The 144,179-nt window shown below is 30.2% G+C and overlaps 5 protein-coding genes, 1 long non-coding RNA gene and 2 pseudogenes across 14 annotated transcripts; 2 read left to right on the top strand and 6 right to left on the bottom strand.

Annotated features, from left to right (window-relative positions):
- Positions 1–1,238: 1,238 nt before the first annotated feature.
- On the bottom strand, positions 1,239–12,401 carry LOC111309974 (uncharacterized). 4 transcript variants are annotated; one of them, XR_016330472.1, is made up of 6 exons: positions 12,204–12,401; positions 10,137–10,301; positions 9,880–10,031; positions 9,639–9,783; positions 3,434–3,633; positions 1,239–1,567 (listed from the first exon to the last, which is right to left on the bottom strand). It is a non-coding gene; the product is annotated as an uncharacterized LOC111309974 (long non-coding RNA). The 4 variants fall into 4 exon arrangements; XR_016330470.1 differs by lacking the exon at positions 3,434–3,633 and having other exon boundaries at positions 1,239–1,541; XR_016330473.1 differs by lacking the exon at positions 3,434–3,633.
- A 16,478-nt stretch (positions 12,402–28,879) lies between these two features.
- On the top strand, positions 28,880–31,722 carry LOC111309426 (wall-associated receptor kinase 5-like). Its single transcript, XM_089748872.1, has 3 exons — positions 28,880–29,872; positions 30,146–30,256; positions 30,359–31,722. Exons 1-3 carry the CDS (start codon positions 28,948–28,950, stop codon positions 31,546–31,548), a joined length of 2,226 nt encoding a protein of 741 aa, XP_089604998.1. The 5' UTR covers positions 28,880–28,947; the 3' UTR covers positions 31,549–31,722.
- Positions 31,723–46,906: 15,184 nt separating this feature from the next.
- Positions 46,907–59,410, bottom strand: LOC111309428 (putative disease resistance RPP13-like protein 1; annotated as a pseudogene). Its single transcript, XR_016330474.1, has 3 exons — positions 59,249–59,410; positions 57,409–57,570; positions 46,907–51,391 (listed from the first exon to the last, which is right to left on the bottom strand). The product of XR_016330474.1 is annotated as a putative disease resistance RPP13-like protein 1 (transcript).
- Positions 59,411–63,029: 3,619 nt separating this feature from the next.
- On the bottom strand, positions 63,030–66,850 carry LOC111309975 (S-adenosyl-L-methionine-dependent uroporphyrinogen III methyltransferase, chloroplastic-like). Its single transcript, XM_022909019.2, has 6 exons — positions 66,339–66,850; positions 65,794–66,252; positions 65,563–65,640; positions 65,379–65,448; positions 64,338–64,615; positions 63,030–63,360 (listed from the first exon to the last, which is right to left on the bottom strand). The coding sequence occupies exons 1-6, from the start codon at positions 66,609–66,611 to the stop codon at positions 63,211–63,213; spliced, it is 1,308 nt and encodes a 435-aa protein (XP_022764754.2). The 5' UTR covers positions 66,612–66,850; the 3' UTR covers positions 63,030–63,210.
- A 2,966-nt stretch (positions 66,851–69,816) lies between these two features.
- On the bottom strand, positions 69,817–70,489 carry LOC111309978 (glu S.griseus protease inhibitor-like). Its single transcript, XM_022909025.2, has 2 exons — positions 70,279–70,489; positions 69,817–70,133 (listed from the first exon to the last, which is right to left on the bottom strand). The coding sequence occupies exons 1-2, from the start codon at positions 70,352–70,354 to the stop codon at positions 69,937–69,939; spliced, it is 273 nt and encodes a 90-aa protein (XP_022764760.2). The 5' UTR covers positions 70,355–70,489; the 3' UTR covers positions 69,817–69,936.
- A 380-nt stretch (positions 70,490–70,869) lies between these two features.
- Positions 70,870–84,531, bottom strand: LOC111309977 (glycoside hydrolase family 2 protein). 2 transcript variants are annotated; one of them, XM_022909020.2, is made up of 17 exons: positions 84,352–84,531; positions 83,158–83,397; positions 82,534–82,680; positions 81,186–81,264; positions 80,251–80,434; positions 78,646–78,711; positions 77,283–77,522; positions 76,704–76,910; positions 76,258–76,561; positions 75,601–75,760; positions 75,341–75,449; positions 74,008–74,143; positions 73,836–73,891; positions 73,449–73,748; positions 73,250–73,372; positions 71,918–72,607; positions 70,870–71,217 (listed from the first exon to the last, which is right to left on the bottom strand). In XM_022909020.2, the coding sequence occupies exons 1-17, from the start codon at positions 84,482–84,484 to the stop codon at positions 71,047–71,049; spliced, it is 3,345 nt and encodes a 1,114-aa protein (XP_022764755.2). In that variant the 5' UTR covers positions 84,485–84,531; the 3' UTR covers positions 70,870–71,046. The 2 variants fall into 2 exon arrangements, with proteins under 2 accessions (XP_022764755.2, XP_022764758.2); XM_022909023.2 differs by having other exon boundaries at positions 80,251–80,439.
- Positions 84,532–86,210: 1,679 nt separating this feature from the next.
- Positions 86,211–108,760, bottom strand: NRPD1B (nuclear RNA polymerase D1B). Of its 4 annotated transcripts, none has more exons than XM_089748874.1 (18): positions 108,454–108,760; positions 106,882–106,977; positions 106,336–106,462; positions 106,080–106,192; positions 105,025–105,072; positions 104,374–104,535; positions 96,565–96,723; positions 94,577–96,463; positions 94,287–94,462; positions 94,072–94,138; positions 93,835–93,959; positions 92,674–92,831; positions 91,140–91,414; positions 90,709–90,882; positions 90,453–90,593; positions 88,235–89,709; positions 87,564–87,678; positions 86,211–86,756 (listed from the first exon to the last, which is right to left on the bottom strand). In XM_089748874.1, the coding sequence occupies exons 2-18, from the start codon at positions 106,960–106,962 to the stop codon at positions 86,514–86,516; spliced, it is 5,526 nt and encodes a 1,841-aa protein (XP_089605000.1). In that variant the 5' UTR covers positions 106,963–106,977; positions 108,454–108,760; the 3' UTR covers positions 86,211–86,513. The 4 variants fall into 4 exon arrangements, with proteins under 4 accessions (XP_089605000.1, XP_022764763.2, XP_089604999.1 ...); XM_022909028.2 differs by having other exon boundaries at positions 105,025–105,078; XM_089748873.1 differs by having other exon boundaries at positions 106,882–106,990.
- A 16,208-nt stretch (positions 108,761–124,968) lies between these two features.
- On the top strand, positions 124,969–126,213 carry LOC149513565 (ribonucleoside-diphosphate reductase large subunit-like; annotated as a pseudogene).
- The last annotated feature ends 17,966 nt before the right edge of the window (positions 126,214–144,179 follow it).

Consider the following 144,179-nt stretch of genomic DNA (forward strand, 5'->3'; position numbering starts at 1 on the left):
TGAAAAATTTTAAATATTGAAAACACAAAAATTATATTTCTAAAATTTTGAAAACATTTTTAGCATTGTTACCAATTAACACAATTCATCCATTTGATTAGAGTGCTTCTCTACAGTTAAAAATTTGATGTTTGAAAATAAAAAAAAATATTATTAGTAAGATTTGAACTCATGTCATCTCATAATTGAAAACTTTAACTACTTTCTTTACTAAATTTCTCTTTTCAGATTTAAAAAAAAAAATTTATCCAAACATATTTTTAAATTTAATAAATTGATAAAAAAATAAAACAAAATAAAATTTTCAAAAACATCAAATTGGCAATTATATCAAAATTCTGTTTTTTTTTTTTTTTTTTTTGCTAAAAGTAAATGTATTTCTGTTGATTTGACATTAGGGTAAATCCATTTCTACAAGCAATTGAATGATAAAAAAAAAAAAAAAAAAAAAGTAGACCATGTACAAGAATTCCTTTTATCAAGCAAACTTTAAAAATCTTCAAAAAGGTAAAAATCTTTCATCTACCGACCATAGCAAATAAATTGGAACTTTGAAATCTAAAAAAATCACTTTTTATAACATCATGTTGTCAAATATTGTAAGCATTTCATATAATTCAAAACCTTTTAAACTTCAAAAAATTTTGTCAAACTTTTAATTGGACTATGAACTGATCAATTTGAGTCTGAATTATTATTTGCCTTTGATTATTTATTTTATGCTTCAGTTGATTAATAGCGATTGGTTTGAATCATTATAGGGGTTTAGGTTTTCAGTAGTGTTTTTTTTAACGGTTAACGGTATTTATAAATACCACTAAATGATTTACGACATTTACGAAAAATATTACTCAGAGTACTGCCTATACACGCATTGTGAAAAATAGTGGCATTTTCTGAAAATACCGCTATATTAGCGATATTTGTATCTTTGAGACACCGTTAATTTAGTGGTATTTTTATCATAAAAACGTCACTAAATTGGTGGTGTTTGTATAAAAAAAATCGTTAATTTAGCAGCGTTTGTGTTTAAAAATGTAGCTGAATGTTGAAAATAACGACATTTGTAGTAAAAACACCACTAAATTTAACGGTGTTTTCTTATAGAAACATCACTAAATTTAGCATTTAGTGACATTTTTAAATACAAATGTCGCTAAATAAAAAATTTTATTTTTTTAAATTTTTTTAATATTTATTATAATTAAATAAAAATTATTAAAAGAAATAAAAATGAATTTAAATTCATAAAACTGAATATTATAAATATTTAAATATCTAAATACATAATTTGTTCCAATATGCATGTAACACAAAGTTTAAAACATACAATAACATTCCACTTTACATTTGTTTTCCTATTGCCCATCAACAGACTCTATGGAAGAAGTCACACTTGCTTTGAATGGAGCCTACAATGCCCATTCCTCCTCTTGGCTTCCATTGCTAACGAGAACATTTCTCCAAGAACCTTAAAATGAGCTGTTAGAAATGCATCAAAGTGTATTTCATTTATCTTCTCCATAACTTTATGTTCCATCCTGATTGAAAAATGTCACTGGGTAAGCTATAAAAAATACCATAAAATTTGTAATGCAAGATAAAATTAAGGGAGATATACAAGATCTCATTGTTACATACATGCAGAAATAACAGAGAAACAGATTTAACCAAAGCAACAAACTAAGATATATTTTTTTGCCAATGATCAAGATAAATGCATAAGGCAAAAGGATGTACACTCCCTCTCTAAGTGCATTTCACGAAAATGCTTTTCATAATCATAGTTCTTCCATTCTGTATATATCATTATGTAGACTTGAAATGCAATGCCATATAATTTGAAGGAAAGAGAATATATTAAAGGCTAAGAGATAGATATTTAATCAAGTTCATGTTTGATTGCATTGGAAAAAGATAAAGATTATTTGATTCCATGAAGTTTATAAGATAAACCATTTCAAATCATATTTTCAACTCATAAATAAATTCATAGAAATAAATGGATTCAAATGCTTCAAGAGAGAAATAAATCAATCCTTCAAAATAAAATGACCATGCAACAGAGTTTCAAGAAAGAAATACAAATTATGTAATGGATAAATCAACTATGTTGTACCTTGAACTGATGGTACAGTTGTGTCTATAAAGATCAATGCTTTTTTAGACTTAGCAGCAACAAAAACTATATCATGGAATCATTAGAAAGTAATTGGAAAAAGTATATAGGACTAATCCAAGTTAATAGGTCTACAATATATACCTTTCAACTGCTACAATTCATCAATCAAGTTTGCTACAAAATTCAATAAGAAAATGACAGTAAAATAGAGAAAAATCAACTTAATGAACAGTAACTCAAGTGATACTTAAGGTAGAGAAAAACAGAGCATTAACAACTAAATCTATCCAAACACCAAATGAATTCATGAAAATAAATGCAATCAATTAAAAAATAATGAGTAAACATGTAAAACTAAGAATGTAAAGTATGAGAGAATCAAATCGAACACCTAAAAGAAAAGAGGATCATCATTCATCAAGTTTTCATGCATGGATCATTTCTGCCTTCTAGATTCAACCTTAATTTTAAAGATTTAACTATACTTTATAGATGGAATTTAAGGTTGAATTTTTACTGGATTATAGCCTCATGAACTAGGAATCTAGGAAAATTTTTTTGAAGTAAATCAAGGTAGAATTCACTGAGTTTTTATCAAAAGACTGAAGATAGGTTAGGTGTACGGTTTTGAAACCAGATTTGAGTTCAACATGAATTTTATAGAATTTGAAAAGGAAATCATGAGAATTTGTAAATTTCATTATGAAAATCTTAAAGAACATTAAAAAAAAAGTGTAGCAAACCTAAAATTGTAACAATATTTAGTCAAAAAAAAGTAAAATTAAAAGCTATTTGGTTGGAGAGGAAATGAAAATGATAGCAGATCAGGTTCTGACAAGAAAAATAAAAGGTAAAATATCAGTTTGTGCTCTAAGTTGCACTAGGAAAGATATATATAAAGCATAAACTTCTTATAAGACAATTGATTAGTCATAAAATATGGCTTAAACAAGGTTCAGGAAAGTACGAACAGGCATCAACAAATATCATACAGATATTCATGTGAAACCATGGCCTCCCACCACAAAACCGCTCAGCTTCTAACAAATTATTAAAAGAAGTTCTTTTTGTAATAGAATACAAGATTCAAGTACATTTAATTATCATGAATTTATACTTTTATATAGTTTTCTTGATTCGAAAGATTTTCTTTCAAAACAATTACGTTTCTCACTTCCTCTCACACTCACCGAAGCACATTCAATACATTAAATTGAACATCAGGCAAAGATTTCTATATTAAACCAGCAGAGATAGAGTAGGAATCAAGGTAAAGCATTCACATGTAGATATGAGATAAGTGAGAGTAACCTTGTGCTGGAGTACTCAAAGCACTTTCTAGTGGTTGAAAAGACTAGATGAGCTATTTCAACATCGCAAAGAGTGAAAAGGTCATGAGTTTTCTTGAAAAGTCTTCATCTTCTTTTTGAGAAAGTCACTTACCTCGTTGCTACATTGTCAATCTTCTTGATTTGAATTTTCTTTCTCACCATTCTCTTTCAAGAAAAAAGCTAGGGAAATAAAAAAAATTACAGAGAAGAAAAAGAGGTTTAAATTTTGGGAAAAAATTTTAAGTGCATCATTTTTTTCACGATAGCAGTGTTTACTTAAAAAAATATCACTATTTGCAAAAAAGATTATTGAAGGCGTTTCAGATAAAAAATGTCTTTAATAATCCTCTTAAATTTTTTAGAGAGGATTATTAAAGGCATTTTCTGCAAAAAAAACACCTTCAATAATCCCCTTAAATTTTGATAAGGAGATTATTGACACCGATAAACTTTTCAATGATCTTTTTTGGGTTTTATAGTTTTAAGGTATATTTTAAAATTTTTTGTGACTAGTTGAATTTTTCAACCACCAAGCATTTGTATTGTAGTTGAAAATTACAACCTGTTAAAGTTTTCGACACCAAAATCTATAAGAACTTTAAATTTTTTGATGCCATATTCTCATTGCCTTAAAAAAAAAGAGAGAATTTTAGAAAGATTGAGTTTGATAATATGGGGAAGAGAGGAAAGAGATTGATGAAATGAAAAAGTTGGCTGCTTTTTGCTATTAATGTTAAATATTGATTACATCATTTAAGAGATGCCCAACCTATAACAACCCGTGTTTCAATCCGAGTGACTTGAACCACACATAACCTAAGGTGTCTAACAAGCCAATTAAGCTGTTAACCAAGCTGAATAAGCAATTCATCAGGTTCTTTCCTCTTTGTTATTTTTTGTTATTTATTTATTTTTATGTAATTTGCAATTCTAATTTTTATACATATGTTTTAATTATTTGATAAAAATAAAATTTTAAAATTTTAGTTTCATAAGATTAAATAATGCTAAATATAAATTTATAATAATTTTAAAACAAGTAAAAATTCAACCAATGATGAAATTTCAAAAAATTTATAGGCATGCAATTTTTCTTGAAAATTTTTACATAAGAACCTTTTTAAATTCTATCAAAATGATAGAAAAAATAAACAAGTATTTCAATATCAAGTATTTTCATTTATTTTAAAAATATATACGAAAAAATTTAAATTAATAGAAAATTAATCAGTAAAATAGAAAAGGATGAAAGAGTTAAAAATGTAATAGATAATTGTAAATATATTTTTACCACGTAATACTTGATAAATTTTCAAATAAATGGGGAATCTGACTAATGATGGAATACAAAAAAATTCATAAACTTGTAACCTTTTAGAAATTTCAAGGCAAAAAAACTTTTCTAAATTCCACCAAATCATTGGGGTATTTAAAAATTATATTTTATTCCTAAAATAACATAATAAAAGAGAAAAATATTAATATTAATTTAAAATGTTTTAAAAATAATAAAATAATTATTTTTAAAAATGTTTGATAAATTCAATGGTGAAGTTTCTTTAAGAAAACAAGAATGTTTTCTTGAATACTCTTATAGTGAAAATTTTTTTTAAGGATTTAACCAAAGTATTAGAGAAAACCTAGGAAAATTTTCTAATATTTAAATAATAAAGTAATAAGAAAAAAGTAATGAAAAATGTTAATTATAGATATTATTTTAACTAAGGCTATTAAAGATAATATAAAACTAATTTTGCTGATATAATGATTTCCAAAAAGATAATAGAAAATGCAATTACTAATAGTGGAAACTTGAAGAAGATGATGTAAAAAAAAAGTAGTGTGCCTAAAAAGAAAGAGATGCTCAATCAATGATTTATGAACGGCAACAGGAATGCTCTACACTATTCTTATCAGATGAACTGATTTTACTATCTAATCATACATAACATCTTTCAGAGTCCTTTTTTTCGACCAAACCCATGATTAACCTTTAAGCAAACCCTTGCCTTCAAACAATTGCACTTACTCTCGTCTCTTAATGTACCATCCAACCAATGAGTAACCAAAGATGACCAAGAATCGGTCAAGAAAAATTTTCAATACCATTTCCTGATTTTTTGCATTTACTAGTAACACATCAACACCTCACCCTATATCTTTAAAAATAACTCTAAGTCAATCAGTGAGAAGCTATAAGCCAAATAATAAATGTAATTATCACATGAGATTAATTGAACACTCAACAAAAAAATACCACCAATTGAGAGAAAATATTTAAGTACATATCAATAGTTGCAACTTGACTCAAGGAACTTATAGAACAATGGACAATTTGCTTTGATGTAGATTGAATTTCCATTATGAGATTTGAAGGTGTGAATTGTCATCTCAAACGTTCAATTTGTAGGAAAAAGTCCATAATTTTGTTTGCAATTGTTCAATTATAAATTCCTGCATAACTTATTTTCCAAATGAATTCTAAGCCTAAAGCCTTCAAATTTTCATTCAACAGACCTCAAGCAATTTTCTTGTCCTCAATTCTAAATCTTCTTCAAAATTTTTTCTTAAAATCTAGAGGAAATCTCACCATTTCTCCCATTTTGAGACCCAAAACACCTCCTTTATCCATCCATAACTACCAGAGTAGCCTAAAACCTCGATCAAAGCTTCTAACTTATTCCAAATCTTGGTCTAACTTTTAGTGAAGATCTTGAAGAACCTAATCTATCATAGTCCATTAATTGACATACCTTACTGTCACTCACCACATCACCTTGCCTTGTCACCTAAATCCACATCACTCACCATGTCACTTGGCACATCATCCAATCACATCATCTCAGCCATATCATTTTTCCAAATCCAACCAAAACTTTGTCTAAGCAAAGTCCAACCAAAACTTTGTCAAAACAATCCAATCAAATCAAAACTCCAGTCAAAAAGTCTCAGTCAAACCAAAAATCAACATTAAAAGTTACTCTTTCATCAAAACTCTCTAAAGAGTCCCAACACCAAAACTCTATTTGAAGAGTCTTTGTTAGACTAAAATTCTTTTAAAGGGCTCGATCTAGCTAAAGCTCGATTTCATAATCCAAAAAAATTTAGTCAAAACGAAGCACAGCTACATTTAACCTAGCTCACAAGCCTAGACCTATGGTTGTCTTATTAGATCCTGCATCAAGATGATCTTGTAACGTCCCCAATCCCATATTGAAAAAATGTGTTGATATGATTTGATATATAAGTTGAGACTTAAACCTCAACTTGTGAGGTGTATTTTGTGAAATAAAATCATGAGCTCTTCAGATCAAAGTGGACAATACCTCACAGGTTAGGTGTGGATCTCTACAAATGATATCAAGAGTGATCACCAGTTGTCGAGAATTAAGTGCTACATCGTGAGTTACTAAATGCTATACGATGGGACCATTGGAATATATGTGCTACATTATGAGAGTCACTAAGTGTCACACAGTGGTCTTGTGGTTGAACTCAACTTGACAATGACGTTAAGCTTTAAAGGTGGAGAGATTGTAACATTCCCAATCTCATATTGGAAAAATATGTGGATATGAGTTGATATATAAGTTGAGACTTAAACACAAACTTGTGAAGCCCTTTTTGTGGGACAAAACCTTGAAGACTTCGGGTCAAAACAAACAATACCTTACAATTGGGTGCGAGTCTTCGCAAATCTACTCAAGTATAATCCTTAAAATCTTTAGACATCTTACTCCTCTCATTAAATTATGCACAAGTGACATATCTTACATGATCAAATATCATGTAGTCATAGGAATGTGTAACATACACCATTTAGTTATAATTAGGATTAATTTTCTTGTTAAAGGTGGTGAAAATTTTGCAATGTAAATTATTGTGTAGCATGTAATATAAAATCTTATCATATAGATTAGGTATCAAACTGAAATGTCTTAAATATGTTCTCAAGGCAGCTTAGTGAACTATTATTATCTAAGTATGTCATTTATATGAGATCACATTACATGTTTCTTTGATAACTCTTTGTTGACTTTGTAATATAATGGAATGAACTACTTGATTTAATACAATTGTTTAACAAACACATTGTTTGCATCATCTAATGATTGATAAAGAACTCAAGGTTTTCAACCCATAGGTATTTTTCTAGATGCATGCGTGACAATACAGAACATATAAATTTTTTATACAAATTACTTATCATCAAGAATAAAAAGGAAAGGCTTACTTTTTAATCTATAAGCAAGTCAGGATGTTGGTTTGAAATGGATAAGTAAAGGCTAGGCTTATCCCTAACAAGGTTTAAAGCATTTATTCCTCTTATATCCTGTTTACTATTTTTTAATTAAGTTTTTTGATTAAAACAACCGTGACCTTGAAATCAGTATTGATTCTTGAAATATAAATAAATCGATTGACAACTCATAATCAAATTTTACTTTTCAACATTAAGAAGTGTGCTAAAGGTGAAACCCGCATTGCTCACACCTTTGTTTAAAGAAGCATTTAAAAAAACAAAAAATTAAATAAAATTTTAAAGTTCTTTAGACAAACCAAAGCTCAATATAATAATTGTCTATATGTCTTAACACAATTTTTGTTTCATAAAAAATGTGCAACGATAGACAATTGTAGATACAATAATTGATCCAATGATGAAATTTCAAAAAATTCAAAGGTGTGCAATTTTCTAAAAAATTTCTAATTAAGAACTTTTCTAAATTTCATTGAATTGTTGGAGAATTTAGAATATTATTTCAATATTAATAATTTTCATTTATTTCTATAGATAAAATTGAAAAAATTAAAATGATAGAAAAGTAATCAACAAACTAATTTTAATTTATTTCCAAAAATAAAAATGAAAAAAATTAAATTTATAGAAAATTAATTGATAAAATAAAAAATGGATAAAAGAGTTAAGAATGTAATAGATAATTGTAAATGTATTTTATCACATAATGCTTAATAAATTTTGGAATAAGTGGGGAATTTGACTAATTATGAAATTTTAAGAAATTTTTGTGCGTGAAATTTTCCTAAAATTTTCTATGTGAATAAACAATTTAAAAAATTAGAATACCAAAGATTTCCACTTTATTTCCAAAATAACAAAATTAAAATGTTTTAAAAATAAAAAATAAATTATTTTTGTAGAATATTTAATTACTCTAATGATTAAGCCTCTTGAAAGAAACGAATGTATTTTCTTGAAAATTATTGAAGTGAAAAAATTATTTAAAGGTTCAATCAACGTGTTAGAGAAAACATAAGAAAACTTTTTATATTTAAATAATAAATAAAGTAATGAGAAATATTAAGAAAAAAGAACAATTTAATTAAGGCTATTAAAGATAATATAAGATTAATTGATATCATCCTTTGAATGGTCATCATTAGAATGTTAATACCATCCCTATAAACTTAATTCTGTAATATAAATCAAAGCTTATTCTTTTAAGATTTCTTAGTTAAACTTAAAATCATTTTAAAAGAATAAATTTATTTAAGTAACTAATTACACCTAATCAAAAAATTCTTGATAATTACTTTATTGATATTTAATGGTCAAATTCACGTACTCACACATTATAACAAATATAATCATCATTGGTTTAATAATTATAATAAGGCTTACTAATAGAAAAGAGAATTTATCAATCTAGATGGGAAAAGTGATTATTCTGATCTTTAATGATTTTGAAGCAAGAAAACTTGGATCTCATGAATCACATTGGGGTCGATAGTTATCGTTTCTCCATTTCATGGGTAAAAATTTTGTCAAGTGAGTTTTATTTCTTCAAAATAAATGTGTTTGATATGATTCTCATGCTGATTTTTTACGCTCAAAATTAATTTATCCAAAATGAAGAGATTTGGAAGTGTTAATATGGTTAGCATCAATTTTTATAATAAGCTCATAAATACTCTTCTCCTTAAAGGTCACTCTCTAGTAGTCTAATTCTCCAACCTTAAAAGGATATAAGGGACAAAACTAATCATCAATTCCATGACTCGAATACTAATGTTAACAAAATGATTTTAATTTCTTCTGTCCCACAAATCCAACCCTTCGGTCATTGGCTCATTGTGAATTCTATATAAAAACATATAGCAAACTAAAGTAAAATTCTTCAATTCAAATTGAGAAGAACCAAAAAGAAAGAGAGAAGAAGAACCTGATGAAGAAGAAAAATAGCTTTTCGAACAAAAGAAATTTTGCCGTTAACTCCTAAATTTCTTGCTACACGAGTTAAGTCCGGAAACTTAGTAAGATTATATTCCAATAGCTCTTCTTCTGGTAGCAATGATACCTGATGTATACTAAAAATTTAAACGTAATAGTCAGAGATAAGTATTCAAAGCATAAAGCAAAATATATGTTCAGCAAGCATTACAAAATAAATCAGTAACAAGAACCTGATGAGGAGGAAAAAAGCTTCTCACACAAAAAAAATTCTGTCGTTAACTCCTAAATCTCCTGCTCTAATGAACCCTAAAACTCTTTCGAGTTAAAGTTCGAAAACTCAAAAGATTGTATTGCCAACAGCTCTTCTTTGTTGCAATAATACCTGATATAAATTAGAAATTTTAACGAAATAGTCAAAGACAGGTACATAAAAAATGAAGCAAAATAAAAGTTTAGTAGGCTTACAAAATAAAGCAGTAACAAGAACCTGATGATAAGGAAACAGGAACTTTTCACATAAAGGAAATTCTGCTGTTAACTCCTAAATCTCTTGCCATAATGGACCCTAAAACTTTTCCAAGCTCATTCCTAAAACTCAGAAGATCGTATTGCCAACAGCTCTTCTACTGGTTGTAATAATACCTAATATAAACTAGAAATTGAAACATAATAGTCAGATATAGGCATTCAAAGCATGAAGTAAAATATATGTTCAACAAGTATTACAAAATAAAACAATAACTAGACCTACTTACGTTAACAATATGAAAGTACCATGCAAATGGACAACATAACCAAATATGGATGAAATATATATTCAAAAATAAATTTATAAGTATTAAAGAAAACAAATTTTATTGTTATAAGGAAACCAAGTTTTATTGTTACTAATTCATTTGCTCTTGTGCTTCATTGTGAGATTTATTGATTTCTAAATTTTTATAAGTAAATAGGTACAAGGATTAATATAGTAAATAAAGTATAATCGATTTCATTTTTTGCATATTGTCCTTTGTTTAGTTTTTTTTTTTTTCTTTTCTTGTAATGGGCAACAACTTCAGTATTATGACATATTATACACTTTAAAATAGGAACATAAGGACGCAATAAAAATGCGATGCCACACATATATGAATAAGTCGATACAATAATTTAAAAAAAAAAAAGACATGGATATGATAAAATATGATAATAAAAAAAAATTTTATATATTTTTATGTTAAAATACTCAATGTATATGTAAATATCAATTTTTAATGTTATTTTTTTTTCAATTTAAAATTATATTTTATTATATATAAAATATTCTTAATTATATAAGAAAAAATTTATTTTTAAATACATGCAAGATATTAATTATTTCAAAATGATGAAATAACAATATAGCTCAAACAACGAAATAATGTATTTAATCTTTTAGGAAGTGCGACAAGATATATTACTTTCTAATTTCATTTTTGTTTGCTTGGTTTTTTTCTTTTTCACTTTTTGGTGTATAAAAAAAAAGCCAAAAATCATGTTTGGTCTACTAAAACATGCCTACCCCAACCATAAGAGACCCACACTATCCCTTAATTTTTCTTTTTCTTTTCTTTCCATTCTTTCTTTTTTTTCATTTCTTCTTTTTTTTTGTTTTTTTATTTTATTTTCCTGCGTTGTTTCCCTAGCTCCTACCGATTTTTGACAACCGCTCTGCCATCATCACCGCTATCGGCTGTTGCCCATCGATATTGAAAAGTTATTCAAAAATTATCGGTAAATGCATCTAACCTTTTTTTTTTCTTATCTAACAAGATTTTCCAAAAAAAAAAAAAAAAACTTGAAATCTAAAAAAATCCCCGTCGAGATGGTGTGCAACTAGATTTTTATTTTTTTATTGTGTCCTAGCTTGGTATGTATGTATTTTACTATATTGACAGTGTGTTCGTGGCGAACACGAATACAACTTCGGTACAGAAAGAGTAGCCGCATGTCCGTGCTTTATAGACATACGGTGGGTGAAGCCATAAGGCGTGAGACCGGATCGCTCCCTTCTCCTCACTCTCCTCCTCCGCTATGTCATTGTAGGTGCTATTGTTCTTTTAGCTCACATATTACTTCTAATGAGTTGGAGTTACCTAATTGATGATCAGTTTTAAATCTTTTTACAAACATATGATTTCCATTTTAATATTTTATTCACTTCAACAAAAGCAGAACACCTCTTTAAAACAATTTTAGAAAATTTTGCAACATTTAGAACTTTAAAGAAATAAAACCTCTCCTTGAAGCAAAACTTTCAACTATGGTATGACATCCAATTTCTACTAAGTTGATAAAGAAAAACGTAAATAAGAGAAGCTGCTAACTAGAAAAATTCCAACGCACCACAGAAAGTTATCAATTAAATAAGAAAAAAATTAATAACTAGCAATTACCATGTAAATGGAAAGTATCACATGCTTTCAAGCAAGTTTTACTATTATACCAAGAACAAAAATATATTATTTTAAAATAAATTGTAAAAGAAAAAGAAAAAGCAAACATGAAGCCAGAAAAAGAGAGAAGAAATTACAGTTTCAAGAGGCTTAAGAGAATTTTTCTCACGATCGCCAGTGAGGGTAGGTCGAACGAAGAGAAAATGGTGAAATACGGAAGAATACTCTGGCTTATGGAGGTTTTGGATGGAGAAGGTAGAAAAAAGAAGAAGAGCTGAGGAAAGAAAAAGTTGAAGGCAAAGAAAGTACGCGGAAGTTTGTTGTTTGAAGACTTGGATTGCGGTCTTTGCAAATTAATAAAAAGTTTTAATAAAGTTTCAACAAATTAATTTGAAAATTATGGTAAAAAAATTAATAAAATTGGAATACAGTGGGAAAAATTCAATATTAAGTTTTTTTGGATTAATTAATTGATTAATTTTATCAAATTAAGCACATTTTACTTATATAATAAAATTCTTTAATTTTTAATTTGAATTTTTATTTGAATTTTTAATAAAAATTTTACAAATTTTAGATAATTTTATCCTAATTTTTTCAAAGAATCCATCAAGCTATCTGATTTCTTTAACCATAATTACGAACATAATTCTCAATTTATTTTTTATTTTCTTAATATAGAATCAAAGAGGATCTTTTCTCTATCAAGCTTTTTCTTTTCCTTTCCTGCGCCTGTTGATCCTCCACCATACCTTCTTTTCGTGCGGGTTTAATCTTTTGAATGTATAGATGATATATTTAAATTTTATAAAATGGATTTAAATGAAATTTTTTATAACTTTGAAAAAAATTTAAATAAAAATATTTTAAAATGCATCAATTTAAAAATATTAATATTTATAATAATTTTAAAATAAATTATACATATTAAATCAAATTTGAATAATTTAATACCGATTGACTTGTAAAATTAATAATATTTATATATAAGTATTATATATAAATAATAAAATATAATATATAATATTAATATTTATAATTTTACTAAATTTAATCTAATCAAATTTGAGTGATTTAATTGAATTATGAATTGAATTTATGAACTCAATAACAAAAAATAAGATTTAATCGATTAAATTGAAGTTAAATTTTAAATATTTTATTTAAATTAAACTCAAATTAAATTTAATAATTTATCAATTTAATCTGAATAAATCTTAATAAGAAGCAAATATTTTAAGGAATAATGGCAAACCTAGTATCCAAAGATATGGAAGAATCAATGGCAAATTTAGCAACTCTTGTTCCAAAACTTATTGAGAAATTAAATTCTGTCAAGGAAGAATTGTTCAATGAATTTAACAATTCCCTGTGACTTCCATAATAGATCTAAATTTACAGCAAACGGAATTTCAACCATATACGTTGCAAAAAAAAAAAAAAAAAAAAAGCTGAAATTAAAGTCCATCCGAAGGGCAATAAAATTGTTGAGGACAGGAGTGAAAATCAGTACAAACTGATAAGTCACCAAAAACATGAGGTACTAAATGTCAAATCGTGAAACAGAGAGGCATCCAATGCCAATAAAATTTAAAAAAGGAGAAAGACACTACACTCCCTCAAATTTACAAGATAATATTCATGTGAAAAAGAAAGGAGCTCGCGTAAAAACCATTCCTCATTACAAATTTAACTCAGAATAGATATTGCCAACCCGTGGAAAAGTAGAATTTAACGGTCGTACCTATTGTCAGAAACAAAAAATAATTTCGAGCCACTTGAACCACTCATTTATAATGACATACAATTGTGAAGATAAGAGAATCAATTATTTAAATATATTATGTAAGCAGTGATGTAAAAATTTTTCTTTTAAACGAGGATATTAATTCAAATTTTAATTTAATTAATTTATAAAATTATTTAAAAAAAATAATATTTATAACATTTTTTATTTCAAACTTAAACTTTGTTTATAAAAAAACTACTGTTTGTATTTTGAATTTATAGAGTTAATTTTTTTGTTGAAAAAAATTTAAAAATAAAAAAAATATTTTATCTTAATAAAATATGTAAAATAAAAGTGAATACGCAAGAATTACAATAAGTAGTTAATGGTTAAAAAAATTAAAATCAATTTAAAATCATAATGTTGGATCCAATTTAGATCGATTTTTTTATTTGATTTAAATCAAATTTAAATATGAAATACATATATTAAGTTTGAGTTGAATTTAAAATCTGAATATAAAAAATAAAATAAAATAAAAATTGAATCGAATTATATATATTTATTATTATTTTTATATATTTTTGAGTTTTTATAAAATAAAAATAATTATTTATATAAATCTATTTAAATATATTAAAAATTATATTAAAATAATATATAAAAATTTAACAATTAAATTTAAAAATCAATGAACCAAACTAAATTGATAAAATTCGGTTTGGATAAATTGATTCTAAAAAAAAATTAATTCAGATTTAGATCAAAATTTTAAAATTTATAATATTATACTTTCTAAAAAAACGAACTAAATCCAATCTAATTTCAACCATTATTACTTATAAAAGAATTATTGCCAAAAAAAAAAAAAATCATCTCCCAATCATTTTTTTTTTTTAAATTATCACCCTTCATTATTTTGCTCCCATCATCATTCTTGCCCTCCGCTGTATCATTTCGCTCCCACTTAAATTCTTAATTTTTTTATTTTCAAAAATACATAGATGATATATTTAAATTTTATAAAATGTGTTTAAACGAAATTTTTTATAATTTTGAAAAAAAATGAAAATATTTCAAAATGTATTATTTTAAAATATTAATATTTATAATAATTTTAAAATAAATTATATATATCAAATCAAATTCAAATAATTTAATACCGCTTGACTCATAAAACTAATAGAGTTTATCTATATATATAAATATTATATATAAATGATAAAATATAATATTTAATATCAATATTTAAAATTTGACTAAACTTAATGGAATGTGATTTAATTGAATTATGAATTGAACTCATGAACACAATAACAAAAAATAAAATTTAATTTATCCAGTTCGAATTATATTTTAAGTTTTTTATTTAAATTAAACTCAAATCAAATTCATATTTAATAATTTATTAATTCAATTTGAATATATCTTAATAAGAGTAAATATTTGAAGGAATAATGGCAAACCTAGTATCCAAAGATATGGAAGAATCAATTGCAAATTTAGTAACTCATGCTGCAAAACTTATTGCGAAATTAAATTCTGTCAACGAAGAATTGTCCAATGAACTTAAAAATTCCATGAGACTTCTATAATAGATCTAAATTTACAGCAAATCAAACTTCCACCACATATGTTGAAAAAAAAAAAGCTGAAATTGATGAATCTATTAAAGTCTGTGCAAAGGGCAACAAAATTAGAGGACAGGAGTGGAAATCGGTACAAACTGGTGAGTCACAAAAAAAAAGGACGTACCAAATGTCAAATCTTGAAGCAGAGGCATCCAATGCCAAAGATAAAGTAGTTACTTTTCAAAAAGAAAAGACAACAGACATTTAGCGTGTCCATCAACAGCAAGGATAAAGCAACTGCAGCTGCTCAGATTTACAAGATAATATTTATGTGAAAAAGAAAGGAGTTCGGGTAAAAACCATTCCTCATTGCAAATTTAACTCTTAACAGATTTCACGGTCGTACCTGTACTCGGACAGAAAAAAGTCGTTTCTAGCTATTTGAACCACTCATTCATAATGACATACAGCTGTGAAAAAAGAGACAATCAGTTATTTAAATATCTGATATAAGCAATGATGTAAAAAATCCTCTTTTAAACGAGAATATGAATTCAAATTTTCATTTAATTAAATTATAAAATTATTTTTAAAAAATAATACTTATTATAGACACTCAATTTGGTTCAAGTTCGAATCAATTGGACTTGACCTAAATAGGTAAGCTCAATTTGATTTTTATCTTGTATTATTTTTATTTTTATTTTTTTATGTTTTATGCATTTTATTATTTATTTATTATTATTATTATGTATTAATATATGTACATCTTTATTTATCTATTTATTTATTTTATTTTATTTTATTAATATTTATATGTATTTTATTTATATAGTTATATATTTATATTATATTTTTTTTTATCTTGTAATATTTTTTGGGTTTATCTTATTTTATTTTTAATTATCTGTCAATTTTATTTTTATTTATTTATCTGATTTTTTCGATTATCTGATTATTATTTTTTTTCTTTTCTTTTTTTGAGGGCTGTGATTGAAAGCTGAAGAATCCTATTGTGAATGGAGATTCAATCAGAAGAGTCCAAATTGAATTCAAAGATTGAATTCCCGTCCAAAGAGGAATTGGGATTGATCAGGAACTCCTGATCAATCCCTATAAAAGAGACTCTCTGGGAACAGAAGCAGAACACACAGAGAAAAAACAGTGACCAAAGCTACTGATTTGAGAGAAAATGAGGCGTATAGAAAGCTAAGAAAATGTTTAAGAGTGTTCTGAGAGTTAGTAGAATTTTTTGAAGATTTTTTGACGATTTTTTTCTGGGAATTTTTGGAAAATTCTAGATTTCGGTTGAATTTTTCGACGAAGTTTAAATTTTTCGACGAAGATTCCGACCAAATTTAAAGTTTTCGACGAGTTGCCCAGTTTCCGACGAAGAATTCCAGAAACCAACAACCTTTCGGCCAACTTTCGGTGAACTTTCGATGAAATTTTCCAGATTTCGATGATATTTTCCAGAATCCGATGAAATTCAACTGGAGTTCTTCAGCCTTTAGAGAGAAGGGAGAGAAAGAGGGAAGAAGATAGAGAGAAAGGAAGAGCTTTCTGTCGAAAAACAGAGGGAAGGACCTTATATACCCTTCCAAAACGACGTCGTTTTGGCCTTAAGTGACCCAGAAGATCCGCGCGTTTTATCGAGACCCGATCCGACCCAAGCGTCGACCCGCTTCTTGACCCGCGCGTGCCTGCCCCCCTCCGAGCCAAGCCGAGCCGAGCCGAGCTTCCCAAGCCGCCCCCCGAGCCGTTTCTCTTCCTTGAGCCGAGCTGATAGCCGAGCCGCTCCAAGCTTTTTTTTTTGGAATTTTTTTATTTATTTGTTTTATTTATTTATTTATTTTATTAGATTAGATTTATTTAATATTTTTTATCTTTATCTTATTTTTATTTTTGTTTTACTTTTATTTATTTTTTATTTTTATTTATTTTCACTTTTATTTTGTTCTATTTTCTTTAAATAAAAATCAAAAAGTATTTTTGGGGAAAAGTTGAAAGTATCAATTTTCCTTGGAAATCAAAGTTTCAAAAAAAAGGATTTTTGAGGAAAAGTTGAAAGTATCAATTTTCTTTGAAAATCAAAGTTTCAAAAAAAATATTTTTGACGAAAAGTTGCAAGTATCAATTTTTCTTAAAAATAAATTTCCAAAAAAGTATTTTTGAGAAAAAGTTGAAAGTATCAATTTTTCCTACACAAGAACAATCATTCTTTTCTTCCTTTCTATTTTGATTTTGATTTTGATTTTTCTTTAACTAATCCAACGACGGAGCCTCTGCAAGTGAAACAGTAGTTTTTCTTGCATAATCTTGAGGTGAGGGAATTTTCTCAATTTTCTACGAAAAGTATTAGAGTCAATTGAGAAAATTTTTCAATAATTAATTACTTGGTAAAATTTTAAGGCTTTTGGATAACACAAATTTAAGTTGGTACCATCTTTTGATGGGCGTTGTGAGGGTGTTATAACCTTCCTCACACGTAATCAAACTCCTGAACCCTGTTCTGGTTAGTAGACCTGAACCTATTCTTTTAGGGGTCCTTAAACTTAGGCGTTCCTTAAAAGGACAGATTCTTTAGGTGGCCAATTGCACCTAGATAAAAAAGATTGGTGGCGACTCCCTAAAGTCAATGTCTAGTGATAGATTCCCGGATCTAGACGTTATGACAGCTTGGCGACTCTGCTGGGGACTTTGAGAGTTAGGCCAGCAAGTAATTTGTGTTATCCAAAAGCCTAATAAAATTGAACCTATTTGTATATATGTGTTATTATTCATTCATGTTTATTTACTTTGTTAATTATGTCATTCATGTGCATGTGCATGTGCATAACATGAGCTCTATACCCGAGCTCCGTCCCTCTAGGAGGGAGTAAAGTACCTATTACTTTCGTGAGGTCTAATGCCTCCGCAGTGGCTAGCGAAATACTCCCACTCAAATTGAACTTTTTTCGCTTGTAGCCTATATTGGGTGAGGATTAGGGTACCTTACTAGTCTGTGATGGACAAAGATGTAAGGAACAATTTGATGACCTTTAGACTTTGACCTTAAAATCGCATATAGTGAATCTTAAGAATGCCTAAACCTAGGATAGAGCCCTTTCTACTCAATGATAGATATACCCTGAAATTAAGACACAAAAAGGGTGTTTATCTAATCATTTTGATTGTTTAACTTTGTGTATCATTTTCATTATCATATGTAACATTATGCATTAGCATCACTTTCATTTCATCCATTGAACTAACTATGTTGTTTGTCTAATTGTATGCATCTGCATTATTTTCATGATCATGTTTTAACACAATCATTTACATCCATTTCATACTAGATTTCATTCAAGAAAATGTACATTTCATTCGTGCATTAAAACATCCTACACAAAGCATAGCAAAACATTTCTAATCATAAGTATGGTACTCAAGGTCCAAGGATAGCTCTGTCTAGCGAGAACTCTGCCCATCGATACAACATAAGATCCAGAGCAAGACAAATGGAGCAAAAAAATTCTCATAGATTTGAAAAGATAGAAAAAGCACAAGAGAAGATTGAAAGTGAGCTGAGCAAGATTCTGGAGGCTCTTAATAACATGAATAAAGGAAAAGGAGTTGAAGAAAATGCAAGCCAACAAGTTCCCTCGTTACAAGAAGTGGCTGACCCTTTCTATCCTCCAGGTTTTAGCCCACCTCAAGCCCAGTTTGCTTAAGAGATCCCGTCACAACACTTCGCATATCCAACTTATCTTGGAATGCCATCAGCTTTTAACCCAGGGTAGTATAATAGCTATGTAAATCCTATCTTCACTAAAAAAGCTGCAGAACCAATTCCTGATCTAGATGATTTAAAAAAAAAAGAGAAAGAAAAGATAAGAGTGGAAGTTCAGGAAAGCTTCAAGATTAGTATGCTAGAGCAAAGGTTACGGGCTGTGGAAGGATTTAGCTTTTATGGGTCAGTTGATGCTGCTGGGCTCTACCTAGTCCTTGATGTGGTTATTCCCTATAAGTTCAAAGTATCAAAATTTAAAAAATATGATGGTACAAAGTGCCCCAAAACTCACATCATAATGTATTACCGAAAAATGACAGCTCATGCTCATGATAAACCAATTCCTGATCTAGATGATTTAAAAGAAAAAGAGAAAGAAAAGATAAGAGTGGAAGTTCAGGAAAGCTCCAAGATTAGTATGCTAGAGCAAAGGTTACGGGCTGTGGAAGGATTTAGCTTTTATGGGTCAGTTGATGCTGCTGGGCTCTGCCTAGTCCCTGATGTGGTTATTCCCTATAAGTTCAAAGTATCAAAATTTAAAAAATATGATGGTACAAAGTGCCCCAAAACTCACATCACAATGTATTGCCAAAAAATGACAGCTCATGCTCATGATGAAAAACTCATGATGCATGTCTTTCAGGATAGCCTTACAGGCTCAGCGACCATGTGGTATGTTCAGCTGGACAGAACCCGCATTCGCTCTTAGAGCAATATGGCACATGACTTTATCGGTCAGTATCGACATATTATCGATTTGGCCCCTGATCGTTTGTCTTTACAGAATCTGAAGAAAAAGACAAACGAGTCTTTTAAAGAGTATGCTCAGAGGTAGAGAGATATTGCTTCTCAAGTACAACCTCTTTTGACTGAGAAAGAAACTACAGTGTTATTTATTAGCACTTTAAAGTCTTTCTATTATGAAAAGATGATAGGGAATGCAACAAATAATTTCACTGACATGGTAATCTTTGGAGAAATTATTGAAAGTGTCATAAAAAATGGCAAGTTGAAAGGAGGAGAAACCAAGAAGACATCAAAAAAGAAAGAAGCTCAAGCTCAAGCTATGAGTTTTGATAGACAACAATTCAGAGGTTATCAACCCTATCTATCCCAAGGTTACTTTTCATACTATCCTGCTGTGAATAATGCCTCATCCTACCCATACCAGCTAGCTCCACAACCACCTTATTCATTCACCCACCAATCAATTTTTGGCCCCCAAGATCTTACATACAGCCTTAACATTCAAGCTCCTGTAAGAACTCAAATTCGCCCTATTAACCCAGCAAGTGGTTCACGAGAACAACGAACTACTCGAGAAAAATTTGTATTTGATCCAATCCCTATGACTTATACAGAGTTATATCAAGAACTCTATAATAGCCATTTGATTGCCCTCAGCCATGTGGAGCCGCTTAAACCACCCTACCCAAAGTGGTATGATCCTATAGCCCACTGCAACTATCATTATGGAATTACTGGCCATTCTACTGAAAATTGCACTGCTTTAAAGCATAAGGTGCAACGGTTGATCAATGATGGAATGGTAAGTTTTGATCAAGGGAAAGCAACAACACCTAATGTTAGCGTTCTGAATGAAAGTCAAGAACAAAAAGGGGCCGAAGAGTCACAATGAATTGAGGAGTAAGATGTCAATAGAGATTCTTCACCTGATTGCATAGGGGGACAATTTTAAAGAATGGAGATAAGGCTGGTTGAAGGTTCTTTTGTCATGTTAGGATTTCTTTTCGAGTGATTGTTGAATTTCTTTTTGCAATATGATTTCACTTGTTATCATCTTAATAAAGGCAAGTTAATGCATTTCATTACATTTTTCTCTTTCACTTGACCATTATTCCATACCCTGTTACCTTTTATAACTTTATACTCCTATTCTTAAATTTTAGATGATGAATATTTAGACAATGATAACAATAATTCTGAGATTTACTTTTGAGAATTCATCCACATTAATATGAGGAGGTGATTTGAGCACAAAAAAAAAGAGGTAAGCCATTACCAGAGGTGAAAGAGATATGTCTTAAATACAGGATCATGAGCTTTGTTCAATAGATGATGTTCAAGAAAAGTATTCACAATTGAGATGAAAAATGGTTATCTTTCTTTTACCATTCGAAAAATCATTTATTGCTACCCCTTTGAGCCTATTATGATTTTTTTTTCGAAAGAACCCCAACCAAGGATCACCCTCTACACTGGGGGGCAATTTTTAAAAAAATCACAAAATGTCTCAAAAAGGTCTCAAAAATAAAAAAAAAAAGAAAAGAAAAAAAATAAATGCCACACATGACTTGGGGTAAAATAATAAGAATCCTTTGTGTGAAAAAAAGAAAAAATAGTGAAACGATGCAAAATGCCAAGTTGTATCAAATGATCCTTTGGTTTTAAACTTTTTTAATACATGTTTTGAGCCTATTATATCCATTTTTTTTATGACCCCTCACCTTGGCCTACATTACAACCTTGCAAAGTCCATTTGGATCAAGTGAGAATACTCAACTTGAATGATCATATGTTGAGCGAAGGTATACTCATGATGAAGCAATGGAATCATGCTACATTGCTCTAAAGTTGGATGTATGAAAGATATCAACAATGGATAAAAAATGAAAAAAAAATGATGAAAAAAAAAGAAAAAAAAAGAAAGAAAAAAATGAGAAAATAAAAAAAAAGATATTCAAATTGAAAACCTGAAAGGTTGATTTTGATAGAAAAAGATCCAGGTCAAATGGCTCACATGAATGGAATACCAAAGACATCTGAAGATCCCTCAAAGACTGAGGCAAAGCTCGCCAAGCTCAAGATGACTTCAACAATAAATGGAATGGGTTTTTGAAAAAGAATCCTAGATTAATGTTGAGAATTGTCTGAATATTCATCATTTGGACAAACCATTCATCCTAATGACATGTATCCAATTTATTTCCTTTCCCATTTGTTTTGTACCAAAATAGACCTTCATTGATTATCTTTACCATAATTCACCTTATTGTTTCACCCCTAGAATGAATTGAGAAAATGCTTGATTGCATTGTATTTATCAAGATTTGAAATGATAATGAATGAATGAATATGTGTTTAAAAGAATCTTGTATTCATTTGAAAAGAAATCTAAGATGATGGTGGTAACAAAATGAAAAATGGTAGAAACCTAAAAGAGATGATTTGGAAAGATATATGAAGTGATCAAAAAGAGATGGGACAAATCTTGAAAAGTGGTATAACCAAGTGATGAGTACAAGGATGAATTGGTCGACATGACTTGCAAGTTGTGATTGAATGATGAGAACAATCAGTGGACAAAGTTTGTTTTGGAATGGTTAATGCTGAGACACCTATGACCCAGTGATGGTGGATGAAACTTGTTTTAAAATTTGTTAGTGCTGAGAAATTCATCGAATGATGGTCAAGTGATGATCGATTGATGAAGCTTATTCCAAAGTATTGAGAAACTGAACAAGAAAGAATGTGAGTGGAAAAGATAATTGAGAGCTACACTGGTTCGATCTTAGAAGAGCAGTGTAATCGGATCTCTGAAGAATCAAAGGGCTTGATGCCTAAGAAAAGAGCTTGAGAAATTTGAGTACCATACATTGAACAGGAATTAATTAGCCAACATTTACATAGCATGCATTGAAATTCATATGCATTTGCATAGCATACACTACTTTCAGGAAAGTATAGTGTATAAACTCAGGAAGCAGGGGTGTTTCAACATCCCACATGGAGAAGACAGATATAAAGATATTTTGCAAAATTGAAAAAGAAAAAGCTTGTCAGGTAAGCCCCTAATCCTTGAAATAGGATGTCTTCTGGTATCAGGGTTGATTTATAAGACCTTTGGGCATAATCTCCTGAAATTCCTTTAAACACAACTTTTAACTTCTTTGGACATGATTGTCAATGAGCAATTTATTTTCCAAAGTTTCGTTGCCTCTGTTTAGAGGAGCAATTTACTTTCCAAAGTCGTGGTGCCTCTGTTTAGAAAAGCAATTTATTTTCCAAAGTCGTGGTGCCTCAGTTTAGAGGAGCAATTTATTTTCCAAAGTTTCGTTGCCTCTGTTTAGAGGAGCAATTTATTTTCCAAAGTCGTAGTGCCTCTGTTTAGTGAAGCAATTTATTTTCTAAAGTTTCGTTGCCTCTGTTTAGAAGAGCAATTTACTTTTCAAAGTCGTGGTGCCTCTGTTTAGAGGAGCAATTTATTTTCCAAAGTTTCGTTGCCTCTGTTTAGAGGAGCAATTTATTTTTCAAAGTCGTAGTGCCTCTGTTTAGAGGAGCAATTTACTTTTCCAAGGTCGTGGTGCCTCTGTTTAGAGGAGCAATTTACTTTTCAAAGTTGTGGTGCCTCTGTTTAGAGGAGCAATTTATGTTTCTCAAAGTCGTTGAGCCTCTGTTTAGAGGAGCTTTGGTAAAAAAAAAACACAAAAAAAATAAAAAATGACAATGTTGAGTTGAGTCTTGATTGGGTGTCTACGTCTTTGCGTAATTTCTGTTTCACAAAAAATGTGCAAAGAGGGGCAGCTGTAGACACCCAATTTGGTCCAGGCCCGGATCAATTGGGCCTGGCCCAAATAGGTAAACCCAATTTGATTTTTATCTTGTATTATTTTTATTTTTTTTCTTCTTTTGTGTTTTATGTATTTTATTATTTATTTATTATTATTATGTATTAATATATTTACATCTTTATTTATCTATTTTATTTTATTTTATTTTATTTTGTTAATATTTATATGTATTTTATTTATATAGTTATATATTTATTATTATATTATTTTTTTTATCTTGTAATATTTTTTGGGTTTATCTTATTTTATTTTTAATTATCTGTTAATTTTATTTTTATTCATTTATCTGATTTTTTCGATTATCTGATTATTTTTTTTCTTTTCTTTTTTTGAGGGCTGTGATTGAAAGTTGAAGAATCCTACTGTGAATGAGGATTCAATCAGAAGAGTCTAGATTGGATTCAAAGATTGAATCCCCATCCAAAGAGGAATTGGGATTGATCAGGAACTCCTGATCAATCCCTATAAAAGGGACCCTCTGGGAACAGAAGCAGAACACACAGAGAAAAAACATTGAGCAAAGCTACTGATTTGAGAGAAAACGAGGCGTATAGAAAGCTAAGAAAAAGTTTATGAGTGTTCTGAGAGTTAGTTGAATTTTTTGAAGATTTTTTGGTGATTTTTGTTTGGGAATTTCTGGAAAATTTCAAATTTCGATTGAATTTTTCGGTGAAATTTAAATTTTTCGACGAAGATTCCGGTCAAATTTGAATTTTTCGGTGAGCTACCCAATTTCCAACGAAGAATTCCAGAAACCAACAACCTTTCGGCCAACTTCCGATGAACTTTCGATGAAATTTTTTAGATTCTGACGACATTTTTCAGAAAACGACGAAATTCAACCGGAGTTCTTCAGCCTTTAGAGAGAAGGGAGAAAAAAAAAGGAAGAAGAGAGAGAGAGGGGAGGAGCTTTCCGCCAAAAAATAGAGTGAAAGTCCTTATATACCCTTCCAAAACGACGTCGTTTTGGCCTTAAGTGACCCAGAGGATCTGTGCGCTTTACCGAGACCCGACCCGATCCGAGCGTCGACCCGCTTCCTGACCCGCGCGTGCCTGGCCCCCCTCCAAGCCAAGTCGAGCCGAGCCGAGCTTCCCAAGCCGCCCCCCGAACCGTTTCTCTTCCTTGAGCTGAGTCGAGCCGATAGCCGAACCGCTCCAGATTTTTTTTTTTTTGGAATTTTTTTATTTATTTGTTTTATTTATTTATTTATTTATTTTATTAGATTAGATTTATTTAATATTTTTTATCTTTATCTTATTTTTATTTTTGTTTTACTTTTCTTTATTTTTTTTATCTTTATTTATTTTCACTTTTATTTTGTTCTATTTTCTTTAAATAAAAATCAAAAAGTATTTTTGGGAAAAAGTTGAAAGTATCAATTTTCCTTGGAAATCAAAGTTTCAAAAAAAATATATTTTTAAGGAAAAGTTGAAAGTATCAATTTTCCTTAAAAATATTTTTTTTAAAAAAAGGATTTTTGAGGAAAAGTTAAAAGTATCAATTTTTCTTGAAAATCAAAGTTTCAAAAAAAATATTTTTGAGAAAAAGTTGGAAGTATCAATTTTTCTTAAAAATAAATTTTCAAAAAAGTATTTTTGGGGAAAAGTTGAAAGTATCAATTTTCTCTACACAAGAACAATCATTCTTTCCTTCCTTTCTATTTTGATTTTGATTTTGATTTTTCTTTAACTAATCCGATGACGGAGCCTCTGTAAGTGAAACAGTAATTTTTCTTGCATACTCTTGAGGTGAAGGAATTTTTTCAATTTTCTGCTAAAAGTATTAGAGTCAATTAAGAAAAATTTTCAATAATTAATTACTTGGTAAAATTTTAAGGCTTTTGGATAACACAAATTTAAGCTGGTACCATCTTTTGATGGGCGTTGTGAGGGTGCTATAACCTTCCTCACACGTAATTGAACTCCTGAACCCTGTTCTGGTTAGTAGACCTGAACCTATTCTTTTAGGGGTCCTTAAACTTAGGCGTTCCCTAAAAGGACAGATTCTTTAGGTGGCCAATCGCACCTAGATAAAAAAGATTGGTGGCGACTCCCTAAAGTCAATGTCTAGCGATAGATTCCCGGATCTAGACGTTATGACACTTATAACAATTTTTTATTTCAAATTACAACTTTGTTTATAAAAATTCATTGTTTATGTTGGGATTTACCTTGAATCTCATAATCTCACATCGAAAGTTAAGTGAGTTTAAGTTTATCTTGTATCCCATATCGGGAGTTTAGTAAAAGTATAAAGGGTTTCACCCTTATAAATAAGATGTTTTGGTTTTAGTTTAGTAACCTAGAGAGTTAGACACCAAAAGAATAGCTAAATGAGTAGGCTATTAAAGGGTGTAATTAGGTTTTGGGTTAAGTTTTGAGTAAGGAGTTTTAGGAGACTTTTCTCATTCTAAAAGTCTCACAATTGTAAAGATTTATTTGATAGTGGATTAGGTTTAGAGTAGGCCATTTTGAGTTTGGCTGAACCAAATATATTTGTATTTTCTTATTCTTGATTTGAGCTTGTTATTTTGTGTGTGTGGTTGTTACGCGTGGATGTTGTTTTTCCTAACATGTGGTATCAGAGCGAGGTTCGAGGTTTAAGGTTCGTGGGCCCAAGAGATCGTGAAGCAGTGTTTGAAGATGTCTGAAGAAGGTATGTCTGGTATGTCTATGCCTAAGTTTGAGATTCCGTTATTTGATGGAAAGAGTAATTTTATGTTATGGTAAAGTACGATTCAAGATCTGTTAGTACAACAAGGGTTGGATCAGGCATTAGAGAATAGTAAGCCTGAAGGGATGTCTGATGCTAATTAGAATAGGATTCAAAAGAAGGTTGTTAGTACTATTAGATTGGCGCTAGCTTCAGAGGTAAAATACAGTGTGTTGACTGAGAGTACTCCAAAAAGTTTATGGGATAAGCTTGAAGGTATTTATGCTTCGAAGTCGTTGACTAATAGATTATGTTTGAAGATGGATCTATATTCTCTGAAGATGGAAGAAGGTATGAGTCTTCATAATCACCTGAATGAGTTTAACAGATTGGTTTCTCAATTGTTAGCGATTTCTATTGATGAGTTAAAAGATGAAGAGAATGCTTTAATTTTGCTGTCATCTTTGCCTAAGTCTTATAGGCCTTTAGTTCAAACTGTGTTGGTAGGTAGGTCTACTTTAAAGTTGGATGATGTAACTACTCTATTGCATGAGAATGAAAGGTTTATGGGAGCTCAGAACTCATCACCTGGAGGGAGTACACTAGCTGTAGAGGGTTTTGATCGAGAGAGGACTCAAAAGAGGATTGATGGATCAAGATGGAGATCCAAGTCAAGAGACAGAGATTACAGTGATGTAGAATGTTATTATTGTGGTGAGAAGGGACATATCCAAGTGCGCTGCAGGAAGTTGAGAAGCGATATGGCTGTTTTCAAAAGGGCGAATGATGAGAAGAAATCAGATGAAGAAAATAGTGATACTACTGCTGTCGTGTCTGATGATGATGATATTATTTTGATAACTTGTGTGGATGAGACCCAGACTTTGAAAAGTGATAAAGGTTGGGTTTTAGATTCAGCCGCTACAGTTCATGTTTGCAATGATAAGAGTTGCTTTGTGGAGTTGAATGAGAATGAAAAGTATGGGGATATTGTGGTTGCTAACAAAGAAAAGGTGCAGATTCAAGGCATTGGGAGTGTTCGCCTTAGATCTCACAATGGTGTTATTAGGACACTTCGTCATGTAAGGTATGTACCAAATTATCACTACAATTTGATTGCTTTGGGTGAATTAGCTTCTCGGGGGTACACATTTTATGATAGTAATTATTGGTTGAAAGTGTATAAGAATGATAGTGTGATTCTACAAGGGAATAGGGTTAATCACTTGTACATGTTTGATGGAGGCTCAGTTGCTGGAATGCCTGTGATGAAAGAAAAGAAGAAAGGTAAGCATGTTAGCTTTATAGATACTGTTGAAGTGTTTAGAGATTCAAGTCAAATGAGGATTTGTTGGGATTTGCCTTGAATCTCAGAATCCCACATCGAAAGTTAAGTGAGTTTGAGTTTGTCTTGTATCCCACATCGGGAGTTTAGTAAAAGTATAAAGGGTTTCACCTTATAAATAAGATGTTTTGGTTTTAGTTTAGTAACCCCAGAGAGTTAGACACCAAGAGAATAGCTAAATGAGTAGGCTATTAAAGGGTGTAATTAGGTTTTGGGTTAAGTTTTGAGTAAGGAGTTTTAGGAGACTTTTCTCATTCTAAAAGTCTCACAATTGTAAATATTTATTTGATAGTGGATTAGGTTTGGAGTAGGCCATTTTGAGTTGGGCTGAACCAAATATATTTGTATTTTCTTATTCTTGATTTGAGCTTGTTATTTTGTGTATATGGTTACTACGCGTGGGTGTTGTTTTTCCCAACAGTTTATATTTTGAATTTATACAGTTAATTTTTTTATTAAAAAAATTTAAAAATAAAAAAATATTTTATCTTTAAAATTAAGATAAATCATCAATTTATAAGAAGATTTATAAAATTTGTAAAATCTTTTAAATTTACTTATTATCTATCAATACATCATAAAAATTTCAATTTGAATATTTTATATTCAAACCTTAAATTTTAATTATTTTCACCAATTTTTATTGAAATTTATTCAATTAATTTATATTTACATATCCCTTCAGACTTTTTCCCATGATCCATCCTCGGTCATAATTTTTATATATAGAATAAGAGTGAATATTTAAGAATTACAATAAAAAAGTTAGAAGTGAAAAAATAAAAAAAAAATTTTAAAATTAATTTAAAATTTTAGTAGTTAGTTTGATTTGAATTTATTTTTTTAATTTTATTTAGTTTAATTTTAAATATTAAATATATATTTAATTTGAATCGAATTTAAAATTTAAATATAAAAAATTAAAAAAATAATCAAATCAAATTATATATTTTTATTAATTTTTATATATATTTTAAATTTTTATAAAACAAAAATAATTATTTTATATATAAATTTACTTAAATATATTAAAAATTATATTAAAAAATATTTATACAAATTTTAATATCTTTCACATAAATCCTTAAAATAAGAAGTGAGTGTGTGAAATGATTGTATAAGATGAGTGGCTATATAGCACTGTCATAACATTTTATATTATCTTGAATCAGTTGCTTATAATTAGTCATTTGATATTTCGCAACCATAAAAGAAAGGCATGTTTTCGTTAAAGCATCCTTTGCCGAAGCTCCAATGGCTCGTCTTGGCAACATATATGGTATCAGCTGTAGTAGCTGTGGAAGAACAACCCAAGGCGCCTAAACACTGCAGTTCCAGTTGTGGACATCTTAAAATTCCTTACCCTTTTGGCGTAGAAAAGGGAAGCTATCTAAAGGGATTTCGCATTACTTGCAACACTTCCATAAACCCAGCAAAAGCATTTTTAGATGCTACGAAATATGAGGTAGTAAACATTTCTATAGCTGAAAATCGGGTACGAGTAAGGAATTCTGTCCCTGCATCTGTGGCTCATACCTGCTCGGAACTCAATGGATCTGAAACTGATGGACCGACAGCCATGATTAATTTGACTGATACTCCATTCGCACTGTCTCAAAACAAGTTCGTTGTAACTGGATGTAACTCTCTGGGCACGATCAAACTTGGAAACAGAGAGCTTTTCACTGGGTGCCTCTCTTTGTGTCACGTTAAGCGCGAGGACAAGACTAACGGATCTTGCTCTGGGATTGGGTGCTGCGAGGTCCCTATTACGGATGGTCTTAAAATAGTTCAAACGTATGTGGATAACATTCTCACCAATGAATCAAAAATAAAGGAAGTGCTTAATGAAACAAAGATCTCGGTGCCCTATCGTTGTGGATCTGCTTTCTTAGTGGACCAACACAACTATAGTTTCGAGGCATCTGATCTTGGTGATGATAACAAATTTTTGACTAAGATACAGCATTCTACAGTGGTTCTTGATTGGATTGTGAGCAACCACACTTGCAAAGAAGCTCGAAGAGACTTGAACACTTATGCCTGCAAGGGGAATAGCCACTGTGTGAAGGGTAGTCAAGGTTATCGCTGCAGTTGCAACCAAGGTTACCAAGGGAACCCTTATTGTAGTCAGGGATGCCAAGGTATGGCTTACTTATTGTTCCCTATATACTACTCAACTCTTTCATCACCCTTGTTCAACATCGTCTATAATTAATCTTTTTAATATTCTAAATGCTGTTGAAGTTTGAGCATATAACCAATACATCATGTTTCTGTCAATTTTTTTTTAATTTCCCCTATAAATTAATGCTCATGTTTCCTCCATAATACTACTATATATATAAGTCAGTAACCTATATATATATATATATATATATATATATACTGATATCATTTGTTCTATTTGGCGAAAGACATCGATGAGTGCATTAATAATCCATGTGAAGGCAATCATAAGTGTATTAATACACCAGGAAGTTATCATTGCAAGCAATTTCTTTCTCAGCTGCTCCTGCCTGTTCTAGGTAACTATATAACTCAACACACCGTTTTGCTTTATTTCTTTTTTGTTTCTTTTCTAGGAAGAGCTCTTAATATATATATATATATATGATTAATTCATGCAGCTTTCGTCAGTGTTTTGGTTCTGCTTCTGTTAGTGTTTTCCACTTACTTCTTCTTAAAGAGAAGAAGACTAATCAAGCTCAGAGAAAAGTTCTTTCTTGAAAATGGGGGACTATTATTGCAGCAGAAAAATTCTTCCCGTCAAAGTGCTGTTGAGACAACAAAAATTTTTACGGCCAAGGAGTTGGCAAAGGCTACCGATAATTATTCTAAGAATCGAATCCTCGGCGAAGGAGGAAATGGAACGGTCTATAAAGGTATCATAGGAGACGATCAAATAGTTGCTGTCAAGAAGTCGAAAATAGAAACTCGTTCCCAAATTGAACAATTTATCAATGAAGTTGTTGTTGTTAGCCAAATCAACCACCGAAACGTAGTCAAGCTCTTGGGATGTTGTTTGGAGACTGAAGTCCCTTTACTGGTCTACGAATTTGTCCCCAATGGAAGCCTCCACTATCACATTCACAATTCCGAAAAGGCAGCCTCAATCTCCTGGGACATCCGTCTAAGGATCGCCACCGAAACTGCTAGCGCACTTGCTTACCTTCACTCTGCAGCCTCGATTCCAATCATCCATCGAGATGTCAAAACTGCCAACATATTACTCGATGAAAATTATATTACCAAAGTGTCAGATTTTGGAGCTTCAAGGTTGATTCCTATCGATAAAACTCAAATTACTACATTAGTCCAAGGTACACTTGGTTACTTGGACCCCCAATATTTCCAGACAAGCCAATTGACAGCAGAGAGTGATGTTTATAGCTATGGGGTTGTGTTAGTGGAACTGCTCACTGGCGAGACGCCAGTATCTTTTGCAAGACCAGAGCCTGAAAGAAACCTATCTTCTTACTTCATTTTATCAATGCAACAGGATCGTCTCCTCCAGATCCTAGATCCCGAACTTGCAAACGAGGAGAATAGAGAAGAGCTGATAGCAGTTGCCGACCTGGCTATGAGATGTCTGAAGTTGAGGGGGGATGAAAGACCTTCAATGAAAGAAGTGCTTATAGAGCTGATAGAGTTGAGAAAACTTGAGAAACATCCATGGGGTCAAGCTAACTGTGAGCAGGCTTTGAGCTTGTTGCATGAACAAGCAGAATTATACCCGGCTCAGAGTTCATCATCAAATACTAAATACAGTGGAACGCCAACAAACCTATCACTTTCATTAGACAACCCAGGACGATAAGCATCCACAAGATATAGATTTTTTGTACGTTCTGTTTGCTTTGTATAATTTGGTGAACCTATATTATTTTTTATGATACCTAAACCATGTTGTTCTTGTCTACTGAGTTTGCTTAAGTGTTTCAGACTTAACCATTTGGTATTAATTATTTAAGACAAGTTCATAAAGGTTTCTAACAACATTAAACCAATCGGTAGGCGTTTTCATAAGAATACTATTACATATATATACGGTTGCATCAAATATAGCAACACAAACCTAATGGTAGTTGGATTAATCGTAATACCAATTAACAGAATACTCAGATAATCAAAACACAGTAGTATAAGTAAGATGTGAAGCTGACCACCTTCCATCGATGCCCTAAAACCTGAGGAAAAATTGTGTTTCTGTACAATGTAAGATATTCATACCTCCAGTAGTCCTATCAAAGAAAAAGGCCAAACCATGCAGCTTTCTGCTACAGCTGGACTAACATTATGAAACTGATTTGATACCTTACAACATACTGGAAATAAGAAAACCAATAACCTAGATGTACAAGCCACAGCAACCAGTGAAATTAAATATGGGTTTTTCCATTTGGATCCCCAGGCTCCTCGTCCAACTCCCCATCCCCTATAGAACTTCTAATTCATCTTGTTGGTTTGTCCTGCAAAAGATATAAATAAGAATGTTATCTTTTAGACAAAGATAATTGTAAAACTTGAAGCAAATACAAATCTCTATACCACAATGAAAACAATTAACTAAAACAACATTTAGGACATTAAATTCATTCATCTAGTTTCTGCCATTTAGTTTCAATTAATTCATTGATTGAGAATAAATCCAATTCATCAAGGTCAGTCCCATCACAATAAGTACGTTTAAGCCACACATGCCTTCAATTTTTCAATTTGTACAGTCTCAACCAGAAAACAGCCAGTGGTAATGAGCAACTCAATTTGTTACAAGCTTACATAAGAATGTGGAGCAGTACATACATTATAATATATACTAACAGGGTAACTTAAAATGGGTATTATTAGAGAGTTTATCCATCATAAAGCAGCAGCAATTACTCAACAAACTAAAAAAATAGCCCAAGGAAACCATGGCTGATTTAGACTATGACTATGCATCAGACACAAACTTCAGCCCATCATACATTACCTAGATTGTACAACTAGGATGACAAACCATTCAGATTTAAGAAATATCAGATTAGTAGATAACTCAAAGAAAAATATGAAAGGAAACTAGAATCTTGCAGCTAGTTAACAGCTGACGAATAAATCTACAAAATTAGATAGATATGTTAGCTTCTTACAGGTGTAGTTCGAAAGTTTCAAATATTTAATATTTGGCCAAAAAAAGGGAACAGTCGAATCATTTTCATTGGTGAGCAATAAACTTGTCTAACTTTATGATATTGGGAATGGTAAATGAAAGCTGTTTAGGCATCTCAAAAGGGGTTTCTTTTATGTACTTCTATGTAAAATGAAAGCTATGAGTGATCAGCTTTCTAGTATATCTCTGGTGCGAATTTCAGAATCAATACCTTTGCAGTAGGATTGCACACAATTTAACACGGATGGGGACTCATCCCAACCTTACCTCGAACTCTATCCACTTCTATCCCGATTATATCGTCTATAGTTTATTTATTAATTAAATTTGTAAGTTTCCCACGCTGAATCAAGCAGATAATTTAGTCACAAATTATGCTTCAAAAATTTATGTAGCTAGAAAATAAACTGAAAGGATTAAATGGGACGAAATGAACGAAGTTTCTCTTCAACAAGCAAACTATAAGTGTCGTAATGGTTTTGCGTCCGCCCGACGAATTTGGAAACCAAATAAAAAATATAATGGAGTCGCCACCAATCTTTTTTGGTTAGGTGCGATTAATCACCTATTAAAATATATCATTTTAATGAAATCTTAAAATTAATTAAAATTTATTAAAAAGATAATTTTACAGTCTACGAAACAGTCTGGGTTCGGGAGTCGGTTACGTGTGGGGAAGGATTAGCACCCCCACAGTGCCCGTTAAAAACGGTACCAATTAACAACGTGTTATCCTTTGATTTTGATAAAAACAGCCTTATTTTCAGTATTCAAAAAATAATTTCCTTAATTTTTTTTATTTATTTATTTTTAAAAAATTATTCTCGAGAAAAATAAATCAAAACTTTTTTATTGAAATAATTCTTAAAATGTTCCAGTACGTTCGTAACATTAAAAGACTCTCTCTCACCTAGAGATTTCTTAAAGCATCTCTACTCGGAATACTTTTAGAATCTCATCTTTGGAGGCTCGAATTTATTTTTCGTAAGAAAATGTCGTTAAAAAAAATTTATTCTCGAGAAAAAATAAATTAAAACCTTTTTATTAAAATAATTCTTAAAATGTTTCAGTACGTTGGTAACATTAAAAGAACTCTTTCTCACCTAGAGATTTCTTAAAGTATCTCTACTCGGAATACTTTTAGAATCTCATCTTTGGGAGGTCTAAATTTACTTTTCGTAAAAAAATTATGTCATGTATGCAATGCAAATAATAACATATTGATGCACACATTTTATTCTTTTTCAAAAATTTTATTAATTGTTTTATTAATTTTAAAATTTTAATTGAAATTTTGAAGAAAAAAAGGAATTTAATCATATTAAAGATTTTCTATAAATATTCCAATACGCTGGTAATATTTTACAAAAAATCTTCTCACTTAGAGATTTCTTAAAGCATCTCTATTCGGAATACTTTTAGAATCCCATCATTGGATTAAATTTCTTTTCTTCCTATTTTTATTACTTATATTTTTAATTTATTAATCAATTTTTATTTATTATTTTAAAAAAGAAAATCTTTACTGTATTGAAAATTTTTATAAATACTCCAATACACTGGTAGTACTTAAAAAAAATCTTCTCACCCAGAGATTTCGTAGACATCACTACTCGGAATACCTTTGAATCTCATCGTCGGATAAAAATTTCCTTTTCTCTTATTTTTTATTAGTTTAGTATTATTATTAAATTTATTTTTATATTATTGTTTTTAAAGTTTATTAACATAATTACATAAAAAAAATTAACCACAATTTCATCAATTAGTCTAACAAATATAGATATTTTAATATGCATAAATATTAATAAAATAATATATAAAAATTAAAAAAAAAATTTTTTTACCTGAACCGGATCGGTCAACGCCTGGTTCGGTTTGACAGTTCGGCTCAGTCTGGGCGGTCGGTTCCGATCCAGTCAGACCAGTCAGAGGCTGATGAAGGAAATGGGTCGCGAGTCGGGTGCGCGGATCTCGGGTCGGGTCACGGGTTGACATGCGAATCCTCTTTGGCTGAAACGGCGTCGTTTTGGCCTTATGCCCTAAACGACGTCGTTTTGAGTTTTTGCTTTACTATATATAGCTGAAGATTTTTTTTTGGTTCATTTGGCTTCTGTTTCAGAAAAAAAAAAGAGAGAGGGAGAGAGAGAGCTGGGGGAGAGGTCCGCTGGCCAGTCGTCAGACCACCGTACCGACCGACGTCTGGCTCACCGCCGACAGTCACTGCGATGGTTTTCGATCACCGAAAAAGGTGAAAATACTTCTGGAAATTCTTTTCGAAGCGATCTTTCCAGATCCGGTGTCTTTTTTATCGGAAACAGCCCCGATCGACGTAGATCGGGGCTCAAAGTTTCGCTCTCATTTCTTTCTCTTTTTTTTTTATGGACAGAATTGACTGATCTCTTTTTTTTTGTGTAGGTGGCTTTTCTGGCACTAGGTTTCCCTACTTGGGGACTGTGATTTTGTCCCTTTTTTGTGTTTTTGCAAAAAAAATTTTCGACAGAATCTGCCCTTCTCTTTTTTTTTTTTTATCGTTTTTGCTTTCGTTTTGCCCTCCCTCTCCCTCTGGTTTGCAAGCTCTATTTATAGAGCTTGTTAAGATTCAAATCTCAAAATTTCTAGGATTCGAATCTCATTTTTTAATTGAAAAATCATACCTACCGTCCGTGATTGGTGGCTTGTCTGAAGGCTGATCGGGTAGTTGGTCGGACCAGTTCGGCGTCGTACCAACCCCTTGACTTTTGTCTTATTTTTGTTTCTTTTGTTTGTTTATTTTTTGTTTTTTTGTTTGTTTTGTTAAATATTATTATTATTAATAATAATATAGTAGATCCGGATAAAACCGATGTCTACAATAAGCACAATAACAGTATAATTATAAAAACCAAAGTTGTATTTCAGCATCTTACGAAGATTATAAGCACAGAAGAAACCAGAGCAACAATCAAATAAGGATAAAACAGAAACATAGACATGCAATAGGAATGCGACGCCACATAGACATGAATAAGACAACACTAATTTACAAAAAAAAAAAAAGAAAAAAAAAAGAAGACATGGATATGATAAGACACAATAATAAATTTATTTTATATATTTTTATATTAAAATAGTCGATGTATATGTAAATATCAATTTTTAATGTTTCATTTTTTTCAATTTAAAATTATATTTTATAATATATAAAATTTCTTAATTATATAAAAAAAATTTATTTTTAAATACATACAAGATATTAATTATTTCAAAATGATGAAATAACAATATAGCTCAAACAACTAAATAATGTATTTAATTTTTTAAGAAGTGCGACAAGTTATATTATTTTCTAATTTCATTTTTTTCTTTTTACTTTTTGGTGTATAAAAAAATGTCAAAAATCATGTTTGGTCTACTAAAACATGCCTACTCCACCCATAAGAGACCCACTCTATCCCTTAATTTTCTTTTTCTTTCCTTTTCATTCCTTCTTTTTTGCATTTCTTTTTTTTTTGCTTTTTTTTATTTTCCTGTTTACTTTCCTTAGCTCCTACCGGTTTTTGACAACCCCTCTGTCATCATCACCACCATCTGCCATTGCCCATCGATATTGAAAAATTATTTAAAAATTATCAGTAAATACATCTAACCTTTTTTCTTTCTTCTTACCTAACAAGATTTTCAAAAAAAGAAAAATGGAAAATCCTAGATCTAAAAAAAAATCTCTCCAGATGGTGTGGAACTAGATTTTTATTTTTTTTATCGTGTCCTAGCTTGGTCTGTATGTATTTTACTGTATCGACGGTGTGTTCGTGTCGAACACGAATACAACATCGGTACAGAAAGAGTAGCCGCATGTCCGTGAGTGAAGCCATGAGGCATGAGATCAGATCGCTCTTTTCTCCTCTCTCTCCTCCTCTGCTATGTCATTGCAGGTGCTATTGTTCTTTTAGCTCACGTATCACTTCTAATGAGGTAGAGTCACCTAATTGATTCTCAGTTTTAAATCTTTTTACATACATATGATTTTCATTTTAACATTTATTCACTTTAACAAAAGCAGAACACCTCTTTAAAACAATTTTAGAATTTTTTGCAACATTTAGAACTTTAAAGAAATAAAACCTCTTCTTGAAGCAAAACTTTCAACTATGATATTGTTAGCCAAAAAGCTTCAATCCAATCAAGCAAGTGAAAGCGAAATCAAACAATCAATCAATTAATTATACAAAAAAGAATAATTTAACGTGATTCAGTCCAACTAACCTATGTCTATGGATGAGAAACAAGATAAATTAGTTGTAAAGAATTATAAATATACATAAAAACAATCTCACATCAATAATCAATACTCATAGACTCTCTTAATTTTTTTTAGTCTTATGAAGTATTCTCAATATAAACAAATACATACCCATATGCACCTATACATCATACTTAAATAGACTCTCTCAATCTCCTTTAGTTCACCCATAAATAAACATACACACTCATAATATGTAAAACCTTAATATTCTTATAGAGTGTCTATCCCACAAAACTTTATAACTTTCTTACATCTTTTTCTTATGCCTAATCCTGTAGAGACTTCACCTATTTATAATTATACAAACTTACCTATTAAAAATCTTTTTCCTTTTAAAATTCTTCTTTTGCAAGTCTAACTTGTCTATTAAGAATATCTTTCCTTTTAAAATTCTTCTTTTGTAAGTCTTTTTGTCTATCAAGTAATATTTAACAAATCTCTTATAAATTCAATTCAAATTTAAATTTAACACTTAAATTTAATAATTTTTCGATTCAATTTAATTACACTTTAATCAAGAAATGAGCCAAATATTTAAAGGAATAATGACAAACCTAGTATCCAAAGATGTGAAAGAATCAATGGCAAATTTAGCAGCTCATGTTGCAAAACTTGCTAAGAAATTAAATTCTGTCAACGAAGAATTGTCCAATGAACTTTAAAATTCCATAGGACTTTTATAATAGATCTAAATTTACAGCAAATGAAATATCCACCACATATGTTGAAAAAAAATGCTGGAATTAAAGAATATATTAAAGTCTGTGCAAAGGGCAATAAAATAATTGAGGATAGGAGTAAAAATTGTTAGGCCAAAAGGCCTCAATTCAATTACACCAGCAGAAATGAAATCAAATAATTAATCAATCACACAAGAGACAATTATTTAACGTGGTTTGATCCAATTGACCTACATTCACGGATGAGAAATAAAATCCACTAATTATAAAGAATTACAAATATACATCAAAATATATCAACTACTCAATAATTAATACCCATAGACCCTCTCAATCTCCTCTAGTCTTATGGAGTATTTTCAACCCAAACAAACACATATCCATGTACACTCTTTCAACACAATCAAATACATACCCATATGTACCTATATATTATACCTATGTGGACCCTCTCAATCTCTTTTAGTCAACTTACAAACAAATATATACACCTATAAGACATAAATCTCCAGTACTCCTATGGGGTGTCTATCCCATAAAATCTTATAATTCTCTTACTTTTTTTTTTCATACCTAACCTGTAAAGACTTCACCTATTTATAACTATATAAATTTGTCTATTAAAAATCCCTCTTTTCTTAAAATTATTCTTTTGCAAGTCAAACTTATCTATTAAGAATCCATTTTCTTTTAAAATTCTTCTTCTGCAAGTCTTCTTGTATATCAAGCAATATCTAATAAATTTTAAACAAATCTCTAACAAATCTTAAACAAATCTCTTATGGGATTTGAGTCATTCTTTCTAACAATCTCTACCTTAACTCAAATTCCATCAATCATCTGTCTTCATGCTAAACATGCTTGACTCCACATGTAATAGAAATCTCACAATCATCGTCTTTTGTTTGCCTTTACGTTTTATGCAAATTGATCTTCAAAATACGTACTCGAACTTCTTTCTTGAATCAAACTCCTATAAACTTGCCTCTTTTCATGTTTCGAACTATACTCTGATACCACTTGTTAAGGATTATCACAGTTCTAATACCATTTGTTAGGTCAAAAGGTCCCAATCCAATAACATTGACAGAAGTGAAATCAAACAATTAATCAATCACACAAGAGATAAAAATTTAACGTGGTTCGATCTAACTGACCTACGTCCACGGATGAGAAATAAGATCCACTAGTTGTAAAGAATTACAAACATACATCAAAACATATCAACCACTCAATAATCAATACCAATAGACCTTCTCAATTTCTTATAGTCTCATGAAGTATTCTCAACTTCAACAAATACATACCTATTTACACCTTTTCAAAACAACCACACATTCTCATATACACACATATATTATACTTATGTGGACCCTCTCAGTCTTTTCTAGTCCACTTATAAACTAACATACATATCCATAAGATGTAAATTCTCAGTACTCTTATACGGTGTTTATCACATAGAACCCTATAACTCTCTTATATCTTTTTTTATACCTAACCCTATAGAGATTTCACCTATTTATAACTATACAAACTTGCCTGTTAAGAATCTTTTTTCTCTTAGAATTTTTTTTTCTGTAAGTCAAACTTACTTATTAAGAATCTTTTTTTTTAGAATTCTTCTTCTGCAAGTCTTTTGTCCATCAAGTAATATCTAATAAATCTCAAACAAATCTCCTATGAGATTTGAGTCATTATTCCTTATAATTTCTACTTTGACTCAAATTCTATCAATCATCTTTCTTCATACTAAACATACTTGGCTTCACCTGTAATGGAAGTCTCACAAGCATCTTCTATTGTTTGTCTTCACACTTTATGCAAACTAATCCTCAAAACATAAACTCGAACTTTTTTTTTTGAATCGAGCTCTTCTAAACTTGTCTCTTCTCATGTCTCGAACCATGTTCTGATATCACTTGTTAAGGATTATCACAACTCTAATACCACTTATTAGGCCAAAATACCTCAATCTAATCACATCAACGAAAGTGCAATCAAATAATTAATTAATTACATAAGAGACAACAATTTAATGTGATTCAATCCAATTTACCTACATCCACGAATGAAAAATAAGATCTACTAGTTGTAAAAAATTACAAACATACATTAAAACATATCAACCACTTAACAATAAATACTCATAAGACACTCTCAATCTTTTTTAGTCCTATAAAATATTCTCAACCCAAACAAACACATATCCATGTGTACCATTTCAACACAATCGAACATATACCCATATGCACCATACATCATACCTATGTGGATTCTCTCAGTCTCATCTAGTTCACTCATAAATAAACATACACACTCATAAGACATAAATCTTTAGTACTCCTATAAAGTATCTATTCCATAAAATCTTATAACTCTCTTATATTTTTTCTCATATCTAATCCTATAAAGACTTCACTTATTTATAACTATACAAACTTGTCTATTAAGAATTTTTTTTCTTTTAAATTTTTTTTTTGTAAGTCAAACTTACATATTAAAAAAAAAAATTTTTAATTTTTCTTTTGTAAGTTTTTTTTTTTTCATTAAGTAATATATAACAAATTTTAAATAAAATTTTAATAAATTTCAAATAAATCTCCTATAAAATTTGAGTTATAATTTTAAATAAAAATAATACTATTGATAAAAAAATTAAAAAAAATAAAAAGAAAAACATACCAAATGTCAAATCTTGAAGCAGAGGCATCCAATGCCAAAGATAAAAAGTAGTTACTTTTCAAAAAGAAAAGAAAACAGACATCTCAGCAAGTCTATCAACGGCAAAGACAAAGCAACTACTGTTTCTCAGATTTACAAGATGATATTTATGCGAAGAAGAAAGTAGTCTGGATAAAAACCATCCCTCAGTGCAAATTTAACTCAGAACAGATATTGCCAGCTAATGAAGAAAGTAGAATTTCACAGTCGTACCTAACCTATAGTCAGAAAGAAAAAGATGGTTTCGAGCTACTTGAATTACTCATTTATAACGACATACAGCTGTGAAGATAAGAGAATCAATTGTTTAAATATCTGTTATAAGCAATGATGTAAAGTTCTCTTTTAGATGAAGATATTAATTTAAAATTTAATTTAATTAATTTATAAAATTATTTAAAAAAAAACTTATAACATTTTTTATTTCAAACTCCAACTTTGTTTATAAAAAAATCACTGTTTATATTTTGAATTTATACATTAAAATTTTTTTTAAAAAAAAACTTATAACATTTTTTATTTCAAACTCCAACTTTGTTTATAAAAAAATCACTGTTTATATTTTGAATTTATACATTAAAATTTTTTTTGAAAAAAATTTTAAAATAAGAAAGATTATTTTATCTTTAAAATTAAAATAAATCATCAATTTATAAAAAAAATTATAAAATTTTTAAAATTTACATATTATCTATCAATATATCATAAAAAATCCAATTTGAATAGTTTATATTCAAACCTTAAATTTTAATTATTTTCACCAATTTTTATTGAAATTTATTCAATTAATTTATATTTGCATATACCTCCTGTTATAACAATTTGAATAAAACAATATAATCAAAATGTACTTCTTTCAATTTTATTTATAGAATCAAAAGGAAAGTTTTTGTCAACTGAATTAATTTTTAATTAGTTTTTAACACCTTACTTTCTTAATATCGTAATGTTATTTTTTTTAATAATTTATTTTGGAAGGCAAGTCCCTTTAGACTCTTTCCCATGATCCGTCCTTGATCACAATTTTTATATGTAAAATAAAAGTGAATACTTAAGAAATACAATAAAAAAGTTAGGCGTGAAAAAAATTGAAAAAATAAAAAATTAATTTAAAATTGTAGTATTTAGTTTGATTTAGATTTTTTTTTATTTAATTTGAATCAAATTTCATTATTAAATATATATATATATATTAAGTTTGGATCAAATTTAAGATTTCAATGTAAAAAATAAAAAAATGAATCAAATTAAATTATATATTTTTATTAATTTATATATATTTTTTAAATTTTTATAAAATAAAAATAATTATTTTAATATAAATCTATTTAAATATATTAAAATTTATATTAAAAATATAAAAAAATCAAAAAAATAAATCAAATCGAATTATATATTTTTATTAATTTATATATTTTAAATTTTTATAAAATAAAAATAATTATTTTATATATAAATCTATTTAAATATATTAAAAATATATAAAAACTTTAAATTTAAGTTTAAAATTCAATGAACTAAATTGAATTAGTAAAATTCGATTCGAAATCAGATTAATTCATATTCGAATTAGATTTTAAAAATTTATAATATTATATATTATTTAAAAAACTAAATTAAATTTAATCCAATATGTACGGGTATCACCTCTAAAAAAAATTATTATGGCAAAAAAAAAACCCAAGTTATTACCATATATAAAATCCTCCTTTTAGAAATTGAAGTGCACATTTGACCAAATTATTAGCTACTTTATTGGTTATCCTTTGAGAAGTTTACTAGCATAGAGTGAAAAACTTCAAGTAATTTCGACCAAAAAAAAATTTTTTTAAGTAATTCCTTAATTTGTCTCCTTTGAAGAATGTTGTGATGTGTTTCGTCTCCTTAGAATTTGTTCTTTTGTAATATTCCATGATGATAGAACTTGATACGAGAAAGTACTTATAAACTAAACTAAAGAGACTTGCATTCTAAGAAGTCTTTTTACAATATCATCTTGACATATTCAAAGATAATATTGCAAAAAAATCATATTTAAAAGAGAGTTAACACAATATAAGCATTTAAAAAAAAAAGACAAATTAAGAAACTACATGGAAATTAACACATGTTCCTGGAACCTTCAGCAATCAAATCCTACTTTATTTCCTGGACTTCAGAAGTTTACTAGGTATTGAGTAAAATTTTCCAATTAGCTTCTTTATCTCCCTTGAAAAATGCTTGTTTTGTGCTTAGTCTCTTAAAAAAAAAAACCTTTTGCAATATTCCAAGTTAATATATAGAATTTGATATCGGAAACTACTTCTAAACTATTTTATATACTTAATTAAAAGAAAAAAAAAGTACTTGGTGTGATTATATGAAAACTAAAAAATCAAAATTTTGTTATCGATTAATTATATATGGTCATCCAATTAGAAATTGGTGAAATTTAGGAGGAAAACCCCAACAAGTTTTAATTGTAGTTTATATTCTAAAATGCATAAGATAATTGAATCCAAAATATATTATCACTTTAAAAAAATATCTAGTAAATTTAAAAAATTTTAATATTTGAATTTTTTTTATAGTGTCATTTCTTTTATATAAAATAAAATAATCCCACTGGAGTTGATTGCGGATTGCTCGGAATGTAACTTAATGATTTAATTGATAGATTATATGCATTCACTTTGACAAAATGATAAAATCCAATCTTGGGGTATGATTGTATTGTTATAATCAAAATGATAATTAATTAGAAAATGATTGAGTCCATCTGTTAGCATCTACCAACTATGGTTGTCTTGAGAGGTCATTTGATCTGTTAGGCAATAGTTGTGGTAGTAAAAAGCTGAAATTGCTTTGTGTCCTGAAACTGAACTTCACTTATATCATCCAGACTAGTATAACTAACTGTTCCATCATCCTTCTGGGGGGTAAAAAATCCATACACTTGTACTTGATTTTTATTAAGGTGTTCTTATAATTTATTTTGCAGGCAATGCTCTGAATCCTATGAAGCATGGACACGGACATATTTACGACACGATACGAATATGACAACATCATGGCAATTTCTAAAAAATAAAAACAGGAGTACAGCAAGACACAATAATAAAAAAAATCTTTTTTATATTGTAATCATCAGTTAAGAATATATGGTAGATATTTGGCTGATTTTTAAAAAGTAATTACCTTTGTAAAGAAAAACTAATGTAAATATGGCAATAAAATAACATAGGATGTCGTTACCCGCAAGAAAATTGTCTTTTTCTTCTTCCTTCTTCCCTGCTGAATCTGGTCAAATTCAGTAGTATTCCAACATGTTCTGGTAAGTATGTTGGAAGCGTTAAAGTGTCGAACGCGAATACAACAGAAGTACGCAAGAAGTTCAAACGCAAGAGGTACAAAGTATTACCTTGTACATTTAGAAGTTTGAGTGCTTCCTTTGTTTCCTGTCAGTTTATTTTGTGCTCACTTGATCAAAGTGATAAATTTCGGTTTACAGGCATTCGGATAGGTTGCATGATTTGTGAGACAACATAACTTTCCAGCATTTAAAATATTTATGGTTACTTTTTGTTTCAAGTTTTGATACTCAATGACATTTTGGAACCCAGTTCTGTACTGAAACAGAATGTGAACATGGAAAATAAAGAAAAGAAAATGAAAATTACCAACAGAAAACAAAAGTTCTGATACAATGGGTAAATTTTAAGCTTGTAAGGGATGGTTTTCCTCCATAAGAGCATGATACATGCTAGAATTGTGATCCCAATGTAGCCAGTTGACAAATACTGATATCCCGAGTTCAGTTGTTTGAACATAGCAATAATTATGGGTTGCATAAAAAATTCAAGCTCCAAAAATTGCCTAAAATAAGCTGTGATGTTTTTTGCGTTCATTTTGAAGGAAGTATTATGCAGGGTTTGCATAATATATGAGACAGTTATCGGAGTAGCATACTGATTCAATTTAGACTCCTTTGGAAACAGGCCTTTTTCGCAAGCTCCTTTACATGAAATTGAGCTGAAATTCTGCAGAATAAATTGAGAATAGTTATTATAAGCTTCTGCAGAATAAATTGAGAATAGTTATTATAAGCTTCTGCAGAATAAATGGATGCTTGAGTTTGTGTTCTTTTATGTCAAGACAGGACATACCCCTGATTTGATGATTGAAATGAGCTCCTCAAACCAATACTCGAGCTTAGCAGCTAAAGCACTTTGTCGCCATCAACGTAGATGTTTCTTTATGCCGAGCCAGAATGCTTATAAAGATCTAAGAAGCATATCAAAACGTTTAGTCACTATTATAAATAGTTAAAACTTCATACATAAAGGCAAACAGTTTTCAAAGCAAGTATAAAAGAAAACCACATGAAGCTGTGTTGCTTTACATTGTTTATCATACAACCTCAGATTCTTCAAAAGCTCAATCCAGGCAAAGATTTTAACTTGTGGCTCCACCGAGCTGAAAGAAACAATCATCGGAAAAACAAAGGCTGCTGATCAATGTTTTATGCAAAGAATATGTTACGCATCAATATAAAGAATTGAGCTACAGTGGAATGAAACTTCCAAACATTATTGCACAACAGAATAATATTACAAAGAATTTTAACACTTACATATAGAATATCAATTTGGCTTTTACAGAAGGTCCCAGGTCAGCCAATTTTACCTGCTTGATAAAGTTCTTACCCTATCTCATCATTTATGCTTGCACCCCTGACACGGAGGAAAGATTTCTCTTGTAGGAAAGGAGCTGCTGCCCTAACAACTTCGAAACCACCAATGAATTGAAGTTATTTCGTCCTGTCAGACAAGTTCCACAACATCAGATTTTTGTTTTGAAGTATTTGGGATAAAAATGGTAGCACCAAAAAAGAGGAGAAAAAAAAAAAAAGAGAAAGGAATCCTAACAAGGTTGGAAGTTTCCATTATTCTAAGTATCATGATTTCTTATAATATATGGTTTCTGATCATAAACATGGAATCTATATACTCAAGAGTATGATACATGGATTATGGATGGTGGAACATGATTCAAGGATATTGCTGGTTCTGGAAGAGCACCTTATTCATATTAAAAGACACAAATAATGTACATCAAACATAAAGTACAAATGATTTTGCTTCGCTATAAAAGGAGAACGTTTTAAAATGATTTCAGAACCCTGGCAATAAGTAATAACTTACCACTTTCATAGGAAACAATGTTTCCCTTGGGAGAATTTTGGCGCCATTGACGCTGTCCTCACTCCTAAGTCTGGCAGTAAATCTTTAATATCTCATCATTTGTCAGAAATTGAGTTCTCAATGGAATTGAGGCAGAGACTTTGGTATTAACACATTCCGGCTGCCACATGGTCAAATTTGACAGCAGTGAAGGCAATGCATACTTCAGCTAAGTAAACAGCATTCATCTTTTTCAGGTCTTTCCATCTGCTTTTGCTAACCACTTTGTGTGCTCCTATGAAGGCACTACTCACTAGCCTCTGCAACTTCCAACTGACTGAAACCAAAATTAGATGTCAAATTAATCTTCACGCATATAAGAAGATAACAAACATTTAACAATTGAAACCATTCTTGAATGATTCTGGTAAAAAAAAAAAATCAGAAGTCAATGAAACAAAATGATTAATAGAAATAAACATTTAGCACATCGGTTCTGCTCTTGAACTTGTCCTATAGGAAATTTTTACAAGAAGAACGAAAGAAATATGTGTCATAGACTATAAAATAGAATTTTCTAAAATTTTATAACTTTTAATAAACAATCCAATGCCATAGTCACTCGGTCTTTTCTGTGACCAATCATAGGTAAGGCAGAAAGGAAGTACACATAAAGAACAGCCAAATACGTGAGATATCATGAATGATTCATAAACACAAGAAAAAAACATATAATATAGAAATCAGCTATATGACCTACTCATTCTGAAACTATTCTAAAATTTTCTTTTAAAATGGTAGCAAAACATTGAATCTTTGTATCAAACCTGGAGAGAACCATCCGCAAGTTCCAATAACTTCAAATTAAACCATTATACTCCATGATGGAAGAAGAAGCTCTTACTCATTTCTGCAAATACAGATTACAATACAATTTAAAGTTTTGTAGAAAAGAGATCCACTCCTTTCTAACAAAATGGGCTTCAAAACTACCTGTCCCCAATTTGATAAGCAGGATTCTATCAATGGTTAAACTTAAAGGTTAAAGTCCGAATTTGATCCCTCTACTATCTCAATCCTATTGATTTAGTCCAATTTTAATTTTAATGAATTTCTATTTTTATTAAACACAGATTTTTTTTATATATATATATTTTCCATTTCATTGTAAAACAAAAAGCTATGTGTATAAGGGATTGAACGAATGAACCTTTTATTATGGAATGAAAAAACAATAATCATGAAAATAAATCACTTCATCACTTGATTTAATAGTACGTTAATGTTCTTCACATAAGTAGAATATAATTGCAAAGTGACATGTTCCTTATTTCTTGGCGTTCCTTTCGTTAACACACTAGCATGAAGCTGCTTCAAACTTCAATGTAAGATATGTGGGCTATGTTAAGAAACAAGCATTAATTCCAATGTAAGGTATGTGGGCTATTTTGGGCCACTCTTGTCCTCCATCCCTCTTGCATCGTTCTTCTAGCAATGGACATCTAGAAATTTCGAGTTGCAAAAGTGAGTCAAGCATCTCCTTTTCTGGAAGGAATTTGAGCTTGGGGCAACTATGGATACCCAATGATTCAAGAGACTTGAGATTTTGAAAGCCCTTGGACGATGGAGTTTCAAGGTTTGGAAAATCTGTGATGGTGAAGGAGGTGAGAGTGCGGGGCAGAAGCATTTCCTCACATGGGAATGACACCATAACTAGAGAAGCACCGTTGATGGAGAAATGTTGAAGAGAAGTGAGTTTGTGCAAACCCCACTCGATCACCGACTTGCAAATATTGGGTTGCGAGATTGTAAGTGAAGTGAGATTGGTAGGGAACCCCTCTTCTGGGAAAGATATCACACTTGGACAATTAAATATCAACAATTCTCGCATAGAAACGATGTTGTGGATGCAGTTGCGTAAGGCCTGGAGTTTTTCACACCCAGAAAGGTGAAGCTTTCGGAGTTTGGTGGTTAATAATCCACTTCCTGGAAATGAAATCAAACTTGAACAACACTCAATAAAAATCTCCCCAAGATGGTTGAGCTTGTTCAATCCGTGAGGCAAAGATCTGAAATTTTCGCAAAAGCTGATACTTATCAATTCAAGGGAAGAGTTCTCTTGAATTTCCTGAGCAATGGACTCTAGTGCTCGGCAACTATTAATTCTGAGGTATTTAAGCCCCACAGGTAACTTGCCATTGGATGATAAGGATGTTAAGTTTTCACAACCACAGATTTCAACAAGTTGAAGCCTAATAGGTAACTCGCCCCTTGAGGATAAAGATATCAGAGACTTACAACCTCCAATCTGCAAGTGCTCTAGAAGAGACGTGCTGTTGATGTTGCTATTTTCTCCATCCAGAAAGAACTGCAAATTCTCACACCCCATAATGGCTATACGTTTTATATTTGGAGGCAAGTTTCCACTTGAAAACGAAATCAATCTTGGGCAGCCTCCAATTCGTAGCACTGTAAGGGATCTGTAGCTGTGTATGCTTTCTGATAGCCTTTCTAGCCTTTCACAATATTGTATGGTCAAATCTTCAATATGGCGAGGGATTCGTAATTGCATATGCTCTTCCTTTTCGTCCTCTGCCCCTAATGAAACAAGTCTTGAGCAATTGTGAATTTCCAAAAAGCTAATAGGCCTCAAATGTGTTGAGGGTCCTTCCTGGTTCTGCCATGAAGAAATTAGCTCCTCACATCCACGTATATAAAGACGTTCAGCTTTTATCAACCCTAACATCATCCCCTCCATTGGACAAGTGAATTTTGAAATGTTTGAAAGAGAGACTCTTTTCATGAATGAGCCAGAATTTGTACAATTTGTAGACACCACCTCTTGGCACCTATCAATTTTTAAGTCAGACAACTTCGGAATGCTTGAGAGTGAAACTACCAACTGCTCACATTCTTGAATCACAAGTTTCTCCAATGAAGGAAGACAACTTGGTAGATTTCTCAGTTGTTGACACCGAATAATCTCTAGCTTCTTCAATGAAGGAAGACGATTAGGTAAACTTCCTAACAACTTTGGGCAACCTGAAATGATGAGCTCATGGAGGTGTTGGAAAGTCACATTTTCATCAACTTCACAGGGATCCCATTCCTCCCATTCTGGCATGTTCAGAAAGCATAATTTCTCTAGTGATGAAAACAAATTAATCGACAGATTTTCTCCAAAAAAATTAACACCCACATTTTTTAACTTACTCATCCGCCTCATAGAAAGCGATTTTAGCGAGGGTAATCTTCCAACAGCTGGTAATAATGTGCAATTTGGACAGTAATACAGATTCAGAATCGATAGCTTTTCAAATGAAGGATCTCCAATCCAATTTGGGAATGTTTCACCTCCATAACATTCGATGGTGGCCTTTCAATCATTTTAGGAGGTTGGAGTGAATCCAATACGATCTTGTGATTTTCTTCTCCTGCAAAATTATAACTCCACTTTAAAGCTAAATCCCGAAGGTTCGACTTATAACATAACCCAGCCACCCATGCATCTTGAGCTTTGACAACATTCTGCAATTCTGAAATAACAAGTCCACCCTTAAGATTAGACAAATTCTCCATCTCCCTTATCTAACGGCCATTGTCTTGACTCACAACAAAATTTGTCAATGTTTGGAGATTGGTTAGTTCACCGATTCCCATTGGCATCTTTTTTATTGAACGTGCACCTGTAATGTCAAGATGCCTCAGGTTGATTAAAAATCTCATTTCAGAAGGAAACTCTTTGAGACGAGAACAGCCCCGCAACAGCAAGGTCTCTAAATTGTAAAGCTTGCAAACTGAATCGGGCAGAGTTTTGATTTGAGTGTAAGAAAAATTTAGATAACGCAGATGCACCAAATCTCCAATAATATTGGGAAACTCCGGCAGGTGGCACCCTTGTAAAGAAAACACCCTCAAGTATTTAAATTCTGGCAACAACTCACTGAGAACTTGATTAGAGATATACCTCCACCCTTCAGGTATCTTCAATGGTAGGAAGGTTCTTAAACCCTTCTTTCCGTAAAAGACTTGGAATTTTTTAATTCTGTCTTTCCTACCACCAATGTAAGACGAATGGCGAGCATGACTGGAAACGTTCAATGCCTTGTCACCCTCCACTCTGAAGCATATATCTTTGGCAACTGATTGAGCCAAATCATTAATCAGATCGTGCATTATATATCGAGACTCATCCTTGTTGGATATTTCAAAAAATGACCTCCGTACAAGTTCTTGAAAGTACTCATGACCCAGATCTTCATTTTGCTTTGTAGCTGCCACTCGCAGAAAGCCTTCTGCCATCCATAATAAGACTATTTCTTCCTCAAAAAATTCGTAGTCTTTGGGAAGTATGGCACAGTAAGCAAAACATCGCTTTAGATCTGCAGGAAGATGATGATAGCTTAATCGTAAAGCTGGAATTATGTTACTCCTCTCTTCTGGTAAATTCCAAATCTCACTTTTTAGTATCTCTTCCCACTTACGAATGTCCACCTTATTGCGCAAAAGGCCTCCAATGGTCTTAGCTGCCAAGGGCAAACCCTTGCACCTTTTCGCAATCTGTACACCAAATTCTTCCAAGTTCGGATGCCCACTAAAATCTTTTGCTCCTAATGCATGTTGAGTTAATATAGAAATGCAATCTTCATCTGACAACTTTGGCAGCTTGTAATTTGGGATAGTACCCACCATTGATGAAACACTTTGATCACGTGTTGTCACAACAATCGTAGCTCCTATTCCAAAAGGGGATATTAGACGAGTCCAATCTTCATATTTTTGTTGCCAAAGATCATCCAAAATCAGAAGTAGTTCTTTTCCAACCAGCTTGTTCTTCAATTCTATGTGACGCTTATTCAAATCATCTCCAGCATTATAAGATTCAGAACTAACTGATTGCAAAATTGATTTTGTTATCTCCAGGATACTAAAGTCTTCAGAAACACATACCCATCCTTTAAGATCAAAATGATTATCTACACGACTGTCATTGTAGACAAGCTGAGCAAGCGTTGTTTTGCCAATCCCTCCCATACCAATGATGGGAATCACAGAAGCTCCAAAAGGATTGCTATCATCACTCCCAAAAATCAATTCAAGGATTGCTTCCTTGTCTTTTTCCCGACCGCAGACTTGAGTTTCATTCACCAAGCAAGTTGTTGATCGCCATTCCAATGCTCTTTTAGGCCTCCCCACCACCACTTTTAGTCAAAGCCAAGACACTTTTTTGTGCTTCTAAATATTGAAATCTAGCAGTGATCTCTTTTATCTTGGACATCATTTCCTTATTAAATGATAAATTATGACTGCTGAACCCGGTGAAGCATGTATGAACGAGCTTTTGTAACTTAGTTGCGCTGTGATCTTGATATTCCCTCGTTAACTTGAGTCTCAAAGCTTCAGTAGCAAACTCATCCAATATGTCATCCGCATCGTATGCCAAGTCTTGGAGCTCGACCAACCAACTTTTCTCATGCCGGTCCTCCTCTGCATCATCAAGCACTGCATGAATATTGCGCATTGTCTTTTCCCACTTCTCGAGTTCCTCGCAAACTTCCTTCTCAGTTACAAAGTTGATAAACTCAGAAGAGGCCAACTTACTAAACAACCCTTCAAAGAACACGGATAAAGCAGCTTCAACGACGGACATGGCTTTTGACCTGCAAAAACAGAGAGATAATGTGTAAAACTGATATAGGGATAAACTCAGAAAGACTTAAAATAGAAGTAGAACACAACCAACAACCCCAGTAGTACTGAATCTGATCTTGGTATATTTCTCTGTGGCTTATATCCCCCGGTAATTTTTTCTAATACCCCTATTAGCAAGAGTATATTTGGATGGGCAATAAAATTAGATATGATAAGATTAAAAATAGTGATTAAAATGTGATTGATTATTATAATGATAAAATTAAATTGTATAGTTATAAAATTAAAATTAAAATGTGTGAATATAAATGCAACAGTGACGATAAGATTAAATATAATAAAATTATAAATGAACATTAAAGATAGATTAAAATTTATATGTAATAAAAATTTTAAATTATTTAAAATTTATAAAATTAAAAAATAATTAAAAAATTAAATTATTATTATATAAAAATAAATAATGAGAAAGTTAATAAGAATAAAATTATAAATGAACATTAAAGATAGATTAAAATTTATATGTAATAAAAATTTTAAATTATTTAATATTTATAAAATTAAAAAATAATTAAAAAATTAAATTATTATTATATAAAAATAAATAATGAGAAAGTTAATAAGAATAAATAATTTGAAAATATTCAAATAAAAATAAAATAAATTAACAAAAAAAAGTCAACAATATAAATTTATTTATCCCTTAAATAATTAAAAAATAATAGCATAGAAAACAGAGAAAAACATTAGGAGAAAAAGGGGCAAATATGAAACAAAGTAACGGTGAAAAAAAAAAAAAAAACAAAAGTTCCACTGGACCCTTACCCATAAGGGTCCAGTTGAAATTTTAGCTTCAGTGGGGTTTAGAAGTTATCAATTGTCACGAGGGATGATATCCAAACGAAGGCTCAGTGAAGTTTTTAGTGTTGTTTGCACCTCACCACCGCTCTGGTAGAGTCCAAATGGAGCCTAATTAAGAAAGTTAAGGGATTCCTTAAAGTTCACATGGTTTTATGAGAAAAAATCAACAAAGGTGGGCAAATTTAAGACAAAAGTTTTTTTAGGTAAAATTCGTAATTCTAATACTCAATAAAAATTTAATAAAAATTTAAATTCATAAATTAATAAAATTTAATGAAAACATCAATAATACAAAAAAATATATTTAAAACGCGTTTTTATAATTTAAATGGGATTAATACATATTCAAATGTAAAAATTATGTCAAAATTTTTAACAAAAATTTTTATTTAAAAAAATATCAAAATTCATTAATTTTTTTTTTAAACCTTTGCACACTCTATGTAATAAAATTTTTTAATTTATCAATTAAAGAGATTGAGAGTGTTTAGGAACTTAGGAGAAAGGCGAGGATGGTAAGAAGAGCATACTAAAATGTGGGAGAGTTTGGAGCAATAAAGAATGATTTTTGGGGGGAAGAAGCCATCAACTTCCAACCTAGATTTAGGGCTTTAAAGATCAAGTTTGAGAAAACTAGGGACAAAACGAATTTTAGGAGATTAAGATGTGCCTAAGTTGAAATTTTGGGCTTGGACAGTGATCGGTCGATGGTGGTTGATAAAGGTTGCAAGCCGATTTTTGGGTTTTGTTTATAGTCAATTGAATTTTTTTGAGCGAGTGAAGATAGTTAGAGAAAGAGGGAATGTAGAAAGAGAAAAAGAATGCAAAATGAAGAAAAAATAAACTTGGGATTTTATTGTAATACCCCAGCCCAAATAATAATTGGGTTAGACTAATATTAAAGCCCATCAGTTTATTAAGACATTATTTAGTAAAAGAAAAATGACTGAAGCATTAGATGAAAGGAAATCTAACTATCGTGAAACAGAAAGGAAATAGAGTTCTTCTTCCTCATCTTTCTTAGGGTTAGAGAATATGAAAAATCAAGTTGGAGATTCACAATCAGAGGCTACAATCAAGTTAATCCCTTAAAGGTGAGTACATGCCCTCTTTTTATTTAAAAGGAAATATCAAGTTGATTGCTATTATTTGGAGTTAAAGTTTTGAGAGAAAAATCAAGAAAAATCATGAAATCCTTCATTAATCTTGATGATCTATTTGGGTAAATTACTGGGCTTTATTTATTTCATGTTTTTAATATTTATTGATGATTATTGAATGGAGTTTGAAGGCTGAAAGTAAGGATTTGAGTTTTTAAAGATTGAAGGAAAAATTTTATTTTTGGATGAAATGTTGTGATCTGTAATAATGAATTAAAATAGAATTTTGCATTAATGGATAGATTATTGCTATGATTATTATATATCATTGGAAAGCATGTTGAATCTAGTTTCTAATGAAATAAACGAAAGTCAAATCTGAGTTTTCTATAAAGAGTTGTCTAATTTTAACTTAAAGATATACAGGCTGTAAGATAACAGTATCAGGGTTGAATTACGAAATTCTTCTTAATTTGTATACAAGGATTTACAGGTTAAGCCATAAATGTTTGGAAAGCTTATTGAGTCTACTTTTCAATGAAATAAGCAGAATTGAATTTGGAGTTTCCTGTTAATAAATATATAGTTTTTATTAAAAGGTATACAGGTTGTTTGGCAGTAGTATATGACGTAGATTTCAAAAATTATTATAATTAATCTACAAGGAATTACGAGGTGTGCCAAGTCTACTTTCTAACGCATTAAAGAGATCATAATTCTGATTTGGATATATTGAGATATGACTGTTTTAATGAAAAGAGGTCAGGCTATCAATATTAATTAGTTAAGTTAACCCTTTGTGTAATTTAGTTGATTTTTGTATAAATGGTCTCAAAAAGGGTTGATTAAATTCTGATCTGTTGAAATGATCTTGGATAGGCCATTAATTATTTTGGGGGAAAAACTAAATGGTGGAATCGAATGGAGGTAAGTAGAATCTCACACACTTTGCTTGTTTTCGAATCTATGAATATATATATATGTGTTTCTAAATGAAAAAATGTTTTATTTCTTTATTTTCGATGTATGAAAATAGGATCAAGCATATGATTATTTTGTGTTTCTCTATATAAATGATGGATCACGCTTATGAATGAAATGAAAAAATGATTTATGATTAAAGAATGATTTTGTGATGGCTACGTTTTTTTTACATCCTTGGAAAGTGGGATCATCGACACCAGAACTAGTTCTACGACCCTGGCTAATGGGTAATAGTAGTTAGCAAAGACATGATCATACGACCCTAGCTAACGGGTAATAATAGTTAGCATAAGCCCTGGCTAACGGGTTATAATAGTTAGCAATGATCATGAGAATGAAATGTCGATACGACCAATGTCACGGGTTATAGCAATGACCGTAGCTAACGATAAATGAATGATAATGATGATTTATGATGATTTTAACGATTGATCCATGATTTGGTTTGATTATGATATTTGAATGATAGCGTATTTTACAACGATTTATGAAGTGACATATTTTGACATTGATTTATGAATTTATGAAATATTTTGATATTTTGATTTGATCAATATTTTGAATGATCTATATGATGTGTAAGAAAACGATGCTTGATCTGATAAGGTGTATGAGTCTATACTTACTGAGCTGTGGTTTGCTCATTCCCTTTTTACTTTTTCTTTACAGATGACTAAGTGATAAGTTTGGTTAGTCTTGTGTGAAGCTAGAAAATGAAATGAGAAAGATTACTTAGTCGTCGGAGAATATGTTGACCAATAAGATCTTAAGAGATAGTTTTGTATTTTATACGGTTTGTATTTGCACGTATAAATATGTATCATCAGTTGGATTAAAGATATGAATTTTACTTGGTAGATTATTTTATTGAAGAATTTTAGAATGTTTAAGAAAGAAGGCTTCGTATTACTTTGAGATTTTTTTCAAGGTAATATGACCGTATTACATCTTGATCTCGGGGCGTGACATTTATAGTGTTGCACAGAAAAAAGTTTAGAATCTGCACATGAACTCGGATTCGACCCTAGATCTACATGACTGGACCAGGGCCAATAACCTACCTGAGTTGAGCCTAGTCATTTGAGCCGTCCATTCAAGCTGTCGGTCGAGCCGAGCCACTGTTAATTAGGGGTATTTTCTATATTTCTTCCTTTTTTTTATTTTTGTTCACTTTTACATTTTTGTGTATTTTTTTATTTTTTATTGTTTATTGTATTTTTGGTTGAATTTTGATATAGTTTTAGAAATTTTTTTAAAATTTGTATTGAAAGTAAAATGTTATATTTTAAAATTTATTTAAAATAAATGTGAAAAAATATTTAGAAAAAAATTTAAATATCAATTTTTTCTAAAATCTTTGAAAATAAAAAAAAAATAAGAATTAAAAATAATTTTCTAAAAAAAATTGAAATATCAATTTTTTCTTACAATAAAATTTAAAAAAATGTTTAGGAAAAATAGCTACTTGAGTTGTCCATTTGTGCCATCGATTGAGCCGAGCCGTTGTTAATCATGGGCATTTTTTATATTTTCTTTATTTTTTTTATTTTTGTTCACTTTTACTTTTTTATGTGTAATTTATTTTTTTTCTATTTTTTGATTGTTTATTGTATTTTTGGGTGAATTTTGATGTGGTTTTAAAAATATTTTTAAAATTTGTATGGAAAGTAAAATGTTTTAATTTAAAATTTCTTTAAAATAAATGTGAAAAAATATTTAGAAAAAAAATTGAAATATCAGTTTTTCCAAAAATCTTTGAAAATAAAAAAATAAATAAAAAATAATTTCTTTAAAAAAAGAAAAAAATTGAAATATCAATTTTTCCCTACAATAAATTTTTAAAAAATGTTTAAGTAAAAGTTAAAATATCAATTTTTTTAAATTTTTAAAAATAAAAATTAAATAGAATAAACAAAATAAATTTAAGAAAAGGTTAAAATATTAACTTTTTTTTAAACTTAAAAAAAATTATTTTGAATCTTTAAGTGATGGAATTATTATAGAGTTGCAATGGCAATTTCTACATAAAATTCGAGATGAGGTATTATTTTTTAAATGCTGCTAAATGTTAAATCATTTAGAAAATTTTTAATATCAAAGATTTTAATGAAAAATATTTTTGAATAGATGATGAAGTCTCTTCAAGAATGACAATAAGCATATTAATTCTCTTAATGTAAGGAAATATTTTTAAATTTTTTTTAAAATATTAAGATAATTTAAAGATAATTTCTAATATTAAATTGTTTTGAAAATATTTTAAAGAAATTTTATTAGACTTAATGGATAATATATAATCAATTGATACCTTCTTCGCATTATGAAGGTGTTATAACCTTCTTAATATATAACCATACTTTCAAACCCAACTTTAATTTGTAAACCAAAAATTTTTAATAAATCTTACTTAATTTTAAAGTTCATTAAAATATAAATTTTTAGATTTTCAATCACATCTAAACAAAAAAAAAAAAATAGTGACAACTTTTATTTTGTATTTAAAGATAGAAAAATCATTATGACACCTGATGATTACTTTATTGATATTTAGTGGTCAAATTCATAGATTTTCACGTTATAACAAATATAATCATCATTGGTTTGATAATGATAGTATTGCTTACTAATAGAAAAGAGAATTCTCAATACAAGATATGAGAAAAGTGATTATTTTGATCTTTAATGATTTTGAAATAAGAAGATTTGGATGTCATGAATCATATTGGGTCAATAGTTATTAACTTTCATTTCACGGATAAAGATTCTATCTCGTAAGTCTTATTTCTTCAAAATAACTGTGTTTGATATGATCATCATGTTGATTTTTCAGTCTCAAAATTAACTTATCCGGAGTGAAGAAATTTGGAAGGTTAGCATCAATTTTTACAACAAGCTCATAACTATTCCTTTACGTAAAAGTCACTAATGATTTTAAAATTTTTTTTGTCTCATGAATCCTTCCATTTGTGTCATTGACTCATTGTGAATTCTAAATCAAAACGTATAGCAAACTAAAAAACCAAAATAAAATTATTCAATTCAAATCGAGAAGAACAAAAAAGAGAGAGAAAAGCAAGAACCTGATGAAGAGGAAAAACTTCTCACACAAAAAAAAATTCTGTTGTTAACTCCTAGATTTCCTGCTACAATGGACCTTAAAACTCTTTCGAGTTAAGTCCTAAAACTCAGAAGATCGTATTGCCAAAAGCTCTTCTTCTGGTTGTTGTAATACCTGATGTAAACTAGAAATTTAAATGTAATAGTCAGAGATAGGTATCCAAAGCATGAAGTAAAATATATGTTCAGCAAACATTACAAACTAACGCAGTATAAGAACCTGATTAAGAGGAAAAACAGCTTCTCACACAAAAAAATTTTGCATTTAACTCCTAAATCTCCTGTTACAATGGACCCTAAAACTCTTTCGAATTAAGTTCTAATACTCAACAGATCGTATTGCCAACAACTCTTGTTCTAGTTGCAATAGTATCTGGTGTAAACCAGAAATTCAAATGTAATATTTAGAGATAGGTATTCAAAGCAAGCAAAACATATGTTCAACAAGCATTACAAAATAAAGCAGCAACTAGACCTACTTCGTTAACAATATGGAAGTACCATGCAAATGGATAGCATAGCCATATATGGATGAAATATATATTCGAAAATAAATTATAAATATTAAAAACAAACAAATTTTACTTTTATAAGGAAGCCAGGTTTTATTATTACTAATTCATTTGCTCTCGTGCTTTATTGTGAGATTTATTGATTACAAAATTTTTATAAGTAAATAGGTATAAGGTTTAATATACCAAAATAAAGTATAATTGATTTTTTTTTTTTTTTTTTTTGCATATTGTCTTTTGTTTAGTTTTTTATTTTCTTATAATGGGCAACAACTTTAATATTATGATATATTATATACTTTAAAACAGGAACATGAACATACAATAAGAATGCAACACTATATAGATACGAATAAGATGATACAATAATTTTTTTAAAAAAAATAAAGCTATGAATACGATAAGACATGATAATAAAAATATTTTTATATATTTTTTTGTTAAAATACTTAATCTATATGTAAATATTAATTTTTTAATGTTTCATTTTTTTCAATTTAAAATGATATTTTATAATGTATAAAATATATTTAATTATACGATAAAAATTCATTTTTAAATACATATAAGATATAAAATTATTTCAAAATGATGAATTAACAACATAGCTCAAACAACGAAACAATGTATTTAACCTTTTAGGAAGAAGTTCAAGTTATATTATTTTCTCAATTCTTTTATTTTTCTTTATTTTCACAATCCCTTGTCTTTCATTTTTTTCCCCTTTTTTTTTCTTGCTTTTTTTTTTTTTTTAATTTTCCTGTTTTCTTTCTCTAGCTCCTATCGATTTTCGACGACTGCCTATGTCATCGTCATCCCAGATGCTGGTATTCTTTTAGCTCGAAAGTCACTTCTAATGGGTTAGAGTCACCTAATTGATGATCAGTTTAAAAATTTTTTTTTCAAACAAATGATTTCCATTTTAACATTTTATTCATTTCAACAAAAGCCGAACACCTCTTTAAAATATTTTTAGAAAATTTTGCAACATTTAAAACTTTAAAGAAATGAAATTTCTTTTTGAAGAACTTTCAACTATGATATGACATCCAGTTTCTACTAAGTTGATAAAGAAAAAACGTAAATAGGAGAAGTTGCTAGCTAGAACCCATAGAAAGGTTTCAATTAAATAACAAAAAAAAAAAATTTAATAACTATGCAATTACCATGTAAATGGAAAATATCACATGCATTCAAACAAGTTCTACCAAGAAAAATATATGTTTTAAAATAAATTGTATAACAAAAAGAAAAAGCATACATGAAGCCAGAAAAAGAGAGAAGGAATTACAGTTTCAAGAGCCTTAAGAGAAAATTTTTCTCACGATCGCCAATGAGTGTAGTTCAGACGAAGAGAAAATTGTGAAATACAGAATAAGTAAAGTCTCTGGCTTATAGAAGATTTGGATGGAGAAGGAAAGGAAGGAGGAGTTTTGGTGTTTGAAGACTTGGTTTGCGGTCTTTGCAAGTTAGTAAAAAGTTATAACAAAGTTTCAACAAATCAATAGGAAAGTATTATGGTAAAAATTAATAAAATTGAAATACAGTGGAAAAATTTAGTATTTAGTTTTTCTAGATTAATTAATTGATTAATTTTTTAATTACGCATATTTGATTTATATGATAAAATTTTTTAATCTATTGATTTGAATTTTTATTTAATTATTTTTAATAAAATTTTTCATAAATTATATTTAAATAATTTTATCTAAAATTTTTCAAGGAATCGAATTCTTTAACCACAATTAAGCATAATTCTAGAGAAAATATTTAGATAACATTTTTTAAGTAAAATTCGTAAAAATTTTTATTCAAAACGATTAAATAAAAATGAAAATCAAATTAAAGTTGATAAATTAAAAAGTTTCATTATATAATGATTTTATTACAGTTTATAAACATGACATATTAGTATTGTCAGATAATGAAGAATAACATTTAGAACGTCAAGAAATATTTTGCAAAATTATAGAAAATAGTGGAATTATAATAATTGAAAGGAAAATAGAATTAAAGAAAAAATTATGTTGAGTTTTAGTTTCTCCGATAAAATTATATATTTAATGATTCTTCTATATGCATTTTAAATTCTTTAATTATCTTTAGAGTATTTTTCATAAGTTTAATTAGAAGTGATTAAAAATTGATTCGACTTAAAAAAATTTATTCTATTAGCTCGAATTCAAATTCGCTTAATTTGATTTGATTTTAAAAAAAAAATCAACAATTTAAATTTAAATTGATTCGAATCCAAATTAAATCGAACTCAGCTTGATTTAAATCTGAATTAATTTGAACCATAATTGATCTAAATTCAAATTAATCCAAAAAAAAATTAACTTAAACTTGAAATGAATAATCTTAAATTTAAGGTTGAAACTAATTAAAATTGAAGGGCTTTTTATTTTCATCAAGAAATATTGAGGAGGTATGTTAAAATATATTGAAGAATTGATAACAAAGATCAATTGCCAGATGCACTAGTGGAACAATTTACTCTAATAGAAGAGAATTACCAATTAATGAGAAGGAATTATTAGCAAAAAAAAAAAAATCAATTGAAGCTTTTGAATTATATATTGTGCAGACAAAATATATTTATTATTAAAACTGATAATACTCAAGCTCAAAGTATTGGTTAGCTTCCCATATTGATCCAAGCAGATAGGTATTACTTCCTTAGTAATGATTTTTAAGTTATATCAATCAAAGGTTCACCTAATATTCATGCATATTACAAAGAGTAATGCTGTAAATAAGTAAAATTATTCATAAATTATTTGAATTTAATTTGATTTATTTATCGAGTTGAATTTAAATTTAAACTATTTAAAAAGTCATATCAAATTTAAATAATTTAATACTCGATTTGATAGATTAGAAAGGTTAATCAAATTTTTATATATATTTTAAAAATATATAAATAAACAATAAAATTTAATGTTTAATATTAATATATATGATTTTATTGATATTAATCAATTGAATTATGAATCCAACTCAAAAATAAAAAATAAAATTTGATCAAACTTCAAACAAATTTCGAAACTCAATTTTTAAAATCAAATCAAATTCGAGTTTATTAATATTTCAACTCAATTAAATTACATCATTAATCAAAGCAGCCAAATATTTGAAGTAATAATGGCAAACCTAGTATTAAAGAATACAATGGAAGAATCATGGCAAATTTAGCAACTCAGGTTGCAAAACTTATTGAGAAATTAAAATTCTGTCAAGGAAGAATTGCCCAATGAATTTAACAATTCCATGGGACTTCTATAATAGATCTAACATTTACAGCAAATGATATTTCAACAATATATGTTGAAAAAAAATTGTTGAAATTAAAGAATCTATTTAAATCTATGCAAAGGGCAGTGCAAACTGATGAGTCACCAAAAATAGGAGGCACCAAATGTCAAACTTTTGAAACAGAAAAGAGAACAGGCATCCCAGCATGTCATCAACAGCAAGGGCGAAACAACCACAGGTGCTTTGATTTATAAGGCAATATTTAATTATTTATGAGAATAGAAAGGGGGAGGTTGGGTAAAAGCTATTTGGAGAACCATTTATAATGACATCCAGGTGTGAAGATAAGAAAGAATCAATTATTTAAATATATGATGTAAGCAATGATGTAAAAAAATTCTCCTTTTAAAAAAATAAACTTAAATTTTAATTTAATTATTTTTAAAATTATTTTTTAAAAATAATATTTAATGAATTTAAAGTTTAAATTTTGTAATTTTTTTTTTTATTGTTTGTAACATTTAAGATCACTACATACTAATGATGCTCTTCACAAAGATGATGAGAATTGCTTAGGCTGTGTTTTGTAGAAAAATGGAAGAACGTTTGTTGCCATACAATTGCTATGAATTGACTTTGGTTTCATTGTCAAGGCTAGAGTAACGAGTGAAAATTTCCAAGTAGCTTCCTCGTCTCTTCCTGGCGATGTCCTTGGCCATTGGCACACCAAGAATACCGATATTCCCCACTTTTTACGCTACTTGGGCTGCATTCGAAATTAACTGTAGCTCCGTTTATTATAAAAATCAAACTTAAAATTGGATTTTATCGTATTTTTATTTGATACAATTAAATTTAAATATTTATTTTAATTAAATTTATTTAACATAAAATTTTATAAAAATTATTTTAATTATAATATTTATTATTATTTTTAATTTTATTAAAATCAATCACATTATAATTTAAAATCAACTGACTTTGATAATAAAAAATTATGCATTTGAGTTACGTGAATGACACGACACAAATTTATCCTCACCGAGCTGAACTTTTAAAGTTTGACTGCTGACTTATGTTGTTTTAGCCGGTCTTTTCAAATGTCTTTATTTTATTTTTGTTTTTCATTTGCTCTTGGGATTTTAATGGTACGGCATAACTTATTTAGCCTATTCTTGTCCATTTTTTTATTTTTTGTTTTGATTTTTATTTAAATTTTCTTTTACATTTCTTGCTGAGTTCTATTTTATCATTTTTTATTTTTTATTAACTAAAAATAAGTATTATCTTCTAAACCATTATCAATTTATGTAAAAATATTATTATCAATTTTTAAAAAATCATTTTAAATTATTATCAATTTTATTAATTTTAATATTTATTAACAAATTATTATTTGAAACAAAAATATTTTTAATAATTTATTAATTTTATAAATATTAAATAATTTTAAGATTGTAATATCTTATCTCACCATTACAATAATTAATTATGATATTTAATCTCATAACTAATCTCACCATCATTAATATTTAATAATTTCACGTCTACCTAAATAATCTTCATTAAAAAAAACTTTAAACTTTAACCTAAAACATAATGATAGTAAAACTTGTTTAATGGCGTATAAATTATATTAATTCCAGAGCGAAGAGGCCCACGGGTTTTTAATGTAATTTTGTATTCTAAATTTACTTATTGTGGATGACTAACAACAGATTTTTAAAATTCTAAATTTAATTAATTTTATTCATGTTGTTCACGCAACTATTTTGATTCTTGATTACGTATTAAGAGGGGACGTCAAACAAATCAAATTCGAAGTATAATGAAATTTGGTATTGCTTTATGTTAAGAAGTCCAAGAAATACCAAAAATGGCTGTGCCTATTCCTCAAAGCAGCCAAGAAATTGATCTGTCACTTTCTCTTAACATGCCAAATTAAACAAATCAACCTCATAATAATTATTATTTCTAAAGCTGCCTCATAGACGTCATTCATGCCTTGACCACCACACAAGGTGCTTCTTTCAAAGAATGCGGCCAGAACGGTGAAAGCGCAACAACCTTCCCAATAATGATTAGTGTTGGTGATACTAACTCTGCCGTTTTGATTTTATCAGCAAGATCCTTCAGCTCTGCAAAGACCTATATCATTACAAGAACAGCCATAATCAGTTGGCACCATCAAAACAAGATTTGAAATCCCATGGAAGGTAAGACTGTGATTTTATACAATTTTTATAAAAGAAAAAATTAATTAAATAAAATTTATACCAATAAATCTCATTGAAAGTAGACGGATTTAACACGATAACGTCCTTTGCCTTCAACAAATATAATATAATTTATTGGCATAAAATTTTTATATTCATCATGTCAATTCTAACGGGCGGTTTAGGATTATATTGAATTCTCACCAAATACTTCTACTAAATTACAATCATGCATTAATAACATTATCATGTGTTTGACATTGCAAATCTTACATAAAAAAGGAATCATTCAACTGTCAATTGGAAATTAAACCATAGATAATCACTTTAATCTCAATGTTGTAAAGAAATAATGAACATTTCGGCTTTGCTTGATAGAGTGGATAGAAAAATGAAAAGATGGAAAATTAGAAGGAGAGAAAAGTGAAAAGAAGAAAAACACATTTTTCTCTTCCCATTGGTATTTATGGTAGAAAAGATGGAAAAGCGAAAAGAAAATTAATTTTCTTTCCATCCATTACTTGGTAAAGTTGAAAATTGCTATTTATGTTATTTAACATTATACCCTTTGTAAGTCAAGAAAAAAAAAAGTAATACCTAAAAGAATGGTGAACAAACTTGTAAACATGGACACTTGACTTACACCTCTTTCATTTTCCCTCCTACCCTTCCAATTTGAAATGATTTATTTTTGTGAATAAAGGTGGAAAATAATCATCTTTCTTATTTTCTTTGCTCTCTTTTTTCTCTCTTACCAAGCACACCCATGATTCATTTTCTTTTCATTTTTGCACCCTCCCCTATCCATCCTTCCACTTTTCCACTATACCTAACACAACCTTAATTAAAAAGTTTGAAATAGAAATGTGATAATACATGCATGATATATAACATATAACGCATACTTACCATGCGTTGTTGAGGTGTGGTTCCTCGCTCAACTGCAGCAGCTGGTGTATCTGGTGGTAGACCATGATGTATCAACTTTAGAGCAAGAGAAGGGAGGGTTGATAAGCCCATATAAACCACTAAAGTTGAATCAGGGTCAGCAGCATTCTCTGCAACAAAGAGAGGATCTGTTCCCCCTTTTCTTGAGTGACCTGTGAGAAATCTAACACTATTTGCAACACCTCTATGGGTCAAAGGAATACCCAGCTCTGCTGCTATTCCTGAAGCAGCAGTAATACCTGTAAGGCAATAAGCATATTAGAGCTGAAAGGCATTTCCGACACATTCAGTTCTATATTAGTAAGATTTTCAATTCTTCTTCAACATGAAACATCTTTACTAAACAAGAATTGAGGACTATACCTTCAGTTCTATTTTAAAAGGTATACATTTAGTTCTATACCTTCAAGATTGAAGAAATTGTTTGTAAGTTTTAATTCTTTTGGGCATAGTGTCAAATGCATGTACCTACATTCCAGTAACTCAAAAAGATGCTATGCCCTATGCCCTATGAAAAATAGCTCCCCTTCATCATCCAAAATATTTCTTACCATTTGAAACTATTTTCAAACAAGCTAAGTAAGAATAATATGAATACAGGACATATGATCAACACACCTCTGCTTTACCCTTTATCTAAGCACTGTTATTTCAACACACAAAACACAATTCATCTCCTCTGTACTTTCCCGTTTGAGAAAATTTGAAAAGCTAATCAAGCATCATGTGATAAAAAAATCAATTGAAAAAATAATATGTTAAGTCCATATCACATAAAACCAATAGACTTTCGCAGTCGTTTCTCAAATTGAGGACATGAAATCAGAAAAGAAATGTTCACCAACATGGTGTAGTTACAGCCTTTTATGGTCAGTGAGGGATAATTTAACCTTCTACATCATTAAATTTTTCACCCCAAAGTCATTCGATATCCTAGAAACAAGGAAATTTAACCATGATAAATTGCTAATGCAACTTAAAGATTAGCTTACAGTATCATACCGGGGATAACCTTGACCTGAATCCCTTGCTGTTGCAGAAAGTCCATTTCTTCTCCACCCCTTCCAAATACCTGATAAAATTCGCAACAATTGTTCCAGAAAATGCCCCAAAAGGAACTAGACTTGAAAAGGCATTTCTACTAATTTAAGGGAAAAAAATGTTGGTATCTGTTTGAATGACTCACAAGTGGATCCCCTCCTTTTAGTCTAACAACAGTAGCTCCAGCTCCAGCAAAACTCAAGAGCAACTCATGTATCTCTTCCTGCAACAACAACAACAGAAATCAATCTTTTCACAATTGTGAAACCGTAGGATTAAAACGAAATAAAGAAAACCAAGCCGCAACTAATAAATTGTATAAGAAAATCTGAGAAATCCAATACAAATAAACCATCCAGAAATTGAAATAGTTTACCTGAGTTCGGCTATGATAGCCAGCAGTTTTGCCAACATAGAGAAGCCTAGCATCAGGGCCAACCAAGTCTAATACAGCATTAGAAACCAACCTATCGTACAACAAAAGATCAGCCATTTGTATGACTCTCACCGCTTTTAATGTCAAGAGCTCGGGATCTCCAGGTCCTGTCCCCACCAAGAAGACATTCCCTGGTCCAGTCCTGGGTTCTAGGGCCCCACAGCTCTCTCTCTTCTGTTTCAAAACCTGAAGCAGCCTCCTGAGCTCTGGCAGCTGCAAAGCGATGTCATTTAGCCTGATGGGGTCAGCATCAGGCGGGACGGAGCAAGACGCAGCATGGTCATCATTGTTAAGAGATTGCAGCCGGTGATTGTTGTTGTTATAGACCCAGTGGTCCCTTTGGTACCTCTGTAATGAGTGCTTCTCCGTGAATGGTGACGACGAAACACTAGAATTACACTGTAAACAACAAATGGTCGTAAATCCAAAGAATTGGGTTTCCTTAAATGCAAGGCAGGAGCAATAAAGAAGAAAAAAAGAAGCACCTCCGCTTTCTCGACAGCGCCATGTTCTTCAACAATCTTTGTGAGCTCGTCATTATTCACAGTTCTGGCAATGTTGTCAACGTCAAGCCCCCTGGCGGCTGAGGTTTGCTCTTCTGCCACAGCAAACAACCTTAATTTTTTTGGACGTGAAGTCAAGATGAGATTTTTAGGCAAATTGGGAAGTGGGTTTGTTGTTGATTGGCAGATTTGGATAAAGTGTTTCGTTTGACTTGGGAGATTTGGTGGTGATATTATATATGATTTTGAAGCCATTTTCTCTGCTAGGGATTTCAAGAAGGGTTTATCGCAGTATCCACGGCGGCGAGGTTTAGCGCCAGTACGGTGCAAAACAGCGAAACTCACCGCTCACCACCGCACGAGTATTTGCCCGTGCTGCATCTATCAATCGCCACCGGGTTCGGTCAAGAGCTAAAGGAAAAAATGGAGTTTTAGAGCAATCATTCGGCCTAAAGAAGATGGGAAAAAGACACTGGGGTTTAGTGTTTTTCTTTTTTTTTTTTTTTTAATTCAAGGGGTTTTCTTAGAAGTTAATTAAATAAACAAAAATTAAAATAAATTATAATTTTGGTAATATAATTGACAAAATTAAATATAAATCCATTATTTAAATTTTGATCATATATGGATTAACAGTATATAATCTTACATGACATAAATTTAAGTCCAGTATTTTTTTTTTGTCAAAATATTTAATAAATATTTTTTTATAAATTTTATATTTTAAAATAAGACCACTTTATATCAAAAAATTTTTATTTTATTTCTTTTTTTTTTTGTTTTTTTAAGATTTTAAATTTATTTTTTTTATGGGATCCGTTTAATACTAAAAGTTTGTTGTGCGTTCACCTTTTTCTATTATTTATTATTTTTATATTTAATACATATTTTTAAGATTTCAAATTTTTTTCTCACAAATATCAATATTATGTCATATGTCAAATTATTTTCTTCTTTTTAATTTGTTTTATTATTATTTATTATTTATTTAAATATTTTTATATTTTTTATAATATTTTATTTTGAGGAATGAATAGTTAATTATTTTATTTTCAAATAATATACCTTGAGACAAGTTGAATTTTTTTAAAGAGAAATGAACTCATGCATGCAATATATTTAAATACTTTGTCTTAAGTTATTTGGAAGTATATATAAGAAATTATATTTTATTATTTATTTGATTTTATACATATATATATGTATTATATTAGTAAGATTAATTTTATTTTAATTTAATAAATTAATATTTTAAATTCAAAATTGAAGTGTCAATGTGATACCCTATGTGAATTTTTTTTCTCATTTTTAATTTTTAATTTTTTTTTAATTTTTATTGGATAAATTTATAAGAAAAAAATGAGATAATTAAAATATGCACTTGTCATTCCTGTTTATTTTTTTATCTTTCGTTTTTTCTAATTAGATCACTTTTAAAAATATATATATACAAAGAATAAAGATGACAGAATAAAAAAACTTTACCCAACGCAATCTGAGTATTTTTGGTAGTAAATGTATAATGTTAGTAAAATCAATTACTAAATATTGTATAAGCAAGTTAAAATATAAAGTTAAATTAGTACTAAGAATGGCAAAGGGTCAAGTAGAAATTAGTTTTTACTTGTCCAGAACCCTTATTAATTACATCCAATTCCGTTATCAAAATATTATTTTTTTCATAATTGATCCATATATTTATAAACCATATCAACTAGACATGATTCAAAATTAATTTAATAATTTTAATTTAGTATAGTATTTATAAAATATTATTTTTAATATAAATTATATTTTAATTATATATAAACATAATTTTTTAAATTAAGTTAATATATTAAATTAAAATATTAAATAATAATTTTATTAATAAATATAAAAAATATATTTTTTATATATACCAAACTTAGGGTCGAAGTTATGTTACTTAAACTTGACTCTGAGATCTCATTTTTTTAAAAAAATTTAATATGCATTCGACTCAATTTTTGATTTGTAGACTTCTATATGATGTATGAAAGTGAAAAAAAATTGAAATAAAATAACGCACTTAAACACTTTTTGCTCTTATATTTTATAAGATTAAGGTTTAGAATGATTCTTAAATTATAATAAAATATTTAATATGATATTTAAATTTTAAAAATTTTTAATATAATATTTGAAGTGTTATTTATTCATCATACATCATTTGAAGTTAATCATATTAAAAATAAATACTATATTAATTAAAAATAAATTTTTACTTCATCACTTTGAAAAAAAAAAAAACAGCTAAGTTAATAGATTATATAAAGGTACATTTGACTGACATATTTTAAATTTTAAAAAATTTTGAAATGTTAGCATTTTGAAATATATTAATTCAAAATAATAGAATTTATAGTTTATTGTTTGGATAATTATCTTTTAGAAAAGAATATTAGGATTCTTTAACTCTAATACTTGCATTTTTCTTTATCTGTGGTCTTATTAGGCTCTTGTAGATATTATTTTTTTTAAAAAAAAATTTTAAATCCCTTATCGCTTAAGATTCATTTCATGAATTTTGGTTCCATGAACTCATATCACTTAAAAGTTACAACGAAATTTTGATTTGGCTTAACAAAGTCAGTAAATTGTAATAAATAGATAAATTTTTTATTCTTAAATATTTCAATTGATTAAATTTGATTTTTTTTATTAATAAATCTGATTTTAATTTGTATTTTCTCATCAAAATTCTGTGATCATTTTTAAAAAAGCAATTTTATGAACTCTTAACCACAAACACGGTGGATATTGACCTTATCATAAAATACACAGGTGAACTATATATAGTTTAACCTTGCATGCATCAAATCGGACATTAATCTTCGTAGCCACAAGACAAAGAGCATTTCTTTTGTGCATAGTGTGGCACCAGGCATAACATCAAAGTCTAAGTCATCCTTGTTCATCCCAACTGGCATTGCCCCAATCAATTTGCAAAGATTAGCAAGGGATCGCCGGCAAGCTCTCCACATATATATTCCAGGACAACCCCTTCTTTCAGCACTAAATGCTATGAGCTCAAAGTATAGTCCTTTCTAGTGAATGAAGCAGCCAATGAATCTCTCGGGATGGATATGTAACTCTGCAGGTTTTCCAATCTCTTCTTATTGCCCATGCATTCACAAAAACTAGTTCTTTGTGGCAGGTATTTCATGCCCTCCTTTACTGCATTTCCTGATTGTTTCTTGTGGCACTAATAATGGAACTGTAGGTTGCAATCTGAATGTTTTTAACACAGCTTTTTTTTTTTTCAAAGTTGATTGTATCAGGAAAAGAGATTGTAAGTGTTGAGATTTGAACCCTAAATCTATTGAATATCATCTTCATTTACAAAAACAAAAGAAAAAAAATGATCAGCATTGTAAAAGGTCATTAGTTGACATAATGCAGAAGAAAACCTTGCAGGTCTCTCAATTTTATATGGATGTGAAACAAAGAGGATGAAATTGAATGAAAGAAAGAGAATGGAACAATCCCCATTGTTTTCTTTATTAATTGGCAAAATGTTTATTATTAGTCATAAGCTTGACATATTGAAATTGTTGTCTTAACCAACAGTAGGCATATTGGTAACATTGCCATTATTGTCAAGGACAAGGTAAACACGATTGCAGCAAAAATCAGCAAAGCCAACTCTTCCTGGTGTTATTATCTCCACAGTTACTTCAGGATTGTCCTTTTCAATTGTTGCTTTAGCTACTTGTCCATTGTTTCCCAATAATTCAGGCCACCTGAATTTATGTCCTGCCAGAACAAAAAAAAAAAAAATCACGTTTCTCCAATGTTATTTTGTTAATTATAAAGACTAATACAACTTTTTGTTGAAATGAAAATTTTGCATGTCCAATTAATTAGAAAGAATAAGGGAAAATGAGAAGATAAAACATACCATGAGAGCAGCAAATAGGATCAGTGCAAGAACCGCTTGCGCAGGGTGGATAACGAGGCCAGGTGCCTTGAGACATGTTTCTCTTTGTTATGTTTAGATTCAATAATTTGCTCTCTTATACATAAATTTCTCTATTTATTCAAAAATGGTAAGATACAAATTTATAGAAAGAAATCTAAATATTTTCTTGTAAAATAGAAAAAAAAAAAAAAAAAAAAAAAAAAAAAAAAAAAAACCTTATTTGGAAAATGCTTAAATTTTACATACATCCAACAATTTCAAGGTAATTTCATCCAACAATTTGAATATATATGTTAATTAACTTATTTTGAATATGAAATTTTTATAATCTAAAAAATTTAGGAATGAAATTCAAATAAATTTCTTTCCTTTATTGCTAGATACACAAAATATATAGGAATGCATGGCTGTTTATATCATTATTTTATCCTCAATACTAATTATATGACGATCTGAAGATTATAAAAAAAAAAGGGGGGGAATTCAGGTCTGATATTGTATTACTAGGTGTTTGATATTTCTCTCTTCTAGACCAAACTACAAACAAGAAATAAGTTCAAAGATTAATAATTTTAGGTTCCAAGATAAGATTGTTTTTTATTATCATAAGCAAACCTGACTATGATTCTTACAGACAGGATTAAAACTACACTAGACAGTCGAAACGCCTTATTATTACATGGTAAACTAAGAACCTTCTCATAATTTCACCCTTCAAAAGGTTTGAAGCAAAAACAGAGGATGGACTCAGTTTTGAAGATGGGATTTGTAGATACTTTGGCCAGAGGTAGCTGCAGTTACAGGACACAACCTAATAGAGAATGAGTATGGCACAGCCGGAATCAGATACTTTTCATGTACACAGGGTGTCCAGCTATCGTCCCCGCCAATACCCATGTGCTTGTGGTCAAGATGCACCTGCAAAACAAAAAAAAAATAACATGACAAGGTCATATTTCTTGATAGATGGGTGAAGGAATGAGATTCAAGTGAAGATTTTATATAAAACTAAATAAGTAACTGGCAGCAAATATACGAGTATCGATGAAAAAGATATCCGAAAATCTAAGCCTTACAAAACCTTCAATTTATTGCAAATTTAGCATGTGTGTATATGGATGTAAGTATACAAAAATGGATATGGTCCTACGTGGCAAAGAATCCTATTTACTGGTACTCAGAATATGATTTGTAATAGTATAGTTTGCAGTGGTGCAATATAATCTATGTTGCTGACTCTAACTAGCCAGAAAAGGGTTAGATTCTCAAAATTAGACTGCTTCAATAGAGAAAGGGGGATTGAGATCGAATATGTTTATTTCTCGAAGGAGTTTTCTGAACTGCTTTTAAACATTTGTTCTTAGTACTCTTTACCATATCATTTTCCGAATGACCTTGCTTTCTTTATAGAAATAACTCTTGTTAATAGATATGCATCATGTACAGAATTGATCTAATCAAATAGAAAGCACAGAACAGTTTATTGCATCACGTGTGCCCACACGTATGCACATTGATGTGCACACGCACACACACAGATATCTCTTACACCTTAAAAGATATCAACTGGTGTCTGGTATAAGTTTGTTTAACCTAAAATCAGAGAAAGACAAATTACCTCAATGTAATCCCCTTTGATAAGTTCTTCATTGCGTGTTGCTCGGTCAAGCTCTGCTGTGCTGTAATAACTAGCATTCATTTGCATAGGTGGAGATTTGCCATAAGTTGAAGCATAAATTCCATAGCCATCCTTGTTTTGAAATGTCACCCACCTGACATCTGCCCTACCCCCAGATTCCCCAGGAACAATATAAGGAACATGCATGCCATCTACCGTCTGCTCATAAACCCCAACATGTGCTGCAGCTTTTCGATCAGGATAGCACTCAAATGGCCCTCTTCCATACCATCTCACCTGGTCCACTGATTTTTCCAGGTGGAATTCAACTCCAACGCGTGGTAAAGGAGGAAGATTAGAAATTGGTTTTACAACGGAGTCCATAATGATGTCACCAGAAGAATGGATCGTGTAAAGCAAGTCCATTTTGATTAAAGCATCTGCTTTTGCCAACTCAGTTAAAGTACCATTCTCACCCTTATGGATGCCAAGGTAAACAACCAATATTTTCACAAGATGCTCAGTCTTATTTTGTATAGTACAGCTTTCTGTAAGAAAAACTATGTCATCCATATCGGCAGCTTTCCAACTAGAGTAATAACTACTCAGACCTCCCCCTTTGTCATTGTCTGTCGGTGCTCGCCAAAAGCATGGAAATACACCATTTTTCATTATAGGGACACCTTCAACCTGCAATTTACCACCAATTGTTTAGAAATTAGAACTTGCAACATTGTTTTACAGTGCCTTAGTTTGCAACAAAATTTTAAAGATATAAGGTAATTAAGAGAGAGAAACAGGAAAAACCTATAAAGTTTTGAAACAGATTTCAAATAAGGATCAAAAGTCCCCAAAAAAATTTCACTTCAAACCTATAAAGTTTGTGTGCACCGAGGGATTTGCACTCAAGACGAACTTGACTAAAACCCTCTCCCCTTGCCATCATCAGACCAAATAAAATACCACACATAGTCAGCAACCAAAATAGAGGAAATCCAAAATCCTTAGCAAACAACCATTATGATCTCTAATTAAAGCTTCTGTCCCAGAAGGACCTGGATTGCACTTGGCATTGGTTTTATGACACGAACTGCAACTTCTAGAATATGCAGCCTTTACTCCAAAGTTTTATATTACTAACTGAAAATTTAAGGTCTTCGGTTCTTAAACCAAAAACCTAAAAGCATTTACAAGGAGAAAGACAGCAAAAATATTTTGATTTACAAGATACAAAGCTGGGCTTGCTTTATTGCCTTCTTTCTGCCACTTTAGGAAACAAGCAAACATAAAAATAAAATGGGCAGCATAAGAAAGGCCATAGGCTTAGATTACCTTCCAGCCGTCAAGACTTCCAGTTTTCATATTCAATGTAATCTCCCATAACTTCTGCTGGCTAATTCTGATATTATCCCCAAGAATTTCAGCAGAAAGGACATCATCTTTTGTTTTGATTATCTGAAGAACTCAAAAGCATAATATTTAGCTGATTCAGAATAAACAAACCAGAAAAAAGGAGTGGAAGAGAACTTACATGAGGCAGCGTATCTCTCTTGGCAGGCAACTGGACTTGTGTAGATGAAACAACATGACCAGCTTCTACCCACCGTTTAGAGTGCAAAAGCTTAGCAGTGATTGTTAAAAATATTTCTTCAGCATCAGAGGAAACCCATAAAGGATACCATGGACCAGACTTCCATTCTATCTCATAGCTGCCCTGGGGTTCTATCACAGGAAGGGATAGAATTCCACATCCAAGTTCACACCCATCCCCATGAGCAGCCCATTTGAACTCCATTGCTTCTGTTGTCTCATAAAAATTAGTGTTCTTTATCTGCTAAGATCAATTTTGACTAGATGTTAAAAACAGACCACTTGAAGAGCATGCAGAAACTGGAAAAAAAATTAAAATATGAAGTACCTTGATCATGGTTTCTGTAAGAGAAACTTTGATTGGTTGATAGACATACTTAACCTCTGCAAACAATAATTGAGCCTATAAGTGGTCATGCAATTGGACAATTAAAATACAGATGTATCCTAACGAGTAAAGTGCTTCAGTGCAATAGAAATATGAAATTCAAATAGGATACCATGTAAGGCAGGGTGAGGAGTTCGGTCTGGCCATGTAAGACCATTCAAGCAAAAGTTTAAATCATTGGGAGAATCCCCAAAGTCACCACCATATGCCCAATATTTACTACCATTGTCATTGGCCTTCAATAGGCCCTATAAGCACAATGCAAAATATTAGTCATTCCAAACATAAAAAAATCGGTGAAAGAAATGGACAAAAAAGGACAACAGATTGAATGGGAGCAAAAGAAACAATTTCAGTATCAGAGGAGCCAGTATCAGTTGGCCAAATGGAACTGGCCCCTAGCATAGTCCTAGGTGCTTTAAAGATACATGGGTTCAGATCCTATGGGATTTATCATAAGTCATAATATTGCCACTGAAAAATAACTAAAAACAAAATTTAGAAGCAGAAGGATGAAATACTTGAGAGGAAATAGGTAAAAACTAACAGGGGAAGTATATTGGAGAAAAGCTTCATAGGAAACAAAAATTGTCTCAAAAAAAAATTTCTCTATATTTATTTGATTAAATGGCATCTAACTCTAACTTGGTGATGAAGTTCCTGTTTTATTTACTTGTAGCTGCACACAAACTTGGTAATTTGATGCTGGAAATTTTCAGAAGATAAATGTCTATATTGACCACCAATGCTCCTACTTATCACAGAAAAAGTCAAAGTATGAAACAAATGGCATCGAGAATGGGCATATTATCAATAACAAACAATAACTTTTTTTTCAAAAAGAAAAGATAGTTTAAAAGCGTCATGTCATTCCAATAAGGCTAAAAAGATATTTTTGAAGTAATAAATATATTTTATGGGAGGATTTCTTTTTCTCAGAATCTTAGCTTAATTCAGTGAACAACATATAAAGAGAAACAAACAAACAAAAAAAAAAGTTTTGTCCACTCAAAACCCTCATTCAATTTCCCTCGACAACAAAGCAGAGATAAGGAGAGTATATGAATAGAAAAGGAGAGAAGAACAATACACAGAGAGGGAAAAAGAGTGTCAGAGCGAGAGAGAGAGAGGGGGGGAGAAGAAAATAATTGTCGATAATAAGAGAGAGGACAGAGATGCAGAAAAGAAAAGAGACAAAAGCCATATTCATCCCCAACAGTTTTTGCCAAGAAGTAAATCCCATTTTATGATATAAGCATAAGATGCTTATATTAGAGTTAGCAATGCCTTTATCGCTTAAGTCCACGTACTTTTATTGTAAGTTGAGTAATTGTTTTACATTTTATGGAACCAATGAATGAAACGGACACTATTTGGTGAAATTAATTTTGGCATGACATATGATTCTTTACATTCCTAAAGGTCCTTAACAGAGGATTCTCAACCTGGTCAACCCACTCCCATATAAAGCCACCTTGGAGGCCAAATATGTTATCAATTGCTTCCCAATATTCATGTATATTGCCATTGCTGTTTCCCATTGAATGTGAATACCTGATATTATTGCAAAGATGACCTTGAATTAATATAATGGCATGGCTGTGACAATAAATTACTGCAGGTCAAAGTGTTATTATAAAAATAAAAGGAAAAGAATAAAGATGTAAAGAAATGTGTTAATATCAAGGAGATGAAAATCACATACTCGCACAAAATCAAAGGACGTGTTTCATTTGGATCTTTTGCAATCTTCACTATGTCCCAGATGCGCATATACATTGGGCATACAATATCGGTAGATGGGGTTCTAGATCCACCACCTTCATAATGTACTAGTCGTGAAGGATCCCTCCCACGAATCCATCCTAAATAAAGTCTCCACATCAATAAGTGACAAGAGAAGAAATAACATAAAAGGAGAAACATAAAGCATATTCCTGAGGTACGGTTAACAATATAAGTAAAAGCTGTTGTATGAGGGGAACAATGGGAAACCTGATTGTACTTTGATTTTGACGAAATGACTCTAATTCTGGCATGAGCAAAGGTATGCAAAGAAAAAAATATTTTTTGAAACAAGGAAGCAGTCAAATTCTGAAAGTTAAAGGTATCTCTACCCGCAATATGATAACAGTGGCAGCCAAGGGAAGAGAAAAAGAACTAATTGTGGAAGTTTAAAAATCAAAAGTAGTCTACAAGCACCTAAGCTTTTTAAAAAAGCTTAGACTATTTTTCTAGTAAATGTTTCATTACCAGAGATACTTGGAAAGTCCTGATAAGAGAGTCAGAAGCAGAAAAAACTCATAATAGTTGCTGGCAGAAACACAACATTTAATGGTAAGTAAATAGTAGAATGCAGTACCAGCTGAAGCAGAATGATTAGGTCCATATCCAGATTCATTTCCTAAGGACCAAGAAAAAATGCAGGCATGGTTTTTGTCCCTTTCCACCATGCCTATAACACGGTCCATCATTGCGGCAGCCCAACTAGGTTCCTGAGTTGGATGCTTCAGATGTCCAGAAAGATCAAAACCATGTGTTTCAATATTGGCTTCATCAATCATATACATACCGAACAGGTCACACAACTCATACCAACGGGGATGTTGGGGATAGTGGCTGTTTCTCACAGCATTGATATTGTTTTGCTTCATTACAACCAAATCCTGAAAGAAAAAAAAAATGAATGAATATGTATTCCAAGAAAAATGAATGAATATGTATTCCAAGGGTCCAATTCAGCCATCAATGTAAGCTGCAACAACTTTGCAGTAAGAGATAACAGTTGACAAAGACAGATGTCATTACCTTAACCATGCAAGATTCTATGTTTGTCTTCCCCAAACGTGGATGATGCTCATGCCTGTTCACACCTCTTATTACAACTGGATGCCCATTAAAAAGTAGCTGCTTTGGGGCTTTTGATACTTGTCTTATACCAACTAGGCATGATTCACAGTCAACTATGTTGCCAGATGCATCCTTAAGTATGATAACCAGAGTGTATAGATTTGGCTGCAGGAAATGGCAACAAGCAAGCAATAAGCAATTTGCATTAAAACGGATAGATTATAACGTATAACTAGTGCTATCTCAGCAAAATAAGAGTAAATAATGATATTGAATCCCCATGAGGCATAAGAAAGCATTTAAACAAACAAACATATAAGTAGCATTAAAAGCACAGCCCATTTCTATGGACTTGAACCCCAACCTTTCCAGCTGCCACTGAAAAAAAGGAGAACAAAGAAGTGGAGAATCCTAGAGGATCTAGACTAGAATGGCAGATAAAAAAAGGGGGGAGGATGAAGGTGCACTTTAAGTTTCTGAATATATATATATGATAATATAAATTTTAAATAAACTTGAATTGACTGAGGATCTTACCTGTTCAGCAGACCATAGCTTGGGCTTTTCCAGTTTCCCCACCAGCATATAACCATGAAAACCTAGAGTTCCAGTGGGGAAGGGCTTGAGCCTTATGTTAGCCACGTTTGATGAAAGTAGATCAATGTTTCCATCATGGTTGTACCAGCTCCCAGCATCATATAATGCAGCTTCTATGATAAAGTTCGTAAGCACTTTATCTTTAGATGTTTCTCTTGAGCAATCTATTTTCACTTCAACCTGAATAACGTTTATATTTGATGCAATATATTACAACTTTTAGTATATAACAATTGTTTATAGGAGAAAAGTTCTAATGCACCTGAAACAAAAGAAAATAAGATGTAATAAGCTAATGAAATCAACAATTGTTACTGCTTAGGGTTTTATCTTAGTAATTATTTAACTGCTTATGACTTAGTGATTGCATTAAGCACAACTTCATAAATAATGATAAAAAATTTACCACTCTTCTTACAATCAAAATTTCCTATCCTGTGTTAGAATGAAGTGGAAAGCATTTTGAAATTTTGCAGTTTATGCATTGGCTCCTTGTTCTTCCTACTTGATCCAACATCAGCAACATAGCTCCATTCTAGTGTCAAAAGGACCATATTTTGCTAAATCATTGGGTACAAAATGAAGAATTTAAAATGAAGCTCTGTAAGAATGCAGCTATGACAGTTCAATGAATTAGAATCTTCTGCAGGTTTGAAAGTCTTCTTTAACATTCCTATCTGCAGCATTCTCAAACACACTAGTTAGCCCATTGATCCCCGTCCAATTTAATTAAAGGAATGTAAGAATAAGTGAGGAGAACTAGAATATGGGGAGGAGAAAAACGCTTCCATGGCACCTCAAATCAAAATGCAAGACCAAAAACAAGTCCTAAGAATTAATATATAATAAAAAATCTCTGAAGAACAATAACTCAATCATTAAGTTGCAGTGAAGTATTTTGACAAGCCTTATAAGAACTAAACCGTTTCAGCATCAAATATATCACGATTCCATTTGAGGATATTATCTAGAAAGTGCCACCCAGATTTAGAACTCATTGCTACACTTCAGCTTATTATACCATGTGTCCAAAGGCAATAAGTTGTCACATCTATGAACAGCAAGTGGCAAATATGATCTATCAGTAAAATCAATCAACTTGTATCAGCACACAAATCCATAAAACTGATAAACTCAATTTGAGATGCACATACAAATAACAAATATGATCACAGATGAACATAACTAGATCAAGTTCTTTATCCAACTGAAAACAACATAGTTTGAACTCAAGGCACGTATAATTTTTGCAATCAATACTCTTAAAAATGCTTGGGATACTCTTGCAGTAAGTAAATGCTACCTCTATATCTGCATAGGAAAAATTGCCAGCCAAGTTTGATTTAAAAAAGTAATCCGCAATGAAGACCTGCATAAAAATTATTTTGGTTTATTTTAAAATGAGACAAAGTTATATGATACCAAAAGGAAGAGGGGAAAAAAAAAAAGAAAAAGAGATATCTAAGTATAAATCTACAAGATCAGGACTTAATTTTTTTACTTTGTCACAAATATTTGGCACGAGGTTCTAAAAATTTTTATTCCATAGGCAGTCTATTGTAGTATGGAATGGATATGATCTAAAAATGACATAGAATTGCTTGCATATATTCATCACAAGACAAAATTGGAAAAAAGTGAACTTTGACACAAGGCAAAAGAGGCATAAGCCTTTCTACCCAATAAGTTGTAGTCTCCTTCCAACAAGTTCAAAGTTGTTGCAGTTCACTCAAATCATCTAATCAATCCTACTAGTTATTACTCATTGCACTCAGTATGTTACAAACTTGTGAATTATTAAGTCAACCAAGTTCATAATAAAAAGCACAAGATGATCCTTGCAAATTGTAACAACTAAGTAGGCCACCAAAGGAATTCTGTACCAAAATTAATGGATGGTACTGGCAATAGTTGGCCAATTTTTATGTAATTCATTTTTCACATTGGGTATTGTCTGGAAAAGAAACCTTTTCGTGTGTTATTTTGGATGGGAAAACCTTTATGAGAACTTTTGATGTTTCTTCCAGAATATATTAGCACTTAAAATAAAGTTATAACAGGTAAAATAAATAAGCACCAACTGAAACAAGTGACGCTGCAGACCAACATGATTACCCACGCATGATAAGCACCATAACACAGACAACTTGATTTTCATATGGCGGATATCATTAGACACTTTGTAAATCAGACATTAATTAACAAAAACCTAAGACATATTTTTACAAGTTCATATATTGCAAAGCAGTATTCAACATGCTGTTGATCACAGTCACCTAATTCAAACTCTTAAATCAGCTAATTTCACACAACTCCAGCCATCATAACTAAACTTTCCTCTTAAGAAAACTATTTAAATGATTTGCCTTTTTTTTTTCATTTTTCACATAATGACCTAAGTCATATGACAAATCTAACCCAGCTTTTATCATTTGTCTGCCCAAAGGACCAATCAACAAGAAGTTGACAAAAGGCTAAAGTACTCCAGCCTCCAAAAGAAAAAAATTGACAAAACTTTCCCAAGACAAGAAACTGCCTAAGTAAACTCCTATTGCCTCCTAGAGATTTCCTTGCAAGTTTCATGGTCATGAGTGCACAAAAACTTCAAACCTATAATCTAATATGCAATCAATTTTCCTGAGATATTCTTGTTATCTAATTTAGTCTATATTCCTCAAATAGGGATATAATTTCAAGAACATCCTTATCAACCGAGAAAATAGAAGCAATTCATGTTAAAAAAGACAAAAAAAGAAAGATGCAAGAAGAACGGATTTAAAGTATGGTGTCTGTGCAAATAGTTTTATACGCATATAAAGCCTCCGGTGCTTCTCTGCAACATCTACCATCCAATAACTTACCTAACAGTGAAAAAGTAACAATAGTAACAAAGATGATGAGAATATACCTGTGGCTTAGAAAGGAGATGTACATCTCGATGAATACCAGATAACCACCAATGATCTTGGTCCTCAAGGTAAGATCCATCACTCCACCTAAATACTTGAACAGCTAGAACATTCTTCTTGTCCGAATCACATGAATAGCAATAATCTGTTACTTCGAACTCAGCGGGCAATCTACTATCCTGACTGGCCTAACACAATGGAAAAGAATTAGATAATAGGCACAACAAAGGATACCAAATCAAAGGCTCTCATAAAGGTTATTATGTGGAGCGGCTGCTCATTTATGCAAGATAAACTGTCAAGAGATTATTTTGGAATTATATTTGGAAGCTGCTTCAGATGATATTCCTGTATGAATAAAACAATGCTCTCTGACAAGCTTGTGTGTGTGAATCTGTGTATGGTTTCTTTCTTTTTTTTCTTTACGCAATTGATTTCTATAGATGTTCATAGTCCAATGACACCATGAAATTCTAACATATAATTCAAGATTTTTCATCCTTTCTCCTAAAGAAAGGCTTCAATTTAGGAGCAACTAATTTCTACCAACAATATTCATATAAAGTGAAATTGAGGATAGAAAATGGTTGAGATTAAATTTTCTCAAATATGTATTTTGGGTAAGCTATTAATGAATTAAAATATTTATGGTTGATTCATGGCCAAGTCCCATGAAATTGTATCCGACCCATAGATTGAGAATGGTGTCACTAAATTCTAACTTCTAAGGAAAAGTACCTATTCCACGTCGTTACTTTAACAAGAAATATCTTAATTCATTCATAAAAGAACACGTCTCCCATTTCTCAATTCCCCATCATCTCTCGAATTCAAAAGATTAAAAGTGCCTGAACTCAATTGACAACATTTCTATATATGAGAAAACTTTCATGAAATAAATAAAATACTACAGCAAGTATGACGCATTATATACCTGTACCCAATGGGGACCCCATTTATCCATGCACAGAAGGCAGAATCAACCGCTTCAAAGTGCAACAAAATCCTGCGACCTGCAAAATATTAAATACTATTTTATCATAAGTTTGTTATTGTAGAATTTGCAGCAACAGAGCATATAAAACACAATAAGCAATAGTAATTCAGGATATGAAGAAAAGATTAGAGGATAAAAATACTATGAAGAGGTATATGAATTCGCATATGTTGCCTTAATAGTCTCAGACTTGTATTACTGGAGGATGTGCACATGCATTTATTAACACTTTACACATATAGAGAAAATCCCCAAAAATGATCACTGAGAATATGCCTTGTAACACATAATCGGATTTCCCATGCGACTGAATTGGAACTGTAGCAACCAATAAATTAATTGTACAATTTGAAATGTGCAAAGAATATTTTTCTTGATTGAAAATTCAATAACTAGCACAAAACACAAGCTCAGGAATGACCCAGAAAGTGTATGTGTCACGGGTTGAGACTTAAGCTCTGAACCCGCGCGGTTTCGGGACCCGGGCATTCACCCTTCCGACGTCCCAGATCAGCCTTCCGCCACGGTTCACACCCTTGTGAGGTATTGTCCGCTCTGGCCCCCCTGACCTCACGGTTTTGTCCTATAAAAGGCACCTCACAAGGCGGAGATGGTGTGAACCCTTTTATACCCCAGGGACCTTCCTATTATGTTCGATGTGGGATTCAGGACTCCCTTTTAGGTCCGTGACATTCTCCCGCACCCAACCTCGTGACACCCTCGTCACGGAGGCCGGCCACCCTGCCTACCTCCCTCGAGGTGCTCGGCGTGGATCGAACGGTTTAGGGCTGGCTCTGATACCACTTGTCACGGGTCGAGACTTAAGCTCCGAACCCGCGCGGCTCCGGGACCTGGGCATTCACCCTTCTGACGTCCCAGATCAGCCTTCCGTCACGGTTCACACCCTTGTGAGGTATTGTCCGCTCTGGCCCCCCTGGCCTCACGGTTTTGTCCTACAAAAGGCGCCTCACAAGGCGGAGATGGTGTGAACCCTTTTATACCCCAGGGACCTTCCTATTATGTTCGATGTGGGATTCAGGACTCCCTCTTAGATCCGTGACATATGCACATATTTAGGAGGTCCAGCAAAAATCATTTATAAGTGGAAAAAGGAACTCAAACAAAATAAATAATAAACAGACATGTGGAAGTGAAAACAACTTCAACAGTTTCATTTAAAGCATACCAATGAAGTGAAAACAGATTTAAAGAAGAAAGTTACAACCAAAACGTATTAGCAGAATAAAAACCCTCTAAATTACAAACACATTCAAATAGATCATACCCTTCCATTCTTTAGGAATTTGAAAGTATGTCCTGTAGCAGCCTGTAGGGTTATCTGTAGGAACATGAGGAGGATCAAGCGGAATTGGATACACAATATTTGTGTAAATAGGCCGATCAAATCCATGCATTTGCCAATTGGAAGGAACTGTTTCAATTGCAAAAGATAAACTTCATTAGAGAATTTTGTTCAGGAAATGATGTGGAACTGAAGATATTTAAAAATCCAAAGACAATTTAGAATGAAGAAAAAACAATCAGGGTCCAGTACAACTGTGAAGCTCAAGAATAATAACAAATAAGAAGATAACAAAATAAAAGAAGTGGCAAATAACAAAATATCAATAAGCGATTCTTATCAAACAATGAACATCAAACTGCTTATCTAAACTCATAATTTGCCTATAGTTCATCCCTGACTGTGATGTCCATACAGGGCAGGCAATTTTGACAGGAGCCTAGGTGCTTGTGCCACCCAAACCTGACTGAGGTGGGTTTCTTTTTAAAAGGGATGACACATAACTAAAAATTGAAAAACAAAAGCAATGTAGGTAAAGTCCGAGTTAGCATGCCCAAGAAAAAAAAAAGAAAAAAAAATTATACCATACACGTTAACATATCTTACCTGGCAAAGTTTCCCAATCAGAATCCTGAAATGCACTTTCATAAAAATTCTTTGGAACAGCAGCAGGATTGGGAGCCAGTAAAAAGTTCCAATAACCAGACAAAGACTTGACAAAAGGCAAGCCTTTAACCCAAAAAGCAGCACTTCCAAGTGCACTCTGAACAGCATCATCGTTCCAAACAGCAGCGTTGGATACTGAAAGGTTCACTTTATTGCGTTCATACCAGTATCTAAGAGATCCTATCCATACAACAGTGAGTTAGGAATTCACAATTCAGAAGTTGAACTGGTGAACAAAACATACAGATCAAATCTCAGTTTATATGTCTATGGGAGCAACATTATTATCATAAGTAAATCAGATTCATAGAACAGCATATTAAGTTACACTTGGTAACTTTACCCATTAGAATGGATCAGGCCAACTCTCATGCAAGCAAAAACAAGGAGTTCACACAAAACTCAAGTTCCTTTGCAAACACTTGCTAACATTTCATAATAAAAAAATGAAAAATATATCTTAAGCAAAAAACAACTCAAACATACACGTATCGACTGTGATCACAACCAAGTTCTTAAACAGCACCATGTGAACTAACTTTGGCACTTATTACCTTGAATTGCGTAACTAAAGCAACTAAAAGAAAATACACTCTTTATGAAAAGAAAATCTGAATATCAATAAAAAATACTCAAATCAATTGTCACTAAATTATAGTAAGTTACTCCCACAACCTTTTACTTGTACTTCAAAATCAATGGAACCAAAAGTGTAAAATCAAAATGAAAAGCCAACACTTCAAAAAACAAAATAAAAACAATATTAATAATGATTAAGTACTAACTGTAAACTCAAACTAAACAAAACCCAGTAGAAAAAAGGACAACAAAAATCAATTCTTGGTCAAAAACAATGAAACAAAGTAAACCCAAGTAGCAATTTTTAATCTAAACATCAATCAATATAGTATTAGTAAAGAATGAATCTTGAACAGATACATAAAAATGCAAGAAACACCCAAAGCATAAAATCTGAGTGAAATAGAAACTTCAAAAAAGACGATCAACAAAAAGGCAGATGTTAACGAAATATTAACTTTTAACTCAAACTGAACTAAACCCAGAAACAAAAAAATCCAACAAAAAAAAAATCAACACTTTGATCAAAGAAAAAAAAAACAGTAAAGAATGAACCTTCAACAGAGTCATGGCAACGCAAAGTAACATGAGGATCTCTTTTTCTCCATTTAATAAAAGAGGGATCTTCCCACACTTTGTAACCGTTTTCTGATGGAAAAACAAGCTGTCCCACAATCAAAGATGCCATTTTTCACTTTTCAGCACACCCTAGAGAGTGAAGATTCCAATGAAATCAAAAAGTCGCGGAGAGAAGAGTTTTTTTTTTAAATATTATCTGATCTGATCAGTATTTGTGACGTGACATTGTTGTCGTCTTACGTTGTTACTTGCCACGTTGGTAACTTGCTTCGAAAATAACGGTGACCTGCCAACATTATCCTTCATTTAGTTTTGTTTTTTCTCTCTTTAAAAAAAAAATATCAATTTTAAAATATATATATATATATATGAAAACTTACGTAGTAAAAATTTCAGAATATCTAAGAATTAAGATACAAAATGAAAGTTATAATTCAATAATTTGACTTTAAATTTAAAAATAAAAGAAATTTATCTCGGTTTGTTGTTAATTTTTATTCGCTTATAGAATATAAATTTTTTCCTCATAAATAAAAAAAATAACAATAGGAGGAAGATAAAAGAATTAAAGGAAAAATATATTAATTCCTTAATTAACTTATAAATCTTTTGTTTATTCTTTCTTTTATATAAACTAATAAAAATATATAATTTGGTTGAATTTGATTTTTTTTATATTTTAATTCAAAATTTAATCTTAACTTAATAAATATATTTAATATCTAAATTTAATATAAATTGAATAAAAAAATTATTTTAATCAAACATAATACTATGATTTTTAATTAATTTTTGGTTTTTTTAATTTCTTTCTCATTCTTAAAATAAAATATAATCTTATCAAGGATTTAAATTAAATTTATAAATCATCTACTAAAAAATTATCAACAATAAAAATCGAACATAAATATTATTTTAATAAAATTTTTAATATATTTAAATAAAATTATATATAAAATAATTATTTTTATTTTATAAAAATTTAAAATTTATATAAAAACTAATAAAAATATATAATTTAATTCAATTCAATTTTTTTTCTTTTCTTTCACATCTTAATTCATAATTTAATCCAAACTTAATGAATACATTTAACATCAAAATTCAATCTAAACCGAATAAAAAAATCAATTTTAATCAAACCAAATATTGCAATTTCTAATTGATCTTAAATTTTTCCAATTTTTTTCTCACATAGAATAAAGTTTAATCTTAATGAGAATTTAAATTAAATTTACAAATCATCCACTAAAAAATTATCAACAATATAAAACGAACATAAATCTTAAAAATGAATTATTAAACCTCGGCCATTTTCTATCCTTTTCAATCACTCATAATAACTCTTCTTTTGATTAACATTATCCAAGTGAAGGCAAATTGTGGTGGACTCACCGGACTATTAATGGCTTTTAGGATTGCAAAGCTGTGGGAGTACCCATCATTTGCTTCTGATACATGGAAACCCTTTTACGAGGGTCCTCACTCCTTCGTAATTGGCAGTGGTCACTTCTGCCTGAGGCAGGAAGATGTCAAATGCCATCCTTGTTCTTTTTTCTTTTCCTTCTGTCAAATCTAACTCAACCCTTTATCCAAACAGCAAAATTATTGGAGTACAGATATTCCATTAACATGTAGGGATCAAGGACATCTCTTTTCGGGATATCCATGTTTCAGCACCAAACATGTGCACAGTTCAGTCCATCTCCAGGCATCAAAGGTAAGGAAACTAAACAGCAAGGTCATACCAATCAATTCATCAACACAATTAGATTAACTATTATATATTATATAACAGATATTGTAGTTTATAGCTAATTTTGTGTCCAGAATCATTGAAAACTGAAAGCGAACAATGGATTAGACGTTAGAAGCATCCTCGAGAGAACTAAAAAACATCGATCTATTGCTGTCCATCTGTAAGAAATCAGCGGGCTGCCGTTAAACCACTATAACAAGGAAAAACATGAACTGCTCGTGTGTGGAAAAAGAGGGCAGTTCATAATGGGATCTATGCAAGTAGAGTTGTTGAGGGGAATGAACACACTAACATCTGCTTAATATTTACAAATCAAAAGAAGCAGATGTCGGGAATGAATAAAGCATCTAAATAAACCTTTCTAAATAATATTAAAACCTCAAGAGACAGAAGCCGACTCCCTATTCTCTGCCTCAGTATTCTCTGGAGCAACACTTGGCTCGCGGTTCCCTCCAGAACGAGGTTTTCTGAAATATTTAGCAATAAAAGCATCCGCCAAATCAGGATATTTCCCTTTGATGAAGTTGTCCAGACACTTGCGGTATGAGAAATCTTGTTTATGACCATCAGTTGAGACAACATAGAAGCACCTGCTATCTGGGAAATTTGTGTGCTTGTTTACCTGTTTCGCATCAAGTGCAGACACCCAAATAGTTATTCTATTTTCCTTTGACCGAAAAACATATAATTAAAATCCATATATACAATGTACCCACAAATATATTAATATGTATAACATTGCACAACATCAAGTAACCCATCAAAAAATAAGGCACCACAAAAATCAAGCATTCATATATAATATGTACTGACAAATATATTAATAAGTACAAAATGAAAACCAATCATACAAAGTAACCTATTACAAAATCAAGTATCAAGAGTAAATTTCCAACCATTCTTATAAAACCTGAAAACACTGAGACTTGTCAAGCCAGCGAACTGTTTTGAGAAAACATCACCCTAAGCTGATGATGCCTTCATCAGATATTATTCGCATACTTAAAGATGGCCCGAGAATTCTCATGCCATCACTAAACAGAGAAGTTGAACTCCAAAGAGAAGAAGTTTCTGTGTTAGGCGTCTTGGAGCATTGCAATAACTTATCTTATTATTTGTGAATTTGAAACATTGGGATATGAGGTTACATGTAAAAACACGAAAAATAAGTGCCAGTAAGAAGGACCAATAGTGATGTAAGTAATTAAAGGAACTAAAAGCATAAAGCAAAGAAGATGTTTACATGGATGTCATCCACCACTTTGTGCAGGTCCAAATATAACTCTGCCTTTAATTTGTACTTAACAGGTCAAAAGCTCATAAATCACACATATACTAAAGGACATGGCCTAAAATTCTTCCATGTATCAAAAAGGATAGGAATCTCAAACAAATGCAAACTAGACAAAATTTAGGTAACGAAGCATACCATGACATAATCAATACCAGCACCCATTTTTACAGCTTTGTCTGGATGGTGAGTAAAAACATTATCAAGTACAAACAACTGATCACCAGCTGACAGCGGATCCCCATCATTGTACCTTCACATAAGAATTTTCTATTGAGAAAACTGGGATAAGATGAAAACGTGCAGAGTGGAGCATAAACTATTGACAGCAGGGCTGGAGGATGGGAAAGTAGAAAGAATCATGTAGGCTAAGTGATTGGAAGTGTCTGCTCTGTAACATTTGCATCTAAAAGAACTTGCGCAAATCCTAATGCTTAAAAGAATCATGAAAAAATCTACAACTGGGTACCAAAAATTGTCCATGCAAATATCCCAGATCTTCAAAGTTGAATAGAGTATCTAATTAACCAGAATGTCCTGATTCATGATCCATGTCTACTGGAAGAGTACAAGTATCAATACAAAGAAATTGCTTCCTACTTGTGAGGCAATTAAAAACCTATATTGCCATGGAAATTGACAAGCAAATGTAAGGGTATCTAATTTAACAGAATTTCCTTACTCATGCAGATCCATGTCAACTGGACAGGGGAAAGGTAACAGCATAAGGAAATTCCTTTCTACTTGTGAGGTAATTAAAAACCAATATTGTCATAGAAAATTAAGAGCAAAAGTTAGAAAATATTTACCCAGACTGGTGCATTATTTTTCTGATTGACTGCATTAGTGGCTCAACATCAGAGAGAATATCTTGCTCCTCAGAGGTAAACATGTCTAATCTTTGTCTTGTAGCAGTATACATTGCAGCCATACTGGAATCATCATTCATCACTCGAGCTGACTTCACAGGACGATTCTTCTTACTAGCATCTGATGCCCAACGACGTGAGCCCCTAGACTGTCCCCACTGATGCTGCTTTTCACTTTGAGTGCCATCCTCACCAAGGGGCATATCCCAACCACTTGAACTTGCTGGTTGATTTGACTCATTAAGGGAGCCCCAACCTTGTGAACAGTCTGGTGACTTTTGTTGGTCCCAAGAACTATTCATTATAGGTGACTCATCCTTAGTCCAGCCTGCAGAAGTTGAAGAAACCCAACCAGACGTCGACTGAAGTGGCTTTTCCTGAGTAGCTTTTTTATCCCAACCACAAGTCGATTGAACTGCCTTTTCCTCAATCACTTTGTTATTCCAACCAGATGTTGACTGCACTGGCTTTTCTTGACCTGATTTGTTATCCCATTCACTTTTCTCTCTCCCTTGGTCCAGGTGGGTATCATTTCCACTGAAGCCAGATTCATGAACTGCTACAATCTTCTGTCCCCAGGAAGTAGCATTATCCCAGCCACCCGATTTGGAAGATTCCTTGAAGGGTTTTTTAGGGATGGCATCTTGTGTGCCCCATTCACTTTCCGCTCTCCCTTGGTCCTGGTGGTTATCATTTCCACTGAAGCCAGATTCATGAACTGCTACAATCTTCTTTCCCCAAGAAGAAGCATTATCCCAGCCACTCAATTTGGAAGATTCGTTCAAGGTTTTAGGGATGGCATCTTGTGTTCCCCATGCATCACTAGCATCAGTTCTTTCAGATTCTTTGACCGTTGTTCCCCAACTAGTTCCAGCATCCCAACCATTGGACTTGAAGGTTTTCTCTTCAATAGGGAGAACATCTTGTGTATCAGACTTTTCCATTCCCCAACCCGACAATTCGGTTAAATCTTTCCTACAAGTTCCATCCACTTTAGGAGAGACAACATCTTGTGATTTAGATTTGATTGTCCCCCAATCACCCCACTCAGTTTGTTTCTTTGAACTGGTCACAGCTGCAGCAAAATTGTCACCATCCTCAGCCTTTTTATTCCATGCAGACAAAGCATCCCAACCAGCATCAGACCCCTTGTCTGAAGACACAACTTTTTCCCAATTTGACTCAGCTGGCTGATAGTCTAAATTATTCTCAAAATCAGCCGCATCCTCAAACACTGGCTTATCCAAACCAGTGTTATTGTCTGGAGACAAGCTCCAATCTGCGACTTCATCTATGTCCATCAAGTCATCAACTTCTTCACCTAGGCAAGCAGTGTCAGGATTGGTTCCACCAACACCACTGACCATGTGCAGAAAGTTGTAGACATCCATTCCACTCGTTTGATCAAATCCAACCTGGAAAAGAAAGGTGATAATGAGAATATGCTACACAAGAAAACGATGAAAACTGATAAGAGCTATGTTGCTTGGACTCACGTACGGGTATCATGTGCTGGTATGTACGTAAGCATCTGACATGCCAACTACATGAAATAGAACAAATGGGATACAGCTATAAAAGGTACGAAACGAGGACACAGGTCTAGGGATTCTTTGCCCAAATTAAAATATTAACATTGTTAATATTATTATGTCTAAAGAAAAATCCTAAAAGCAATCAACCTCCTTTCCGGTAAGAGTAGATGAATTGAGGCCCAAATGCCCTTATTGGCCCAAAGCATGCTTGAATAAATGAACCAAAATGGGACAGAGGAAAAGGAAAAAGAGATTGACAGTAACAAACCAAGATGGATGAGGAGAGAGGAACTGAGAAATATCCAGAAACAAAGATGCCAATAGATCATCAAGCTTCTTCTCCCCATTTCTGTAATTGATTATAAATTGACCGTTTGTTGCGTGGCATGAATATCTAAAGTAATTGAAAGCTAAAAAGGTGAGGAAATGAAGAAGAGAACTCTGGTTAGGGCAACAATTAATTTGGGGGATTAAAATCTGCAGCCGAATTCAACACAGATCCCATACCCATGTCTGGATCAAGTCATGTTGACACTGATACTCCACCAAACATATCGAGTCCAAGCAACAGAGGATAAGAGTGAAGAATATCATTAGAAAAAATAACTTCGAATATGATATACCTCCTTCCGATCCCACAGGATGTCAAACCGTGACCCTGTTCCAACAGCCACATTTTTACCCCAAGAACAGGATGCAACTATGCTTGACAAAGAATCATCATAACATTTTTCAGCAGCTCTTTCAAAGCACTTTCTTGGTGTCTATGCAACCTCACAAGAATGGATTATTTAGAAAGGAACATTAGTTTATCAAATAAGGGAAATACTTGTAACTTTTCAATTTAGAAAAAATAACAAAATGGAATAGATTGCTTACAAACAGTGTTGCTTCAGTAAATGGCACTTGAATTTTCAATGAGCGAGATAATGCTTTATAACCACCAGAGTTGAAGCCAATCAAATTTCCAGCACATGTCATGCTGTTTGCTAAGAGCATGAGGTGTTCCTTTAGAACACCTCTTGACACCATTGACACTGAAATGGAGAGACGCTGCAAATTTGCCACATAAATTAAGCATTTTCAATGACATAGAGATCTATAAACTGAAACAATAAAACTCTACGACCATTTGTTATCATGGCAATCGATATAAGCTGCTATGTTCATCCATTAATAGTCAGCAAAAGTAGATTCTGCTATGGCAAATGCCCCTTGCAAAAAGTGCAAGACAAACAAGAAAAGTATGCACCTGAACTAACCCCTACCAATAACCCCTAATGTACACTTACTGTTGGGTCGAAATATACCTGTACTGCTTGTTCAAAAGCACAAGAAATGCCAAGCAATTCCTGAACTTGCTTCATCGCGTAAGGTATAGACCTCTGGGTGTCAATTAAATTTAGTACTGGAAGACAACAATCTATGACAGTCCTCCAGGCATCACCATTCTGCTTCACAGCAGATTTCTCCAGAACAACATCCAAAGCCAATTCTCCCTTCTGAGTCTTGCTAGGGTTTCTTATCCAAGTTGTTGTATCAGGGCTAACCCAGATAATATTTGCTGAACAGATACAGGCGTCACCTGTCCATTAAAGAATATCAAAACAGTAAATATCAAATTGCAAACACCCTGTCATAAGCAACCACCATAACCAGGTTTGATTACAAGCTAAATAAAATTGACAATTAGGAAGTATTCAAATCCAACAATCAGAAGATTTGGTACAGCAAACAACTTGAGAATTGAACAAAGTTGCAAATTAATGATACAACTATAATAATTTTGTGAATATCTATATGAGTTTTGTGGCCAATCCCTTTTTGGTCCATATACACTGCTTCCATATGCATTAAAGTCAAAGAAATTAAAATACTCAAAAAGTATGACTAGAGATTAGACGAGACTATATCTGCAGCCATTGAAGACCTTAACTCATTAACATAATTTCATATTAAAACTTAGGTTATTATATTATGAATTCTAAGTATTCTATTATACAGGAGAACCACAAATCAACATTTCTAAAATGACAAGGACAATGGTTAAGTTAGATTATTCTATTACTTTCAGTTTGTTTTCTTGCAATCTATTCTTAGTTTGATTGGTATGACATTTGCCACTCACTGTTTCACTCTCAAATTTAGCCATAACTAAGGTAAATAGCAATCATAGTAATCATATTTAATTAAAATGAGCAGAGGGGTGAAACATAAGACCCTATGCACCACCTCCCCAACAGTATACAAAAGATCTCAAAAATGGAAGAAAAAAAAATTCATCACCACAACAAAAACATTTCAAGCATGCTTGGAAATAACTATGATACCACTAATACTTAAGAAAATTCATCAAAGATAAACAAGTAAACCATATGTTTCCAGGGCTGCTAGATGTTACCTAAACCCAAAATAAATAGAATACAATATGGCTTCAGCAAGGCAGAAAGAAATTACACTAATTCTTTGGATTATGCAATCATGTAAACCCAACCCTACAAATTTTCATTATGCTTATATAACAAGCACTATTAGTTTGGAAAAGTATAGAATTCAATAATACCTTTCAATTTAGTCATAAAATGCAAATTAGTTTGCGATGCATTTCTATTCTTTCTAAAAGGCTTAACACCAATGAGTAATGAAATTTATCTTCTCTGCTAACTGGATATTAAATTAGTTGTATCTAAGATAAAAACCAAACGAATAGAACAGAAAACTTGGAAAAAGAAAGCCAATCACACATCACCTCAGCTTCTAAAAGTAAACTTCACCAATATGTAAACTACATGCATAAGAACATTTCAAATATCAAAAATCACAAAGTAGAATCTAAGGCAATACCCTTGATGACTGTTTCTAGAAGAACAGGGTAGATGATGTCAGCCAGGATTTGTATAGTACTATCTAGATGATCATCGATTGTATTTCGGCAAAAGAACATCAAGCATGGCATTTCAAACCACTTGTCCACAAAGGATTGCTGGATAGAACAAAATTCACTGCCAAGAGGTTCAAAAGAGTGGAGAATTTATGTACATTGCAAACAAAATTAGGTGGATCAAGAAATAGTAGAGATATTGAGTGATAAGAAATACAAACAAAACGGAAAGTAGTGACATCAGATAAAATAAAATAGATAAACAGGCAACACACACTAAAACCGAACAGCAAAGGGCCTCCCAAATTCTTTCAGGTGGCAACCTACATGATCAATTAGGTTCCTTCCAAACAAATGACCAATATCAGCAGGAATTCTTATCATGTAAATCTTTTACCAGTACTATGTTCCCATTACAAGTAGCATTGAATTTATTTATGTTTTATTGAAACTGTTTTTATAGAAAGAATAACAAAATCAACCTTTATTTTTTACATTTTTTACTTAAGGAAGAATCTTAAGGTGACTAACATGAAACAAGCACATTTTACAGTACAAGTGAAAACCATAACCAACAGTTTTGAAGTCATATCCTCCACTACAACCAAATAAAATCTTAAGCATGAGATTTCCTTTTATTTCTTTGGTAAAAGGGAGAGCATTACAGCTCAAACCTAGGATCTCTATCCATGTCTCACCCCAGCATTACCAATTGAGCTGAAGCCCAAGTGGTAAGAGGTTTCCAATTTACCTCCTAATGGAAAGAGGAGGCAATATTAGGACCCCAAAACAAGGGGAAGGTGCAGAGAAGTGGTAAAATGGGATTTTTTTTTTTTCAGGACTCTTAACTAATAGCTGATTGTTGATAGTCGGCACTTAGTCCTATTTTGACATGAGTTCAGAAACTCAGAAGAATTTGCAGCTATTTCACATAGTGAACTACTGTGATTACCAATAAGTCATATACTGCCATACCATCAGTTAAGCTTGTACCAATATATGTTGCTTTTATAATCAGAGGAATTACAATAAATTTTAGCAAACTCCTAGCAGTAACCATTAGGACAGTAAAATACAGAAAATACATTTAGCACACCATAACAAGTTTAGGTGAAGAAACTAACCTTACAAACAAATCTGTCCTCCTAAAAGTTTCAGCAGTCTTTTTCTTCTTACGAAAGGAGTTAATGGTTTCTTGGCACTTCATATAAACCTCTTGCATACTAATATTTAACTCCTTCAATAGAGCCTGTTTTTCACCACTTCCAAAATGAGATATCTTAAAAGAAGCAACAAGGACACAGTTTGAAGCTTTAAATATATACCAAAAGATACAATAATGTTAGACTAAGTATAGTAACCTTATCGAGGAGGATGTGACCAACAAGGCCTGCCTCAATTTCTGATACAGATTGCTGCTGCCTGTATCTGTATGCAATGACCTAAAGTTAGGACTTATACTACTGCAATACTGAAGCACAACAGTAATCATATACATCCCCTTTTCAACAAACAACATACGGGGGGAAAAAAAAGAAAATGAAACCCCAGAAAGTGATTATGTGATTAAACATACTCGATGATGAACTCTATTGCAGTATCTTTGAGTTTGACTTTTCTCAATTGATTCTTAACAAGATATGCTGCATTTTCTTGGCAATACTTTCTCCCACAATCACAATCTTTCAAATACAGGATCACTCGTCGGTCAATCAGGTCATTCTTGAAACTGGCTTTGCAAAGCAATATTTCCTGACAATAAGAAAATCACTATCAGTAATGGTAAGAGCTATACAGAAAAGACATGCTTAAGCACTACCTAACCATTTCATTCTACACAAGCCATAATGAACTGACAGAGAGTACCTTCATAAGTTCCCAAGAAGAATTACTACTAGGAGTTGAATCAAGAACTGCTTTATATGCTGGATTTGACATTGCAGTAGCAGCTAAGACACCGACAGGTTCACCAGCAGGGAATTGTGGTCTAGTTCTGGCACTCAACCCATATTGAAATTGAATTATTGAATTGCTACTGATGTTTCTAACCGTGCCATCATAACAAATAACAACATCACGAAGGATGGCCATCAAATTCTTAAACAAGGTCCCAGGTTCAGACAATCCTCTTGTGGAGCGAACCATGACTTCTCTAGTAGAGATTGAATGAACCAAGCCCTCATACGGATCCAGCCCACGGAAAAAGCAACTCTTAATTAGTCCAAACTCAGCAGAAGGATAATCGACACCATCAGAAGGATATATGCTTTGAAATTGGTATGCTACATCTTCAACCAAAGTCTTTGAGTAGAATTTTCCTTTATCAGAAAGTTGTAGTCCCAAGAATCCAATCTGCTGAACAACCTTATTGACAGCAGAATCACTCTTAGAGTCAATTAAATCACCCAAGGCAGATGATTTTAGTATGAAATCTGCAACTGGTGCTTTGGCTACTTGGATGTGATTCTCCATTTGTAACTCAACTAATTCATTAAATGTAGATCTTAACTGATAAAGCAAAGGAGAAATAACCTGGATATCTTTCTGAATATTTTCTATAACTTCCCTGGACACAGAAAAATCCCCTAGACTAACAGTGAAGCCTTCCGCAAAGATATTCTCCATCAATAAAGGCTGTAGAGAATCAAAGAAGTTAAGAACCTCTTTTGGACCCTTCTCAAAGAAAATAGATGCCGTGACCTCATTGATGACAGACTGCATGAGGTCCTTATTGAAATCAACTTTCAATATATCACTTTTGCCAATTAAGTATTTGTCACCAGAGCAGTCTAGGCAGGCAGGAAAAGCAGTCTGCAGAATTTGAAAAGCTGTCCAACAAGGAGCAACAAGATTACCCTTCCATAAAGCAGGCTGTGGCAAAGCTGAAGAGAGAAACATTGACAATTGTTGAGCATCAGCCTTTTTGAACAAAAATGTCTGAAGCATAACTCTCAGTGACAACAATGAATCAGTGGCCAACTGCAAATTCAGTTTGCCACTATGAGAGCTAAGCAACTGCTTCTCCACAGAAAAGAGCTCAAAAACTTCTGCTTTTGCAGGTAAAGACTGAGGGTAGAACAAGTGAATACAGTCTCCATCAAAATCGGCACTTAATGGGCCACAGATTAGAGGATTTATCTTCACCGTGTGATCATCATGCACATATACTGAAAGTGCCTGCAATGAATGCTTATGTGTGGTTGGGGGCCTATTTATGAAAACAATGTCCCCATCCATAATTCGCCGATGTACCACCTGACCAGGTCTCAAAAAGGTATGCCCCTTTGAACCCTCCCTCAATGAATATGTAGAAGAACCATCTCTGTAGGTCAAACACAACTTATTATCTACCAGATTTTGCAAATATCTCATGTTGTGCATGTTAACCCTCTCCTCGAAAGTAATTCTCTGAGCGATTTCAGATGGAATGCCAATTTCATTCACCTTTTTGTATGGATCACCAGTAATCACACTGCGTGAAGAGAATCCTGAACCCTTTCTAATGAACAATGTTCTCATTTTCTCCAGCCATGCCTTTGTTGAAGAATCACTAACATCTTTGCTAATTCCATATCGTGCATCTATATTGCGAGATGCTTTAACAGTACCCCTAACTTGAAGATATTGCTCAACTGCAGATTGCAAATCATTAGCTTCAACTTCATGAGATTCAAAATTTGGGGTGCCGGACCTTGAGCTTTTGATGATCTCAACTTGCTTCAGAACCTTTTTCAGCATTGCCGTAGAAAGATCCTGACAAAAAATAAAGATGTTTAACCACAGAAGATAAAACACCAACATGGTCCAACAAAAACATCAAGATAAGCAACCACATTTGTTCATACTACACTTACTGAGGACATGATGCTAACACCATCAGAAACATCTGGGACGGATAAACAATTAGGTGGAACAGGCAAATACCGCAAAATATATCCCTCCTGTGGGGAGAACCCTTTCCCAGAAAGCTTTCGTCTTGTCTCAGCAGGAATTCTTTTGAGTATTTCCATCACCTGTTAGTGATTTCAAACAAATAGAACTTAAACCTGAAACAATTGATAGTTCATCAAAGACAACATCAAAAAGATGTTCATATGACCACCTAGAAAATGTTTCAGGAAACCTAATGCTTTCCTGATGGTACTTGTTCTAGATATGGTAAAAATTCAGAATTCAACCAACAAATCAACAAATCAGACCAGCCTGTATTCAGGAGCTAATAATGATTTAAATCAGATGCATTTGGGTATATTTCAGAGACTAATAAAATAACTAAAAAACCAAGTGGCGGATGCTTGAAACCAATGGAAATGAACAACTAATCAGCAAAACTTGAATGCACTACTGTCTGCTTTAAAAGACTACCACTAAACTGAACTTTATGATACTGTGAGACAACACTTATTTACAACTGTTTGTAATCTTGTAATATATATATATATATATATATATTTATATTTGTATCTTTAGAATTAAATATTTATATCCCCAAAATTAAGGACAAAAAATTAGGATAGATAATCCCTCAATTACAGGATCAGTTTTAGGAAGATTTTCCTAGTTTACCCACTAGTTATTTGTATGTAAACCTAAGGTGCTTATATAATTCTTTATAAGCAGTTTTTTCAATATACATTCAATTTCACTCAAAGTTTTTCACAGTTTTATTTCTTGGTTTTTTCACATGGTATCAAAGCTTTAGGCTCTTCTTGGGAAGAAAATTTTTTCAACCTTCATTGCTGAATTCTATTTTAGGTTTTCATATCCAAATCCTGTTAAATCTTTCAATCTTTTTTTTTTCTTTCTTTGGCCTTCATTGCCCAGAAACATCTTTGGTTAAACCTTTACTATCAAGACTTGTTTTAGTCTTGTGAAAGATAACCATGCCAAAGATTGCAGAATCTGCCATTACTACCCGATTTGAGGAAATGACAACTAGTAAAAACATTGAAGCACTACAGAAGTCTCAAGAACAAAGAAAGTTGGATAGAGAAGAGATTGAGAAACTAAGAAGCCTACTCAAAGCTCTTGAAAAGCCTACTGGGATATGTTCTTTGGGTAAAGTCTCTAGTTCAGATAAAACTTCTGGTTCTCATGGATTAAATGTCTCTGTTAAGCCTATTACAAGTTTTTGGGTCATTGACTTAGGAGCCACAGCCCATATGACACATTCTTCACAGAAGTTTAGTACATATACCCTATGTCCTAATAATAAGAAAATTGTTGTTGCAAATGGTTCACTTACTATAGTAGCAGAATTAGGAGAAGTTCAAATTAATCCCTCGTTTGTTCTTAAAAATGTTCTTCATGTTCTTGGACTGTCTACTAATCTGATATATATACAAAAACTTACCAAAGATATGAATTGCAAAATGACTTTTTATCCCTCATATTATGAATTTCAGGACCAAAGTTCGGGGAAGAGGATTGGATTTGCTAAGGAGAAGGATGGAATATACTATCTTGAAACATCAAATAACACAAGTAATATCAAGAATAGTTTACCTTTGTCATTTCTTTCTAAAAATCTCCCAATAAAGACAAAATTTGGCTTCATCATTTTTGTCTTGGACATCCTTCTTTTGGAACTTTGAAAAACATGTTTTCTTCTTTGTTCAAAGGATTAAATGCTGAAATTTTTCATTGTGATATTTGTTAACTTGCAATGCATAGACACGTCTTTTCCTGTTAGCAATAAAAGAAGTTCTACTCCTTTTTACTTGATTCATAGTAACATATGAGGTCCCTCTACAATTCCTAATATTTCTAGTGTAAGGTGGTTTGCTTCTTTCATAAATAATTGTACTAGGGTCTCTTAGATATTTTTACTTAAATCCAAATCAGATGTGAATAGTGTGTTTTTAAGCTTCCAAAACATGATCCAAAATCAATTTGAAGTGAAAATCAAAAGATTTAGATCTAATAATGCAAGAGACTATTTCAGAAAGAGTTTACCTATTTTCAAAAGGAGGGGATTATCCATGAGTCATCTCGTGTTAATACTCCACAACAGAATGGAGCGGTAGAAAAGAAAAACAGTCATTTACTAGCCACAACCCACGCTTTACTTTTTCAATCAAATGTACCAACATCCTACTAGGGGAAACCTGTTCTCACTACCACACATATTATAAATAGGTTATCTTCAAGGGTTTTGGGATTTAAAACTCCCATGGAACTACTCTCACAATTCTATCCCAACTTTAATATTACAAACAACCTCACACCTAGGATATTTGGTTGCACATCATTTGTTCATGTTCACAGTCATAATAAGGGAAAGTTAGATCCTAGAGCAATTAAGTGCATTTTTGTGGGGTATTCATCGACTTAGAAAGGGTATAAGTGCTATCATCCTCCTACCAAAAAATTCTATGTGTCTATAGATGTCACTTTCGAAAAAAGTAAACCATTTTTTACTCAACCTTATCTTCAGAGGGAGACTTCATTCGTGGAAGATAAGGATAAAAACTTCTTTTTGCTTGATTTGCCCTCCTCTTCAACATTTTCACCTATTAATTCTTCTGAGTCGAAACCTGTTTATTCTGAGTCCAAGTTAAACACTGAATTTAAGTCTAAACCCATTCCAAACACAGATGACGTGACAAAGGATAATATTGTTCTTGATTTTATGAAGGAATTATAGGTGTACTCAAAAAGAAAAGTTTCGGAGCCTGAACCAACGCAATTCCAAGAACCTAATCCTAACTCAGGAAATGAGGTAACTACAATCTTTGACTCTGTTTCTCGAAATGAGCATGAATCTCCTAAAACTATAACTAGTGATTATGATCTGCCTATTGCCATTAGGAAAGGAACCAAAGAATGTACTAAGCATCCACTATACCCGATCTCTAATTTTGTGTCATTTGAAAAATTCTCACCATCCCACAAGAATTTTCTTGTGAGCCTAAACACTATTTCTATTCCAAGTACATTATCCAAGGCATTATCCAGTGAGAAATGGAGGCAAGCCATGAAAATAGAAATGGAGCCTTAGAGAAAAATAAGACATCAAAACTAGTAGAGTTGCCTAAAGGAAAAAATCCAGTTGGGTGTAAATGGGTTTTTGTGAGAAAACACTTATTTACAACTGGTTGTAATCTTATAATTTGTATATTTATATTTGTATCTCTAGAATTAAATATTTGTATCCCTAGAATTAACGACAAAAAATTAGGATAAACAATCCCTCAATTATATGATCAATTTTTATGAAGATTTAGTTCCTTAGTTTAACCCATAATTAGTTGTATATAAACCTAAGGTTCTTGTATAATTCTTAATGAACAGTTTTTAAATATACATTCAGTTTTACTCTTAGTTTTTCACAGTTTTATTTCTTAGTTTTTCCACATGGTATCAAAGCTTTAGGCTCTTTTTGGAAAACAAAATTTTCAGCCTTCATTGTTGACTTCTATTTTAGGCCTTCATTACCGAACCCTATTTAAGCCTTCATTATCGAACCCAATTAAGGCCTTCATAGCCATTCTATTTTTCCCTTCTTTAGCCTTCATTGCTAAGAGTCATTTCTGGTTATATCTTAAGACTTGTTTCAGCTCAAAGAAAGAAATCACTACCACCCAATTTGAAGAAATGTCAACTGAAAAAATCACTGAAATACTACAGATGTCTCAAAAACAAGGAGACTTGGACAAAGAATGGATTGAAAAGTTGAGAAACCTATTGAAAACCCTTGAAAAGTCTATTGTGGTATGTTCCTTGAGAAAAATCTCTAGTTCAATTAAAACTTCCGGTTCTCATGGATTAATTATCTCAGTTAAGCCTATTATGAGTTTTGGGGTCATTGACTCAGGAGCCACAGACCATATGACACATTCCTCACAGAAGTTTACTACATATACCCTGTGTCCTAATAATAAGAAAATTGTTGTTGCAGATGGTTCACTTACTACAGTGGCAGGATTAGGAGATGTCCAAATTAATCCCTCGCTTGTTCTTAAAAATGTTCTTCATGTTCTTGGATTGTTTACTAATATGATATCTATACAAAAACTTACCAGAGATATTAACTGTAAAGTGACTTTTTATCCCTCTTATTGTGAATTTCAGGACCAGAATTCGGGGAAGAAGATTGGACTTGCCAAGGAGAAGGATAGACTATACTATCTTGAGACATCAAACAATACAAGTAATATCAAGAATAGTTTACCTTTGTCATTTCTTTCTGAAAAATCTTTCAATAAACACAAAATCTGACTTTATCATTTTCGTCTTGGACACCCTTCTTTTGGAACTTTGAAAAACATGTTTCCTTCTTTGTTCAAAGGATTAAATGTCGAATATTTTCATTGTGATGTTTGTGAATTTGCAAAGCACAGACGTGTCTTTTCCAATTAGTAACAAAAAAAGTTCTACTCCCTTTTACTTGATTCATAGTGACATTTGGGGTCACTCTACAATTCCTAATATTTCTGGTGCAAGATAGTTTATTTCATTCATAGATGATTGTACCAAGGTCTCTTGGGTTTTTTTTACTTAAATCCAAATCAAATGTGAATAGTGTGTTTTAAGCTTCCAAAACATGATCCAAAATCAATTTGGAGTGAGAATCAAGAGATTTAGGTCTGATAATGCAAGAGACTATTTCAACCAGACTCTATCCACCTATTTTCAAAAGGAGAGGATTATCCATGAGTCATCTTGTATTAATACTCCACAGCATAATGGAGTGGTAGAGAGGAAAAACAATCATTTACTAGCCACAACTTGAGCCTTCCTTTTTCAAGCAAATGTACCCAAATCTTACCGAGGGAAAGTTGTTCTCATTGTCACACACATTATAAATAGGTTACTTTCAGGAGTTTTGGGATTTAAAACTTCTATGGAACTACCTTACAATTCTATCCCAACCTTAATACCACAAACAACCTCACACTTAAGATATTTGATTGTACATCATTTGTTCATGTTCACAGTCATAATAGGGAAAAGTTGGATTCAAAAGCAATTAAGTGTATCTTTGTGGGGTATTCATTAACTCAAAAAGGGTATAAGTGCTATCATCCTCCTACCAAAAAATTCTATGTGTCAGAAAATGTCACTTTTAACGAAAGTAAACCATTTTTTACTCAACCTTATCTTCAGGGGGAGACTTCATTCATGGAAGATAAGGATAAAGGCTTCTTTTTGCTTGATTTTTCCTCTTCTTTAACATTTTCACCCATTAATTCTTTTAAGTCGAAACCTGTTTCTACTGAGCCTAAGTCAAACACTGAATTTGAGTCTAAACACATTCCAAACACAGAAGATATGACAAAGGATAATATCGTTCTTGATTCTATGAAGGAATTATAAGTGTACTCAAAAAGGAAAGTTCCAAATCCTGAACCAATGCCAGTCCAAGAACCTGATCCTAACTCTGGAAATGAGGTAACTACAATTTTTTACTCTATTTCTCAAAATGAGCATGAATCTCCTAAAACTATAACTATTGATTATGATCTGCTTATTGCCATTAGGAAAGAAACCAGAGAATGTACTAAGCATCCACTATACCCAATCTCTAATTTTGTGTCATTTAAAAAATTTTCACCATCCCACAAAAATTTTCTTGTGAGCCTAAACGTTATTTTTGTTTCAATTACATTATCCGAGGCATTATCCAGTGAGAAATTGAGGCAAGCCATGAAAATATAAATGGAGGCCTTAGAGAAAAATAAGACATGGGAACCGATAGAATTGCCTAAAGGAAAAAATCCAGTGGGGTGTAAATGGATTTTCACTGTAAAATACAAAGCGAATGGTACTGTTGAAAGGTATAAAGCCAGGTTAGTGGCTAAGGGTTACACTCAAACATATGGAATGGATTATCAGCAAACCTTTGCTCCAATTGCCAAGATGAATACAGTTAAGATTTTGTTATCATTGGCTACAAATTACAATTGGCAACTTCAACAATTTGATGTAAAGAATGCTTTTCTACATAATGATTTGGAAGAAGAAAAATATATGAAAGTTCCACCAAGATTTAGAGGTCAAGCAAACAAAGTATGCAAGCCGAAAAAGGCTTTATATGGCCTTAAACAATCTCCTAGGGCTTGGTTCGGGAGATTTGCCAAAGTGATGCTAGCAATGGGAAATAAACAGAGTCAAGGAAATCACACATTATTTATCAAGCATTCTAATTCAGGGAGAGTCACAGTTCTATTAGTATATGTTGATGATATAATTATAACTGAAGATGATGAAAAAGAGAGAGAATCTCTAAAACAGTGTTTGGCTAGAGAATTTGAGATAAAAGAGCTAGGGAGATTAAAGTACTTCCTAGGAATTGAAGTAGCTCACCCACGGAATGGTATTTTTATCTCACAACAAAAATATATGATGGCTCTTCTGAAGAAAACTGGGAAGCTCGCATATAAACCTGCAAATACCCTTATAGATCCTAATCATAAAATTGGAGAAGCTAATGAAAATGCTGCTATAGATAGAGAGATGTACCAAAGATTAGTTGAAAGACTCATTTATCTCTCACATACTAGACCTAATATAGCACATGCTGTGAGTGTGGTAAGTCAATTTATACATAATCCTAAAGAAGTGCACCTACAGACTGTCTACCATATATTACACTATTTGAAGGCCAATCCTGGAAAACGTATTTTATTCAAAAGAAATTCAGGGCTAGTTCTAGAAGCATATACAGATGATTATACAGGTTCAATAACTGAAAGAAGATCCACCTCAAGCTACTGCACTTTCTTAAGCGGTAATCTTGTGACTTGAAGGAGTAAAAAACAGAATGTGGTGGCATGATCAAGCGCTGAAGTAGAGTTCAAAGCAATGGCTCAAGGAATTTGTGAACTACTATGGTTAAAGATTATCCTAAGAGACTTGAAGATCAAATGAGATGGACTAATGAGACTCTACTGTGATAACAAGTCTACAATAAACATTGCACACAATCTTATGCAACATGACAGAACAAAACACATTGAAGTAGATCAATATTTTATAAAGGAGAAACTAGACAGTGGGTTGATTTGTACACCTTATGCATCAACCAATGGTCAACTTGCAAACATGTTGACTAAAGGTCTTAATTGTGCAACATTTTAAGAAATTATTTCCAAGCTGGGAATGGAAAACACCTATTCACCAACTTGAAGGAGAGTATGGGAAAACACTTATTTACAGTTGGTTGTAATCTTATAATCTGTATATTTATATTTGTATCTCTAGAATTAAGTATTTGTATCCCTAGAATTAAGGACAAAAAATTATGATAGACAATCCCTCAATTATAGGATCAATTTTAGGAAGATTTAGTTTCCTAGTTTACCCACTAGTTAGTTGTATATAAACCTAAGGTGCTTATATAATTCTTTATGAGCAGTTTTTCAATATACATTCAGTTTTACTCTTAGTTTTCCATACAGTTTTATTTCCTGGTTTTTCCACAAATACTAATACAAGCACATGCATGTCTAGATGCTTAATCACGTATTCTGTTGCAGTAAGATAAAGAAAAAGAAATCAGATATGTAAAGTTCAAAACAAAACAACAAAATCACAACAAAAATAGGGGAAAAAAGAAGAAAAAAGTGAATCGCTTGTAATGACTCATCAAATCTCAACAAACAAGAACAAAATGAAAGCCTAGGTCAAACACCAAATGATGAGTAAAGTTGAAGCCAAACCTCACAAGGCAGCAAAGTTCGAGTATGATGGTCACCATAGCGGAAACCGTATCTCTCTAAAAAATTCCAGTTAGGTTTTGCATGTCTAGATGGCTGCTTCAACTCCAAATAATAAGCACCATCTGTTGTTTTAACCTCTTTGATTGAAATTTGGGGAGCATTCTATGAAGATCAAAAGAAAAAAGAATAAGAAAACAAAAGAATAACACCCTCCAACTGAAATTACAGAAAACAAGTTCATAAATAAATTATTCCATTTTTCGGCCTACAATCCACCAGTTGCTCACCAAATACACAAGGACAACTTGCTCTAAGTAGAAGGGTCAAATTAATACCAAGAAATATTTCTTATTTAACAATCACGATTGTTGTAATTAAATTAAAATTGATTATCATATTCCCACTATTTTGCCTCTCTTTCATTTGAGCCGGTAGGCTCCAAAACAACCCCCTCCCATCCTTCATGACCATACAGTTTATCAGGGAGAGAGAAGAATGTGTGTGAGGGCATGCGCACAAGCTTGATAGAGAGAACTTGTTTAAGAAGGATATAAAATATAGTAAACATCATCAAAAATGATAAACTGCAATTAGTTAGCACCATGTACTGCAAATCAAACAAGCAAAAAATGTTAGGCACTTCAAACTCACCTCACAACAGGATGCTAACAATCTTTCAGCAACACTGCCACTTTTAATCTGAAACTGAAAGGTACAGACCAGTAACTACCAAGCATGTAAATACATCAGCAGATTCAGCAGAATGCTATTTCGTAAGAAGTAAAGAATTAAGAATCCAACCTTTCACCAATAATGTTTCATGAAAAAATAAGTAATATGATAATATAAAAACCACAGCATATGCAAAGAGTTCAGTTCCAAATTTGCTAGAGGAGAAATCAAGTTATGTCTAGAAACTTCCACATGATTAAACATTTTTTTTAAAAACTGACACTCTTTAGTAGTTTATAACTTTACACACTGCCTCACAATTTAAGCAAATATAACAGGATGGCATAAGTTAAACAAAGGAAAATCAGACAAAGTGCTGATATTAGTTCTATACAGAAAACAAATAGGTAAAATGGAGGAAGAAAAAGTAACTTCACTTCGAAAGAAATAAGGGATGGTAAATCTATGTACTCTTATTACTCACAAGCATTTGGGAGAGCCATTTACCAAGGAGCAGAGGGAGAAAATAAAGAAACCTTACATCATTTTGATTAACTGGGATGATTTTAATTTTGTTTTAGCTCAAACAAGTGAGCCATTCTTGGTATTACTTTACTTTGAAGGGATGAATTCTTACTTTTAAAACTTTGAAGTTGTTCCTGCAGTCAGTAAGGTACCAATATATATGACATTCTTATAAGAGTCAACCATTGTTGATTGTGATATTTCTCTTTTTAATGAGCTTCTCGATTCATAATTTTCTAAACAGTTTTAGACGTAAGAAGTATAAATCCTAGAAGGTTTAAACCCCAACATCCCACAATTTACGTCTCGTCCTAATGGATCATGGAACACTGTGATTTATGCTTCAACCTAAAAAACTATGCATCATGTGACAAAAAAACACGTAAACTTTTCATCTTCCTCAATTAATGCAAAAGAGGCCAAGAGAGATCAGAGTCTCCTTCTTGTACATGGAGACTCTAAAACAAGATCATCTACAATGGATAATGCAATAGTTGATTAGCTAGTACCTTGTTCTTCATTTTTAAGCACTTCAAGCATAGCAAACTCAACAATCGCTTTAATTCACTGATATGGCTCGGATGATATATTGGAATTGGTAATTCAATATATCCAAAATGACCTGAAAGCAACAACATAAATGAAAAGTTTGGCTTTTTGAAAATATTCTCAATGGCATTATCTTCCTTCATTAAAAATACTTTTCTTTTTTTTCACATTTTCAACTTTTATACACTACAAGGATAGAAGTAAAAACTCACACACCTTCGCATTTTCCAGGTTCAGAAGTACCACATGCATTACATTTTCCAAATTCGAGGGGCAAACCAAGGTAGGAATTTGAGAACTGACTATGATGGTTAATAGGAAAGCCACTGACGGATGCTGTAAGCTGCAAATAAATTTTAGAAGATGGAGAAAGTCAATTAGCATCAGAGAATGAACTAATGCACAACAAATCAGAGAATTTATTCCACTATTAACAATATTAATTTTAGGGTAAAACTTGCTAGATGATAGCCCCTGGTGAATCAAAAGTGGTTATCATAGAAAACACGGATGGTGAATCATTCCATTTCCCCAGTGTAGATGCTAAAACTACTTCCAAGAAGCACAAATAAGTACCAGAGATAAACTCCACAGCAGGAACCAAGATGGAAGAGGGAGGGGGAGGGGGCAGTAAAATAAGTAGACCATCCAAAAATCACATGTTGTAATCATTCAAATGACAACAGACAAAGGGCAAAGATTATTGCTATAATGAAACAAGCTAATGAACAACTAAATGAAAAAAGACAGATTTCAACTTACAATTTCTTTATGACTTGCCAAGCCGAACCTTATGCGATTTATCTCAGCATCTGAAATAATAGGTGAAGAATTTTCCTCCATATCTCTTGCTTTAAACTGTAAGACAAAACTATGCAAAGAAACAATCATTTAAGTATCAAATGGAGAAAGATAATGAAAAGGAGCACGAGATGGAAAAAAGCCTATGCTAGCAATAATAAAACCTTCAAATGCTTTTCAGTTCAGTTGGATGTCACATGGTAATCCTAGATATAAGTTTAAGGACAACATTATTTGTTTTACAAATCCACCTCAGTTTAGGGTTGTACATGTGCAACCTCAGCCTATTCAGTCACATGCTACCATATCAACTGTATAAATCAGAGCAGAGAGAAAGTGCTAAATATGAGTTTGCAGGTTCTCCACGAATAACATTTAGTTACACGCATGACAGAAAGCAACAAGAGGGGAAAATCCAGCATACAGTACAAGAAAAGAAAGTGTTTGTTCAAAGTAGGTAGGTCAGTCATGCAACTGATCTTTTTCCAAAAAGGCATGTAGTACAGTAATTAAAACATATTAATTTTTTCAAGAGAAAATTTTTTTTTTTATTTATTCCACTCACCAACTAATAAAATAAACAGAACTATGATTTATCTAATAATACAAATAATCCTAATTGTAAGGGGACTCAAACACTAACCATTTCAAGCCCATGAAGCATGTAAAATCATGAAACAATAGCTAGATTTTTTTTTTACTATATTTAGTTTTTCCATTAAATGAAACAAAATGATGAAAATCAACAGCCAAAAATAAGGATTTTAGCTAGCTAATTTCAAAAAGTCATCCTACCAAGAAAACAACAAAGAGAGAAAGGGTAAATTTTTCTTATATCTGGAATATAAAAAGGCTCACCTTTACTAAGGCCAAATAACCCTGACTAGACAAGGAACTCTAGTTACGTAGAAAGAGAGGCAAAGAAAATGCAAGACAAAATACATGCATGAATTATAAGGAAAATTAAAAACCAAACAGAAGCCGAAAGTTTTACATATATAATCCATGTTTTTTAGAGTTTCCATAGAACCAAGCCAACCAAAAACACAAATGGCTTAAATTCCTTCCATTTTTCTTTGTTTTTTAACTCCACATTCTCAACGAAGACCACATGCAAAAACTGCGTTTAACTAGAAATAAAAAGAGAAGGGTATAAGCCAAATTACCTCAAAAGTCTCTTCTTTTTAGTCTACCTCAATTAAATAACCCCGAAAAAAACAAAGAAACCCAGCACATGGGGTTTTGCAAACGAGTTAACAAAGAGTCTAAAAGTTGAAACTTTGCTTGGTTCCCAATAGAATGAAGAAAAGTTACAATGTCTAACATTTCCAGTAACAAACCAAAAAACAAATGAAAACTGAACTCAAAAATTGTAAAAACGCAGTTTTTTAAAAAAATTTAGGGAAAAAACAAATACCCAGAATTTAAAAATGTCATCTTTTTCCATTTTCTTCACCTTCACTTCACTTTCTAAGTACCCAAACATAAACAAAGTTCATAACTTTAAGCCCATGAGAATTAAAAAGAAATTACCTGAAATGTCTTTGTTTTCTTCTCGATTTTCTGAGACTGGTTTTTGAAACACTACAAAAAGCCCTAAAAACCCATAAAAAGGAGAGGAAACCAGACGGGTTTTCAATGTAGGAGTCAAAAATGATTTTAAAAAAAAAACCCAAACAGTCAATTTAATGGAATAAGGAAAGAGAAAAAAAATGTGCCCAAAAAAATTAATGAAAATAAAAATGTCTTCCCTTATTTTGTACCATTTCTCTTTCTCTTTCTCCTACTCACTGAGAAAGAAAGAGAGCAAAGAAATGAAAAAACAAAGCTTTGGAGAGTCAAATGAGGGAAAGCATACAGAAATTTATTTATTATTGTTTTTTTTTTTTTTTGCTTCAAGGAATTTTGGCCTTTTTTGAGTTGTCGGTACGGTTCAGGCTTATTGGGTTTTCGGAGGGTTTATTTTTCGGCTTATGAAATGACAATAATGGGCTTGCTTGCCTCGATTGGTTTGGTTTGTTTACCTTAAAAGTAAGGGTAAAATGGAAATTTTAAAGTGTACTTTGGAGGACGAAGCCTGAGCAACTGAGCCTTGGGACAGTAGAACCAACTTCTCGTGTCTATGGTGTTTTTTTTTTTACTTTTTAAATGTCACTTAATTATATCGTTAAAATTAATTAATTTAATCATAGTTAAAAGTTAAAATTACAATTATAAAAAATAAAACATTTATAATTCTCTAGGGCTCTTCTGCAATTTTTTTGTTATTTAATTTTCAAAATATATTCATAAATATGAGTTTTACAATTCATAAATAAATTTTATACGTATTTTCAGAAATTCGTTTAAAATTTAAGAGAATTTGAATATATGTTTATTAAATAGATTTAAATTTGAATTTTAAACCTTTTTAAAAAATAAGATAATCTGTGGATAGATATTTAAAGTCCATGCTCAATCCGTCCTCGAATTCTCAACTTAAATAACTTTTAAATATTTTTATATTTCTAATTGTATTATATAAATATAAATAACTAAATAATATATGTATATATTAATATTTTATGTCTACATATATCAAAATCATCCAAATATCAAATTAAATTAATAAAGCTTTTTTAGCTTTATTTTTTATTATTTATTTTGTCATAGTAAATATTTATCATGATTTTTTTTTTTTTGAAAAAATTTGAAACTAAATGGATCTGGGCGAGCTTAAATAACTTCTCCTAAAAATGATATATGCTTAGGCATCAAGATAAGGCCCATATTTTGAGTCGAACCAAGTTTAGACAAGCTTGAAATTTATTAATATCATATTTAGATCAACCTAAAACCAATTTGATTCAATCCATGAACAAATCTAATATAAATGATAATAACACAAATATTAAAATAAATAGAGATTTGTTTTATCAAAAGCACATTTTTTTTAAAATAACAGGCTAAGGTTTTATTTGGTTTTATAGAATAATTAATAGAATAAGATAATAATTATTTTATATTATATTTAATTTGTATCTAAAAAAAAGAAAGAATTATAAGGATAATTAATCATCCTTTTGATACAAAATAATTCAATCCTCTTAAAATGAAGAAAATTATTTTTAATGCATAAAATTAAACTTATATGTCATATTATACCCTTAAAAATTATATCAATAATTTAAATTATATAAATTTTGAGGAAGGATAATTTTGATTAATAAGTAAATTATCATATTCTAATGCTTGCACACATCAGATATAATATAGGATAATATTATTTAATCTAATCATATTATATCATCATATTTCATCTTACCATAATCTTACGTGCTAAACACATCCTAAATGTTTAATTTGAGATCTAATATTTTGATCAATTCTCAATTTAGGACATAATTTTTAATTTTACTCAAATAAAGACTAAACGTTTTTAAATTAACTCAAATAAGGACTTTTTAATGATTATTGTACATATGCAAGTTAAATAGCATGATACACTAATTATTATGCCTTTGTGTCATATATTTGCAGAGACAGCAAGTGCATTTCACAATAAAAATGACTTTTTTCTTTCATTTTTTCCTTTTTATTCTCTCCCCAAATTCTTCTCCTATCTCTCTCTAAATTATTCCAAACCTAGATTCCAACACCAGATCATCAATTGCCACTGTCGATTATCAACATCTGTTTTATCTCAAAATTTTATCACTTTTTCATTTGAAATCTTTTATCACATCATCGGATCAAATTTCTAATAAAATGCCTAAAAATCATTAGATTTAGAGCTAAATCAAGACATTTCACCTTCTATCATCAACCAAAACCCAAAAATCATCATATTTCCTTCTTTCCCAACAGTGACAATGCCATTTTGTCCATGAATTCTTAACATAAAACTCTGAGCATCCTTTAAAATAAATTCAGAAATTGAATAGAAATTGGATTGAACATGACATTTTTTTAAAATTCATTAAACAATAAGTTAGAAGATTCAAAATGCAGGTATAAAATTGGGTACAAAGTGCAAGTAGCTCTAACATTCTAATATCCATCATCATAATTAAAATAAAACAAGGTTTAAACTTTAAAAATGAGTACTTTAATACTAATAATGCAAATAATAATTCAAAATTTTTTCTTCAAAACCCAAACTCAATTTTCAAGATTCCATTCTTACCCTATACCCAAATAAAAAGAATATAATCTTTAAAAAAAAAAAATCGGGAAGCATTATGATTTTAAAATAGAGCATTGGAATCCTAACCTCGTATTTAAGGCTAAAATAATAAAATAGCCCTTAAATTTTATCACTTTATTTAGATAAACTCATAGACTTTTATTACACCAAAATAAGTGCTTAACCTTTACTTTACACTCAGATAAGCCTTTAAATTTTAATTTGTATCCAAATAGGCCTTTAGCCTTTAATTTGTTTCTAAATAAGCCATTAAAATAAATCAATATTTTATTTGAAAGTAAGGCTTACTTGGATACAAATCAAATAATAAGGGTTTGTTTGTGTACAATAAAAATATAGGAGCTTATCTAAATAAAGTGGTAAAATTTAAGGGCTTTTTTAGTATTTTAGTCTTTCTTTAAATAAAAGCTCAACCGCCTTCAATATTTAAAGATTGTTGTTTTCTACCTTATGGGTATTTTTATAGATAAAAAGAGTGCTTAAAAAAGTATAGAAAAAATTCTCAATTTTGAAAAAGAATAAAAATTCCAAATTTGGAAAGTAAAATTTTTTTGTTGGGTTTATGTTTCTCCTCAATGATCACCATCATTCCACTGCCATTGCTACCTTTCCAATAACTTGTTTCCTTAAAAAACCTTGATTAGTGGTAGAGAGATTAAAAGAAAGAAAATTAAAGAAATTAAAGTTAGATCTAGATGAGAATTTAAGTTATTTTCTATATTGTGTTTCTTGATGATGCAAAAGGATTTCGAGGGAGAAAAAAGAATTATGGAGTTTTTGTTTTTGAAATTAATTTTTGTTGAGTTAGGTTTTTTTTATTGATTTTAAAAAGAGGAGAAACTTCTAAATTTGTAACTAAATCTTTTTTTTTTTATTTTGTAGTAGAAAAACCGAAGTATTTTTCAATGATAAAAATGAATCTAATGGCTAAACGTAACGTTAATGGCACATATAACTCACATTCGTTAAAACATGTTGATTTAAGCATATTTGCAAATGTTTAATTTTTAGTTCAGTCAAATCATATCATATAAATTTATAAAACTCAAATATTTTGTAATAAATGTCAAATATTTTACACAAATTCTAAACTTATATTTTCTAATTTTATTACATTAACACAATATACTTTTGGTTGCCTAACATTATATGAATTCTTAACTTTTGATTTTCTTCTATTTGTATTCTTTAAAGTCATTATTTGTTAAAATTTATTGAAACCTTTGGTTTTCTAACATTATGTTTTTTACTTTTAACTCTTTTATAACTTATGGTTTTCTATCTTTTTTTTTTAGGTGAAAGGGCTTTTAATTTTTTTATGACTCATGCTTTTTCATCTTTTTTTTTAAGGATGACAGGGTTATATAAATATATTTCATTTATGCATTATATTTTCTTTTTGTATATAAATTTTTTCTATTATAAAAATTAAATATGATTATCATATAATTGTTACAAATGATATGACTCATTTTATTGCTAATACCATCATCAAAAAGATGCTTGATGAAGGTATAAATATTTCATGATATATTTTTTTTTGTTCGTAAGTTATGATTAGTTTGATAAGAGTTCAGTTTATATAAATGCTTAGTAATTTTTTTATACTTTATTATGGATTTTGAGTTTTGTCACTTTTTTTAAAATAATTTTTTATTTCAAAATTTTTTCATTAGATGGTGATATTGTATGTATAGATTTATTAATATTCAAACTTTCAGTGATGAGTTTGTAAATTGTGTAATGTTATGCCTTTAAGATTTAAGGTTTTTTTTTTTTTATATTTTGGCAATATCATAAAAAGCGATGATTTATGTTTAAAAAATGAACTTTTATTATTATTGAAAGTAAATATCATTTTAATCATCTTTTTTTTTTTTAACGAAAAAAATTTATAAGTATTCGTTTGTGGGATAAGTTTATTTCTAATTTTAAGATAAGCACTTAGTTTTAGGAAATAAGCTTCAAATTATTATACTTATTTCTTTGATAGCTAAGAGTTTTTTCAGATTAGTCAATGCATAAAAATTACAAAATGAATTTTGAGTTGTTATATTTATTTCCTTAATAGCTAATCAATATAATTTTTTATGATATTTTTACTCTTTTATTGGTTCCTAATTTTTTTTTGTTGTGGTTATAATTTGATTTATTTAAAAATATTATAATTTTTTAATTAATTTTGTTAATTTTATTAAAAATTTTCTTAAGCTCGTGGTAGTATTTAAGTTATATTGTGATTTTTACAATAAATCTTTCTACAAAATTAAATATTTCTTTTAATATTTTTTAATTTAAAAGTTAAAAATATAATTTTTTTGTTATTTTAAAATACATATCTTAATCTCTTAAAATTTTAAGCATATCTATTTTAATTTTTTTTAATTTTTTCAATTTTCAATTTAAAGATTTTTATTGTTTTAATATTTTTTTATTATTTTTATCTTTATACAAAACTTAGCTATTATCAATCGAGTCCTTTCTATGGATGATGGTTACAAATGTTTCATTTTTTTTTGTTTTTTTATAAAATTCATGTTTTATTTTATTCTTATTTTTTATTTAAAGAATTTTTAAAGTAATTTTTATGCTTTTACTTTTTTTATGTATGAAATGTTAGGAAAGATTAAAGATATTAATTTAATTTTTGGTTCCTTAAAAAATATTTTATTATTTTTTTTTAATTTTAAAGATATTTTAGAGTGATTTTTAGGGTTTTAATTTAAATAATTAAACTTATAATTTTTGTATGAAAATATCTTTCTAATGGCATTGTTAGTGATCCGTTAATTTCTAAGAATGAAAAGTTGAAAAAATTAAAAGTTTTAATTTATTTTTTAGTTTCTTATAAAATTTATGCTTTAATCTCTCTAATATTTTAATGTTATTTATTTTTATCTTTTAAGAAATTTTAATCTTAAAGTTAAAGGCATAACTTTTATTGTTTTAATCTTTTATTTATTGTTTCCTTTTAAGGGTATAATTTTTTATTGTTTTAATCTCTTATTTATTGTTCTTTTTAGAAAAAAAAATCAATGAATATTCCTTTTCTACAGATGAATTTGTGAAGAGTTAAAGATTTTTATATTATTTCTTAGTTTCTCATAAAATTCATTTTGTATTATTTTGTATTAATTTTTAAATTTTTATATTCAATAATTTTTCATATAAATTACATTAGGCAAGTAAATTTATATATTAATTTAATTAAAAATAAAAGTACAATTTTGCTCACATGTTATTTTATAAATTCCATGTTAAAGCTATTGTTTGATATTATATTAGTTTGTGTTTCTTATTTTTCACAATGTAGTTGTGATTTTATTTTTGATTACTTTTTTATGTTAATTGTTAGATTTCAAGTAGTTTTAATTAATTCATATAAGCAAATAAAATTCTATCAAAACTAAAAATTTTAATTTCCACACTTTTGGTAACAATTTTCATTTATTTGTAGAAATCACAAAATATAAAATTTATTTTTATGTTGAAAATTCTATTATCAATTATAATTAAAATGTTGGTGTGTTTGAGATGCCTTCAATTTATTAGTTGTACAATTTTTAAATTATGATAATTGTTTTTTGCCTTTTTGAATTTATTTCTTTGTCAAATATATTAATTTGTTATTTACATTTGTTATTGATGGTTTGAGTAGTACTATATGTCAAAGATATTAGTTTAATATATTTTCTTAATTATCACATAATAATATATTTAAAAAAATCATAAAATGTACCTTACAAATTATTTCTAAAAGAAATATAAGATATATATTATGGATAACGTTATATTAGAATGTATATCATACAAGATAATATTTTTAATTATATTTTACCAAATTCCAAGTAAATATCAAAATAAGAAAAAAAAGTTATGCTTATTATAATCTTTAATAAAATTTTTCTTTTAATCATTTATTTAATACAAAAATTGATTTATTTGTAAAAGAATACAAAGATCTTTAACTTTCTTGTTATAAACTTTTATAATGCTAAAATTAAAAGTTTCATTCTCATAATAATTTATGATTAATATTATTTATATTTTAAAAAATTAAAATAAATAATTAACATTGATTCAAATAAAAATATTAAAAAAAACTTAAACAATAAGTGTTACTCATATAAATAACTCATTATTTTTTATAATTGATTTTATCATCATTTTTAATTATAAAAAAGAATAAAAAAAATTGAGATTGGTACTAAATGATATAACACTCAAAAATATTATTTTTTATTTGTTTTAAGGACTCTACAAAATATGTTATATTTAAACAATATGTTATATTTAATTGTATTAGTCAAATTCCACGTAGATTTAAAAATAAGCAAAAGAATCCATTGATTGTAATTTTAAATAAAATTTCTTTTATTCATTTATTTGACACAAAAGCAATTGATTTATTTTAAAGAATATGTAAAAACTTCTCAATTTCATGTTGAAAACTTTTGATAATGTTAAAAGAAAAAGCTTCATTATATTAATTTATGGTTAACGTTATTTATATTTTTAAAAAATTTAAAGTAAATATTTGATATTGATTCAAATAAATATATTAAAAGTAAAACTTAAAATATAAGTGTTACTCATGCAAATAAATATTGATTTTATATAGTTCATTTTTTTACATCATTTTGATTAAAAAAAGTTGAGTATTGAGTAGTTTCAAATTGATAACAAATAACCTAACACTAAAATTATTATTTTTTTATTTGCTTTAAGAATTCTACAAAATAAGTTATATTTTAAATAAAAGTTATAATAATTAAAATATATTATATTTTTAGTAGGATTATGTGATGCACTATAAAAAATAAATATTTTGTAGAAGTTAAATAAATAATAATTATAATAATTTATGATTCATGAATATCTTAATCATTGATATTATAATAAGTTTCATTAAACTTCTTATTTTCATGTACCAACATTAAAACATTAAAACATTAATGAAAATGAATAAATATTGGAGTTAGGAGGACAATTTAATAAACCTAAAAATTTTCATTTGGAACTCTTTTGTTACACATTTATATTATATATACATGATTGTTTAGTGATAATTAGGTCAATTTGAATAATGATTTTTTTTATTTTTATCATTTTTTTAATTCAAGTATAATTAATTTACTAAAATGTCTTTTTTTAAAAGTTCTACGTTGTCAAATAAAAAATACATATATTTCGATATTTATAGACAATTAATAACTATTTAAGTTTTTTAGTGTTGGTTGTAACTAAAATTAGTTTATTCAAATTTAGAAAATGATGAAATTGAGTTGGAACTTTCATTATACTTTTCAAGTTCTTATGCATCAAATGAAAAAAAAAAAATTGCATACATAATAAATTTTGCATTTCATTTTCATTTATAAAAAAAATTACATGTTTGATTTGTTTGTCAAATTAAATTTTTAATCGTTATTTTTTAAAAGATAATGAAAATAAAATTTGTTAAAAATATAATATTTTAAAATTTTAAAACTAATTATTCTAAAATTATATTTTAAAAAATTTCTTGAAATCAATACGCAATTTAATTTGATTATTTTGTATTCATTAATTTTAGAATCTAAAACAAAAAAATATTATGCTTTCTTATATTTCTTATAAATATGAATATCTAATTATTCATATTATTCATATTATCAACGACCTTATATTAATTATTTATAAATTTCACAATTATACATTAAATAATTAGTAATTTAAAATAAGAAAAAAGTTTCGATATGGATACCACTTAATTATATTTCTTATAATAATTATAGTAATCAATAATTATCCTTTCGTGTGAACAATCGACAACTTTTATGTAACATAAAATAAAAAACTCAAGTTTTAAAAGTTTGCTTTATAGATGGAAACAGTTGACGCTCTTTTTGTAGTTAATACGTAATATGCTTTTATGAATGCTAAAAAAATGCAATAATTGACATTGAAACATAGGTATAAATATATGAGGTGCAACGATATTTATCTGTTAATAATTTTAGTTGTAAAATTTTTTTTGACTTCCATACTTTATAATATCTACTTCATAAAATAGAATTAAGAGAGATAAATAATGATGATTATATAACATAATAAATAAATTTAATATCTATATGATTTAATATGATGATTCATAATAACATAATTGTCATTTTCATTTCATATCTATTGGTTAAAATATTGATTTTAAATGATGATTTATATATAATAATGAAATTATTATTTTCAATTCAAATTCTTACTTTTGAAAAAAACATATACACAAAAATGAAAATGAAAATCTATTTAAGCTAAACTTAACCTTCTTTTGATCTTGATAGCTATATGTTCATCGTCATTAAGATATCTAATTTAAGGGATACCAAAAGTATGAGAAGATGTGTGTGTATTGTAGACACCACAATCTGTCCGAGGGTCTATATTTGATTTTTGCTAAGAAAAAAATAAAAAAATTAAAAAAAACTGAAAAAAATGAAATAAGAGGTAGTTGAGTTTGATTGGGATTATGTGTTTGAATTTGAGCTGAGTTGGAATTTCTGTTCAGATTTGGGCTTTGATCATATAAATACCCACACAGAACATACAAAAAACACAGAAAACATAGCAAGGAGAAAGCAAAAAAAAATTTTGGAGTTTTTTAGGTTAAAAAAAATTTTTGGAAATTTTTTGAAAAACTTCAGATTTCGGTGACATTTTTCGATGTCGGTTGAATTTTTTGACAGGTTTCCCAGAATTCGATTAAAGGTTTTGGTATTAGTTGAATTTTTCAGTGAATTTCCCATAAACCAACCTAGATTCTAGTGAGATTTTCAGAATCCGATAAAAGATTCAACTGGAGTTTATCTAGGTTAGAGAGAGAGGGAGAGAAAAGAAAGAGGAAGAAAGAGAGAAAAAAAAGTAAAATCTAAGGAAAAAAGGTTGAGTGCTGCTTTTTATACCAGCTCTAAAACGATATCATTTTAGTGTTTTAATTTAGCCCAAGATCTGTGCATTTTACTGCTGGGCCACCCGTCCCGAACGCTCGACCCGCCTTTAACCTACATCTTTACATTTGGCTCCAGTTGAGTCAAGCCGTAAACCCAACTGCCAAGCCAAGCCTTTAAGTCATCTCTTGAACCTGAAGCCAAGCCGCGCCAAATAGCTTAGTTGAGCCATTTTATTTTTTGGTTTTTTTGTATTTATTTTTGTATTTATATGTTTATTTTTTTAGTATTTTTGCATGATTAAATTTAGAAAAAGAATAAAAATAAAAAATAAAATATTTTTTGAGAATAAATATCAATTATCCAATGATGAAATTTATATAAATTTTCAATAGCAATTTTCTATAAAATTTATAAGTGAAAAATTTTGTTTAAATTTGTCCCAAATTGTGGAATAATTTAGATAAAATTTTAATAACAATAATTAATATTTGTTTTCAATAAAAAAATAAGAAAAGAGAGAAAAAATAAAAAATTTTGGTTGAAAATATTTTACAATTATCCAATGATGAGATTCTTATAAATTTTGAATGGTAAATTTTTAAGAAATTTCTTTAAATTTGTCCCAAATGATTGAAAATTTTAAATAAAATTTCAATAAAAAATAATTATCATATTATTTTCTTTCAAAAAAAAAAGAAAAAAAAATTCTAAATAGGCTCAAATGGTGAAAAATTTAGAAATTTTGAAAAAGAAAATATTTCTAAATTGACCAAAATGTGAAAAATTTTAAAATCCAACAAAAAATAACAAAAAAAGAAAAAGAAAATTTCTAAACAGGCCCAAATACTAAAAAATTTAGAAATTCAAAAAGAAAAATATTTATAATTTGGCCTAAATGATTGAATAATTAGATATATTTTCAACAAAAAATAAATAATTAATTAACCTTTTTTCGATGACGGAACCTCTTCAAGAAAATAAATAGGATTTTTAAATACTTTCGAGGTGAGAAAATATTTTTAAAAATTCTATCAAATTGATGGAAGAATCTTATAAATTATTTTCAATATTTAACGTAAAATTTTGAAATCATTAGACTCAAGATCCTAGGATAAATTTAAAACAAAATGGTACCATCATTCGGATGGGCATGTGGGAGTGCTATAATCTTTTCCACATGTAACTGAACTCTCGAACTCTGTTCTGATTTGTAGACCCAAACCTATTCTTTTGAGGACCCTTAGTTAAGCTTAAAAATTCGTTAAGATGATATATTCCTTAGGTGACCAATCACACCTAATTAAAAAAAATTAGTGACGACTCTATCTATTTGTTAAATCTAGCTATAGATTTTTGGATCTATATGTTATGACATGTATTTGACAAGACACTAAGGATTTAATGAAAAATGATAAATCATATTTCACTTTTGAAATCATGGTTAGCATGTATGAGCTTTGAAAGATAATTCATTATAATATAAATTTCATGTAACTTTTCACTTCTAAGTACATACATACACAAAAAGAATTAGTATTAGGGGTTTAATGTAAAATTAATAAAGCTCATGGCTATCTAAATGTGTTTATTTATTTATTTAGATTTCCTTCTCAAAATAATTTTTTGTTAGAACAATACTTTCATTTAGTTAATAAAAAGAATTCATTTAATTTTTTTTCTTATTATCTATCCCTTTAAATACAAACTTTTAGTGATATTATACGTTTCAGATAGTACAAACATAAACAAGAGACAAAGTAAAAAATATTTATTATTTATTTGATTTAATATATTAAAAATAATTTATTCCTCATTTATTTTTAGGTAATGTTAGGTTTCCAAACAATAAAACAAATACTAATTTTTTTAATCTTTTTTTAGTATAACTTAGTTTAAATAAAAATAAAAATATTAAAAGTCAGCACAAATTTCAATGTTTGTAAGTATTAATTATTTTTGAATAAATAAATATAAAAAATAAAATATGAAGAGTTAGCATATTTCATATTTATCTATATATATAATTAGATTCCAAACAATAAATATGTTAATTAATGGTGCATATATATTGCATATTAAGTTGTTAGGGTATGTTAGGTAAATAAGATTATGATATGATAGGGTAAGATAATATTATGAATAAGATTAAATTAACTAATGTTATCCTATCTTATATTTGATATTTGCAAAAAATTAAAATATGATAATTTATTTATTTGTCAAAATTATCTTTTATTAAAGTTTATAAAATTTAAATTATTGATGTGATTTGTAAAGGTATAATAAAATATGTAAATTCAATTTTATAAATTAAAAATAAAAATAATCTTCTCTGTTTTAGAAAGATTAAATCATTTTATACCAAGAAAAAGAAATGATAATCATCATATTTTATTCATTATCTTATGCATCAAATATGATCTTAATTCATTATTTATTTGAAATAAAAAGTAAAATATGAAATATTAGAATATTATTTTTTTATGTTTTCATATTTTATTAATTAATAACTTTAAAATAAAAAAGAAAGAAAATATATAAATTAACATTTCAAACTTTCATTATTTTCTACTACCAAAACAAATTAAAATGATAGGATAAAAAATATATAAATATTATCATATTAATTTCAATATTTTCATAACCAATTTGTTTTTAAAAACTTTTCATATTTTACAAACAATTGGATTTAAACAAAAATGATAAAGATATGAAGTCATACATTATATTAATTTCAATATAGAGATCTAATTATGCAATTGTAAAATTAATTTGTTTTATACTCTTTTATAACTTTATATATGATAAATATTTTTATAAATTGACCATTAGATTTAATAAACTACTTGTACCTATCATTCACAAAAGTTTGAAGTCAATTCGATATTCCTATCATTTCGAACTAAAGTAATATCATTTTTAATATATACTAATGATTAAAATTTTATTATTATCATACAAATAAATTAACAAATATTTTAAATTTACTTGATATTTGGCAATACATGATATACTTAAATAGAACATAAAATTCAATGGTTAGATTAACAAATATAAATTATATAAAAAGATATGAGATTGTTTAAAATTAATTTAGTTTTACACAAGTCTAAGTAGATCCCTTTTCATTTCAGATTTTCATATTTCTTTATTTAATGATTTTTAAATAAATCTTTGAAAGGAAAAAAAATAAATTATCCTTGTTTAAAAAGTTTTCATATTTTACTAATTACTTACATTTAATTAATAGTGGAGAGACCAAAAATCACATATCATTATTATATTAATTTTAATTTATACATATTTAATGAATTAATGATTTGAATATAAATTTTTAAAAAATAAAGAATATAAGTAAAATATACTAACTTCTTACTTTTATTTCTTTTACAGATTTCACGATTTCATTTATCTTTAACAAAAAATTTTTCAATATAATTGTTATTTTATTTTATTTTTAATTTTGTTTGTTTTTTATTTTTAAAAGACTAATCGTGCGAAGTAGGGGCAAAAAAACCTAGCTAATAATGATATTGTTAATTTAAAAAATACATCAACATTAGATCTTAAATTGAACATTTAACCAAAATAATTAAAAAAAAAGGTAATTTTGTTGAAAGTTGAGGCTATTTATTTCTCTCACATTTGCATTGCTTAAAAAGAAATGAAAAAAAGCTTATGAATCTTAACCATTTATATCAAAATATTTCAAAACGTTTGAGTTATTTTAGTGTTGAGAAAAAGAAAAGCTACATTAATTTTAAATTCAATCTTAAATATAAAGATTGACTTAACAAATAAAAACTATACTATTTTGTTACTTTTTTTTTGTTAAAAATATTATATAGCTTTGGTTTAAATCTAAAAAATTAGAAAGCAAAATGGGAAATTCCTCTTAGCATGTTTTATTCCGAAAGGTGACTACCTCTCTATTTTGTCCTCGAATGGGACCTTTAAAGTATTTTTTTATATACCTATTTACCCTTTTTTTTAGAAATTTTTTGTTTGGATTGTTCGTTCTGAAAATAAAAAGAGAAGTTTCCTGATTAAGAAACTTATGGGCCAAAAATTGGTAGCCCCTAAAACTCTTACAAAGCAATTATAGATCACTCTATCGCAACCTTTTCAAAAAGACCAAATTTGCTTGCATTCTTTTTTCTTTTTTTTTTGTTTGCAGTTGAAACTCCTACCTAAGTAGGAAAAGATAGAAGAATTCTTTTCTTTGGGCATCCTTATCTCAATCAAAATTTCTCAAAATTCTCATCGTTAAAGTTTACTATTATTATTGCTGCCCATCATAAAAAGTGTCAGCATCGCCTTCGTTTCTTTCTTTTGAAGTAATCTTGTCTTGTTTTTTGTCTTTTATTGACCAGTTATTTAGCTACTAGTAATAGTATGAAACCTTTGTTGTTTAATTTTATTGATTTTAGTATTTTTACTCCCTCTCATGAGAAAGTTATCGAATCTTAATTTTAGAAAGTAGAAGAAAGTTAAGAACAAGATCAAAAACGAGAACTAAAAGAAAAAATGGTGGGCAAATTCTTACTTTTGTTTTTCAATTATATTTAATAAAATAATTTTTGGTTTTTCTCTTTTTTTTTTCATCATTTAATTGCAATGGCATGTTATAGATCTTAGGATCCTTGGATAGTGGTTTAGTTTTATCATGTTGGATTAATTTACATTTATATTTCTTACTTATGTTTAATAACTTACCCCATGAACTATAAATTTTTTTTTTTTAAATATGAAGAGGATGGAGAATTTTTATCATCGATCTTGTCAATTTGCAAAATTTTATCATAAAATCTTGATGAAGTTATGCTCATTTTTTTATATTAATATGGCTTTAGTTTCATATGGCTTGATAGATTTAATTCATTTTCTAAAAGAAATGTTTTATACTGATGTTTCAAGAAAAATATATTTTTAAGAATATATATACTTCTATGTTGTTTCCTATATGATGTTGATCATATGAATACAAATAACCTCAACTCACATGATTCAAAGAGTTAGAATATTTTTTGTCATGGAAAGGTTGCTTTTGCAACTTGAACCTATAACCCAACTCATCATCAATCAATCTCTTAATTGTGCCAATACTTAAATGCTTCATATAAGTGAATTTTATATCTCAAGCTTCAGCCACTTATAATGCATTTGTTCATAGTATAAACGATGCTGGTAGAGTATTATAACACTTAATAGTTTCTTTATTTATCTATTTTTTTTTTATAATTTTTCATATATGAAGATAAGATTTTTAAGTGCTTTGAATATTTTTGTATCTATGTGATCAAGTTTTATTCTTTGAACTCGAATGTATTCAAGTAACTTAAGTTTGATTTTTTTTTCAATTTCTATATGTCTTTCAGTTTCAAATGTATTAGAACCAATATTTAAACTCTTTGTCTTACTCTAACAACTGTTAAATATACAGTAACGTATCATTTAATTAATTCATTTTTTTTGTTGATTATATAAAGTAATTCTCATTATTTAGATGATTAACGTTTAAAATGTTTTTCAGGTTGATTGCCATCCAGACACCATTAGCATAGTTACAATGATAATAGGCTATGCGAGATTAAAGGTATTTACTAATATTTTTACTTTTTCCCGTTTTGATCTTATCTATCTATAACATTATATAAAAAAAATCCCTTACCTCTCAACTTCTCAATTTATTGGACATGAAATCATTGTATTTAAAAATAATTAGAAGGGTAATTGAGGAAGGAAAGAAAAAATGGAGAGAAAAAAGAAAAATCAAAAGAAAGATTCCAGAAATATATGTAGATGCTTCACATTTTGCTTTCCTTAAGAACCAAATATATGCAGCTTTTGGAGTCTTCCATAAGTCCATTGGCTTATATAATTTTCTTTCTTTTTTGGTTTTTGTTCTTTTTTTTTTGTCTTAATCAAGGTAATTTTTCTGTTTTCATTTTCTCAATTTATTTATTTTTTAAATATTTATTTTAGTTTTTAATTGTTTAATTGAGTTATTTATTAACAATCTTTGGATTTGATCTTAATTTTGACCGTAGAGTACTAACATTTTCTCTTCTTAAATCCCATTTCCTTTTTCTAGGTTCTTTTTGGTTTTTTTTTTCGTCAAGTTTTACTCTTCAAGAAAGATATCTAGAAAGATTACCAAAGTATGTTCCTTTTCTCAAGTTATCTAGTCTAGGTTTTTAGTTTCTAATGTATTGGAAGATGAATGGGTTGATGGGTATTATTGCTTTGTCATTATATGATTTAAAGGTTGGATTTTTTTTTTCACTTTTAATTTTGTTTTGATAAGTTTATTTGATATTGAAAGGAAGAAGAATGTAGGGGGTTTTGAAATGGAATATGTTATAAGAACTGGGCTCCATGACATCAATTTGGCTTCAAAAAAAGCTAAAGAAATAGGTTGGTTTTCTTTTCTCTTTTCTTTTAATGTTAGCAAAAGGAAAAAAAAAAACTAAGGAAGTAAACTTTTTATTTTTTCATTGGAAATAAAGTCATTTTCAATAATTTTAACCTTTAACATTTGTTTAAATAATTAGATGGTGCTATAGTAATTTGTCATAGTAGGCTTATATCTTTATTGGTAAATATTAAATACCTTTTCATTGTATATTTTTTTTGTCTATTTTGTCTTTCAAATATAAGCTATGTTTTTTTTTTTTTATCTCATGCTTCTGTTTGATTTGTTAAAAATAATTTTAGTAGGGAGTTTGATAGAAATAATAAGTTTGTTAGAAAAAAAATAACTATATTCTCTTAAACTGCCTTTATATTATGCTGTAAAAGAATCATTGAAACAAATAGGGCCAAAGCTTATGTGTTGTTATGCATGAATTGAGATTAATTTGAATTGTGATTGATAAAGTTTGTCTTATTTAATTATTGATCTTAGAGAAAATCATTTTTAAGTGCAAATGTCAAATGAGATTGCTTTGTTCATCTTTAAAAATAAGTGATTTCATTTACGTTTCAAATTTCAGTTCTCATAATATATATTTTGACTTCGACAAGCTAGTAAAGGTTTAGTTATTGACCATGCAAATTAACTCATCTATCTATTGTAAGATGAAGTCCCATCCATCTAGCTTATTTTTATAATAGAATGGATATCTTTGTATTGTCATGTGTTATCTCTATTAATATTATTAATAATGATTGTGTTTTCTATTTCTTGGGATGTTGGGATAGGTTATTGACATTGTTACAGGAAATCTTGACAAAATAATTGATGTTAATTAATACCCTCTTAAAACTACTAAAAGATCAAATTTATGTCGATAGGCATTGGAATTTAGGGGTTTGCAAACAAATTCATCTTACTTGGAATGGCCTTTGAATAGCCTAAGGTATATTTGATTACAAATACATTAATTTGGTATACTTTTTTTAATCTAACTTAGTTTTGTCTCATAGTGTATTGGTTTTGAATTTTAGGCTCAATAGCTGAACAGAGACATATTTGAGACCATATGCTAACATGCTCTGAAAGCTTCTTTTGATTTAGTTGAGAAAGAAAACCCATATTAGACATATAATGGGAGTCTTATGAGCATGCTAGGTGATTTTCATATATTTTTTAAAATGCATGAAAGTATTTGGATTTTAGTTATTCAATGTAAGTGCAATGCCTTAAATGCTCATTTCTTGCTGATCCATTTTGCTCACGTTGAGTTTTCTGTTAAATTGCAAGGTATTCTTCACCAGACATAGGGTGCTACTCCTTTAAATTAGTGGAATTGGAATGTTCTTAGGGATATGATGCTAAGAATGGAGTGAGAAATTCACTTTTGTTAGCACCTATGCCTATTGCTTCAACTAGTCATATTCTAAGAAATAATGAATGCTTTGAGCCATATACTTTCAATATCTATAGTCATAGAGTTCCGAGGTAATAATTCCTTATTTCCCTTTATTCATCTTCTTTCATTTATTTGTTTTCTATTCCTTAAAACTTATTTTCTGTCTATCTTTAGTGGGGAGTTTATGGTGGTGAATAAGCATCTTCTTCATGACTTAACTATGATGGGTTTTTGGTCTCTTATTATTAAGAAAAACATAATATATAAAGATGGTTCTGTTGAGAATATTTCAAAAATACCTCAAGAACTTAAAGCAATTTACATGTGTGAATTGTTATTTTTTCTATGGTCTTTCTCTCGACTATAGCCCATACGTGTATTCTTTTTTTTTTTTACCTTTAAATGTGAACTATGAAACTAAGGCTTATATTAATCTATACATCTATTACTTATAATAAAAGGAGTCACCAGCTCCAATTTTCTACACACATATTAAATGTCTTGAAAAATAAATTAGAAGATAGTTTTAGGCAATAAAAATTCTTTACATTGTTTACTTTAACCAACCCAACTTTTTAGAGGTTGAAGTTTCTACAATTTTAAAGGTGGATTCTTAAGCATAGAGTCATCAAAATTAAGTTTGGCTTTACATGTGATAGAAACTCTAAATATCTAAAAGTGGTTTATTTACTGGTTTTTTCAGGTTTCTAGTAAGTTTTCTTTGATTTTTAAATTTTGAATTTTTTTTTGGCTTGATTTTGAGGTTGTATTTCTGGGATTATCAAAAGAAATTGGTAGGTTTTTTTTTTTTTCATATTTGTTGTTAGTTTTTCTTTTTCTAGGTTATATTGTTTTTAAGTTTTTTTTTTTTTTTTGTGAGGCTGCTCTATGAAAGCTTATTCCTTTTTTTTTCCCTTTTCTTGGTTATATGAACTATAAAAAATTCTATGTATTTCTTTTAAGTGAAAAAAATGTTGTGTTTTCTATTACTGTACTATTTGATTATTTATGGTTATTAAAGCTTTCATATTCTTCTATTCTCGAGGTAAAATATTTTTGAAATAATTTTCCTTTCCTTCTATTAGAAAGAATAAATAAAATTTTTAAGTATTTGAAAGTATTATCTGTTGTTGTTGGGGTTAGACAGTTAAGGGTTAGATTTAAAGCAAAGCTGAGAAAATTATTAGCGCAGTAATATTATTACTTTTTTAATGTTTTAGATTGTTGAAAGTTATACTTTCAAAGAGTTTGCTCATATTCTTTTGGAGAAATAGGATGTCTTTTTTATCCTTTTATTTAAGAGGATTTTCTAGTGGATATATGGTGATATCTTGAATAAAGGACAGTTCCTTGGATATTTGGCCATGAAACATCAAGGTCAGTTCTGCACCATTTTGAATGTTCTTTGCAAGTCTTTGTATTTATTTAAACTTTAAGCTAATGCTTTATCTATTTGAATAAATGTTCAAGAAAATTAAATAAACCATAACAAATATTTGATATACTACAGCTTAATACACCACATGAAGTCAGCCACAGCAAACAAAATCAAATAAAGCTCTACAAAAATTTATGAGATTTTAAAAAATAAGAGTAACATTACTATTTTTCTTTATGATTATATTAACTGTCATATGGTGCCATTACATAGTTGACAAAAGAAACTGAGATTAAAATTTAGGGTTGTTTTACAGGATTGTTGAGAGTGTGGATATGGAAGTGATTGACTGTGTGAAGGGAGACCATATGTTTACAATATTCACCAGAGAATGGAAGACATGCAAGCATTGTGCATTTGATAAGAGTAACATGTGCCAAGTCTTAAGTTTGGAAAAAAGAGGTGTAATACACAGTGATGAAAGGATACACTTCTCAGTTACAAAAAAACTTGTTTATTATTATTGTGTAGTTTCAAGTTTTAGTGAATATACAATTGTGCACTCTAGACATGCTATCAAAGTTAGCCTGCGTGTAGCTCTGGACAAAATATGCATACTGAGTTATGGAGTAGTTACAGGTGAACAAACTTCTACTATAATATTGTTGAACTCATTGTGCAGCTTTATCTTTATGTTTCAAAGATGAAGTAGTAGGAATATATGTTAAAACCTTTACAAAGAGCTAATGTTTGAATAAAAGTGCAAAAGTCTTTTAAGTTGGATGGATTTCTTTAGCTAACTAATATACTATTGAGCATTATAGCTAATGTTGACAACATTTTATTTATTTATTTATTTATTTTTCATTTTTCATTTTTCTGCCAACTTTTCTGTCGACTGCCGGCAGTCACACTGCCAGTCGCTTACAAGTCGCCCTGGCCTTGACAGTCGCCGACAGCCGTTCTGACAGCCAGTGGCCGCCTTAATACTAGGCCACCAAAATTCCAAAGTTTTTGGGATTTTGGTCTTATTTTTGCTCTATAAGTAGAGCAATGAAATAGGTGAAAAAAAAGAGAAAAAAGCCCAAAGACCATGTAAAAAGAAAACAAAAAAATAGATAAATAAAAGACACTGCCAGTTTAAAAAAAAAAGAAGCTTCCTGTAAAAAAAAAAATCAAGCACCAAAACATAAGTAAAACCACAGTCCTTGGAACGAAAACCATAGTGTCAGTCTATAAAAAATTAAAAAAAAAGCCATTTTGATCGAATCTTTCAGGTAAGATTTACGCGATTCGAGGCTTTTTTTTACGAAACTAAGCTCGAATTCATGTTTAGAGAGGTGAAGAGAAGATTCTGAGAGATTTTAAATTTTTTCGGTGATTAACAAATAGTGGCCGATGCGATGGAATAGTCATCGGATTCTGAGTTTTAGAAAGAGAGAAGAGAAGGGTCTGAGAGGAAGAGAGAAAAAAAAGAAGAAGATTGAAAAAAAGCTTATTTGGCTTTTAAATAGGCTTTCAAAACGACGCCATTTAGGAAGATAGCAAAATGACGTCATTTCGACCCCAGAGGATTCGTGCGTCGACCCGCAACCCGACCCAGGATCCATGCACCAACTCGACAACCCGTTCTCCCTTTTGCCTCTTAATCGATCTAGTTGAGCTGGCCCAGACTGGACTAAACTGATGTCGAACCGCTGAACCCAAACCAATCGGATCATACTGGATCGAACCGTCGAATCGACCCAAATCGAGTTGACCGGTCTGGTTCAGGTAAAAAAAACTTTTTTTTGAATTTTTTAATATTATTTTTTTATTTTAAATTATATTATTAATATTTATGCATAAAAAAATATTTAAATTTACCAAAATAAATTTTTATTATTTTATAATAATAATTAATAATAATAAATAATAAAATTTTTTGATAAGTATAATTAAATAAAATAATACAAAATTAATAAAAAATAAGAAAAAAAATTTTTATCCGACGATGAGGTTTAAAGGTACTTTGAATAGTGATACCTACGAAATCTCTAGGTGAGAAGATTTTTTTTAAATACTACCAGTGTATTGGAGTATTTATAAAAAGTTTTCAATACAATAAAAATTTTTTCTTTTCCTTAATAAAATAATAAAAATTAATTAATAAATTAAGAATAAGTAATAAAAATGAGAAAAAAAAGAAATTTTATCTGATGATGGAATTCTAAAAGTATTTCGAGTAGAGATGCTTTAAGAAATTCTTATGTAAGAAGATTTTTTTTAAATATTACTAGTGTATTGAAATATTTATAGAAAATCTTCAATATAATAAAAATTTTATTTTCTTCGATGTTTTAAATGAAAAGATTAATAAAACAATTAATAAAAATTTCTAAAAAAGAAAATAAAATATGTGCATAAACATGGTAACATTCTGTATTGCATGCATGACATATTTTTTTATGAAAAGTAAATTTGAGCCCCCAAGGATAAGATTCTAAGGTATTCCAAGAAGTGATGCCTAAGAAATCTCTAGGTGAGAAAATGTTCTTCTAATGTTACCAATATACTGGAACATTTTAAGAATTATTTCGATAAAAGGGTTCTAATTTTTTTTCTTGAATAAAATTCGAGCACTAAAAAAAACCTAATTTTCAATAAATAAAAAAATAAGAAAATTATTTTTCAAACATAAAAAATAAGACTATTTTTATTAAAATCATAGGATAACACGTAATTAAGTGGTGCCATTTCTAAACGAGCGCTATGGGGGTGCTAATATTTTCGCAGACGTAACCGACTCCTGAACCTAGACTGTTTCACAGACCATAAAATTATCTTTTTAATTAATTTTATTAAAATGATAAATTTTAATAGGTAGCCAATCGCACCTAACCAAAAAAGATTAGTGGCGACTCCGTTATATTTTTATTTTGTTTCCAAATTCATCGGGCGGACACAAAACCGTTACGACAGCTTGGCGACTCCACTAGGGACTGCTATCCGAGAGTCAGGCCAAAATTAACTATGTGTTATCCTTAAATTTTGATTTAAACAGTCCTAATTATTTTCTTAAATTTTTTTTCCACTTTCAATAATAAAAAGCCCAAAAAACAAATCGAAAACGAAAAATTCACACACATTTCACACATTTATTTTACTATGTCTTTTATGTTTTATTTTTCTTGTATATATTACTCTTGATAAATTAGGAAACATATACACACACAATGACATGATGTATCTCATGCATGAGCTTTATATTCGGGCTCCGTCCCTTATAGGAGAAGTACAGTACCTATATCTTCGTGAGATGATAACCTCCATAATGGCAAGCGAAATACTTCAACTCGAAGTGAACATTTTTCGTTTGTAGCCTGTAATGGGTGAGGATCGGGGTGCTTTACTAGTCTAGCATGGACGATAGTAAGAAATAATTTGAGAACTTTTAGACGCATGTCAACCTAAACCTAACATGTAATAAGCCGTAAGAAGCCAACCTTAGGTAGAGTTTTGCCCATCTTTTTTAGAAATTACCAAAGTATGTAGAATAAAAGTTATGTGTAAAAAAAAAAAAACACAAACAAACAACAAAAGATCACAAAAAAGCAAAAAAAAAGCTTTTCAATTTTAAACCACATCATCACACTAACTCAATTTTATTTTATTTTACATAAATCATATCATACAATTCTGCATCGAGATATTTACTTTAGGATAGCTTTCTCTTAAAGAGTCTTCATGAATCTCATAGAACTACAGATTTACTTATTTTCAGTCAGTGTCCTATGTAAGCCATATAATGAAGTATATGTTTGGTCAAAAGAAGCCCAACAAAAGAGTGGAGACTGCTTGCCTATCAGTTATATGTTTGAGTTATTCGAAAATGTGCACTTGGATCTCACACCAAATGATTTAGAAGACTTAACCATTATCTGGGGTCAGTTAAGCGAAGAAAAGAAAGAAAGCTTTTGTAAAAAGTATAGGCAGATTGTATCTCTCATTTCAATAGTGATTGATGAATAGTTGGTCAAGATAATTATATAGTTTCGAGATTCATCTTATAAATATTTCACTTTTAATCAAGAGGATTTGGTGCCAACTATTGAGGAGCTTGGGATAAAACTACAGTGTCCTGATAAAGTGCTTACCTGAAAGCCAGAATCAGGTTATCGTAAAAAGTTGACCAAGCTTATAGGGGTAAAAGTAGAAACCATAGATTCTTTCATAATTCCTAAAAGTGAACATCTAGCATCCGTTGGGACTTTTTTTAAAATTTCATTAAAGGGCATTTGAATGATTATCAAGGCTTAGCTGTGTTTGCTCTAGCATTATATGACATGGTAATCTTTTCGAAGACTTTGGATTATATTAAGATAATTGTGATAGACTTTTTTAAGTAAATTAAAACTCAAGCAATTAATCTCGCACAGTAGTCTTAGCCAAAACCATCAGATCATTGAATTTCTGTTAACGAAAAGGAAAAAAATGATTCATATGGTGTGCACCTCTATTATATGTAGAGGTTAGAAGTCATTTCAAGTGTGGAAAGAATGAATTTTTGAAATCGTATCTTCAAAATAAGGTACCAATCGAAGAGTTTCACAAAAGCCAATGGCCGACATTAAATATTAATGAGGAGTGGGTCTTTTTCTTGCGAAGGCTTACTGAGGATGAAATTGAATTGATGGTACCTTGGATGCCCTGTGTGCCTTTATTGTATTGTAGAGGAAATGAGCCATGGATGTCGTTATTAGGGCTATGGGGCATTGTAAGTTATGCTCTGTTAATGGTGCTTAGGTAATTTAGTGCAAAGTAGTTTGTTCCTACCACTCATGGCTTGGCCAAGTAGAATTCATTTACGAGGAACCGAGTCCACCATGATGTTTAAAGTAGTTGATCCAAGCATGAAAAAAATACAAAAAATGGATTGGGGCCTTTTATCGATAAAATTACCTCTAATTATCAAATTTGGAAAGCAAAGTGGCCTAGAGATATAATACTTCTTCTTGATGACAGCTCACATCGATTAGCTAATCTTTTAGAAGAAGTGCAATCATAAAAAATTAAGCTTATGAAAAAAAATTAGAAGCTGAAAAAGAAGAAATAAGAAAAGAAAATTTAAAACTTCGCAATAAGGTGGGACAATTAAAATATGAAGTAGAGATACAAGGAAGCATATTGAAAAAAGCTATAAAAAAATAGGATGTGACCAATAATGATTTAAAAGATCTGCACCAAGAAAATAAGAAGTTACAAGTCCAATTCAAGATTGGAAAAGTTACTAAGTCTTACTTTAGTCGGCAACACGAAGTGAATAAGAAATGAACCAATAAAAGGGTAAAATTCAAGAAAAGTAAGAGGAGGCCACCAGAATCTCTCAAGAATGCCATAATTGAAAATAGTTGTATAATACGACTTCAGCAAGGTTGGTGGAATGTTAAAAAGAAAAGGAAAGGCTAAAGGCCATAATCATGAAAGAGAGAAAAAAACACCTAGAAGTATTAAATGAGAAAGAATCACTTCACCAGATGATCCAAGGGTTAGAGCTACAACTGTAAGACTACAAGAACCATATTTCAACAATAATATATGAGTGGTAGAAAAGAAAAAAAGATTGGATCTTCATATGTGATTCAGAAAGAGATGCTCGCATGATGTGAAAAGTAAAAAATTTAGAAAGGTAACGGTACATATAGCACATAACCAGTCAAGTTAGTAAGCAGTAAAAAAGGCATGAGAGATGGTTGAAAAGGTAAAAATGTTAAGACAAAAAGTCAATCCCATAAGACAATATGAACAGTGCCTAATAAACTTTTTAGATGAGGTGAAGAACCATTATGAGTAAGTTAAACACTTTTATGGATATAATTCTATGATGATAAATCTCATATAATCAAAGTTGTATGGAATCAATGAAAATTTTTAGTATTGAAATTTATCTAAGAGCAAATATCTCTCATTTACATTCATGCATCATTTGCATCATTTTTATTCTCTTTCAAAAAATAAAATTTTTGATACATTGCATTCTGATTTTTCTAAAAAAAATTTATGAAAATAAAGGTTCAAGAATAGCTTGCTCTTCAAAATTTTTAACTCAATCCACTCACCATTCATACAACATCATGACTCAAACAAGAATCATGAAATAAGAACAGGCCAGTCAATTTGAGAGAATTGAGAAAGTTAAAAAAGAACTAATGGGGGATCTCAGTACAATAATGAATATGCTCAGAAAACTTGATAAAAGAAAAGTAATGGAAAAAAATCCTAGCCTCAAAGAGCAATCACCAGATATAACAGATCCTATATACCCTCTAGGATTCAAGCCACGGCTAACCCAACCTTTTCAAAGAATCAGAGTATAAATTCTTACTTCCAATGGATATTTCAATCTTTATCTAGGAATGACATCAGCATTTGTTCCAGAATAGTTTCAAAATTTTTCTAATCCTATTATAACAAAAAAACCACCTGAGCTAATCTTGGTTCTTGATTTGGATGATCCCAAAAAAAGAGAAAAGCTAGAGATAAAGATACCCGAGAAAGTGAAAGATACTACTGCCTAAGAAAAGATGAAGCTATTAGAAGAAAGGCTTAGAGCAGTGAAAGGAATAAATTTTTATGGTTCCACAAATGCAACCAAGCTTTATTTAGTCTTTGATATGATCATTTCACCTAATTTTAAGATTTTGGAATTTAAAAAATATGACGGTATGAAATATTTGATGACTTCATATCACCATGTACTGTCGAAAGATGACAGCACATGCTCATGATGAGAAGTTGTTAATGCACATATTTTAAGATAACCTTAAGGGTTCTGTAGCTAGATGGTATATTCAATTAGACAGGACTCATATTCATTCATGGTAAGAGCTTACAAGAGCATTTCTTACACAATATTAGCATGTCAGAGATCTAGCTCCAAATTATTTATCTTTACAAAGTATGAAAAAAAAAGCAACTGAGAGCTTTAAAGAGTATGCATAAAGATGAAAAGATATGGCTGCACAAGTTCAACTTTTTTTTACCGAAAAAAAGACAACTGTCTTATTTGTGAATACTTTGAAAGCATCGTATTATGAAAGATTGATAGGTAATGCAACTAAAAACTTTATAGATATAGTGATATTGGGTGAGATCATTGAAAATGCCATAAAGAATAGCAAGCTCGATACAGAAAAAATAAATAGAGCAAAAAAAAGTGGAGCTCCCAAAAAGAAAGAGAATGAAGCCCAAATGGTAAACTATGTGAGGCAACAGTTTAGAGGTTTCATGCCTTACCCTTCACCAGTTTACCAAACCTATTACCTTTCCGTAAACAATATTACATCCATCCCTTATCCATGTCAACCATACAAGCCACTACAACCACCAACTTATCCATTTCATTTTCAGCCATCATTTCGAACACCCACCTATAACCATTCTTTTGTACCCACCAGATCAGAATGAGAGCTTAATCTTAATAGTGGTCTGAGAGCCCCAAGAACTACCTAAGAAAAAATTACTTTTGACCCTATTCCTATGATATATACTGATTTGTACCCTCAATTTATCGAGAAACATTTACTAGCCCTTGTTATTATTGAGCCTTTAAAACCTTTATTTCCTAAATGGTATGACTCTAATGTACATTGTGATTATCATTATAGAAACTCAAGCCATTCTATTAGAACTGTACTATCTTGAAGCGTAAAGTGCAAGGATTAATTAATGAAGGGATGTTAAATTTTGAGATCAGCCAACAAAAAACTTTAAATGTTAATGAAAACCCTATACCAAACCATACTAGACCATTAATAAATGCTTTAATTGATTGGCAAGCAAGCTATGTGAAAAAATAGATAGAGAAAGTCAAAACTTTGATGGCTAAGGTGTTTGAAGCCTTAATTAAATTGGATATGTTAAAATCAATAGAGCTTCAAGATCACTCCAGAACGATCAATTCAATTAAGAAGTACAACGACCACAAAGGTGTTTCGGGACACTCTATCGAGAATTACGACTAATTTTGTTAAAAAGTATAAAAGATGATGGATATAGATCAGATAGAGTTTTTTAAAGAAAGAGAAGAATTGATGAAAGTGAAAGTGCCTATCATTGATTCAAAAAATAAGTTAATGCATAGACCGATAACTATTTATTATAATGAAAAGTTGACACTAAAGCTAGAAAAGCTTATATTTCGATTAATAATGATAATTAAAGTTTCTGGTTCTTTTTTATATCAGAATGATAAAATAATATCATGAAAGTATGATTATGATGTCGTAATCAACCTAAATACTATGAACATAATAAGCGTAAGAGATATGACTCTAAGTGGGAGGTGTTTACCTCAAAGGCTCTAGAAAAAGTTAAAAAAGAAAAAGCAAAGAAAGGAGAAGAAAAATAAAGTAAAAGTAATCTTGTTGTAACCCTAAGAAAAGAATGTCAAAAGTCAGTCTCTGAGCATGAAGCTTATGAATTCTTAAAACTTATAAAATATAGTGAGTATAGCATGATAGAATAGCTGAACAAAATACCAGTTAGGATTTCGTTATTATCATTATTGCTTAACTTAGAGTCATATTGTAATGCTTTGCTGAAGGTGCTAAATCAAACATATGTGTCTCACAACGCTTCTATCGAATATATGAAACAACTTGTTGGCAATTTGATAATTTCAAACTATATTTCTTTTAGTGATGAAGAAATTTTTCTCGAAGGTCATGAAAGTACCAAGGCTCTCTACATTACTGTCAAATGTGAAAGTCATATAATGGCTAAAATTTTGATTGATAATGGCTCATCCATCAATGTTATACTTGTGACTACTCTGACGAAACTCTTTGTTAATGGATCTTATATGAAGCTTAATCATATGATAGTGAGAGCCTTTGATGAAACCCAAAAATAGGTGTTGAGAGACATAAAAATGTCATTGTAGATTGGCCCATGCACTTTTAACGTGAAATTTTAAGTCATAGACATCTCTCTTTCATACAGTTACTTATTAAGTAGGTTGTGGATCCATCTGACAGGTGTTGTTTCATCTTCATTACATCAAAAAGTTAAATTCATTATTGAAGAAAAGGTAACATGTGTGGTAGAAGAAGAAGATTTAATGGTAACTCAATCGATAAACACTCTTTATGTGAAATCAACAGATGAAGTATTAGAATGCTCTTATAGATCCTTCGAGATTAGCAATACAACATATGCGACTGAAGGATCTAAATTATATTTACCACACTTATCTACGACAACTAAAATGGTTGTCAAACAGCTTGCTAAGATATGATGGTAACCTGAAGTCAGACTTGAAAAGATTTTGTAAAGAATCACTAAGCCATCGGTCATATATGAAAAGAGAGATAAATTTGAGTTAGGATATAAGCCAACAAAAGAAGACAGAATAAAAATGGTAAATGAGAAAAAAGATAATATGATAGTTAATCTTGAAGGATATGAGCCGGAGTTAAAGCCTATGGTCATTCTATACCTCTATAATTCTTTTTGTTCGAAGAGATATATTTACCCAAATTTACTTGGAGCCCTAAGTGTAGGATTCGTAGAAGAATTTTTAAAGTTGGCCATTCAAATTATGGATGATGAAAAAAAGAAGAGTCGAGTGAAGAGTTATTTGTGTACCATTATTTTTCATATTTTGAGTTGAATAATTGAAAAGTTATAGAGCTGCCTGTTGTCTTTAAAACTTTGAAAAAAATAATGTATTATGGAACTTTAAATCTCTAATTACTTTTTACAAGCATTAAGAGATCTTTTGTGACTTGTTTATGTTTGTCATTTTAATAAAAAGGCTTAGAAGATGCATCCGTATTTCTTCTATTTATTTCACTTTCACTCATTCGAATCATTTTTTTCCTTAATCATTTTCTTGCCATTTCATTTTTTTTATTGTTGTGCCAATGTTCTCTTCATTTTACCCTTTGCAGGGTCTCAAATAATGAACATAAGGATAATCATGACAATAATATCAGATTTAATTTTTAAAACTTAATTCATGTTGACAAATTTGATAATGAAAAAGATTCAGATAATTACACATTGTCTTCTGATTTGTTAAAATTAATGGAACATGAAGATAAGCTAATAGAGCCCCACTAAAAAATTATTGAATTAGTGAATTTGAGGGATAATGAAAATAAAAGATAGGTTAAATTTGGTACATCCCTTTTACCAACCGAAAGGTAAAAATTAAAAGGGTTACTCCGAGAATATGTGGATGTGTTCGCGTGATCTTAACGGGATATACCAGGACTCAGCACTAATATTATAGAACACAAGTTACCTTTGAAACCATAATGCAAGCCAGTACAGCAAGAGCTAAGGCGCATGAAGCTAGAGATGCTACTGAAAATTAAGGAAAAAGTGAAAAAATAATTTGATATAAGATTTTTGAAGGTGGTAAAATATCCTGAATGGGTAGCCAACATAGTGTCAGTTCTCAAGAAAGATAGAAAAGTGAGAATGTGTGTCGACTATCAAGATCTAAATAGGGCAAGTCCTAAGGATAATTTTCCTCTGCCCCATATCGATACTTTAGAGGATAATCCTGTTAGACACTCTATATTTTCCTTTATGGATGGCTTCAGGCTATAATCAGATCAAGATAGCTTAGGATGATATAAAAAAAACCACATTTGTGACTGTGTGAGGGGACATTCTGTTACAAAGTCATACCTTTTGGATTGAAAAATGCTAGTGCCACTTATCAAAGAATAATAGTGACTTTCTTTTATGATATGATGCATAAAAAAATAGAAGTATATGTGGATGATATGATCATAAAATTTCATGAAAGAGAGGATCATATAGTCAATCTCAAAAAGTTATTTGATAGGTTGAGAGGATTTCAGTTGAAATTGAATCTTACTAAATGTTCATTTGGTGCTAAATCAAAAAAATTATTAGGCTTTGTGGTTAATGAAAGAGAAATCAAAATTGGCCTAGATAAGATACAAGCTATTCAAAATTTATCCCCTCTCTATACCCCGAAAGAGGTACGAGACTTTATGAGAAGATTGAATTATATTACTCGTTTAATCTCTTAACTCACTTACAAGTACGATCTCATTTTAAAGCTTCTTAAAAAACATGATTTAGGAGAATGAAATGACGAATGTCAAAAAGCTTTTGACAAAATCAAAAAATACTTATCGAATCCGTCAGTATTGGTGTCGCTCATTCTAAGAAAACTTTTGATTTTATACTTAATAGTGCATAAAAATTTAATAGGATGTGTGTTGGGGCAAAGAGATGAAACCAACAAGAAAGAACAAGCAATCTACTACTTGAGTAAGAAATTCACTGATTATGAGTCCAAGTATTCACCATTAGAGAATATGTGTTGTGCATTAGCCTGGATAACTCAAAGGCTCAGACAATACATGCCTTATCATACCACTTGGCTCATAGCAAAATTAGATCCTATTAAGTATATCTTCGAGAAGCCTTTATTGACAGAGAGAATAACACAATGGCAAGTTATGCTTTCAGAGTATGATATTGTTTATGTGACTCAAAAGGTTATTAAAAGAGTGCAATAGCTAAATTTCTTGCTGATCGTGCAGTCGAAGATTATGAGCCAATGAAATTAGATTTTCTGATGAAGATGTGATAGCCATTGAAAAAAACAAACATATTGTAAAGTCTTGGAGAATGTATTTTGATGGAGCTGCTAATGCTTTAGGCCATAGTATTAGGGTAATTTTGATATCTCCTGATGGGCACTATTACCCCATCATAGCTAGGTTAAATTTTAATTACACAAAAAATGTGACCAAATATGAGGCTTATGTTATGGGTCTGCAAGCAGCAATTGAAAAGAAGATTAAAATGCTAGATGTGTTTGAATATTCAGCTTTAGTCATTTATCAATTACGAGGTGAATGAAAGATGAAAGGTTTTAAGTTGATCTAGTACCATAAATACATCTCTGAGTTGGTCAAGCAATTTGAAAAAATTTAATTTGAGCATCTACCTAATGAAAAAAACTAAATTATCGATACACTAGCTACTCTAGCTGCAATGATCAGAATATATACAAATACTAAGATCCAACCTATCAAGTTGGATGTGAAGAATGTACCAATACATTACTCAGATATCAAAGAAAAAGTTGATGGGAGGCCATGGTATCATGATATTATGTAATATATTAAAAGTTAGCAATACTTAGACCATGCGACAGAAAATAATAAAAAGACTATCAGAAGGTTGGCTATGAGTTTTTTTTTGGATGGAGATGTCCTCTATAAAAAAGATTGAGATCAAGTACTTTTAAGATGTGTAAATACAGCTGAAGCAAAGAAAATTATTGAAGAAATAAATGATGAAGTCTGTAGGGCACATGCAAATGGTCATATGATAGCTAGACAAATCATGATAGCTGGCTATTATTGATTGATAATGAAGGGTGACTATATTGATTATGCTAGGAGATGCCATAAGTGTCAGATTTATGCTGACAAGATTCACGCTTCACCATTAGCATTACATGTTCTGGCTCTTCCATGGCCATTCTCTATGTGGGGCATGGATATCATTGGTCTAATCACCCCAAAGCTTCAAATGGACATAGATTTTCTTTGTAATGATTGATTACTTCACCAAATTGGTAGAAGCAGCATCGTATGCTAGTGTGACCTAATCTGTAGTATGTAAATTCTTAAAAAGAGAGATAATATATAGATATGGGCTTTCAAAAATAATTATTTATGATAATACCAAAAATTTAAACAGTAAAATGATGAATGAAGTATGCACTCAGTTCAAGATCTATTATTATAATTCTGCACTGCATCGTTCAAAAATGAATGAGGCTATGGAGGCTGCGAACAAGAATATCAAAAGAATCTTGAAGAAAATAATTGATACTTACAAAGATTGGCATGAAAAGTTACCTTTTACCTTGTATGCTTATAGAACGTCAGTTCGAACATCTACTAGGGCTACCTCATTCTTTTTGGTATATGAAATGAAAGTTGTGTTACCGATTAAAGTAAAAATTCCCTTGTTGAGAGTCCTGATGGTGGTAAAGTTAGAGAAAGCAAAATGGGTTTGAAATTATTATGAGCAATTGAACCACATTGAAAAAAAAAAAACTTACAACACTTTGTCATGGTCAATTATACCCAAAGAGGATGATAAGAGCACATGATAAGAAAATTTGCCCTCATCGCGTTAGGGAAGAAAACTTAGTGTTGAAAATGATCTTTCTAAATCAACATGACAATCGAGAGAAATGAACACCAAATTGGAAGGGCATATACGTGGTGAAAATGGATTTTTCTAGTGGGACATTGATTTTGACAGAAATGGATAAAAGTAATTTACCTACTTTGATAAATTCAAATGCTATAAAGAAATATTTTGCTTGAAAAAAAAGAATGAAAAAAATAAATGAAAAAATAATGGCCTATCTAAGCTGAAAACTTGAAAATACGACTTAGATGTAAAGGGGAAGCATCTTCAAGAGATGCCCTTACAAAAAGGGCAAGTGTATTTTGATGAGTTTTGAAGAATCAAGAAAGTCATCTGATTTAGTTTTAGAAAAAGAATCTAAAAACATTTTGGTCATGATTATCTTGTGATCATTACTTGGGCACTTTTGTTTTAACTTGAACACTTTTGTTTCCATGCACTTATTATCAGTCTAATGAAATATGCCAGCTTTCTTTTGAAAATAATGCCTATCCATTCTACTGCCTTATTTGATATCTCTGTTCACTTTACAAATGAATGAGAGAAAAGTGTTATTGTATTTTATTTGTCTTGAACTTAAAATGATGAAAAATAAAACATGAAAGATCTTAATATTACTTTTTAAAAGTTGACAAAAATAGATGAAAGAAGATGAGAAAAGCATTGATGTTGCAAACTTTTGAAGAAAAAAATATTGTTGGAGAAGAATACAATGGACACCTGTTAAGAATGGATTGGTTATAAAGTAATTGTTGAAAAGTTTAATAAAAAAAAGGGGCAAAAAGTGGGAGATTTTGAGACCTTTTTATTACGATGAATAATTTTGATTGCATTACATGCATTGCATTTAGAACACTCAGTATATGCATCCATGAACAGTTATAATAAAGACAGATACTTTTTATTTCTTAATAAAAAATAAGATTTTAATATTCGGATGAAGACAATGATCTAACAAGAGATGTCAAAAGAAAGAAATTTGCTTGTTTAAAGATGAAAAATCAGTTTTGAAAAAAGATGAAATTTTAAAGTTGTTGAGCCTCTGCTGAGAAGAGCTTTTTCAAGATTAATTTTAAAGTTGTTGAGCCTCTGCTGAGAGGAGCATTTTAAAAAATTTTTAAAGTTGTTGAGCTTCTGCTGAGAGAAACTTTTTCAAGATAAGATTTTTAAAGTCGTTGAGCCTCTACTTAGAGGAGCTTTTTTTTCAAGATGATATTTTAAAGTTATTGAGCTTCTGCTTAGAAGAGCTTTTCCAAGATAAGAATTTTAAAGTTGTTGAGCCTCTACTTAGAGGAGCTTTTTCAAGATAATTTTTTAAAGTTATTGAGCCTCTGCTGAGAAGAGTATTTTCAAGAATTTTTAAAGTTATTGAGCCTCTTATTAAATGAGCTTTCTAAATTTAAAAAAAAAAAGGGTTTTATGCCCAATGTTTCTTCTTTTTTTGAATAAAATGATTGTCTGTTTATCTTTACCTTATTTTTTATTCTCAAAAATAGGTAAAGAGGGGCTGCTGTTGACATCATTTTATTTATTTATTTATTTATTCTTTTTTTTCTTTCTATCAGCTTTTCTATCGATCGCCTACAGTTACACTGCCAGTTGCCTGAAAGCCACCCTGACCCTGACAACCATCGATAGTCATTCTGATAGTCGATGGTCACTGAAACAGGAAGCATAGCGCCAGTCTATAAAAAAATAAAAATAAAAAAATAAAAAAATCACTTTGACCTAATCTTTCAAGCTAGATTTACTTTGTTCAAGGCCCTTTTTTACGAAACTAAGCTCAGATTCGTGTTTAGGGGGTGAAGAGAAGATTTTGGGAGATTTAAAATTTTTTCGATGATCGACGGACGACGATCGACGACCACCGACGACGGTCGATAAGGCGGAGTAGTCGTCAAATTTTGGGTTTTAGAGAGAGAAATAAGGAGCATCTGAGAGAAAGAAAGAGAAAAAAAGAAGAAGACTGAAAAAAATTGATTTGGCCTTTAAATAAGCTTTCAAAATGACGTCGTTTAGGAAGATAGTAAAACGACACCGTTTCAACCCTAGAGGATCCACGCACTTGACCTGATGACCCGTTTTCCCTTTTACCTCTCGATCGGTTCAGTTGAGCCGACCCAGACTAGATCAAATCGACGCTGAATCGTTGAACCCGAACAAACCGGATCAGACCGGATCGAACCGTCAAATCGATCCGATTTAGGTAAAAAAATATTTTTTTTGAATTTTTTAATATTATTTTTTCATTTTAAATTTTTTATTTATATTTATGCGTATAAAAATGTTTAAATTTACCAAAATAATTTTTTATTGTTTTATAATAATAATTAATAATAATAAATAATAAAATTTATAATAAAATTTTTGATAAGTATAATTAAATAAAAATAATACAAAATTAATAAAAAATAAGAAAAAAAAATTTTTATCCGACGATGAGATTCAAAGGTACTCCTAATAGTGATACCTACGAAATTTCTAGGTGATAAGATTTTTTTTAAATACTACTAGTGTATTTGAGTATTTATAAAAAGTTTTCAATACAATAAATTTTTTTTTAAATTTAATAAAATATTAAAAATTAATTAATAAATTAAGAATAAGTAATAAAAATGAGAAAAAAAAATTTTATTCGATGATGGGATTCTAAAAGTATTATGAGTAAATATGTTTTAAGAAATCCCTAGGTGATAAGATTTTTTTAAAATATTGCCAGTGTATTAGAATATTTATAGAAAATCTTCAATATAATAAAAATTCCATTTTCTTTGATGTTTTAAATGAAAAGATTAATAAAACAATTAATAAAAATTTTTAAAAAAGAAAATAAAATGTGTGCATAAACATTGTAACATTTTGCATTGCATGCATGACATAGTTTTTTACGAAAAGTAAATTCGAGCCCCCAAAGATAAGATTCTGAGGTATTCTAAGAAATGATACCTACAAAATCTTTAGGTGAGAAAATGTTCTTCTAATGTTACCAATGTACTGGAACATTTTAAGAATTATTTCGATAAAAAGGTTCTAATTTATTTTTCTCAAATAAAATTCAAGCACTAAAAAAAAACTAATTTTCAATAAATAAAAAAAATAAGAAAATTATTTTTCAAACACCGAAAATAAGATTGTTTTTATTAAAATCATAGGATAACACATAGTTAAGTGGTACTGTTTCTAAACAGGTGCTGTGAGGGTGCTAATCATTCTTCATACGTAATCGACTCTCGAATCCAGACTATTTCATAAACCATAAAATTATCTTTTTAATAAATTTTAATTAATTTTATTAAAAAGATAAATTTTAATAGGTGACCAATCACACATAACAAAAAAAATAGTGACGACTCTGTTATATTTTTATTTTATTTTCAAATTCGTCGGACGAATATAAAACCGTTACAATAACTAACAAACAAAAAAATTGTATCTTCAACAAAATAGGACAGCCCATTAGTAGTTTTTTAAGAATGGAAATTCAAAACAAATTCTTTGCTTTGAATTGACATATACTTATTATTAAATAAAATATTTAAATACTAATTTCATCTTTTACTTTACATTTCATTTTATTAAAGTAAATTCTGAAAGATTTGATTAATTATATCAATTAAAAAATATATAATTATTTTTAAAAATTTGAAAAATATTTAAATAAAAAATTTTGTGCCATAATGAAATGTAAAGATATTCATATTTTGGTTTTAATCGAATTAATCGATCAAACTGATTTAATTCAATTAATCAAT

The sequence above is a fragment of the Durio zibethinus genome, chromosome 19 (assembly GCF_047325235.1).
Source record: "Durio zibethinus cultivar Kanyao isolate XHJ-2024 chromosome 19, ASM4732523v1, whole genome shotgun sequence".
NCBI lineage: Eukaryota > Viridiplantae > Streptophyta > Magnoliopsida > Malvales > Malvaceae > Durio > Durio zibethinus.

Coding starts and splice junctions, on each gene's coding strand:
- NRPD1B (XM_022909028.2), bottom strand. CDS start 106,962: ATGGAGGAAAATTCTTCACCTATTATTTCAGATGCTGAGATAAATCGC. Junction 91,415..92,673: donor TCTAGAAACAGTCATCAAGG/GTATTGCCTTAG, acceptor TTTAATGGACAG/GTGACGCCTGTATCTGTTCA. Junction 90,594..90,708: donor TTACTGAAGCAACACTGTTT/GTAAGCAATCTA, acceptor GAGGTTGCATAG/ACACCAAGAAAGTGCTTTGA.
- LOC111309426 (XM_089748872.1), top strand. CDS start 28,948: ATGTTTTCGTTAAAGCATCCTTTGCCGAAGCTCCAATGGCTCGTCTTG. Junction 29,873..30,145: donor TTGTAGTCAGGGATGCCAAG/GTATGGCTTACT, acceptor ATTTGGCGAAAG/ACATCGATGAGTGCATTAAT. Junction 30,257..30,358: donor GCTGCTCCTGCCTGTTCTAG/GTAACTATATAA, acceptor TAATTCATGCAG/CTTTCGTCAGTGTTTTGGTT.
- LOC111309977 (XM_022909020.2), bottom strand. CDS start 84,484: ATGGCATCTTTGATTGTGGGACAGCTTGTTTTTCCATCAGAAAACGGT. Junction 81,265..82,533: donor AATTCCTAAAGAATGGAAGG/GTATGATCTATT, acceptor AATATTTTGCAG/GTCGCAGGATTTTGTTGCAC. Junction 76,562..76,703: donor TAGAATCTTGCATGGTTAAG/GTAATGACATCT, acceptor TTTTTCTTTCAG/GATTTGGTTGTAATGAAGCA.
- LOC111309978 (XM_022909025.2), bottom strand. CDS start 70,354: ATGTCTCAAGGCACCTGGCCTCGTTATCCACCCTGCGCAAGCGGTTCT. Junction 70,134..70,278: donor TCCTATTTGCTGCTCTCATG/GTATGTTTTATC, acceptor TTGTTCTGGCAG/GACATAAATTCAGGTGGCCT.
- LOC111309975 (XM_022909019.2), bottom strand. CDS start 66,611: ATGGCTTCAAAATCATATATAATATCACCACCAAATCTCCCAAGTCAA. Junction 64,616..65,378: donor TCAGGTCAAGGTTATCCCCG/GTATGATACTGT, acceptor ATTGCCTTACAG/GTATTACTGCTGCTTCAGGA. Junction 63,361..64,337: donor CCACACCTCAACAACGCATG/GTAAGTATGCGT, acceptor GTAATGATATAG/GTCTTTGCAGAGCTGAAGGA.